This window comes from Adiantum capillus-veneris, chromosome 17, assembly GCF_014529385.1.
Source record: "Adiantum capillus-veneris isolate H3 chromosome 17, ASM1452938v2, whole genome shotgun sequence".
NCBI lineage: Eukaryota > Viridiplantae > Streptophyta > Polypodiopsida > Polypodiales > Pteridaceae > Adiantum > Adiantum capillus-veneris.
The window spans coordinates 153,694,389-153,838,567 of NC_140947.1; the positions used below are offsets into that span (position 1 = coordinate 153,694,389).

Here is a 144,179-nt window from a genome sequence, read left to right on the forward strand (position 1 = left end):
GGCTGAATTCCAACCAAACGCAGTTAGGGCTTACTTCCCTAGCAGTAATGCAGAGTAAAATACATAACAAAGTGCATACAACATAGCTTTACTGCACAACAAAAAACTGCAGAACATCAGGGACACAAACAAATTGTACTGTATTACTGCATACTCTGCATCATGTAAACACACACTACAGCCCCCCATACTGAATACAGTTCGACTCCTCTAAGTAGAGAATGACTAACGACTCCTAATTGTCATGATGTGCCAAGAAGTAACTTGCACGACTAAAAGCAATCCCACTTAAACTAACCATCATAGGTGTAAAAACACCCATAGAGTTCAAAGGCCTAAACCTTGGTTACAAATAAAAGTAAATAAACTACGAGTGAAGCATCAGGGCCTAACACCTGGCACATCCGGTGGGCAATGTTTACAAACATTGTATAAGAACCCACAACATCCCTTGACAAAAGAAGCGTGAAAATCAAAATAAAATTCTTCTTGCTACTGCTCTTGAAGATCAAAATCTTTAGTGTCAACAGGATCCCCTGACTTTTCCTCCATATCCTGAGCAGCTTCAAGTAATGTAGCATCAATACCTGGATCGTCAGACATTGCCTCAGCACTTTTCAGCAAAATTTCTCCATGTTCTTTTGATCCTCTATGTCATCAACGTGTATAACTGAAATTGAAACTGAAACTGCGGTTTGACATGCTTCTTAAACTGATCCCTGAACTGTTTCCTGAACTGATCCCTGAATTGTATCCTTAGCTTCTACAACAATTGTAGTCTGAACTGGTTCAGCTACTGCAATATCCATTTCCATATGAACTTGCATCTCCTATTGCAATTCTGCATTCTGCTTCTTCAAATCAGTTGTTTGTCTTTGTAGAAGCAAAATTTCCTCCTTGGATTCCTCCTCTGCAAAAGCTTGGTATGGTTTACTAACCACATCATACATTTTAATTTTAATATGCTCCCACACTCCTTTCATATACTCTATGACCTCACTCTTTATTTTCTCAATATCTCCTGAACTGACATACCAGCCTTCTACATCCAGCTCTTCTTCTGACATGTGTTTGATCTTTTCCTCCACTTTTCTACAAGCTGCAACCCTGCTTAACAATACTCTGTTGCTGCTCTCCAAAGATGCATTAACAATAGACATTTCAGTCAATTGCTCTTGTAGTACTTGGAACCAGTCCTCCTTCCATTTAGAAATAATGACTGGAGTCTTTTCTCTGCTTGACACTACCTGCTTGTAAGATTCTAGTTCCTGGGTCATCAGTTCTTGAACTTTAGTTAAATCCTGAACCTTTTTTTTACCAAAAACTCTATCTCATTCTGTGCTTTCTTGTCTTTTAAAGCCTCTTGCTTGACCTGCTTAAGTTCACATTGAAGGCTGTCATTTTCTCTGCTAAAAAATGTGAGATCTAGAGACTGCTGCTCCACATACTCTTCAACCAAATTTAATGCAATTTGCACTTCAGGAAAAGAGACATTAGAAAACTGAGCTTTAGAAATTGCAGGTCTCTCCAAAATAGGATAAGCAAATGCAGCTACAAGCTACTGCTCTGACAACTTATGAAGTCTCCTGATCTTAAAACTTGTTTTGGCAGTTGCAGGTATCACAGGCTTTTCAGGCACACCTGCTGGAGTATCAGAAAATAAATCTCCAAACTCCTTGTCCATCTTATCTGTCACTGCATTCAAAGATTCTTGTTTACAGTAATCTGCAGACAGAAGATCCTGAATGTCTTTATCTATCTGCACAGATCTGTGGTCCAAGAACAACTTCTCTCTTTTCTCTCTTCTTATCGAAGAGCCGACATCTTCAATTACATGTGGTGAAATTTGGCATTGTATCCCCTGCAAAATACTTTTGTTGTTGACATATTGAAACACAACAGCAAGAAAAGGCCCAACCTTAGTTGTCCTATCCTTCCTTCTTTGCTTTGTGTAAATTTCAAATTTCATCCTGTCAAACAAAATATTAGCCTACCCCATGTGTCTACCACTTTGTGCAGCTAACAAGATGCCATAATTTTCCCTGCTGATGTACTTAGACTTTACCAACAAAAAGACCCTTTCTATAAACCACCTGACCTGCTGCAGCCTAACTCCACTCTTCATTCCTGACAGTTGGTAATAATGCCTTTCTCCCTGAGATGGACCAAAAGCTCTAGTCATATCTTTCTCAATAGCCTTGCTGAACTCGTTATCTTCTACAATAGAGAGGTCAAACACCCTAGCTACTAACTCTTCAGTCAAATAGTCTTCCTTGAAAATCTGTCCATCATTTGACTGCAGTTGCTTCAAGTAAATTGTGGCCATGTGAATGTTCTCCAACTTACCCATGGGAGTCTGAAATCAAGAAACGTGTAGTCGGAGATAGCTTCCTCTTTGGGTTGTATCATGCGGGTAGGGGTTACCATCTATGCTTCATCATCAGAGCTTGGGTCTTGCACCATCGAGCCTTGAAAGCGAGTCTTTCTTGCAGAGCTTCTTAACGTAGCAAGAATTTCATTATCGGCTCTTGCATCCGGGCCAATACTCGGAGAGGAGTTGCAAACTGTTGACATCCTCAGCCCCGTCGTAAAACGCAAGAATGGGTTGTACTGCAAGTTGTGATTGCACGCTACCCTTTTACATGCATAACTAGTCACCATCGAAAAATCATAATTCATAAGACTTCCCCCTTGATTCCGGACCCTTTGCCCCAAAAAAATGGTTTAAGTCGGAATCGTTTTTGATAGGTTTTTTAAAATTTGTACCCTCTTGATCACACAGTAAAAAGGTATTGGGCCCCATTGATTTTACAATCTGGAATGGCCCCACATACCTGAGTTTGAGTTTACCTCGTCTCAGGCCCAATTTATTGTTATAAACCAGTACCCAATCACCTGGAGAAAAAAAAATGAATTTAATATTTCTGTTAATCCAAGCTTGTCTCCTTTGCTGAATAATGTCAGCAATGTACTGGCTATGGATTCTATCCTCTTCCAACCTCAGTAAAGCCTCTTTCTTGTAAATTGACTGAGTCTTCAGGAGACAACTTTTCTTGAGCTGCAACCTTGAGACTTGGCACTATAAATTCCATGGGCACCACTGCTTCTAACCCATACACTAACTTGAATGGTGTTATTCCAGTAGTAACTTTGTATGTTGTTCTAAAAGCCCATAGTGCGAAATCCAAATTTTCATCCCAATCTGTCCTATGTTGATTGACCAACTTCCTGATAATCCTGACCAAAATGTTGTTGGTACTTTCTGCTTTTCCATTGGCCTGGGGATAGTACATTGTAGATTTCTTATGCAAAATCATATGCAATTCAATCAGTTTATTGATTACTTTGTTAAATAAATGTCCTCCTTGATAAGAAACTAGCTCAATGGGACAACCAAACCTGGTCATAATGTTTCTGTACAAAAAACTTTGCTACACTTTTTGCTTTATTGTCTCTTAAAGCCACTGCATCTACCCACTTTGTACTGTAATCAATCGCAACCAAGATATACCTGTTTTGCGTAAATCTAGCAGGTGGTTTGATTGGACCAACAAAATCCAATCTCCATTTTTGGAATGGTTTCAAAGGCAAAATAGGTTGCAATGGCATTCTATCCACATTCAATGGCCTGCCATCTCTTTGACACATCAAACAATTTTTACTGAACTCTTGAGCATCTCTAATTACTGTTGGCCACTAGAGTCCTGCTTGAAAAACTTTCCTTGCAGTAAGCTCTCTTGAGAAGTGGCCTCCTGCATTCCCTGCATGTGCTTCTGCTTTTTGTTCAAACTGTGGCATACGTCTCCTTATTACCTGATCAATGCCCCTTTTATATAAAAGTCCTGCAATAATTGTAAATGGTTTACTTCTCAATGCCATCCTCTTCCTGTGATCTTTGGTCATAGATTCAGGTAACACTCCTTCATTCAAAAATTGAAACATATCTTCATACCAATTCCCTGACTAGTTAGTCACCTGAACTAAAAACAGACCTGCATCAGGTAATTGGTCAGGTACTCCTTAGGAATTAACTTCCCCTGTTTCCAACCTATTGAGATAATCATCCAAAACATGAAGTCGTCCAGGAGTATGTATGACCACATAATCAAATTTCTGCAATAGCAGTATCCATTTGGCCAACCTTCCTAACAAATGTGGTTTATTCACCAAATAAATAAGAGCTTGATGATCTACATGGAAAATTACCCTATTGGCCAAAAGGTAATGTCTAAATTTTTGCAATGCATAGATCATTCCCAAGCATTCTCTCTCAGTCATTGAATAATTCTTCTCTACAGGAGTCAATACCCTGCTTGCATAGTAAATTGGTCTAAACCAACCTCTACTTGTTTCCTGCATCAATGTTGCACCCACTACCACATGAGATGCATCTAGAAAGATATGTAATGGTAAATTCCAATCAGGAACAATCAAAGTAGGTGCTACAGTCAGCATCTTTTTCAATATCCTAAATGCTCTGCCTTGCTCTTCTCCCCATTCAAAAATTGCATCTTTCTTTGTAAGTTTTGGTTAGTGGTGTACAAACATGTGCCAAATATCTCAAAAATTGGTTATGCCATTTCACTTGACCCAAAATCTTTCCAATTGCTTAATGCTCTTTGGTTCTGGTGCTTTATTGATTGTTGTTACCTTGCTTGGATCTATAGACACTCCTTCTTTAGAAATGACATGTCCCAGGAGAACTCCTCTTTGAACTGCAAAAGCACACTTGGCTGGGTTCAGTGAACAGCCTAAATTCCCTGCATTTTTCAAAACATAACTTCAAGTTCTCTAAATGCTCCTATTTCTTTCCAAAAACACTAAAATCATCCAAGAAAACCCTCATAAATGTTGTAAGGTATCCTTCAAATACACGCTAAACTACTTTTTGAAATGTTGGTGGAGCATTTTTCAAGCCAAATGTCATCACATCACTTGCATAAACTCCCCCTTCAGTCACAAAGGCTGTTTTCTCTCTGTCTTCAAGTGCCACAAAAATTTGGTTGTATCCACTAAAACCATCCAAGAAACTATAAAGCTCATGTCCCGCTACTACATCTAGTAATGTATCACCAAAAGGTAAAGGAAATGGATCAGTTACTATAGCATCATTCATTTTTCTGTAATCTACAAAGACCCTGATCTTGCCATTCTTCTTTGGAACAATAACAATTGGTGACAACCAAGTAACCCCATCCAATGGGTAAATGAAACCCACAGACCAACAGTTTGTCGATTTATTCTTTAACCCGTTTGGCATAGTTAGGATTCATCCTGTATCGTTGTTGCACAACTGGAACTGCATCTGCTTTCAAGTTAATTTTAAGTTCGCAAAAGCTAGCATCTATTCCCTTCATATCAGTACATTTCGATGCAAAAACATCTTTGAATTCTAGCAACAACTGCTTCAGTTTCTGTTTAAACTCCTCATCTAGTTCTGCTGAAACCTTTATTGTTTGTGGTTCCTCCTTAGTGTTCAGGTTCAGTTCCTGCAATTCATCCCGAGTGACTCTTGCAGTCCTTTCCATTTGATGTTCAAATACTCTTTCTACCTGCTTTACTGCTTCAATGGCTTCCAATTCTTCTTTGCTTTGAGTTTGCAAAGTCTTCGATAACTCATTACCCATTTTGGTAGGTGACTGCTTACCCTGAGCAATCAGTGCTTCCTGAGTCAAGGACTTTAGCCCATCATCCTGATGCTGTAAAACATACTTAGTGGCTATCTTTTGCACATCCACTTCAAAGTTAGGTACCATTGATGAATTGGTTCTAAGAAATTCTTCTTCAACATCCTCTCCAATTTCTTCTACCATGTTCAGTCCTTTTGCATGCAATGCCCTAAAATCCGGTGGGATTACCTTTCTGGCATCCATTTGCATTCTAACTTTCTTCTTATCCCTTTTGATCACAATGGAGTCTACTCCCCATAACTGCTTGAATCTTGCTACTCTTAACCATGGTCTTCCCAACATGATTGGATAAGAACGAATAGATTCCTCTAACCCGAGTAGTACAAAGTTGGCCACCAATTGCAGTCCCCCAACTGAGATCTGCAAATTCCTCAAAATGCCCAAAGGTTGAACCCGCCTCTGGTATGCCATTTTAACCTGAAAAGGAGCTGGATCCCACTTCAAAAGATTCAAACATTTACTGATTGACTTCGAGAGAATATTAACTCCTTATCCCCCATCCAAGAGTACACCTGGGAAAAAAACTTTTCTAATGGAAGCCCCAACTATGGGTACCTTGTAATCAACATCCAAAGGTTTAACTTCACAAGATTCACCACAAGTAGTGTCCTCAGGGCCCATTCCAATTTCCCGATTCTTTCCTGCCACTTCTCTAGTAAGTCTTTTCAACAATTGCTGTGAAAATGCAGGTACTAGCCTCAACATTTGCTTCACTGTGATGCTCATTGGAGCTGACAACAATGCTTCATAAAAGTCATCACCACCAACCTGTTCTGGCAGTTCATTTTGACTACGATCTATATTTCGTCTCCCCTGGTCATCCAAGGATCTTATAACAAGATTCCATTCCTCAGGTGGTACACCCCCACTTTGAGAGGTTTGCACTTCTTTGAGTACCCCTATCCTTACTGCTTTTTTATCTTTCCAACTAAAGTGTTCGGGTTGTCTACTTCTTCCAAGGTGGAGGTTCCAACCTTGGCCTTTTCCCTAGTGACCACCATGGCATCAATGCACCAACTAGTTTCTGGAATATCCTCAATGAGGATGCAGGCTGTACAATCACAATTATGATGCTTAGGTGTTGCCTGAGCAAATTTAGTCTCCTGTACCTGCTGATCAATTTGCTGTTCTGTTCTGACAACTTCTACCTTTTCTTCAATCCATTTTATCTCAGTCCATGCCTCTTCAGTCCATTCCTCCAATATTACTAAATTAGCATGACCCAGAGGTCTTTGCTGCTGTTGTTGTGGTGGAAGTGGTGGATTCTATTATGGAGGTCGATTATTATTGTTATTATTGTTATTGTTGACCTAATGATAGGAATTCCTCTATCATTCCAATGTCTACACCAAAGTTCACAGTCAGGTCCTTGTCGATGATCCATGACTCCACAATAATTGCATGGTGACTGTGGCATATTATTCTAATTCCTGTTTGATATCCCTAATTATTTGGATTCTAAAACCGTCTTTGAGGTGCAGGTCCCTGATATCTCCGATTAGGACCTTGAGGGGCAATCATGCTCGCGGCAGCCTCCCTCATCTTTTGAGTAATGTACTCAGGTCTTCTTCCCCTGAAATCCGGGTTGTAAAACCAACCATCATAGTCATGTCCAAACCTTTGACATACCTGACAATATGGTTTCTCTAACATGCCAAACTGGTTCATGCCCAGAGTTTGTAATTTAGCCTGAATAATTTTGTTGACTTCATCTGCACGGGGGTCTCCTTGCCACTGCACTCATGTATTCCTGTTTGAGTCCCTTACAAAAATAATCCCCCAACTGCTCCATAGATGGTTGTTGTGCCACTTCCAATCTGTTGTTTAAGTTCCTAAACTTTTGGGAATAATCTTCAACCAACAAGTCTTTTTGCTTTAACTTCCTCAATTTCTTTAAAATGTCTTTAGGTGTTTTGTCTTTCCTGAACCTTAACAAAAATCTTTGTTTCATATCATTATCATTAGCAAAAGCACGCATACCATATTGCAAGAACCAATCCATGGCTTTCCCCTGCAGTGCTGCTGCAAAATGCTCCTTCTTTACTCCATCTGGGTGTAGTGCCTCATATCCACTTGCAGACCACCTTGTTTGAAACTAACCAACATGGCTGTCAGCATCTTGGGACTTTTTCTTGCTGAACTTTGCCGCGCCCACTTTGGGATTTGGTGCAGCCATTGGAGGTATCGGAAGTGTTTTGAGTACCCTTATCGGAAGTGGATTAAAAGGTAAAGAGGATATCCCTGTTCCTGTAAACCGTAATTGTCTTCTTACCTGAAAGATTGTTTGAGCTAACAATACATTCACCAATGTTCCCACAATTGGGTTTGCTATAGGAGGAGTTGCTTGTTGGCCTTGTTGGTTTGCAGGTGGGGTCCCCTACCACCTGTGTTCACATTCTTACAGTCCAGTCCCCGCCCAAATAGTACCTGCTCCTGTAGTGTCCCCCCTTGCAGGTTCAACTTGGCCATCATTGCCCAACTCTCTTTCCTCTCTTCTCCTTGCTGCAAATTCTCTCCTAAGCTGAAATCGGGTGCCATATGAGTGTTTCGGTAAATTGGAACCTTGTCCTGACCCACGCATACATGATTTCTTCTTTTCTATCGTAAATACTGTACCAACACTTTCCTTTCATACAAACTATAACAAGAAGGTAAGTTGCATGCCCCAAAAGGTAGAAATGAAGAAACTACCTTGTCAGCCACTGCAATTTTGATTTTCCCTGGCAAATTCGGGAAGAAATCCTTCAAGAACTTGGTTGCATATTTCTCAGACTCTTCCTGCGGGGTTATCCAATTGGAGAATTTTCTCAAGTGGTCAAGATCAACTTGCTTCTCAATTTCGCACTATATTCCTGACTGCCATACGGTTCAGGCTGAATTCAAACCAAACGCATTTAGGGCTTACTTCCCTAACAATAACGTATAGTAAAATACACAACAAACTGCATACAACATAGCTTTACTGGACAACAAAAAACTGGAGAACATCAGGGACACAAACGAACTGTACTGTATTATTGCATACTCTGCATCATGTAAACACACGCTACAGCCCCCCACACCGAATACAGTTTGACTCCTCTAAGTAGAGAACGACTAATGACTCCTAATTGTCATGATGCGCTAAGAAGTAACTTGCATGACTAAAAGCAATCCCACTTAAACTAACCATCATAGGTGTAAAAACACCCTTAAAGTTCAAAGTTCTAAACCTTGGTTACAAATAAAAAGTAAATAAACTACGACTGAAGCACAGGGCTTAACACCCCCTACAGAACAAATATATGTAAATAGGATTTACTAACATGACAAATGAAAAATACACTTGGAGCCAATGATAGATGGATCATACCTCGCATCGGTGTCCCATCCTCTGCTCGTGTTGTCCAATCATTCTCTTGCAGTGAATCGTACCAAGCATCATCTGATGGAATGTCAATGGTCTCTGAAGTCCAAGTCTGCTCTTTTCTCGTACAGCTAACACCAACAACGTGCGCATGGTTCTACTCTTTGTCTTGCACACAAGTGTCTTATACACAACCACATTCAAGTGGTCTTCTTGCCAACCAATAGCAGATGCTAAATCATGCACCATACCATAACTATCTGAGAGACAAACAACCACGAACACACCTCTGTCATCGGCAGTTGTCAATGCAAGTTGTGCGAGTTGTCCAAAATGGCATGCTTCCATCTTATGCCAATCAGGCACCTCTATTTCAGATAGCCCATACACAGGCACGTTTGATGGTAGGAAAAGAATAGACGTGTTCACAGATGAATCAGAGTCCGACCCATCTTGCATCGGCATCAGACACTTTTCCACCATGTGAGGCCTGACGTTGCTCAACAAAGCATTTTCAAGTCTACCTCTGTTTTGTCCAAGCCTAGACACAGAATTTGGACACGCTCGCCACCGCCAGCTTTGCAGAACCAAAACATATACTAAGCAACACACTTTTAAATCGTACTTAAACGGTTAACCATTCACCCAAGATTGGAAAATATAAGTAGATGGTATTGTAACTAGTGGCAAGTCTAAGACATGCAATATTTTTGTTTCCAGACTAGCGGCAAAGTCCACCACCTCCTCTGCAGACATCTCACTTCTTTTACCTGAACAAGAATGCAGTATTAACAAGCCAAACAATGAAGATTATGACATAAATCAATAGAACGCACGTTTATCTTTCACTCTAGCCTCTTGTTGTGAACCGGAAGAGTGAACGAACTGTTCGATCTGCATAACAAAGCTAAATTGATTAGTGAAATTGAAATGCAACCACTTTGATGGTGCTCATAAGTGATGAATTAAAAAAAATTGAAATGACTTTACTTGTGAAGTTGTATCAAATCTCTCTCTACCTGGAAATTACACACTAGACTCTACTGCTATGGACATTTGTGTACCTACACGTGTTCTTTCTTCTCTTTCTCTCACTGCATCATTGTGTGCCTTTTCCTCGCTGACATGGAAACATCCCTCATCATACTCCAAGAACCAAGGTAGGTCTTGGTAAACTCTTCCCTTAAAGTTGCGAGCCAATTGCAAAGGGTTGTACACGTGCTCTGGTTTACTAATCTTAGCCATTTTTTGCAAGCTCGCAATGCCTTTGATGTTGAACTTATGCTTTCACAACCATCTAATATAGTTACACAAGCATATGCTATCAAAAATATGTTTTATTTATATCAAGCAACAATATGCAGCAATCTAAGCTACAAAGGCATCTTTTCCTGCGTCTGCCAATGCTTTTTCCACCTCCTAATGAGTCCCCTTTTTCATTATAGCCAGTTCAAAGCAAAGCTCTATCCTCTATGAGCAAGCTTGGCATCATTGATGAATGAATCAAGGTCCAAACCAAGCATGGATGTCAAATGTATACTACGAATGGTGTTGTGTACGTTCCTTGCTTCTTTTGCTATCGACGCCCAAAAAACCTCTACCCTTAGCTACTCTCTAAACACAGTTGACTCTCCTGGTTTGTAAAAACATATGTCACAACAATTGGATTCCATGCCAAGCTATAGAGGTTGATTGTCAAGGCAATGTCCAAATGCGCTCACCTGTCTGTGGGATGTCCAAACTCTTAACCTCTGCCTGGTCATTAGAAGCCGTTGCATGAAGAATGAATGTTTTCTTCATAGGCAGAAGATCCGTACATGCCAATCACTACAGTCTTTCGTTAGCCACTTTGGTTGGTTGGTCCACTCAATTGTACGCAATGTCCCACATAGAAACCAACAAGGATCAATTCCTTACCTATCAGCACATGACAGGGTAAAATAATATACCTCCACCATTCATCTCCTAAAGCTGGATCAACAATAGCCAAGGCATGTTTTGTGATTTTTTTGGACAGTGCATCTGTTTCAAAGAAAGTCTTTTTATAATTGCTTTGAAACTCCAAAGGAAGCATTCTATCCTTCTCAGTGATGATCTTTTTCAATGCAAGAGTGTACTTTTCTTGCATGTATTGCATTCCAATTAATTACATATTGCAAGATGCAGTATCTCACGCAATCTACTGTAAAAAACCATAGTGTTACTTACGAATGCAATAGTTGAGACATTAGAGACACATGCACATTATACCACGATTTTCTCCCTACCCTCTTGTTTATGTCTTCCTGCATCCAACTATGGACCACACATGGTAGTTTCTCCATTATTGCTCTGATACCAAGTGTGACGCCCTCGTTCGGGGCGTCGCTGAAACGGGGCCGCGTCGGCTCACCTGCGATGCAAACGGGACCTGCAGGCAAGCAAATGCACATACAAGAACGCAACTTGAAAACTGAACGCAAGAGGGACACGAGAATGAGGGACGCGAACGAATGATCAATATCATGAAAGAGTGCCGAATACAAGGGACGCGAGCAATCACTGGAAAACGGGGCTGGAAAGTTAAGGAAAGTATTTGCCTCCTTCGAAGCAAGCCCCATTGCCGGCACCATCCATAACATATCAGTGTAGGATGTTGCACTGTATCTTGTCTCATTCAATATACATTGGATTAAGAACAATAGAATGACAAATATATTTTGTTACAAAGACAGCACTTGAAGCGATATTTCCTAAAAGGTCTTACTTGTTTATACGTATCACTATGCTCAACATGCCAGCCTCATTTGAAGTGTCTACTACCACAAGCTCGACACGAACCCTTGGATGCAAATTGATATCTTTCTCGTAGGCCACACCTGCAATCATATAAAATATCATGCTGCAATTCACCCCAAAATGTGAACTCAAAGGGACTACACAGATAACAAAACTCACCCTGTTTGAGAACGTCCATCCAAGCGGCCAATCGATGGTTCCCATCCCACGTATATAATGTTTTTCCACAAAGATCACCCCAACATGTATCTCTAATTTCGGCCTCAAACTCCTCATTCACCATTTGCCACAATGGATCCCATGCTTGCATGATAGCGTCGATGTTGATAGCCAGGTGCATCGATAGAGCATATGAAGCATCCCTTTGGCTCATAATATTCCTCCAACAAAAAGGTATCTGCAAGTGGTTGGAGACGCTTGGAATCCCAGCTTACCTGTGTTGCTTTCTCTAATTTAAGTGATCAACAAAGAGGAACCCATGGCAATGGAGTCTCATGCTCTATCTACAATAACCAAATTATGTCCAAAAACTCAATTTGCATAAGTCACCGCTTAAGATCAATATAGAGGATTACAATTACCTTCAAATTTTTAAGATGCTTGGACAACATATCCTGGCACATAGTGACATCCTCATTAATGGGAAACTCCCCCCCTGCATTTGCACCTGCTGTCATGTAAGCCTCCATCTCTTTGTCATTGATATCCTCATCTGAGCTTAGAGCGTCTCTCACGAACCCTGAAGATGTTCCTTCTTGCACTTTTGTCTTATCCTTTGTAGCCTTTTTAGATTTTTCCAACGAAGAAATAGGTGGTGATGGGACATCACTAACTGGTTGGCTACTAGTGTAATGGCCGACAACAACGGATGGCGACACTTGTGTTGGTTTTGTCCTTGCAATCTTGGTGACCCGCTATTTAACAAAATGCAAAGCAAAGAAATCTTAATAATTCAACCCATTGCAAATGTAAACACGAGTGACTCAGAGAATATCAATACAGGGCATTAGTGTAATTAAACGAGAAATTACCAATTCACTTCTAGCCATGCAACAAAGCTGTTCTCTGCCTTCTTCAAAGTAGTTATCTCATTATTTCCAGAAGGGACATGAGGCAGAGGAGCGTCTTTCCCTTCATATACCTCCATGACAACAATCGAAAAGCATCCAGCCGGCAATTTGCTTCCATGAAGCTTTGCCAAATTTGAAGTCTTATCTATTTTTCCAACGCCAATAGCTTCTCCGTTATAAATAAATTCTACGTATGCAGTAGCATCACTTTTCTTGGCCATCTTCCTCCTTACATGTTAATGCAAAGACAAAAAACTCTGCAAAATTAACCAAAAGAAAAAACCATGATTATCTCTCTCTATCTATCACTCTACCACTCTCTTCCTTCTTTAAACAGCTGCTGTAGCCTTGATGTAGAGATTAAGGAAGGAAGAGAGTGGGATAGCAAGAAATAGATAAAGAGAGACACATAAAAACATACAGACAACAACTAGACAATAGCGCTCATCCCACATGATGAGCTTGGGAGAGATAGATGAAATGTGGGAGAGAGAGAGAGAGAGAGAGAGAGAGAGAGAGAGAGAGAGAGAGAGAGAGAGAGAGAGAGAGAGAGAGAAAGAGAGAGAGAGAGAGAGAGCACTCACCATACTATTTGGCCTTGGGGAGATAGAGGAAAATTGGGAGAGAGAGAGAGAGAGAGAGAGAGAGAGAGAGAGAGAGAGAGAGAGAGGGGGGGGGAGGGAGATTGAACAAGTATTTCTACAGGGAACTCAAGGATGCAACAAAGAACTTCACACCCAGGACTGGAGGTGGGTCATTTGGGTCGGTCTGTGAAGGAATCCTTGCTGATGGGACCAAAATTGTAGTAAAACAATTGGAAGGCATTAGCAAGGGCAAGAAAGAGTTTCATTCGAAGGTGACACCTAAATTTGGTGAGGCATTGCCAAAGGGTCTCTAGATGAACTTTTGTTTCCTAAAGAGGGCTCAAAGTATCCGAAACTCTCTTGGCTAGAGAGGCTTGCCATTGCTATAGCTGTGGCAAGGGGCTTAGCTTACCTTCATGAGGGTAGTCCTGATTGCATCGTACATTGTGACATAAAACTTGAGAACGTTCTTGTGGATGATGATGGTGTTGCAAAGCTATCGGATTTGGGTTGGCAAAGCTTATAAGTCGTCAACAGGATGTTATTTAGACAATTGTGTGGGGCACAAGAGGATATATGGCACCAGAGTGGCTAAGAACAACGGGTCATAAAATAGAAAAGGCAGATGTATACAGCTATGGAGTTACACTATTGGAGCTGCTATCGGGGCAACAAAATTTTGAGGGTATGTCGGAGTCAAGATGGGAGGTGAGGACAGGGCAGAGGAAATATTGGATGAGGTCATATTATAGGAAAAGGATCCCTTATCAAAACGGCCCTTGATGGTGGCAGTTTGGTGCTTGCAAGAGGATCCCACCGTATAGCCTGCCATGAGCTGTGTAGTGCAGATGCTATAGGGTCTTGTGGATGTGCCCCTACCACCACCGCCACTAATGCCATCCCCTACTGTCAAAGCTTCTGTCTCTTTGTAGTTCTTAGCCATGGCCTTTGAAATGCATAGGTTTGCCAGTAGTGAGGTCAAAATACCCTTTCTTCACTAGACCTGATGATTCTTCTCTGATTCAACCTTTACATCCACATCAAACTCACATGTGGTCCATCAATACAATGTAATGATGACCTTTGTGTTTGCACACAGTCGATTAAAAGAATCACCCAGCAGGTAAATTCGGATCTACAACTGATTCATCAACCTTGTAATTGTGATTAGAGGACCTTATTTTAAGATAAGGCTATTATAGAAATTAACAAGGTTTTGGTACTCTCCAGTATTATCATATTTGATGTAATAATTTTCCAAGCGAACTGTAGTCCTATTAACAATGTTTGCAAGATTATGAGGCATTGTGTATATGGGAAGCTAGGGGATGCCGTAACTATTGGAATTTTTCCCCAATACCTTAATCTTCCTCTCCCTCTCTCTCCCTCTCTCTCTCTCTCTCTCTCTCTCTCTCTCTCTCACTCACACACACACACACACACACACACACACCCTAACCCTACACTCTTGCACGTCTCCCCCTGGGTGAGGGTGGCCCTGTGGGGAGGTGTTAGCCTCAACCTCACTTGCCGCACACCATCAGCCCATCCCGCGACCGGCTTTGTCCCCCACGACTCTGTCCAGCTGCTGCACCACCTTTGTGCTGTTGTATCCTCGCGTGGGTTGGCGTCCAAGGGCTTGCAGGAGAACGAGGCTGCTCTCGAGCTGCTTTGAGTTGTCTGACTGCAGGAGAAGAAGAGGTGGCACTTGGCATCCAAGGCTCTACAGTCGAACGAGGCGGCATCATGAATTTAAGGTAAAAAAAAAACAAGGGACTGTTCCCACCTCCAGAGTAGACCGACTTCGACGCCAATCGCTCACACCCACAAAACTTACCTTGCGGTCGTAGCAACACCCAAGAAGGACCCGTTTGCTCACCAAGATGCGAGAATCATGACTCTAGAGGCCCAGGTTCATGAGCTCATCGAGGAGAATGCTCAGGTCAAGGAGCATTTGAGCAAGCTTGAAGAAAAGGACACCCAAAGCCAAGCTCTAACTGTGAAAGCACGAGGCGGAAATCAAAGCAGCCCAGGAAGAAGCTCATGAAGAAACACATAAAAAGATTGTCATTGAAGTACAAGTAGCACTACAAGAAAATCGATTGCAAGAATCCATTGGCATGAAGGTTCAGATTGGCGGACTCCATCTGCCACGGTGCACAGACGAGGATACTCTTGAAGATGCAATCATCAAGCTTAACGACATTCTCCAACCAATAACTATCAAACTAGAAACCATCCCTTGGATCAACGACACACACAAGAAGGTGCCACCCAAGCAGTGTATCCTTACGTTCAAGGACAGAGAAGAGCGGCGGAAGCTACTACGCCAGTGTTACCTCCTGAAGGGAACAAAGATTTGGATCGCAGAAGAGTTGACCCCAAATCAACTCAAGGTCAAAGAAAGTGAACTCAAGAAGATGCACAAAGCCCACAAACAAGGAAAATGGGCAGTCTATCGAGGTGGTAAAGCCATCATCCAGGAGTTTCGAACTCCCAAATCGGCCACCCCTCCATTGAAGCCCCCTTAGGTTTCATCCCTCATCTTCCTTTTCATTTTTCATTACCCTTTTAACGGACCCTCAGTCCTTAACTGATATGTATCTATCCTTCATTGGAAAGCAAGCGTTGTAATGTTTTGTCATTAGGACCCATAGGTCATATCTGACCTCCGCACGGACGATAATTCAATCTCTCTCTCTCTCTCTCTCTCTCTCTCTCTCTCTCTCTCTCTCTCTCTCTCTCTCTCTCTCTCTCTCTCTCTCTCTCTCTCTCTCTCTCTCTCTCTCTCTCTCTCTCTCTCTCTCTCTCTCTCTCTCTCTCTCTCTTTGTGTGTCTGCGTTTCTGAGCTTTTGTTTTGATAGGTAGTGAAAGAATCCCCTTTGTTTTGATAGGCAAGGATCGAATCCCTTTTGTTTTTATAGGCAATGTTTTTGAGCCTTTGTTTCCCAAAATGCCCTTCAAATTTTCCAAAAAAACCAAAATACCCCCGATTGTGAAAGTAAATTCCTCAAAAGATAAAAAAAAATTATAGCTTTTCATAAGAAGACTGAATGTCCATCAATACAAGATACTAAAACTAGAATTTGAGCTATTTATGTAGGCTTTGGAGATGATTTGCTTCACTATTTTAAGACATAATTGCCTTTTTTGGGAGGTGATTTGTGACAAATAACATGCTAAGCTCTCAAAAAAGGATCTCAATTGTCAAGACAGGCTAAAGAAAAAAGAATAAAAAAAACACCTCTAATTTGTGGAAATTCCCAAAATACCCCTCAAATTTCATTAATTCCCAAATTACCCCCTATATTTATTCATTAATTCCCAAAATGCCCTTCAAAAATCCAAAATACCCCTAGTTGTGAGAGCCAATTTATCAAAAGATAAAAAAAATTATAGCTTTTCATAAGAAGATTGATTGTCTATCAATACAAGATACTAAAACAAGAATTTGAGTTGTTTATGTAAGCTTTGGAGATGAATTGCTTCATTATTTTTAGACATGATTGCCTTTTTTGGGAGGTGATTTGTGAAAAATAACATGCTAAGCTCTCAATTGTCAAGACAGGATAAAGAATAGGAAAATTACCAAAAATCACCTCTAATTTGTGGAAATTTCCAGAACACCCCTCAAATTTCAAAATTGAGGGGTCATATCTTCTAAAAGGGACTCAATTGTCAAGACAGGATAAAGAATAGGAAAATTACCAAAAATCGCCTCTAATTTGTGGAAATTTCAAGAACACCCCTCAAATTTCAAAATTTTCAAAATTACCCCCCATATTTTGTCATTAATTCTCAAAATGCCCTTCATATTTTCCAAAAAATCCAAGATACCCCCGGTTGTGAAAGTAAATTTCTCAAAAGATTAAAAAAATTGTAGCTTTTCATAAGAAGACTAAATGTCTATCAATACAAGATACTAAAAATAGAGTTAGAGCTATTTATGTAGGATTCTTATGAAAAGGTTCTTTATTTTTAAACATAATTGCCTTTTTTGGGAGGTGATTTGTGACAAATAACATGCTAAGCTCTCATAAAAAGGAACTCAATTGTCAAGAAAGGATAAAGATTAGGGAATTGTGAACAATCGAACTAAAATAGTTACAAGGGTATTTTGGGAATTTTTGAAATTTGAGGCGTCTTTTGGGAATGTCCACAAATTAGAGGGGTATTTTGGTAATTTTTCCTAAATAAAATTGAATGGTTAGAGATTCATGGGAATCTATTCAATTATTGACATTTTATTTATAGTCTATAGAGTAGTTTTAAGCAAAAATTTTAGTATATGGCCAAATTACATAGTATATTTTGAAGAGAAATAGACTGGGTTGAACAAGTAGGAGTGTTGATTATATATAGAGTGAGAGGTAGAAGAAAATGATAGACATAGTGAGAGAGATAGATATATAGAGTGTCTCGGATGCCTATAAATATATGATATGGGGTTAACTTGGAAATTCACATATATGCAATTGCTTCTGCTTGATTTGTTGGGCAATGGCTTCATCCTCATTGAGCAAGGTGAGTTTATTTTTAAATAATGTTGGCAATGTCCCTTGTTGCTTGATTGCCCAACAAGATATTCGATGGTGAATCCGGTGGACTATGGAGGTTGTGGTGACAGTAAGATGTTTGACATCATTTCAACTCCGGATGATGGTGACATTCAAACAGAGGTGATAGATGGTGTGCAAGTAAATCAATAGTTTCAATTTGTGTTGGTCAACCTTGTCTTCAAGGTTTCTATTGGTCACGTGCGACAGTGTAAAAACATCCTCAACACCGAAGGTGGCAATTGTAGAATTGTCTGAGAGCTCCATTGAAGAACAAGTAGAAAGGTCTGCTAAAATTTCATTTGGTAAGAATGATGATTCCTTTCATGCCTGTGATGAAGAAAAGGCAGGCAACTTAAGTGAGGAGCATACCGAAAAGAAAAAAAAAGGGTAGCATTTGAGCAAGTGGAAAAAACACAAAGTACATTAGAGTATATTGCATTGAATAGCCACAAGTACCCCAAGTTAAGCAGAATGATCTCTAGATGTTCAATTAAGAAGCATGTTGATGAAGTCCCTCAAATATACAATGGGGACTGCATTTATGAGCTGGACGTTGTGCCAGATGGCATTCCAAAAATGATGGAAATGGATCAGAAGTATGATGGCCATTGTTGGGTTAAACCTCAAATATACAATGGGGACTACGTTTATGAGCTGGGTGCTGTGCCAGATGGCGTTCCAAAAATGATGGGAATGGATCAGAAGTATGATGGCCATTGTTGGGTTAAGCATGTTCAATTTAGAATGAGCTATCCAGATTTGATCAAGAGAAGTAAATATGGTGGGCACCTCATTTGTGAGAATAGCTCATGCTCGATAAATGCAATGAGCAGGTTGCTAAACGAGGACTTCTTGGAATGGTAAATTACTAACATCAATTGCTTCTATTGGTATGTCTAGCTCCAAAAATGGAACACTTTGTTGCTTTCATTGTGGCAATTGTCCAATTCTTCTTCGAGAGTGTCCATGCACTGTCTATTACTTGCTGGCTGATTACAACTAGACCCGTTTATTTATCCATCCCGAAAGGCATAATCATCCCGTGGCCAAGGGAGTTTTGCGATCAGCAATCAGACAAACTAGAGAGCTTGTGTCACATGTGTTGTCTGAAAGCCCAATGATAGGACCTAGGCATTTGCAATTAAATCTTGCAAATCCGATGGTTATGGGAGCAGTGGTGCATGAAAATGGGGAGTAGCTGAATTAATGAGCTACGCTCTGTACTAGAGGAGAAGCGGGCACTAATTCATACACAAATGTAAGGCTCTCTCCTGTCTAGTATATGTATCATGTGTGCTCCCTCTGGATGTTCTTAGCTGCATCTTTGTGGTTTGTAACTCAGATTCAAACATTGGATGCAAGAAGCCCGACAGGTATTGGTGATGGTCTTGAGTCCCAATTGATTCAGCTCAAAAACAGTTGCGGCTACAAGTTTTTTCACGGTTTGCTTTTTCTAGGACAATCCACAGATCAAAGCAAAAGATGTCATGTGTTAGAAACGTCAGTTAATGGCCTAGGCTTTGGTGTTGAGCTTGTAAATAGAATGCGGCAAGACGGTAGTGGAGACCTACGAAAAAGCTGGATTTGCTTTGATCACGTACATAGAGTAGTAGGGTAAACAACAATGGCAACCCATGTCTACGACCCTGCGTAAGACCTACTGACATATCGACCCTCTTCTTTTGCTTTTGTTTGTAACAAAGATTAATCAATGCACTTTATAGGATCCAAGAAATGCAGACAATAGACATTTTTGAGATGAGAGAAGAAGACACACATGCACAAATCATGTTTTGGGAATGATGAATTCAGTGCTTTTGGAAAGTGGGCACCTTCTAACAAATATTAGAGGATTCATGGCAGATGAGACCGGGGCAAATTCGAGAGCTGTTCGATTTGTATTCAATGGAGGGCCTAACAATATTATGGAGGGAAGAGAACATTCTTGCTTGTTTCATTGGGAGCAAAGTTTGCAAATTCACACCATGCAATACCTGCATAAAAATTTATAGGACGAGCACAAGCGTCTATGTGAACTTTGGCGATGTGCAAGGAGTAAGGATGAGGCAACAAGCTTGTATATGACTATTTGAGCTTGGTGGGCAACTGGTAAAGTATTCGACAGTAACTTGTCCGAGATGGATTGTTGGCTTAGTTGGTGGCACGTGCGTTACCCTCGCTGGAGAAAGCACTTTGTTGGGGTTAAACTATGCGGAATATGTATTAGTGGCATGTATAATTATTTACTTCAATGCATTTACAAGACTTTTTTTATGTTGCAGGAAGTAGATGATTTGTCATACATTCCAACTACAAACCTTACAAAAACAAATCTTTTGACGAAGGTAGATATCATGGAGCAGGTCCTTCAGTAGAAAGACTTGGTCGACACGCACAACAAGGAAAAGCACCAGGTAAGGTAGCCATCGTTAAAAGATTGGAGATGGTCGAAGAGGTACACATTTATATCAAAGACCAGCAATGGAGGGAGATAATATTATAGTAGCCAAAAGGTGCAAAAATGCTAGTACAATACATTGTGAGGAGAAGACGCTCGCACCGACCTAAATATATTACACATAATGTTCCTCACAATCATCAAGGAACACAAACAACATTTACAATGGCAGCTCAAGAGGTCAAAGATAACGAGAGTGGTAGAAGAGACAAATATTCATAAGACATTGTGGGCACTACATCGTATACCAAAGGGTAGTAGGGTTCAATGTCAAGGGTGGTTGGGTTCTAGATTTGGTAAATGTAAAAAAAACATAAAGAACACAGGTGCAGGTGCGGTTGCACCTTCCTTTTGGGGGATTCCACTAGTCAGGGAAGCGCTTCAAAGGCACAATTCATGTGGTTCTACAATATAGTGTGGATCACACGTGGAAAATCTGCAACACAATCACTCAATGCCCTGCAAGAGTACCTAGAACTTGGCATGTGGAGAAGGGAACAATCATAAATGATAAGATCGTAGCAAGGAAAACCAGCAATGAGCACTATCTACCAGGAGTATCATGTGGAGACTTTATAGAATGAGGGGTGCAAAGTAAACCATATATGGCTTGTAAGCATGTATACTACATTTTCCTACGCTATTTTGGCTTGGATTTGAACGACAATATGTTTGTCCATTAGAGAAAGCTTACAAATGAAGATCTACTACGTGTGTTCAATTGTAGATGTGCAATATAATTGCCATTGAGCGCTTGCAACTTTGTATGTAATTGCGGAGTGATTTTGTATTGAAACTCTTTTAATGAGAATTCCATCTTCAAGATGATGTCTTCTCAATTTTTTGGAAAATCGTCGGCTTTGTGCATAACATGTTTCTTTGTTGGTTGGCACTAATTTTTTTGCAATTTGTCTACTTGAAGCTAACCATATTACTTTGTTTGTATATATTATGTGTTGGGTTGGTCATTTTACATTTCATCTGCTTCGTGCATAACATATTTCTTTGCTAATAGATGTTGTGTATTAAAACTAAAATTGTGATCTGTGTCGGGACTCACATGTCCTAAAAGTGTGGATTGTACGATATTGTCCTTCAAATATGTTTCTAGCATAAATTTTATCAAAGACGACCATAGTTTGAAAATTCTAAGGGATTGATAAATAACAAAGAAAGATCTCCCCAAAAAGCTCCTTCCAGTGAGACAGGGGAGAGAGCTTTTTGCTAGAAAAAATCACCCAAGTAAAGGAAAATAAAAAAGCTCCTTGAAAAGCTTCCTTCAAAAGCTCTGTCCATACTCGTCCCCCTCCCTAAGCATATGCTTCGTTGATTTTATAAGATACACCTCCTGAGATGTCACTTTAACTAGCAACCCAATAGAATTTGTGGTCACAACCATAGCTTTCTTGCCCATGCACAAGGTGAGACCATTTGTTTTCCAATCATGTAGGGCCTTAGCCGCTTTGAGCCATTGTCTTCCCCAACAACATGCTATATGCATTACCCACATCCACCACCAAGAATGATGCTAAGAACTTTACACCACCAACCTTAATAGATACCAAATCCACCATTCCTCTAGGTTTAGCCACTGTTTGATCGTCCATGTTTAGTGTGAAGGGTGAAGTCCCCATCCTCAGTCCAGTGCTTCACTTTGTTCACTCTAGTATCCTTGGACATGACATTAACACCAACTCTAGCTTACACTATGATATTATCAATCCACTTCTAATGTTTTTGATTTTCACTTGAAATTGATTATTGAGGTCTGATCATCCCCCATTCCTGTGTGATTTAACTTAAACAAGGTGGCCAAAATTCTATGCTCAACTAACTCATTCTCTACTTCAGGCAATGCTTGAGCCAATTTTTGTAGTTCCACTTAACTTATTTACTCTCATAGTAAGCTTATTCATGAGTACCTCACCTTAGGCTTTTGAAGAGGGGTGCTCTAAATTGTCCAAATTCACAAGTACTCTTTCCATATTGATCCATAGCTTGGGCTGCCATTGTACACTACCTCCTTTGCGGCCTTCTCTAACTATACTACCTGGATCTTGGGTGCTTCTAGCATCAAAATCTTTGGTTCACCTTCCACTTGACTATCTTTGTCCCTGGCTTGTCTAACTAGTCCATCACGGGCTTCTTGATGTGCAACTTCCTCTATAACCACCCTTTTGACCTTGGTGATTGTTGTCCCCTCAGCTTTCGTGCCGGTGTATTCATTCTTCTTCCATACAGTTGATCCTCTATCTTTCCTTTGTGGACTCCCTGGCCCCCTCTCCTCTAGACCCACCACTCTTTGATTTTTCACCTCGTTTTGCAGTGTACTTTGCTTGTCCTTATTTTTTTATCTTGATGTTCCCTTTCTTGGTGGGACGCCCTGAGCATGTATTCTCTAGTCTGTCTATCCATTGATACTTGACCTCCTCCTCAAATGTGCTCTCCCTTGTGTGATTGGCAAGTTAATAAAACCCTTCTCATTCAACTAGAAAACTAGTTCTTCCTCCACTTCCTATTTGAACCCAACCTCTTTACTGGCCATCTCACCTTTGCCCAACTCTAGTCATTGACGGCATTCCTACAGTTTCAACAATTCCTTGCCTCTAGCCACTACCAACTCTCTTTTCTCGGCTAATTGCTTAGCCCCTTGGGCTACTTCCCTACATGTTTAATGCCAAATCTTTGGGTGAGCTGTCTAAAAAAAGTAGATATCCCTTGTACCACATGGAAATGCCAAAAGTTGGCTCAATGGACTTAGCCAATGTAGCCCCCTTCATTCTCTGTCTAAGAGAGAGAGCAGTGTATCTCCCCAATTGTAGGAGGAGCATTCTTCTTGGCCTACTTGTAGGGGGTGAAATTGCAACCTCCCTCTCTCTCTCTCTCTCTCTCTCTCTCTCTCTCTCTCTCTCTCTCTCTCTCTCTCTCTCTCTCTCTCTCTCTCTCTCCCCCCCCCCCCCCCGAGTTATTATTATTGCAGGGAGTGGGATATTTGTAGGTTTCCCCAAGTAGTGGAGGTTGTATAACCATGGGCATAGCAAGGCAGTCAAGGATAGGCATGGCACTCTATCCTAATCTCTATTTGCCATTGTATGAGTCTGGGGGCAACTTAGGAAATGCCACATCACTAGCATTTTCTAAGGTTATTGACATACTATTACTAACCTCATCGTATCCCAATTTGAATTTTTTTTTCACTTGCATGATTTGGAATTGAAATGATTAGATGTTCCTACTACATAAACACTAGACCATCACATACTTGTTTCAAACTACGGTCCTCCACCAAAGATATGAAAGTGGAGGAGTTATACCTCTTGAAGGCTTTACTTTGCAAGTAACCGAGCTTAACTAAGAAATCATCTCCTTATCATCGCTATGAAAAATAAAATAGTCCAATTTTAGTAAAATATTCACAAGGAGCTGGCGCACTTGACTTTTAGGTGCTATTATGTCATATTTATTGCATGCAAGAAAAGTTTCATATAAACTCCCCCACAAACATGTGTTGAAAATTTGATGGGGGGCAAACATTCTCCGTAGTATTATTTGTAGACACACTCTTAATTGAAAGAATTATCAAATTAGGCTAACCATCCACATCCCAATCTTCCAAGTAAGTGCAAGTGTGCAAGAATAGTAGGAAAGTTTTACTCTTTAGCATTTCAACCTTTTGGAAAGTTTTACTCTTTAGCATTTCAACATGAAGTTAGAGACTTGTAGCTTTTCTATGAATGATGCCTTAACAAGGCATTGGAAAGCACTCATTCAAGGGCAAGGTCCTTACAATGGACTACGTTGGCACCAAAGTGGAAGGTCGGCACCAAGATGGAATGTTGAAAGAAATGGTGCCAACATGTAAGTAAATTGGTACTAAAAGATGCCCAACAAAAGCCTTTAGAAATACCAACTCACTTATTGAGATAGTGATCTTTTATATCCATTTTATAAGAGAAGAAAGCACAGTTTTTTGACAAAGCAAGAAGGAAAACGAGCTCATTGTACTCCACATTGGTGATATCCAATCCAACTTCCTGCTATTCTTATCCATTGTAAGTCTCTTTCACGTTGGCACCAAAGTGGAAGGTTGGCACCAAGATGGAATGCTGAAAGAAATGGTGCCAACATGTAAGTAAATTGGTACTAAAAGATGCCCAACAAAAGCCCATAGAAATACCAACTCACTTATTGAGATAGTGATATTTTACATTCATTTCGTAAGAGGAGAGCACAAATTTGAGTTTTTTGACGAAGCAAGAAGGAAAACAAGCTTATTGTACTCCACATTGGTGATATCTAATCCAACTTCCTGCTATTCTTATCCATTGTAAGTCTCTTTCTTGTATGATTACATGCTTTGATTGTGACAATTATATAGATTCAACTCTCTTGCTTTGAGTGCTTTTGTGTCAAGTTTTGGATTGTATTAATAACTTTTGTTAGCATATTGGAATTGTGGGAGCTGGTAGATACTTGCTTTACCTCATTTTTTAATCTAGGTTTAATGTGGATGGTTGTTTGCTCAAAAGGTCACATTCCAATTCAAGATCTTGATCGCTCATTATGATGCTTAAGGTTTGCATTCCTTCTCTACAATGTTTGGTTGCAAATAAAGTCTATTTGGTGATTGATAAAAGTGGATAACTTTGCTAGTTTGGTTGATTTTGGACATTGCTTTGAGTCCATTAACAATGTAGTTGGCATGAGATTTCACCTAGCACTCATGATTGGTTCTTAGAGCCTCTCCATGTTCCTACTTGGATTACTATACCCAGTGGATTGACATTGTTTGATTAGTCCACATTTCTTACTAGGATTCATCATATATTGTCATGACCCACAAATTTGGTGCCCTTACTAAGGAGTATGTGACCTAATTAGAGAATTGTAGCATGTTTTAGCTTAAGATATACTTGAGACTTTAGTCTAGAAAAAATACCGTCATTATTATGCCTAGTATAGAACAGGGTACCTGATGGATGTATAATTCTATGCTCACATGGTATCTAGAGAATCAAGAAACTTGCCAAGGTTCACATGAGTAGTTATGAGCATCTGGCAAAGTGTTTTGTCTACTTTCAGTAGTGAAATTAGTCATCAAAATATTGAGGCTTAAATGAATCAAAATATTAAGATTTAATAGGTTCTATCTACTTTGACTAGTAAAGGTCCTCATCAAAATATTCAAGTTAAATAGGCTAGAAACCACCCAAAAAAAAAAAGTTGCATTTCTTGTTTTCATAAGCTTTTCTTGTTTATATTTGACTTAGAAAGTATATATATATTTTTAAATGGACCCAAAATTATTGGGATAAGTGTTAGCGTAAGCGTTACTACTAGGGTCCATGATCATTTAGCCAAGAATGGTATAGTCTATGCCTTGAAATTTTACCCTAATTCGTATGGCCTAGTAGTAGCTTTTTGATCAAATTGATCTCACCATTTGTATTTGATCAACTATTAGGGTCCCTCAGGCGCACTTCTCATTCTATTAAAAGTGCGAAGCTTTTACTCTCCCATTCAATTCATCATTCTCCTTGCTTAAAGAGACTATTCTACTAAGTCCACGTGCAGAGTAAGAACAAATCTTCACAGTCCTCAAAGAGAAGGAGCCATGCCCCAAGTTAGAGGATGTCATGAAATCCCTACACAAAAAGGAAAGGAATCTTTTCATGAATAATGAGTAGCGCAAAGGTATTAATGTTTATGCTATCACTACTCCTAAGTCCAAATAGAAGTGCATAAATTGTGGCAAGACCGAGCATTTTGGAAAAGGTTTCTTTCAACGCAAATATTTTCTCATTGTGGCAAGACCAACCATCCACTTTAAAGGTGCTATCGCAAAGACAAAGGTAACACTATTCTCAACAATGTTGATTAAGGAGTAGCATCTCTTGTCAGGAGACTTTTGAGTTTCTCTATTGGGGCTTTGAACTATAGGAAGGCCTTGTCATAAAAAATATATCCATGTAGGTGTCCCCTACTTGTTTGTTTGCAAGGAATCTTGTCTTGTGTTAACCTTTGTATAGGGGAAATAGTCATGTTATCATCGTATCTACAATCTCTTGTCATTGTCATTTTGCTATTTATCATATTGGACCCCGCACTTTGTGTAGGCGAAGGTAGTCACATTATCACCATATATATATATTCTCTGATTATTGCCATGAATATTTAACATATTGGACCCCTAGGCTTAAGGGAAGGATTGCCAGCATTAGGTAGGGTCATGGTCTTTTACCTGAGAACTATATGTTTTGTAGAGATTAGCAATCTTCATTAGATATATCCTTGATTTCCATTGCATTCATTCAAGTTCATTAGCACCTTCTTACAATATGTGTGATTAACCAAGTGTGGGCACATTCATGGCAAACCCATTGAGCCACTACCCTCCTTGGTGAAATCATTATCGATAATAGAAAGATTGTGTGTCTAAGTCATTGAGCCACTACCCTCCTTGGTGAAATCATCGACGATAATAGAAAGATTGTGTGTAGTTTTCCCACTTAATCCACCTCCCATTGGAATGGTTTTCGTAATCAATTGGAAACCCAACCCCTTGCATTCAAATATTGTGCTTAAAGATCTCTGGTTCAACTCTGTAAAGAACCCTAGAAACCCAAAATCTGAGAGGATTAGCCCATTTAATTTTCATCCAATAATAAATGTGTGTGTGTGTAGTTTCTCATTGTTGGAGTCGGTTTATTTTAACTATTTTTAAAAGCTCTTCACAAGCAAGTTCTTGATCCTTGTTGGCTAGCTCGATTTGGATGGTCTATTCTTGGTTGGGCTCGTCGTGATTGCAAAGCCAATTGTAGTATTGGGGACCACATGTGGATGCCAAATTCATCCAATTGAGCTTTGAAAGTTGGGCGGGTCCGCAAGAGGTCATACCCACATGAAGGTTTTTTTTTCACAAAGCTGCAGACGCATGCGAGCCAGGAATTGAAAGGAGCCTCCGAAAAAGTCGAATCCGCTAGCTGCTAGCCCCATATGTGCGGCAAGAAGAGCACACTCAACCATACGAGTGTTGTCCCACAACCCGGAGCGCCAACATATTTCTCCAAAAACGCACCCAGCCCCAAGCAAGGGCCGCTTCCCACAATCAAAAAATAAAGAGCCCAAAGCTATCAAAGTTTCAAAGAAGATCCAAGGTAGCAAAGGATTATTTCTTGAAGCAATCCCTCAAGAGAAGTTTTCCACAAGGGCCTCAATCCCTTTTCCTCTTGAGCGTACAAAGGAGTTTTTTCAAGATTCTAATACTTTCTATTGAAGGGTGACTTCACTTTAAGTGAAGAGGTACTTCACATAGGAATATTCAAGGGCAATTATCTCTTTTTCCTTTTTTTCTCTTAAACAAATTAAATTTTAAAATTTCATGCACCAAGCACAACAACATCTCGAGATAAATATCTATTGAGTTTGTGGGTTTGTGAGGAGTTCATACACTGGCCTTGGCATAAAATCCAAGTGCTAAAACCACTCCAAGGTGCAATGGAAGAGAAAGGCCTTAAAAATTCTATCGGGGAGAGCTTTCACACTTGGCAAACAATGTTAAAAGGATACTTAATGAAAAAGAAGTTGTGGGGAGTAGTCAAGCCAACGATCACCGATCCATCATCCATTGATGTACCACACATACAGACATGGTCTATGAGTGCACAAAATCAAGCCAAGGATGAGCAGGAATTAGGAACCATAATCACTGCAGTACATTAAAATTCTATACACTTTATTGATGATTGTGAAACCTCATCAGTTGCATGGGAAGCACTAGAAACAAACTTTGGAGCTAGGAAAAAGAAGAGCAAAGTGAGCTTAAAAAAGGATCTATACAAATTTAAAATGGAACGTGACAAAGATATTGCAAGCTTGGTCAATCGCCTTAAAATCACAAACACACAACTAGCTTATGTGAACAATGCAGTACTAGAGGAGGACAACATTGTAGTTCTACTAGCAACCTTACCGCCTACCTTTGACTAGATGGTGACCATCATTGAGGAGAAGAATCCCAACTAGATTTCCAAGATGTAATTAGCTCTTTAATGTTCGAAGAGAAGAAGCAAGGGAGGAATGTTACTTTAGGGGGAGGAGATTTTGTTGTTAGTTCTAGTAATAAAACTTGTTTCAATTATGACAAAGAAGGACACATAGCTAAGGATTGTCTAGCATCGAAGGCTTGCAACATTTGTGGGAAGAAGGATCATCTTTCTTCCAAGCGTTTCAAAAATCATAGAGGCAGCACTAGAAAAAATCTGAGGCCCAAAGTCTATTTGGTAGAAGAAGACAAAGATGAAAATGAAGAAGAAGGCTACATCAGCCTTCTAGTATACAACAACATTCTCTAGCTTTTGTTTTGTCTTTTCCCTTTAGTTGTATTTATTTGAAGGTAGCTGGGATTAGCTTGGTCTCAATTTTATACATCTGTTTGAGGGGAGGTGTTCAGTGTCTCTTGGATTAGGGATAGTTTGTCTCCTGGATTGGGGATGGTCTCTTGGATTGGAGATGTTCTTTTGCTCCTGGATTGGAGTGTGCCAGAGTTGTCAGTTTCTTCAATTTTCTTCATGGTCCAAACCCCAAGGGGAGGGTTGTTGGGAATTGTGGGCTTTGTCCTATGTTATTGTGTTCTCCTTTATTCTACTGGGATGCATAAGTGGCACAAAACCATGTGTTAGTACTCAAGGGTGTGGGTACCCATGGGGGTCATTACTGAGGGTGTGGACTCACCTAGAGTTAGTTAGTTATTGAACTCCTAAGGTGCCTTGAAAGGTCACCCACGAGCTTGCAAGTTGGATTGGCTGATTTGGAGCCTTTGTATGATGTCACCAATGATGCCAGACGAGATACCTTATGAGCCCTTTGTAAAGACTTTCAGTCGAATCAATTAATCCAATTTTTGACTACACTCTACTCTGTGTATTCAAGTGTTGTAATAGCTTGTCAATATCATGAATGGATCTCTAATATTTCCTCCCTAATTTCTACACTATTGCATCCTCTTGCCCCTCTTGCTATTGGAACATGTCATTATTTCATCCTTCCTAGGTGGCTAGCTCGCTTTCCCATAGAAGCCACGAGTTGGGCTTATCCCAACAATCACCCCCTTAAGCCAAATTTGGGGCTTTTACAAAGATTTCATGATGTATAGTGCCTAGGTCTCTTGTTAGATACATCTACAAGGTTCTTGTGATACATCATGGAGGGTCTCACTAGATTTAACACTTCACGATTCACAATTGGATACATTGTGGTGATTCTCAGTGAATTCAGCGACCATTGTTCAATTCGATACAACATGTAGGGTCTCATGAGATTCTAAGGCTCATAAAAAGCTTCATGTCAAAACAAATTCATGCGAAGAGGGATCTTCCTCTTCTCGTGTGTCATTCGATTTTTTTTTCCCATTTTCGTTGATATATTGATGTAAATCTTCAGTTTCTTGCTTTTTGTTGGTTTGCTTAGGGTACAATCTTCATGAACGATGGTGAAAGGCACACATATATTTCTAATATGATGCTTGTGCATATGATAATGGGTGGTCTTACCACATACAAATGAGTATGGACAGTGTCTAGAACCCTGTGCTTGTGTGCATAAGCACTTGAGTGTGCAATGTGGGAGATATTATCACTCAAATATGGGCACTCATTACAATTTTTTTTGAAAAATTGATTGCATGAATGGTCATGCTTGAATGCCTTGAAACTTCTTTGAAGTGATCCTCTATTGCTTGCTTCTTGTTGCACTCTTGATATGAAGTTTGGGCCTTGGTGTGTAGAGAGGGGGCTTTAGTGCCACTTTGCTATATAAAAATAGCACAACAAGCAAGAGTGAATGCTTGATGTTCTTGAAACCTCTTCACCATGAGAACAAGGGCTTACAATATTAATTTTAATTTTTTTTTTAAAGGAATATATATATATATATATATACATACATACATACATATATATGCCCAAGGAGCCTTTACAAGCTGTTGATGAGTAGGTGCTGACCGAGTACGTCACAGTGAATGTGTTGATACCAAAGTGGGGTTCGATGGCAAATGGGGCGAGCGGTGTCGAGCAATACTGCACTACTTAAAATAACAAGTTCTCATGTAGCCTATTGAATACGTAGCCTTTGAAAAATTGTGCTTTGTGTAACCAAGGCAAGACAACGCAGTGATGCCGAGGTCAAGCGACTTGATAGCTGGTGCGAGCTGCAGAGCAAGAGCTCTAGGGTTGTCAAAGGTAGGAGCCAACTAGGTAGACTATGGATTATCGGTTGTTGACGATGTGGCAATGTGAGGATTGAAGAGTTTTCGCATTGACTTAGAGCAAAACGTGGGAAATGAGGACATGGATATCATATTGAGCTATCAATGACAATGAGTTGCACACCAGCCAGGACAAGCAGATGAGTAGGTGTAGAAGTCGACAGCCTTACAGGCTTTCAATTGTAGTAGATGACCGTTTTAAATGTGTTTCCCACATGTAGAGCACACACAAACACACAAAATCTCTCAAGTCTCTTGCTTTTCAATCATTGGTCAGTGCTATTGCACCCTCTTGCTATTGGAGCATGTCATTATTTCATCCTTCCTAGTTGGCTAGCTCGCTTTTGCATAGAAGCCACACGAGTTGGGCTTATCCCAACAACCATAGTATAAGACAAATTAAGAGGTCTTATGAATGACTAGACACGTCATGGTAGTGTGTAATCGGTTGAACTTGCAACCATGTGAGTTGCAACTTCTTAGTATCACAACCACGTGCAAAATTCTCTTTTGCTTTCTTGAAACATTTGTTTGTTGAAAGATGATTGGTCTTTCCACAGTGCACATACGACTTCTTACAAAAATATTATTTTTCATTGTTTTGTCCAGAGATAGAACAAGAAGTTGTCGGAGTTGCTTTTGCTTATAAGCAGGAGACAAAATGAGATATGGACTACCAATACATAAACCTTCATGCAACAATCTACTCTCTTCTTTCTACAAAGAATTGACTACTCCATCCAATTTAGGAATTGGACCTTTTTTCTTGAGTACAGTAAAAACTCCATTGAACTTTTCATGCATATATTTGAGTAAATTTGTAACAAGATCTTTGTCTCAAGAACATGTGCTTCAACATGTTCTAACTGATTTTTGATACACTTCAACCAATTGACAAAGAAATATTCTCACTAGACTGCATGTTTAAACCATATAAATCTATCTTTAAACTAGCCTTCAAATATTTGGCTTTAGCTCCGAAAAAGGTCTCTAATGTCGTACAAGCTTTAGAAGCAGAGCTCATGTATCCAACTAATGTATAAAACCACCTTCAAGATTAGCTAAAATGATACCATAAGACTCTTCATCCTTTCATCAATGTTCTAGAGATAATGCTTGTGTACGAAAAATTGTACCCACAACATCCAATCCAAGAGGCTTGTAATCATCCATAAGTTTTTTTCATTGAATAACCTTCAACCATTGTTTGTCAGGTATGGAATTTGGTGCCATTGGTTCTATCCACTTTAGATGGCATGGTTAAAGCTGTGATAGTCTTCATGATTGTATATAAGAATTTTTTCAAAGCTGATGTCGCCAAAGTCATATCAGAGATCTTAAGATTTGAAGAAATTCTCTTGAGGTGAGACTAGTTTCAAACAACGACGACCCCAAAATCCAAAGTATATGAAAGCTCCATCACTTTTTCAAGACTTGTCTCAATATCCAAAATGCCAACAAAATATATTTTTGCTAGTGTAATTCACAAATATGTTAAAGTTGAGACTTATATTTCGTAAATTGACAACCTCGATAACTCGGACAAGAAACCTTGTAGATGAAGCCGAGACACCAAACTTCGACAATTCAATCGTGAATAGGCTCTTGATCAATGTCTAAATTACGTCAGCAAAAGCTTAAAAGCAACTTTTGAGTATGAACATAAAGAAAAAAAACCATGGACGCAGCAAATTGGATGCAGTGCCATGTCATGTATGCTTTAAGCAGACCAAAAGAAGCTGAATTGAAGTGGGTGACATTGTTGAAAAAAGCTTACAATTTTTTGACGACCTTGTTGAAGGTGTTCTTGCCCGACTTCTTAAGTCAACCTGAGCTCGTTCCTCCTTACTAGCGACTTACTCCCAAGAGCTTCAAGACGAGGCTACGGCATGCATAATCAAGAAGCATCAAGCTTGGATACCATGTTGGGAGGAGAATAGATATAGAGAGATCCACGACCATGACCATGAGAGAGAGAGAGAGAGAGAGAGAGAGAGAGAGAGACCGAAATTGAACGTACAAAATCTCTATATTAAAAAATGAACTTTACACGTTTTCTTATAATGCAATTAATCTTATGCGTAAACTAACTCTGACCAAACATTTTCAAACATGTAAAGCTTGTGGTGCATCTCCTGCATGGTTTAAGAGTCTTAACCCATAGAGAGACTTATTGCTAACAAGTCTCTCTTTTCCTTAGTGAATTTTCATCCAAATAACCATGCACTTTTGGATAACCGTCACCTTTTTCTACTTTCAATCTCGACACAAATATTGCTCCAAGTCATGAGTCACTAAGTCACAACCTTTCAAAGATCCATAAAACCTACATGTATGTGTGTTGATGTTTAAAAGATAATACTTATACACAAAAGAATACTTTGTCCAAACAACAATTGGCTTTATACATTAGAAAGATGATTTGTACAATAACTTTTTTGCATTTGAAACATTTTTATACAATATGGTGACAATGAGGCATCACTCCAATGATCAAAACAAGAAACCAATCCATAGATAAAATACGTCATCATTTTCAAGGTTGATCGTCAATAAATCTAAACCTCTTTAAGCGAAGATAAAATTTTCACAGACATCCATATAGACAAGACAACAGATTTTGTTAGCCTTGGCTATATATAACAAGTGTCAAGGAACCTCTCAACTGTAACCTATGGTGTTAGGGTTAGGGTTAGACTGATGGAGATTAGGGTTAGGCTATGCCAAGGGTAAGACAATAAGTAGAGAGTATAGACACAATCATTAAAACTCAAAGTGCAATGATTCACTAGAAAAGAACCTCCCAAATAGGCTTGGTGCTTTACAATCATTGCTCAGTGCTATTGCACCCTCTTGCTATTGGAGCATGTCATTATTTCATCCTTATGAGGTGGCTAGCTCGCTTTTGCATAGAAGCCACATGAGTTGGGCTTATCCCAACAACCATAATACAAGACAAATTAAGAGGTCTTATGAATGACTAGACATGTCATGGTAGTGTGTAATCGGTTGAACTTGCAACCATGTGAGTTGCAACTTCTTAGTATCACAACCACGTGCAAATTCTCTTTAGTTTTCTTGAAACATTTGTTTGTTGAAAGATGATTGGTCTTTCCACAGTGCACATACGACTTCTTACAAAAATATTATTTTTCATTGTTTCGTCCAGAGATAGAACAAGAAGTTGTCGAAGATGCTTTTGCAATATAAGCAAGAGACAAAATAAGATATGGACTACCAGTACATAAACCTGTATGCAACAATCCACGCTCTTGTTTCTACCAGGAATTGACTACTCAATCCAATTTAGAAATTGGACCTTTTTCCTTGAGTACATTAAAAACTCCATTGAACTTTTCATGCATATATTTGAGTAAATTTCTAACAAGATCTTTGTGTCAACAACAGGTGCTTCAACACGTTCTAACTGTTTTTTGATACACTTCAACCAATTGACAAAGCAATATTCTCACTAGACTGCATGTTTAAACCATATAAGTCTATCTTTAAACTAACCTTCAAATATTTGGCTTTAGCTCCGAAAAAGGTCTCTAATGTCGTACAAGCTTTAGAAGCAGAGTTCACGTATGCAACTAATGTATAAAACCACCTTCAAGATAAGCTAAAATGAAACCATAAGACTCTTCATCCTTTCATCAATGTTCAAGAGATAATGCTTGTGTAACAACAAAAAATTGTACCCACATCATCCAATCTAAGAGGCTTGTGATCATCCATAAGTTTTTTTCATTCAATAACCTTCAATCCTTGTATGTTAGGTATGGAAGTTGGTGCCATTGGATCTATCCACTTTAGATGGCATGGTTAAAGCTGTGATAATCTTCTTGATTGTAGATGAGAATTTCGTCAAAGCTGATGTCGGCAAAGTCGTATCAGAGATCTTAAGAATTGAAGAAACTTCTCTTGAGGTGAGACTAGTTTCAAACAAAGACGACCCCAAAATCCAAAGTATATGAAAGCTCCATCACTTTTTCAAGACTTGTCTCAAAATCCAAAATGCCAACAAAATATATTTTTGCTAGTGTAAATCATAAATATGTTGAAGCTGAGACTTATAATTCGTAAATTGACAACCTCGATAACTCGGACAAGAAACCTTGTAGATGAAGCCGAGACACCGAACTTTGACAATTCGATTGTGAATGGTCTCTTGATCAATATCTAAATTACGTCAGCAAAAGCTTAAAAGCAACTTTTGAGTATGAACATATAAAGAAAATAAAACTATGGACGCAGCAAATTGGATGCAGTGCCATGTCATGTATGCTTTAAGCAGACCAAAAGAAGCTGAATTCAAGTGGGTGACATTGTTGAAAAAAGCTTACACTTCTTTGACAACCTTGTTGAAGGTGTTGCCCCACTTCTTGAGTCAACCGGAGCTTGTTCCTCCTTACTAGCGACTTACTCCCAGGAGCTTCAAGCGGAGGCTATGGCATGCTTAATCAAGAAGCATCAAGCTCGGATACCATGTTGGGAGGAGAATGGATATAGAGATCCACGACCATGAGAGAGAGAGAGAGAGAGAGAGAGAGAGAGAGACCAAAATTGAACGTACAGACTCTCTATATTAAAAAATGAACTTTATGCGTTTTCTCATAGTGCTATTAAGCTTATTCGTAAACTAACTCTGACCACACATTTTCAAACATTAAAGCTTGTGGTGCACCTCGTGCATGGTTTAAGACTCTTAACCCATAGAGAGACCTATTGCTAACAAGTCTCTCTTTTCCTTAGTGAACAAAGAAGTCTCTCTTTTCATCCAAATAACCATGCACTTTTGGATCACCGTCACCTTTTTCTACTTTCAATCTCGACACAAATATTGCTCCAAGTCATAAGTCACTAAGTCACAACCTTTCAAAGATCCATATAACCTACGTGTATGTGTGTTGATGTTTAAAAGATAATACCTATACACAAAAGAATACTTTGTTCAAACAAAAATTGGCTTTATACATTAGAAAGATGATTTGTACAATAACTTTTTTTGCATTTGAAACATTTTTGTACAATATGGTGACAATGAGGCATCATTCCCATGATCAAAAGAAGAAACCAATCCATAGATAAAATACGTCATCATCTACAAGGTTGATCATCAATAAATCTAAACCTCTTTAAGCGAAGATAATATTTTCACAGACATCCATATAGACAAGACAACAGATTTTGTTAGCCTTGGCTATATATAACAAGTGTCAAGGAACCTCTCAACAGTAACCTATGGAGTTAGGGTTAGGGTTAGACTGATGGAGATTAGGGTTAGGCTATGCCAAGGGTAAGACAATAAGTAGAGAGTATAGACACAATCATTAAAACTCAAAGTGCCATTCACTAGAAAAGAACCTCTCAAATAGGCTTGGTGCTTTACAATCATTGCTCAGTGCTATTGCACCCTCTTGCTATTGGAGCATGTCATTATTTCATCCTTCTGAGGTGGCTAGCTCTCTTTTGCATAGAAGCCACACGAGTTGGGCTTATCCCAACAACCATAATATAAGACAAATTAAGAGGTCTTATGAATGACTAGACATGTCATGGTAGTGTGTAATCGGTTGAACTTGCAACCATGTGAGTTGCAACTTCTTAGTATCACAACCACGTGTAAAATTCTCTTTTGCTTTCTTGAAACATTTGTTTGTTGAAAGATGATTGGTCTTTCCACAGTGCACATACGAATTCTTGCAAAAATATTATTTTTCATTGTTTCATCTAGAGATAGAATAAGAAGTCGTCGAAGATGCTTTTGCAATATAAGCAAGAGACAAAATAAGATATGGACTACCAGTACATAAACCTGTATGCAACAATCTACGCTCTTCTTTCTACCAAGAATTGACTACTCAATCCAATTTAGAAATTGGACCTTTTTCCTTGAGTACATTAAAAATTCCATTGAACTTTTCATGCATATATTTGAGTAAATTTGTAACAAGATCTTTGTCTCAACAACACGTGCTTCAACATGTTCTAATTGATTTTTGATACACTTCAACCAATTGACAAAACAATATTCTCACTAGACTGCATGTTTAAACCATATAAGTTTATCTTCAGACTAACCTTCAAATATTTGGCTTTAGCTCCGAAAAAGGTCTGTAATGTCGTACAAGCTTTAGAAGCAGAGTTCACGTATCCAACTAATGTATAAAACCTCCTTCAAGATCAGCTAAAATGATACCATAAGACTCTTCATCCTTTCATCAATGTTCAAGAGATAATGCTTGTGTACGAAAAATTGTACCCACAGCATCCAATCTAAGAGGCTTGGAATCATCCATAAGTTTTTTTCATTGAATAACCTTCAATCATTGTTTGTCAGGTATGGAATTTGGTGCCATTGGATCTATCCACTTTAGATGGCATGGTTAAAGCTATGATAGTCTTCATGATTGTAGATGAGAATTTTGTGAAACCTGATGTCGACAAAGTCGTAACGGAGATCTTAAGATTTGAAGAAATTCTCTTGAGGTGAGACTAGTTTCAAACAAAGGCGACCCCAAAATCCAAAGTATATGAAAGCTCCATCACTTTTTCAAGACTTGTCTCAAAATCCAAAATGCCAACAAAATATATTTTTGCTAGTGTAATTCATAAATATGTTGAAGCTGAGACTTATAATTCGTAAATTGACAACCTCGATAACTCGGACAAGAAACCTTGTAGATGAAGCCGAGCACCGAACTTCGACAATTCGATCGTGAATGGGATCTTGATCAATGTCTAAAATAAGTCAGCAAAAGCTTAAAAGCAACTTTTGAGTATGAACATCAAGAAAAAAAACTATGGACGCAGCAAATTGGATGCAGTGCCATGTCATGTATGCTTTAAGCAGACCAAAAGAAGCCGAATTCAAGTGGGTGACATTGTTGAAAAAAGCTTACACTTCTTTGATGACCTTGCTGAAGGTGTTCTTGCTCGACTTCTTAAGTCAACCCGAGCTCGTTCCTCCTTACTAGCGACTTACTCCCAAGAGCTTCAAGCGGAGGCTACGGCATGCTTAATCAAGAAGCATCAAGCTCGAATACCGTGTTGGGAGGAGAATGGATATAGAGATCCACGACCATGTGTGTGTGTGTGTGTGTGTGTGTGTGTGTGTGTGTGTGTGTGTGTGTGTGTGTGTGTGTGTGTGTGTGTGTGAGAGAGAGAGAGAGAGAGCGAAATTGAACGTACAGACTCTCTATATTAAAAAATGAACTTTACGCGTTTTCTTATAGTGCAATTAAGCTATGCGTAAACTAACTCTGATCACACATTTTCAAACATGTAAAGCTTGTGGTCCATCTCGTGCATGGTTTAAGACTCTTAACCCATAGAGAGACTTATTGCTAACAAGTCTCTCTTTTCCTTAGTGAATTTTCATCCAAATAACCATGCACTTTTGGATCACCGTCACCTTTTGCTACTTTCAATCTCGACACAAATATTGCTCCAAGTCATAAGTCACTAAGTCACAACCTTTCAAAGATCCCATAAAACCTACATGTATGTGTGTTGATGTTTAAAAGATAATACTTTTACACAAAAGAATACTTTGTTCAAACAACAATTGGCTTTATACATTAGAAAGATGATTTGTACAATAACTTTTTTGCATTTGAAACATTTTTGTACAATATGGTGACAATGAGGCATCATTCAAATGATCAAAACAAGAAATCAATCCATAGATAAAATATGCCATCATTTTCAAGGTTGATCGACAATAAAGCCTCTTTAAGCGAAGATAAAATTTTCACAGACATCCATATAGACAAGACAACAGATTCTGTTAGCCTTGGCTATATATAACAAGTGTCAAGGAACCTCTCAACTGTAACCTATGGTGTTAGGGTTAGGATTAGACTGATGTAGAGTAGGGTTAGGCTATGCCAAGGGTAAGACAATAAGTAGAGAGTATAGACACAATCATTAAAACTCAAAGTGCAATGATTCATTAGAGAGGAACCTCTCAAATAGGCTTGGTGCTTTACAATCATTGGTCAGTGCTATTGCACCCTTTTGCTATTGGAGCATGTCATTATTTTATCGTTCCTAGGTGGCTAGCTTGCTTTTGCGTAGAAGCCACATGAGTTGGGCTTATCCCAACAACCATACTATAAGACAAATTAAGAGGTCTTATGAATGACTAGACATGTCATGTTAGTGTGTGATCGGTTGAACTTGCAACCATGTGAGTTGTAACTTCTTAGTATCACAACCACGTGCAAAATTCTCTTTAGCTTTCTTGAAACATTTGTTTGTTGACATATGATTGGTCTTTACACAGTGCACATTCGACTTCTTGCAAAAATATTCTTTTTCATTGTTTTGTCCAGAGATAGAACAAGAAGTTGTCGAAGTTGCTCTTGCAATATAATCAGGAGACAAAATAAGATATGGACTACCAGTACATAAACCTGTATGCAACAATCTACACTCTTCTTTCTACAAAGAATTGACTACTCCATCCAATTTAGGAATTGGACCTTTTTCCTTGAGTCTAGTGAAATTCCATTGAACTTTTCATGCACATATTTGAGTAAATTTGTAACAAGATCTTTGTCTCAACATGTGCTTCGACACGTTCTAAAACTGATTTTTGATACACTTCAAGCAATTGACAAAGCAGTATTCTCACTAGAATGCATGTTTAAACCATATAAGTCTATCTTTAAACTAACCTTCAAATATTTGGCTTTAGCTCCGAAAAAGGTCTCTAATGTCGTACAAGCTTTAGAAGCAGAGTTGACGTATCCAACTAATATATAAAACCACCTTCAAAATCAGCTAAAATGATACCATAAGAGTCTTCATCCTTTCATCAATGTTCAGGAGATAATGCTTGTGTAACAACAAAAAATTGTACCCACAACATCCGATCCAATCATCCATAAGTTTTTTTCATTGAATAACCTTCAATCTTTGTCTGTCAGGTATGGAATTTTGTGCCATTGGATCTATCCACTTTAGATGGCATGGTTAAAGCTGTGATAGTTTGCTTGATTGTTGATGAGAATTTTGCCAAAGCTGATGTCGACAAAGTTGTATCAGAGATCTTAAGAATTGAAGAAACTTTTCTTGAGGTGAGACTAGTTTCAAACAAAGACGACCCCAAAATCCAAAGTATATGAAATCTCCATCTCTTTTTCAAGACTTGTCTCAAAATCCAAAATGCGAACAAAATATATTTTTGATAGTGTAATTCATAAATCTGTTAAACCTGAGACTTATAATTCGTAAATTGACAACCTCGATAACTCAAACAAGAAACCTTATAGATGAAGGCGAGACACCGAACTTCGACAATTCAATCGTGAATGGGCTCTTGATCAATGTCTTAATTACGTAAGCAAAAACTTAAAGGCAACTTTTGAGTATGAACATAAAGAAAAAAAACTATGGACACAGCAAATTGGATGCAATGCCATGTCATGTATGCTTTAGGCAGACCAAAAGAAGCCGAATTCAAGTGGGTGACATTGTTTAAAAAAGCTTACATGTACTCCTTTGATGACCTTGTTGAAGGTGTTCTTGCCCGACTTCTTGAGTCAACTGAGCTCCTTCCTCCTTACTAGTGACTTACTCCCAGGAGCTTCAAGCCGAGGCCACGGCATGCTTAATCAAGAAGCATCAAGCTCGGATACCATGTTGGGAGGAGAAAATCTATATCCACGACCACGACCATGAGAGAGAGAGAGAGAGAGAGAGAGAGAGAGACCAAAATTGAACGTATAGACTCTCTATATTAAGAAATTAACTTTACGCGTTTTCTTATAGTGCTATTAAGCTTATGCATAAACTAACTCTGAAAAGCTTGTGGTGCATCTCGTGCATGGTTTAAGAGTCTTAACCCATAGAGAGACTTATTGCTAACTAGTCTCTCTTTTCCTTGATGAATTTTCATCCAAATAACCATGCACTTTTGGATCACTGTCACCTTTTGCTACTTCCAATCTCGACACAAATATTGCTTGAAGTCATAAGTCACTAAGTCACAACCTTTCAATGATCCATATAACCTACGTGTATGTGTGTTGATGTTTAAGAGATAATGCTTATACACAAAAGAATACTTTGTTCAAACAACAATTGGCTTTATACATTAGAAAGATGATTTGTACAATAACTTTTCCGCATTTGAAACATTTTTGTACAATATGATGACTATGAGGATTCATTCCAATGATCAAAACAAGAAACCAATCCATAGATGAACTTCGTCATCATCTTCAAGGTTGATCGTCAATAAATCTAAGCCTCTTTAAGCGAAGATAAAATTTTCACCGACATCCATATAGACAAGACAACAGATTTTGTTAACCTTGGCTATATATAACAAGTGTCAAGGAGCCTCTCAACTGTAACCTATGTCTTATTTGAAAATTATTAGACTAGCTAATATCCTTTATATGCATAAGTATTTGAAGTAAAAGTGTGTGAAGTGGTTTTGACTCAATTATAGGGCTTTCACATGCTTTCCCTTTTTTTAACAAACAAATATATAATTGCTCGAAGATTTTCATTTTACTCAAAATATTGGTTTGTTTGAAATGTTTCCACCTGCTTGACAACACTTATTCTAACCATCAAGTAGGTTTCATAACCCTTTGAATATTATTTAGGTTTATCCAGGGAGACATCTTTAGTGTTTTAAAGAAATAAACAGCTTTTCTAACACATGGTGTCCTTTGTTTCTGAACTCAAATCATCTATACCATTCAAAGTTGCGTTGTTGAATGGACCAAGCATCTTAACCAACTCCCTCGGTTAAGAACCAAACTTTAAACCATCATAGAGCCTAGTATTATCCATCCATCCAAGAGGTGTCAAATACCTACCAAAATCAGAATTCACCAATGTCAATCTCTCGAAGGGTCTGATCCAGTAGCTCTATTTCATGCATAACGTTACATGCAACCAGTAGTTGATCAAAGGTTACCAAAGAAAACCACCTCAATGCTAGGTAAATCCAGCCAAAAAAGTTTATGGTCTGAACAAGGATCTAAGAAAAAATTAAAGGCACAACCAATCTTCTCAAGGCAAAAGTCAACCTTTAAAAGTTTGATCAAATAATCTGCTAGCCCTCAAGGCAACACAACCATAGTATTCCCATAGTATCAACAAACCACAGCCATAAAGTACTGCCAGAGTGGATTTTAGAACCAGAATAATCAATACAGTTGAAATCCATCTCTCAAGCAAGATTACTTTTAACCAAGAGAAATGATTCATTTAACCACTGCAAATCTCTTTGGGACAAACAAGAAACCATTAACCTAGTAACATAGAGTTAGCAAGGATTTCAAATTAATACACAAGGGCCTCACAGTAGTAAAGACGGGGAGAGTAGGGCAGTTAGAGAGCACAAACTTAGGTAAGAGCCAGTCATCAGAATTAAACACAGCCCTCTTTTAAACTCCAGAAATTTCTCAAGGGAGTGAGTATTCACTACATTCTCAATAAGAGCAGAACAAAAGCCATTAAGAGGCAACAAAGCATCTTTAAAATCAGTAAAGCTGCAGGGTTCAAAGATATGTAAAAAAATACAAAATTGTTTCCAAATAATATAGGCAATGCTTGTCAAAGTATAACATAATGCCAGAACATAGAGATCAATTCTGAATCTTAAGAGTGACAAGGGATATAAGCCATCAAGGTAAGAGTTCAAAAACATACATAATTCCAGAGCAACATCAACTTACAGGTATAAACAGTAGAACCATAATAGTCAAGGTTGTATATAATATTTGTGAGCGATGCTTCAAAACGGAGACGACTACTTCCAATTCACACCAGTTTTTCATGTATCCCTTGCAGTATTCTTACTTTATATAGGGCATTTTTCTTACATGCATGACGATGCACTCTAGCTTTCCAGACATAATGTGATAAAATAGGTCAAAAGTCTGAAACAGTTATTGAAGGCAGTGGTTGAGGTACAGTCCTATGTCATTGTCATCACTACTTATAAAGCAATCGTCCCAAGACCAGGCTGGCAAAACCTTATGTTATTTACCACAGCCAAACAACCAGGATTGTGGGCTTTGAGGTTATATGCTGAGTTGATCCTTACACACCTGAGCTCCTCTCAGCAATGACCTGACGACTCCTTAATTTCTTCTCTAATTAATGTAGCCAGCCCGTTAAATGAAAGGCTATTATCTTTATTACATTTCAGAAACATGCTATTTCACATCTTGCTTATGCAAATAAGTCAATGCCCCAGAAGACAGCAGGTTGGTTGGTGCGTAACTTCTTGTCCACCCCTTTCATTGTTGTCATATCCTCCTCTGACAGCTCAAACTCAAAAATGTCCATATTTTCCTTCAGTCGTTCAATTTTGCTGGACTTGGGAATCACAATTGTTTTCCGCTGAATGCCCCATCGAAGAGCAATTTGAGCGGGGGTCCTATTATATTTCTTTGCAATTTTCTGAGCAGGCAGGAGACAAAAGGTAAATCCCTCAAGACTAGAAAAGACAACAGGGGTGAATCAAAGCATCACGCATGGCATACAGCATCAAGTCCACAACTCTTGTCTAAACATATGCCTCACATAAACTACTGGCAACCAACGCTCCTTTAAGATCTGCTCATTTCTTCTTTTACCCAGCTTCAGGCAAACACCTCAGAAATGATTAGACTTCAGACCACAAGAACAGGATTCACAAGATTGCATGCAAGAACACCTAACATTTAAGAAAAGCACAACCCTGACAACCACCAATGACAGGCCTGACATTTAGGAGGTTTCAATTGGGCATTCTTTCAAATGTACCTGGATAACGGGATCATCCAGCGCAGAGACAGATCCAAACCACTCCTTGTTTGCAACACCTCCACCCAGAGGAGTATGTGCTGTAACTACAACCCCATGCTTCTGGCAGAACTTGACCAGTGAATCTCTCTGAAAGTATGGATGAGTCTCAATCTGATTCACTGCCGGCTTGATTTTTGAATAAGCCAGACAGTCTCGAGTGAGGAATATGTCATAATTGCTATCCGAAAAGAGCAATAACAGAACACATGACAAAATGTATCAGGATAAAGTTGCAGCTATGGCAAATTACCAGGTCCCTAAAGCAGAAGAAAATTGTCTTACCTTATTCCAATGCTTCGCACAAGACCTGCAGAAACTAGATCCTCCATTGAGTGCCAGGTCGTTTCAAGAGAAATTGTGACGTCTATGTCCAATACCCCATTACCATCCAATGCACTGCTTGTAGACCCCACACCTTTTCACCAAGTCAAGTACACATCCAATGTTTATGCTGCTCGCTACAAAAGCCAAGTCCAGAGAAATTAAACGACTAATTATGTTACCTGTGTGTCTTGTTGCAAGAGGAAAATGAACCAGATAAAGATCCAAGTAATCAAGTTGAAGGTTTTTCAAACTGTCCTCACAAGCTTCACGAACATGTCCATGATCAGAGTTCCAAAGCTGGCAAGTTGAAACCTATTTAGTAGATATACTATGGACATAATAAATAGAAAAAGTTGATGTTTCAACCTTGGTAGTTATGAACAAATCGTCTCTCTTTACTAGCCCTTGTCTAAAAGCCTCCGCAAGGGCCTGGCCAACCTCTTTCTCATTCTTATAATCAGCTGTAAAAAGTCATCTCAATTATGTTAGTGTCATATGCAACAAACTATAAACATGATGAACATCTCATACAACACACGCACAACCTCTTTCACTTGGTTTCTTCCTATATAGTTTGTTTGTTTGTTTGCTTGTCTGTGTTATTGTATTGAAGATAATACTTATACACAAAAGAGCACTATGTTCAAAAGACAACTGACTTTAAACAACAAGGTGTTTGTACACAAACTTCTTTGCATTCAAATCATTAATGTACAATATGGTCAAAATGAAGCAACATTCCAATTATCTTAAAATTTGGAAAAAAAATGAATCTAGAGATGAAATAGGTCTTCATCTTCAAGGTCGGATCCTTTTTAAGAAAAGATCGATTTCTCACCTGCATCCATATAAACAAAACAACAGATTCGTTAGCCTTGGATACATTTTATTGTGTCAAAAAACCTATCAGTTGTGATCAATGTTGTAGTTCAAAATTAGTAGATTAGCTACCATCCTAAACTTTAATAAGTTTTTGAAGTAAAGAAAGTTTCTTCTTGATTTTTGTATTGAGATATATTGCAGCTAAGTAGAGATCTGCAAGAGCAGTTCCAAATGAGTATATGCATTGTAAAGGATTCCAAAGCTAGTAAGAGAAGAAAAAGCATCCCCAACATAACCTTACAAGACAAGTAGATGCATTTACTGAAACAAAGGCCAAAGCACCAAGTCATTTCCAAGGCCTTACCATAATCAGAGTGGACAATGATAACGAGTTCTAAATCAATACATGCATATACATCAAAGTAAGTGATCTTCATCCAACATAAAAAGGTCTCAGCATTATGGCAAAAGAGCAACACAAAAAGCCATATTTCTAGGAGCCAATTAAAGATAAGAATTATCAAGGACCTATTCAGCTTGTAGCTAGAAAATGTAAACTTGTCAAAGCAGTTCTAATCTAGCATAACAAGGTGAGGGAGCCTGAGCCAATCAGAGGGGAAAGAAATTCCAACCATACTCTTTCAAGACAAGTAAATTCCAATATTTTGAAAAAAGGCCAAAGTATCAAGTTAGGTTCTAAGTATTGCTCTAATTCAAAGTAGAAATTGACAAACAATTCCAAACGAGCACAACAGTCAGTCTTCCAGAGACCAAAGTACACAAGACAATCAAGTGTCACCACCAACCAAATGGGGTTTCCCAACACAGATGAGGGATTTTAAAAAAAAGACAAACCAAAGGTGTCAAGAAAGCCTAAGCTAGGCAGACCATGTCACAGCTCATAACCAAGTTCTACTAGAACAAGAATCCAACATAATAAAGGAAGTTCGTTGTCTAAGAGTCGGTATCAACAAAGGTCATCAGAGCACATCAGAGCAGCAGTACACAGTCAATATACCTTCATACTTTCTCACATATCCTGTAATAGACTTGGACACCCCAAGCCAAAGATCTAATGCAACACATGCGAGAGAAATTTTTAGTGACTACTACATTCGTGTAAGTGCTGGAAATATGTGGTCTAGTATGTCGGTACTCAGAGTCAGTGTCTGATCTGGTTTTTGTCCTATGTCTGTTTTGCAGGCGTAATAGAGGGCGATTACAATTCTTTCAAGAGGGGGGTATGTCACAAAGACATGATGTGCCATGGCCCGAAGGACACAGAAGAGCCAAATCCCTAGCCAAAGAGGTAGAAGAAGTTTTACCAACTTGCAGATCTTGGCCGAGTGGCCCAGAAGGGGTTAGGTTTAAAAACCTAACCCATCCCAACTTTTGGAACTGCGCCGAGGGCCTAAACACTTTTAGATAAAGGTGGCAGCCCGTGCGGATTTTCGCGATTTGCGCTCCGTCTAAGGGGTAGGTGCTTGCTTTTGGACACCATATGCATTTGGACCCTACACTTTTCATGTAACTACTTTTGACTAGGCTAGGGGCCTTTATGAGGGTGCCAGGGCCCCTCTTCTCCTAAGCAGTTTTACTGATTGCACTAATCTTTTTACAGATGTCTTGATCTACTAAACGTCCTTACTATCACATTTTTTGTTTTGTTTTGTTTTCGGAGTCGGGCGGAGCAAGCCCGGCCGATCCCCTTATCCACCATAAAAGTGGACAAGAAGAACGACCAAGACTATGCCCCGAGAAACCGAAGGTAGACACTTTTGCCACTAGTTTCCTCTGGACTCGGGAGGCAAGAATTATCTACACTCTTAGGGCGATGACTTTTCCCTTGAGAGACCCATTTCGGTGGGCGTGACAGCGACCAAGTACTTCTGTTCAGAGGCCCAGGTACTGCTGGACTTGCTTCGGTCTTCCCTTTGGAGTTGCCTCCTCCAGGTAACTTATCGCTCACCTCACTAAACTCATAGTTACCGGGGAATGCGTTCCGCAGGCCCTAGAAGGCCGGAACGCCGTTCCCTCCCCCTCTGCCAAGCTGAAACGCCCCGGAACGTTTTGCCGTTCCGGGTGACCACCTGATACTGGAACGGCCGGCCGGAACGGCTCCGGAACGGCCTCGGAACGGCCAACTCTCAAAAATGGGAAGAAATAGGCAGTTTTTTGCAAATTTGCAATGAACATTAGGTGTTTTTTTAGTGTGCAAGGACTCAAAAATTAAAATGCACCCCCTCACACCCATTCCCTTCTCAAGCATTATTTGGGTGTTTTCTATGCCTCCCGTTCCGCGCCGTTCCCGTTCCGGACCCCTGGGCGTTCCCCCGTTCCGCGAAGGTCCCCGTCGCCGTTCCCGTTCCGCGTTCCGGGTAACTCTGACTAAACTACCTTTGAAACCCGACGGTTTTCCCCTAGGAAATGCCATACCCGCTTGGAAGGGCGTCGGCTCACAGGTGGCATCCGCTGAGGCTGGTAATGTCTCCCATTATGCATTTCCCAACCCCCTTTTAGGTGAAGTTGACCCCCCCGGGGGGGAATGGCAGTTGGGTGCTCTCGTAGCTCATCTGGCTTCACTTGGGGAGAATTACGTCATTTCCCCCGGAAGGGATCGGATTCAAATAACGGCATAGGAAGGGGAGCATTATCTCCCCATCCGCCTATGCAGAGCACCTAAATACCGAGGTACAACTTCACCGAGGAACTTCGCCACAGGCACGTGCCCTGCAGTTCCGTCCCTCGAGTGCGGATCACGGCGTACCCAGAAGGGCAGCCGCTTCCCGCGAGCCTCCCCACCAAGGAGGATAACGGTCCTTTCTTCAGGGTCTAACGAAGGGTCGAGTACGTTGAAGGTGGAGTTGAATCGGTCTAGCCATCTCCCCCTAGAATCATCAGCCGCCGGACACCTCGTCAGCAAATGCGAAAGCGAACAACCCTCTAACTGGGAGCACAGCGTGCAAATGCTGTGTCCGCGCATATAACTATCAGCCAGTTTGAGCCCACCTACTCTCGCGAGAGCCAGCATTCTCTCCTCCTTTCTATTGACTACAGTGCTCCTATTGAGCTGCAGCAGGTATCCACGTGTTTGTTCATAGCCGGCCTCCTTATAGGGCTCCAACGCCAGGCACGAATGCCTCTCGTCCCACTTGTCCCATGCGTGATAGCGTACTGTGCTGAAGTTAGCCACTGGGATATATTTATTCATCCAATTCTCGGTTCTTGTCGTCCAAGTCCACTTCTTGAACGGTTGGTTCTTAGGCTTCTTGTTTACCAAGGAGCCTATCCAAGTAGATGAAACCGAGCGGTACTTGTCAAAAGCCCGTGCTCGTTGTCCCCCACAAAAGGCAGGTACGGGTGGTATGTTAAACTTGTGATGGAGAGTTGCCGTCTCTACAGAGGTTGACCTTGCTCCCTTTCCGAGTAACATTCGCATCCCGGTGGCGACGAGGCGCCGCAGAGAGTGAAGGACACGCTGGTCGTGGGCCCCCATAATTTCCGCGCCATAACAAATCACTGGATACACGCACGCCTTAAAAACAGTCAGTCGAGACCAGATAGGGATGGCTCGGTTCGAAAGTAGGTGTTGACATGCGAAGAGACTTTTCCTCCCCTTGTCCGCTCGCTCTTTAACGATACGTTCAATGGAAAAGGTCGAGTCAACGTCGATGCCAAGGTATCTGTACGTTTCACCTACTTCAACCATCTCACCACCCAAAGTAAAGATCCTCATAGAGAGATCTTGCAGGTAGCCGTGGAACACCGTGACCATGCATTTGTCAATTCCAAAGGTCATGCCCCAGGTCTTTGCCCATTCACTTACCTTGTCAAGGCTCGTTTGTAGGCTTTCAGAAGAGTCAGCAAGTAGAACCAGGTCGTCGGCAAAAAGGAGTCCTTTTATTCTCTTGAGGAGGCTAGGTACTTCCAGGCCCCATGTTTCCCCATCTCCGTCTAAAATATCATTGATGTATATATTGAATAGAAAGGGCGATCCCGGGCATCCTTGGCGGACTCCCCGCTGCACCGGAATCGAATCCGACAGTTGATCCATATGTCGGACTTTAACAGAGGTGGACCTGTAGAGCGCTTGGAAGAATCTAAGTGCTCGACCTTGCACGCCAGCCGCAGCGAGCTTTAGGAACAACGCCTCGTGCGGTACTGTGTCGTATGCCTTCTTGAAATCAATGTAGGCCGCATAAGTTGGTTTCCCATCCTTGTGACGGAGTTTCACGATCTCTTTCAGACAAGCGACTTGCCCTATGCATTCCTCAGTACGGAAGCCTGCTTGGCCGGGATTGAAGAAATTCCTCTTTTCAAGTAGCTTAGTGATCCGCCTAATCACGACCGTAGTGAGGACTTTTATGGCAACGGAGATTAACGTGATCCCGCGGTAGTTATCAGTGTTGGTCAAATCGCCCTTCTTGGGAATTGACACAATCACTGCATCGCTAGCGTCGGCCGGGATGTCTCCAGTATCATAAATGCCCTCAATCATGTGCAAGTAAGCCTTGCCCATCTCCGATCGTGGCTTATGCGGATCTGACCTAAGCCCCTTATCTTTCACAAGTAGCTTAAAGAATTCGGGTGGTAACCCGTTACCTCCAGCTGCCTTGTGTCTCTTCAACCGCCGACAGGCCTCCCGCACTTCGTACCAGTTCAACGGGTCACATACTTCAGGCATACCAGGCCAAATGCGCACGTGTTTGTCATACCAAGCAAGAGGATCCTTGCTGGTACCGTCCGTATCGGCGAAGATCCTAGAGTAGTGGCCCTCCCATACTTGTAATTGCCTCTCTGGTTCCATTACTAGCTCCCCATTTGCGTTCAAAGGTTGATTGGCAATAGTTCCTTGCCCCTTCCCAACAATTTTCTTGAGGTGGGTAAAGAATTTCTTCATTTGACCCTCCCTCAAGAGCTCATTCCCTTTTTCCACGAAGAGCTCGAAGGATCTTCGGTTACTGTCACGGACAGCGGCCTTCACACGAAGTGCTATTGCCTTATACTCCCTAATCGCCTGCCGGCCAGCCCTAGAGTTCGAACTTTTGGTTCTCACCCTATTCCAGGTTTTCCGGCGCGCATTAATGAGTCTCCGAGCCCGAGGTTCGAGTCGACAACCTGACCTTGGCCTCGGCGGGGGCTTCGTAGAAAGAGCTCCTGCCTCTTTGGCAATGGAGACAAACTTGTCATAACACTGTTGGGTCGCACGTCCATCCTCATGCTCGAGGTGCAACAGAGTATTCCACCGATTGTCATCGAGAAATAGTTTGCAATTCACCTCCATCTTACATGCATCCAATTTGGGTACGGACGGCAAAGTAGCTTTGGCTGCTACTCCCGAATCCACAGAGTGTGGGTGGCACACTAGTGGCCAGTGGTCTGACAAATCTATCCCCCTTTGTACTGTATTGTTGAGAAGTTGACTCGCAGCGGACTCGTTCACGATGAAGTGATCGATGTCCGACTTTCCCTTCCCCCACTTGGAATGGTACGTGAGGTTTGAGCCTCGAACCTTTAAGCTCTCGAATCCTCTTCCGCATCTCAGTAGCCACTTCTTCAGCGCCCCTGTCTTCATGTTGAAGTCACCTCCAACAATTATCGGTAGGTTTTTGTTCGAGATGACTCCCAACGTTCGTGCGAGGGTCTTCAAAGCGACTGTCCTGGCTTCGCCCAACTGGCGCTACGGAATGTACACATTGCCATGAATCCAAGCCCCTGAACCTTTGGGAAAAAATTGTTTGAAAATTTGATTCGGGGAAGAGAAGTTGAGCTCAAAGAGCCTGAGCTCAACCGCGACCAGAGACGCTATTCCACATTTTCCTGGTTTTGCAGTGCCTAGGGCATTAAAGACCGAATGGCCGGGGAGTCTAAGAGGCCAACATCCTTGGAACATTCGGGTCTCTTGCACCCCGACAATGTTCCATTTACCGGTTCCCATCAACGACCCAAGTTCGCTCCTTTTGTTTCTGAGCCCGTTAACGTTGAAGGTGGTTACCTTAACGTGGTTGAGAGACTGGTCCCCGGTGGCGGAGGTGAAACCTGGTCTACGGGCCCGATCTCGGTAAGGTCTCGACATCCTGCTCCTCCATTTGCTGAAGAGCTACTCTGCAACTAGCTTACCTACGAGCGCTTCAGTTGCACTAAGAGAGTGGGTATAGAGATCAAAGCGTATATTCCTATGGCTTATGCTGGTTACCTTGCTAAATTTGATCACACTAGCTCCCACTCTCGCAACATCTAACTGCTTCCAAAAGCTGCGGACGATATGATTGTCCGCTCCCCAAACACATACTAGACCAAATTCACCAAAGGCTACTCCGCGTTTCAACATTGCCAGTGTCAGACATGTCATGCACACTCTTTCCGTTCGTCTGAAGTCACTGGCATGGGCCTCGCGGGGTGGTCTATCCACCCCAAGCGTGGGGGGTCCAATCCCCCCACTCGAGGCCCTGGTAAGATCCCCCACCCCATGCAGTGACTCGTTCCCCCTGCTTGGGGTGCTTCGCAAGGTAAAATCCCCCACCCCATGCAGTGACTCGTTCCCCCTGCTTGGAGCGCTTCGCAAGGTAAATTCCCCCACCTCATGTAGTGCTTCGTTCCCCCTGCTTGAGGTGTTTTGCAAGGTAGGAGCTGACACACCTGATTGTTCCCGGGGTTCGTGCCTCCCGGGTATCCTACCTGTTAGCCCTTGAGGTTCGTTCCTCTCATTAGGCCTTGTCCGGCGTTGTCGTTGGAGTTCGTTCCTTCCACTAGGCGCGCGCAGGGTGCTTAAAGCACTCGCTGAGCACACGTTCGTCATCACTTTGAGAGCTTTTGAGAGAATAGTAAGCTTTGAGAGGATAGGTAGCTTTGAGAATAGAAGATTTTGAAAGAATGAGCGCTAGAGGGCAAGAGCGTTTATATATAAGGTTGTACTTTTCATGGGGGGTCCCCTGAATACTCTCTCCTGCGGGGGGGGCTGGGAGAGAGACCCCTTGGTTCCAATCCCCCCGAGGTCCAAAGGGTTGGCACCACTAAATTACTCCCTCGTCCCAAGCTTGGCCGGCAAGGGGGAGGTTCACAACATACCCCACTCCCGCACATCGGGAAGTGAAGTCTGGATCTCACCATGGAGTGAGTCCTTCTGATGTTTTTGTTTTTACAACACACCCACCCTTTTGCACTTGATTGGGAGTTACTGCTTGAGACTCATCCCTCCGCGACTCCAGGGGAGCCACCACTCCTTTCTCCCCCTCCCGTGGCTCAATAGGGGGAGCGCCTCTGACCCAGGTCTGGGGGGACAAGTTTTTTACACCTCCCTCCCAAGCACCCCGTGGGGTTTGGCCCGAGTCGTCCAAGGCCTCCCCTCACGGGGCTCTTCGCTAACTTCAGGGAAGTGAGTCACCTCGCCCTCCTGAAGTCCTCCAGAGACTTACCTTTAGCCCAGGTAGAGGGCGTAATGCGTTCAATATCCAGCCTACAAGTGACAAGTTTGTAGGCTGGATCTTCGCGGGAAGGGAGTTACCCCATCCGAGAGATGTTCATACCTTTAGCCCAGGTAGAGGGCATAATGCGTTCAATATCCAACCTACAAGTGACAAGTTTGTATGCTGGACCCTCACGGGAAGGGAGTTACCCCATCCGTGCGATGTTCTTACCTTTAGCCCAGGTAGAAGGCGTAATGCGTTCAAAATCCATCCTACAAGTGACAAGTTTGCAGGCTGGGTCCTCACGGGAAGGGAGTTACCCCATCCGTAAGATGTTCTTACCTTTAGCCCAGGTAGAAGGCGTAATGCGTTCAATATCCATCCTACAAGTGACAAGTTTGCAAGCTGGGTCCTCACAGGAAGGGAGTTACCCCATCTGTAAGATGTTCTTACCTTTAGCCCAGGTAAAGGGCGTAATGCGTTCAATACCCAACCTACAAGTGACAAGTTTGTATGTTGGACCCTCATGGGAAGGGAGTTACCCCATCCATAAGATGTTCTTACCTTTAGCCCGGGTAGAAGGCGTAATGCGTTCAATATCCATCCTACAAGTGACAAGTTTGTAGGCTGGTTCCTCACGGGAAGGGAGTTACCCCATCCGTAAGAAGTTCTTACCTTTAGCCCAGGTAGAGGGCGTAGTGCGTTCAATACCCTTGGGAGAGCCCTTGGGTGTAATGCGTTCAAAACCTACAAGGGTTAAGCTTGTAGGCTAAATCTCCACGGGCTGGGCGTTGCCCCTCCGCTAGAAGATCCCTAAGAGGCAATGGAGAGTCCTCGGTTAGAATCCAGTCCCGCCACGTGGAGGCGACTCTCCATAAGGACCACATCACCCCTCAGATGAACAAGACAAAATGCTACAACCATTTTGCCTTTCAGACACACACTCAAACAATATACACATGAGAGAACACATACAACAGGTTTATTTTAGGAATTCCCATTTCAAAGTACTTTACATAAAGTCATTAAGCAGAATATTGTCAGCCTGTCAGTATCCTTGAAATCTCAGAAGAAATCAGTGACTTTATTCCATCGAGGTAACCTGTGACAAAAGAGCAAAGTAACTCCCCTCTTGTGCAGTCTGCACCACACCAGATTCAACTTGTTGATTCATCGGCAGCCCTTGGAATAGTTGGTGCTAAACCAAAAGCTTCAAGGTAAAGCTCTAGTATGTGAGGAGTATCTGCTTAGTCATCCTCCATCCACTTGGCATCAAGAGCGAGATAATTCCCGAACTTTACCAAATACTGTTGTGTCAACTTTTTTTTTTTCCCCGAGAAAAAGATCCTTCTATTAGTTAATGAAACTGCCCATAGGGCTACAACCACCTCTTCTAGAGAGGGCTACAACAACCATGATGGGGAGACTCTCCCAATGAAAAACCAGCATATGTACAATGGGGCTAAATCAAGAAATGGGGGGAGGGAAAAGCCACACACGTGGTCAGTCCGCCATAGTCGAAGGAAAGCCTCTCTGCGCTCCCGCATGCGGTCGGAGCTGCCCTGAAGTCTCTCGAGCTGTCCTCTGAGGGTGTGGATCAGCTCTAGCCAAAGATCGCGAATAGTCTCTGCTGGTGGCACAGGGCGAGCCTCAAAGATGCGGAAGCAACGGGCCCGCCAGATGAACCAGAGTGTCAAGCCACTGATGAGCTCCCAACACTCCTCTCTCTCACTGCACCACTCCTGTGGAGTAAGCTCTGTGGCAGGATGGAGTGTAGGTCGCCTCTCCTGCATCACTATCATCCTGCTGGTGGAAGATAGCTCAAACTGAAGTGCCGGGCCCGTGAGGGTGGACCAAGCCGCTGCTCCCCAAGTGTACTATCGAGCCGTGGAAAGAGCAGGCATCAGCCGAAGAACTCTAAGCCACACCTGTTGTGCGAAAGGACAGTCCCAAAAACAGTGACGCTGACTCTCCACAAGATGGTCACAAGCTGCACATGCAGCCGAGAGACGACTATGCACAAGCCAGCTCCCAACTGCTGGAGCTCTTTGTGCGACCAGCCACTCAAACAGGTGACTCGCCTCGGCTGTCTGGAGTCCCACAACTCTCCCAAAAGGCTGCCAAGAACTCAGCTGTGAGACCCTCCCCCTGCTAATGAGGTGCTGCAGCATGACGCGCCTCTCTCTGTGCTGCTAGTATGTGACGTCCCAGTCGAACAGTGTACTGAAAGAACGGGACACCTGGGTGGTTTGCAGAAGAGAAGGGGTCCCTCCAAAGCCACTCTCCAGGATCCCACTGTACTCGTGCGAGTGGACAGCACTCCCAAGCCCACAGTCTCCAGTGCCCAGTCTCAAGAGCTGCTGGGTCACGATCGATGACACAAGTTCTCCCACAAATGCCCACCACTCGGATCCTCTGAAAACAGCACTCTGCCACTTGCGGGGACTCTACTGCAACTCGCTGTAAGCGTCCCTCACCTTGTAACTCGAAGAAAAGGGATGGAACAGTCTCTGAGCAGGCCCGGACTGAGATGAGAACCTCCAGTCATGTGAAGGCTCCCATCCACCTGGGTGCTACTGCTCGAGCGGTGTGAGCCACTCAGCTCGAATTGCCTCTGAAATGTCCTAGCACATGCTCTGCACACCCCTCATGCTGTCACAAACGGGAGCACATAACAATGTAAAATATACTCGGATAAATAGAATTTATCACTTAATACTGAAGCCAAAGGATATAGAGAGAGAGAGAAGATCGACACAGTACTGGGGTCCAGAAGTTGGGCTGGTCCCCCCCTTAAAGAGTATTCTTTATTAGGGAGAATCTTTTTACAAGCATAAGAACCGGAGAAAACCCCTCCGTTCTAAATCTCTGACTCGATGGTCGTTCCTTCCCGTAAGGGAAATCCGAGAGACAAGCTTTTTCCGTCTGTACTCGGAGTTGAGACTCCGCAGACAATTTCCGAATTCCGTTTCCGGAATTCCCAAGCGTAGGCCGAAGCCTTCTCGCTTCTCCTTCGCGATGAAGTACCTGCAAACACACACGACAACAATTCGTATGGCGAATCCACAATAGGTACCTGTCGCTCTTGCGCGAGAAAAGCGACTTCCGTGCTTCGTAGTCTCGCGATCTCTCGCGTCTTCTGGCGGCAGAGTCTTCTCTTGCTGGCGCTGGCAACCTCCTTTTCAGTGAGGGCATGTGGTGCTTTTATAGCTCCTTCACCATGGCACGAATAGCTGCTCGCGTAGAGATTGCAGCCGTTTTTTTTTTTTTTTTTTAATGTTCTACCCGAAATAGAGAGAGAGAATTCGCTGGCTGGTTTTGTTGCTTTATTTTCTAAGTGGCTGCCCACTTATTAAGTGGATGGCCGGCATATTTTAAAATTGGTCCGAACATACCCAAAAACTCAATAAAACCTTATAAGTTTAAAACAATGCTTTTCACAACACTTCCCAGGCGTCCCTGGATGCAACCACTTGCAGAAATGCAATGCAAACATAGATTCCTCGCGGGAAAGCGTCTGATCTTCCCGGAAAACTCGTTAAAATATTCCACTTTTTAAGAAAAGCTTCTCAGAACCCATCTTTATTCTTGTGCTTGCGTCTTTACGCGTATTCCTCTTTTCCAGTTCGGATTTCCTCTCGACTATGGATATCCCCTTTTTGATGCACCCGTCACCCACCTTGTGACGCATCAAGAATACCCATCACCTAGTCCTTTCCTACCGAACTTACGGTACAATCCCCTTCACGATGCTCTATGTCACCCATCCTATGACACATTAGAGATGTCCGTTTTCGGATGGTTGGATACTTCTTTCCGATGCTCCCTATCACCCATCCGATGTGACGCATCAGAAGTACCCGTTCCTGGTGGCCTTACAGATATTCCCGTTCTCAGTGCTCCCGTCATTACTTTGAATGACGTAATAGGAATACTCTGTACTCGGATGTCTCCAGTGTGAAAAATCCTCTCACTTAAAATTCCAATAATTCATTTAGAATTAGTTTCTTGGTGTTCCTAGCGAGAAAACCCTCTCACTTATAAGTCCAATAGTTCATTTAGAATTATTTTTCTGTCAGATAAAGCCAATTTAGCAACACATGCCCTGTAGCTGGAAACCCTGCACCTCCTCTGACAAGCCTGAAAACTCTAACCAGCCACCTAAAGAGCGCGTCGGACCCGCTGCCATGGGACCCCAGGAAACATGAGGCCGACTACCGACCAAGTGGCCTCTTTGAGTGCTAACCATGGGGTTCCAAACAAGGGGCTGTCGTAGGCGCTCTTCCGTGCAAGCAGTCTGTCGCTGCTCTAGGCCTCGCCGCAAGTGCTCCCAAGATCGAAGCAAACTCACAGCGAAGCGGTCCTCCAGTCTCCTGCTCAAACCAACTCTGCGCATCTCTGTGAAAATCCATCTGGTCGAAGGTCGCTAGGGGCCTCCAGCCTGAGGCACCCTAGCACGAAGCCGTTGTAGCAAGAACTCCTTCCAGGGCTCCTCACCTGGAAGAAGTCCTCTGACTATGAACTTCCCAAAAAGGGCTCTGCTCTGCTGTGCTGGGTAAATGATCCCAAGCCCTCCCTGCGAACAAGGAAGAGTGATGACCTGCCAAGCCACTTTGGCTCGGGCTATCTAAGTGTCACGTCCTGACCAAAGGAAGTTCTTGATCAGCCTCTCTACCTGGCTGATACAAGAACTCGAGAAGATCCAGCAAGAAGTGATGTATCACATAGTCGCCAACAACACCTGGTTGGCCACTACTACTCTGTCAGCCAAAGAAAGTCGTGCTGAGCTCCGGTGTAACAACTTCCTCCTGATAGACAGGAGGAGGGGAGCAATCTGCTACTCGGGAGACAAGTCCAAACCAACCTGACAGCCCAAGTACCGAACTGCAATCCCTGGGGGAATCCACCTAAAACCCTCTCTTCGCATTCAATCGGGCACAGGAGCACTACCAACCGAGAAAGCCACTGTCTTTCTCCAGTTGATCAGTGCGCCAGATGCACAACACAAGCTCTCCAGAGCCTGCTCACACCTGTAAAGGTTGGCCTCCTGGCCATCTAAGTACAAGGCTGAGTCGTCGGCAAACTAAGCGTCCAATAGCTCATCTCCCCGAATAGGGAGTGCTAAGTCCCGTAGACCAACCTGCTGCGACACCAAAAACCTGCTCATCGCCTTCGCATAGAACAGAAAGAGGAAAGGGGCAAGAGGACAGCCCTGTCTGACCGAACATGTGAGCATGAAGCGCTCACCTCTACCTCCTACCAAAGTACTTGACTGTGAGCCTGTCTGTACAAAGCTGACACCCCTCTGATCCAAGCATTTGAGAAGCCCATCCTACGTAGAGTGCCCTCTAGAAAGTCCAAGTCAACTCTGTCGTATGCCTTCTCAAAATCAAGAAGAAGAATCATTAGGTCCTCACCACGGAGCCACGCTAGGGCAGAAGCCTCCCAAAAAGTAAAGATGTTGTCAAGGATACTGCGTTCCTTGAAAAAACCTGTCCGAGTCCCATGTATGAGGCTCTCTAGAAGTGGCCGGATCCTCAAACTCAGAGCCTTGGCAAGAATTTTGTAGGCTGAGTTGAGGATGGTGATGGGGCGCCACTGTCGAATCTCATCCAAGGAGCCACCCTCCTTGGAAATGAGGTAGATCAAGCCCTCACTCATGCTGTCAGGCATCACTCCTGTGTGCAAGATGTACTGAAAAGCACTACAAAGATCTGGGCCAAGCAAGTCTCAGTACTCCAAGAAAAAACTGGGAGTCAACCCATCCTCACCTGGACAGCTACCACGGGGGAGGGCACTAGGAGCTGTGTGCATCTCCTCAAGCTGAAGTGGCAGCTCAAGCCTCTGACGCATCTCCTCAGTCACAAGGCAAGGCATCTGTGCCCACACCTACTCCCTGCATGCATCCTGACGCTCTGACTGAGGCTCTACAGACAGTAACTCACGGTAAAAGTCAGTAGTAACTGCAAGCATATCCTCGGGCTCAAAAGCAACTGACCCGTCAGGCCTCCTCAACTAACTGACCTTGGCATGCGAATGCCGAGGTCCCACTGTCTCGAAGAAAGCACCAGTCACTCTGTCGCCCACCCGTGTCCACTGAGATGCATGTCGATGGAAAGAAAATTCATGTCGCCGCTCCTCTGTGCTAACAGGCTCCTGGGGAGCCTGCTGTAGCTGTTCCTCCAACCAAAGACTGTCTGGATGCTGCTCCTGCATCCTCTGCAATGAGCTAGTCCTGAGGCCACTCTGTCAGCAGGAGAATCCTGCCTGTCCAAGCTCTCTGTCCAAAGAGCCTCTACTCGCCCTCTAAGTGAAGAGTCCAGCAAGACCCTCTTTGGGATGCGAAGCATCGTGCTCCCTTTCCTCTGCCTGTCTACCACTGTGAGGATCACTGGTGCATGGTCCGAGAAGGAAGTCCCTGCCAGAATGCCAACTGTCCCTCCCAAGTCACTAAAGTGGTCACTAGTGTAGAAGCGATCTATCCGCGATAGATTCACTCCTCCCACTCTGCGGTCCGAACGAGAGAAGGCAAGGCTGTCTCGGGGCCTCACAGAACTAAAGTGCTGCCATCCATCCAAGACCCTCAGAGTCATACAAAACCTCTCCCAAGCTGCCAGCTCAACTCCATGCACAGTAGCATGGCTACCACCAATCCTGTCAGAAGGGTCCTCCAACATGTTGAAGTCCCCCCCTATGCACCAGTGTTCTGCCTGCAGCAGAGACTCAACTATATGTGACCAAAACTCTGCTCGAGCACTCGCCACATTGGGTGCATAGATGTTCAGAAAGCCCACAAGGCAACCCTGAACCTGCATAGTAATCCACTGAGCCCTACCTGGCACAATAATCCCTCTGCCCACAATGGCCTGCTGCAGAGAATCCACAATAGTCATACATATCCCAACCTGGATGCCTCCAGGTCCAAAAGCAGCTGACCAAAAGTATCATATCGTCCACGGAAGAGCTAACCACAACGTCTAATGCGGCTCTCACACAGATGGTGCTCCTGAAGCATAAGGAGATCAATCTCTCCTCCCACAAGGCAACGTTGAAGCTCCTGACGCAGTCGGCCCCGCTGACGCTGAAACTGGGGCCCACCAAGTCCCTGCACATTCCATGAGACGATCCTCATGGGGAGCGAGAGAGAACAGACGCTACCACAGCAGCTAAACATGCTATCTTCGAGACTAGCTTGGATGGGGAGTAATCCGCATCCGAGCGTCCTCTAGATAGGCGTGACTGCAACGAGTGCCTGGCCCAAGCCCAAGTAGAGCAAGCCGTCCGTAAAGCAACCTCCTCTGTCCAGGAATCCTCATGAATGTGTACATAGCATGGCAAGCACTGCGTATCGGCAAAGAAGTAGACCACAATGTGTCTACATCCTGCTGTATCTGGGGGGGTCACCGCAAACTTGGCCAGTGGCCACAAAGTTTGTACCATGTCTGTAACTCCTAGATCTCCCATGTGGTGAGAGAACTCTAGGACATGTGTGTGTAACGATCCCAACATTGAGTCGAGAGTCCACTCAGTCTGATCCCTGCCGCAGAGGGGGAACGAGAAGCCAACCGCTGAGTCCAAGGCCTCTATCCCCCTAGCTGCAAGGAACAGAACATGGACCCTGAAGCAGGCTACCTCATGGTCTGTTAATGGGTCACCGAGAAAACGAGTGAAGTAGTAGTCGAAGAAGTCCCATCAGCGCCGCAAGTCAATGCTCGTCAAACCACGAGGGATAGCTGCAAAAGGAGACGTCTGTACCTGTAGAGGGGGTCACAAGAAAGGCTTTCCCTCTCTCGCCAAGCGACTTGTGGCAAAGGCACTGCCAAGAGATCTCCTAGCAGTCGGAGATGGCCCTACCCCGTGGGTCGACTGAGGAACTGGAGCGGGAGGGGGGGAAGTAGGAGCAGGGGGAAGAGGTGGAGAAGAAGGGCGGGGGGGAGCGGCAGGGGTAGAGGGGCGGGGGGGAGAGGCGGCGGAAGCAGGAGGTGGCGGGGAGGATGATAAGGAAGGGGGGTACTTTGGGGGGGGGGGGGGGGGGGGGGCCGTCGAGGGTGAAGCCGAGGTGGGGGCTGGAGCAGGGACCTCATCTTGCTCAAGAGGACCGAAACGGTTCCCTGTGGGAACCCACTGCTGCTGGGCAAGCGCCTGAGGACCACTCTGAGTGCCAGGCTGTCGCTGTGGCCCCTGCCGTCGTCGACCACGGACCTGCTGCCATCCCTCCTCCGCTGGAGCCCCAGGCTCAGAGGGTGACTCTACATGTGTGCGTTGTGTTTCTGTCTGGGGCTGCTGGCCAGCCCTTGCAGGGTGGGGCTGAGTCTGTGGTGTAGGTCAAGGCCTCCTCCTTGGACAGGCCTTCGGAAGATGGCCCATCTGTCGACAAATGAAGCACTGGTTCAGGAGGCCCGAATACTCCACGCTCTGTCTAAACCAACCCCCACTCACCCGAGGCAGAAGAATGACCTTCGGGAGCGTGTGAGTGTCCCTAACCAGAAAGCGAACTGAGGGAATGCCAACCGCCTTGGCAGCTATTGAGGCTGCTGTGCGAGGTGTCTCCAGGACAATCCCAATCGCTGAGCCTATCTTGGACAAAAGTGGTAGGTACTCCCTCTGCAAACCAGGAAAGCAGACGGAGATGGGTATGTCTGCCTCCTCTACCAGGACATCCGCAGCAGGGTCAAACATGTCTCCACTGTCGAAAGTGGGCTCGAGCTGCTCGGATGGTCAATGGACTACCGTTGTGTCAACTTACCTTTCACTTTCCTTTCCTTGTGAGCTAGGACTTACTCTACTCGGGAATGAAGATCTCCTCTGTCTCTTTTACATCAGGCTGCTCATCTGGCTCCTAGTCCACTGGCACTTCACCTTTGAAAGGTCATAATAGACTCGCATGAAATGCATTGTGAATCTTCCGTACCTGGCAACTTCATTTTGAAGGATACATCATTTATCTTTTCTTGTATCTGGCACGGTCCATAGTATCGCATACTTAGCTTTGGAAAAAGCCTCTCCTTACCCTTCCATTTCCGTAAACATCCCTTCTCAAACCGGAGTAGCACCCAATCGTTTTCCTTCCATTGCAAGTCATATCGATGCTTGTCTGTTGCCTTCTTATCCGTGCTTGAGACTTCTCCAGAGCCTCCCGTACCTTAGCAAAAGCAATGTCCAGATCCTGTGTATACTGCTCTGCTTCAAAAATATTATCTTTGGTGCTCCAAATGGGTTGTTGTAAGCAAACTCCATGAGGAACAGGGGCATATTCTTGCCAAGTGCCCTAACAAAGTGTCCAACGATCAGGCCTTAGGACAAGCCAAAGAGTTCCAAAGCGACAAAGAAGCGAGCAAAGGAAGAAAAGCCCAAGGCAGGACTAATACCGGATTTTGTGGGGACAGACTCAGAGAAAATGGATGAAAGTACGGAGCTCTGTAGAGCGTGGGACAAAGTGCGAGATCACGAAGCCCTCATTTTCTTTGGTGGAGGAGCCAAGGCCAACTTCATCTTGATTGAATTGGCGGCTCGCCTTGGAATCGAGGTTGAGGAAAAGTGACCAAAGACAAAGGTAGTTCTAGTGGCACCAGGACGGGATGTTGCCATTTCACATGTCGTAGGCAAACTTCCGTTGCATTGTCGGGGGTATGTAGTGCACGAGGACTTTTACATCATGCCTTTGGAGGGGTGTGACGTCCGCTTGGGAATCCCTGGTACCATTAGAACGATGTTGTGGTCGACCACAAGGCCAGGAAGGCGATATTGAAGAACGAGAAGGGTAGAGATATTATTCTCGATGTAAAATTGAAGGGCGACTTCGTCCCATTTGTATCGGCTTCGGACGTTTCAAATTTAATGAAATCCAATCTTCTTTTGTTTATTCGATCTACTTAAATGAGTTAAATGACAATAAAAAGTCAAATCTGTCCGACCTAGAGAAGGAACGACAAGACTTTCTCCAACCTCAAGCCGATTGTTTCTCTAAAGGTTTGCCTTGAGAGTTACCTCCTCAGTGACCTGAAGATCACACGATTGATTTGATCTGCGACAACACGCCACCAAACCGGCCACCTTACAGAGTGAGGAGGGGCCATAATGAGGAAATTATGAACCAAGTGAAAGAACTTCTAGAAAAGGGTCTAATTCAGCCCAATACACCACCTTACTATTCGCCACTGTTGTTGGCATTTAAGAAAGATGAATCTTAGAGAGTGTGCATTGACTATAGAACTCTCAATACAATCACCATCAAGAACAGGTTCCAATATCCGAGATCGATGATATTCTGGACAGGTTACATGGTTCTATATGCTTTAGCAAAATCGACCTGAAAAGTGGTTATCATCAAATCAAATCGCTCCTAGAGATGTAGACAAGACGGCAAATGCTTTCAGGTCTCACAAATGCTCCTGCAACGTTCAATAAATTTTGCAGAAATTGCTTCTCCTTTGCATGTTTTGACACAAAAAGGGGTTCCTTTTACGTGGGGACCATCTGAGATTACAGCCTTCAAGACTCTCAAAGAAAAGTTGACAACTGGTCCAGTGTTGGTATTACTGGACTTGCAAAAACCATTTGAAGTTTACCGGTTTTGATGTAGGAAGGCCATGTTATAGCTTACGAGAGCAGAATGTTTTCATGACTAGAACGGGTTGCACACATTTATGAGAAAGAGCTTCTGCCAGCCATCCGTGCTCTTACTCAAATGGCGACACTTTTTACTTGGAGCCGATTTTACAGTGCCCACCGACCACCAGAGTTAGCAATACTTCTTGTCTCGGTAACAACTTTCGGACAAGCAGATGCGGTGGGCAAACATTTTGTCGCAATTTCATTTTCAAATACTCCATGTTCAGGGACAAAAAAATGTGGTGGCAGACGCATTGTCTCGCAAGCCACTCATTTTGGCTATTTCGATGATTCATCATCATAGCTTCGAGAATATGGTAGATCAGCACATATTTGACTGATTACACAGTGGGGAGATGGTTGCAGGCTATTCTCTAGGAAGGCTATTTGATGCGGAAAAACATATGTATGTTACACAAGCATTGCGAAATAAGGTTTTGACGAAGTGCCACTGTCCACCTTTTTTGGGCCATCGCCGCAGAGAAATCACCTTGAAAGGTGTGGAACGGTTCTTCTATTGGCCGAGGCTCAAAAAGGATGTGCATGAGTTTGTTCGCAGTTGTTTAATATATCAAAAGGTCAAGTTTTGACAGGCATGAGGCACCAGGTCTTTTACAACCTTTACCTATAGCTAGCTGATGGTGGAAAAGTATAGCAATGGACTCCAATTCTTTATCTTCCCAAGATTTAGAGTTGGCATGATGGCACATTCATCGACAGATTCAGTAAACAAGCTAACTTTATTTCGGTTAAGAAGACAGTTAAGCCCGATCATTTGGCTAAACAATTCGTCTCATGGAGTTTTCGACTACATGGTAGGTTTGAGTCTATAGTTTCATACAGAGATCCACGTTTTACGAGTTTGTTTTGGAGGGCGCTACAATTCTCGTTCTCTTTCCACCCACAAACAGAAGGGCGATCAAAGATAGCAAATTCAACGGTTTTGGTCCTATTAAAGTCATACATCTCCGATCAGAAGACTCAGTGGGAGAAGTATTTGACCTTGGTGGAGTTTGCCTACAACAACACATTTCACACGTAGGCACCATTTGAGATTATCTATCGAGGGCGCTAAGAAGGTTCCACTTATTCTAAGCACCAAAGATAAGATTTTTGAAGCAGATCAATTGTAACAAACTGCTTACGTGTCGACCTATTGAAGAATGGAGCTACCGGCCGAGGGGCCTAAACCCTAAGAAGAACAAGTAACAGAAGAAGAAGTCCTACCGACTTATGGAGACCCCGTTTGATGGGGTCCCAAGTGACATAAAGGATCAAAATAAAGCGGACCTGCACACATACACACAAATTGATGACGTGGCAAAATTTCAAAAATTGCACTGACATGATGACGTGGCAGACTGTACGGATTTCCTTGATTTACACTGGCAGCTTTTTGGCTTTGCTTTTGGACCAGATGCTTTTAAGTTTGAAGGCTTTTTACTGTAAATTGCTTTTAGACCAAGGGCCTTTAAATATGAGGTTAGGGCTCATTCTCTCGCATGCTTCTTGGAGAAGGTGCAGAGTCTGGAGTACCGGCTTGTATTTTGATGATGCAATATAAAGAAATACCGAAAGGGGCACCAAGGTTTGGAGCCAATACTCTCTGGGGTGGAATTCCGCCACTCCGTGTCGCGTGTCGTCTCTCTCTTTCAGTTCAGTTGTTAATGAAGTGCTAAAAGTTTGTTCAATCTGTTCTTTTCTATTGGCACGTGGTGCCCGTCTTGTGACAATCAATACACTCACGACATTGCTTTTGCTAAGGTGTGCGAGGCTCTCGAGAAGTCTCAAGCACGGCATAAGAAGGCAAAAGACGAGCATCGACGTAACTTGCAACTGAAGGAAGATGATTTGGTGCTTTTATGGTTTGAGAAGGCACGCCTACGAAAACGAAAGGGTAAGGAGTGACTTTTCCCAAAGTTGAGTATGGGATACTATGGCACTTTCCAGATTCAAGAAAAGATAAATGATGTATCCTTCATACTAAAATTGCCCGATGCTTGGAAGATTCACAATGCAGTTCATGTGAGTCTATTGAGACCTTTCAAAGGTGAAGTGTCAGTGGACAGGGAGCCAGAGGAGCAACCCAAAGTAAAAGAGACAAAGGAGATCCTCATTCCAGAACAGGTCCTGGCTCGCAAGGAAAGGACAGTGATAGGTAAGTTGACACACCGGAGGCTCTTGCCTCAGTAATCGTGCATAAACCCACAGAACTGTACATACAGATGAATAGGCATTGAGTTGGGCATCACGATTCTGTATTCATAAGGGGAGAGAGGTGCACGAGAGCAGAATCATCGTGCTACATAAGACAGAGGAGAAGGCAAGTTTTCCATTAAAGCTGTAAACATGCACCCACTACTCACACACACACTGTAGGTTCACAATGAAGAAGAAGGCAGCCCAATTCAGCCCCAAATCGATTTGGGCGTGTAAGGTGCAGCGGAATGAATGTTGAACTTTGCTCAAGATGAGTGCTCCGAATTGTGCTCAAGGGTTCCTTTTACTTACGGAAAGGAGGGCCTTCCGTTCCTTTAGTGAGAGAGTGCATGGACACAAACAAAGTGGATGAACACTGTGAATGAAGGTACATGAGACTGAGAGATAGAGAGAGAAGAATACGACACCAGAATGTTGTCAAACCCTCCTCCGAAGGCCCCACTCTCTATGGCGAGAGCGGTCTACTTATGATTGCACAAATCTCTACAATGCTTGGACTTGCCGACGATGTCGATGACGATGAGGACGACGACGAGACGGGCTGAAATCTGCAAATCCTTATCTGCTGAATTCTGACTCTATGTCGGTGACAATGTCGATGACGACGATGCGACGACGACACGCTGAAAACACTGGTTTCACCTGCTAAAAACGCTGGATAGCAAGGCTCAAAATGCTGATTTGATCTGCTACAAAAACGCTGATTTCACCTCCTGCAAAAACGTCGATTTGCTCTACTGCAAACACTTGACAGCAAGGCTGAAAACGCTGTGGCTGCTGATGTAATAACGCCAGCAGATCAGGCTTGAAAACGCTGGCAGATCTGAGGTCTCGCTGCGAGGATCTGCTGCAAGTTCGGGCGGTTCGTAGATGCTAATGGCTGATGGCTGAATTCTGAAAAACGCTGGCTGATCTAGGAAGCACCAAAAACGCCAAGCTGTCTGTTGGGGGAGGTCTTGCTAAGAAGGTGCCTGTTGAACACTGGGTTCCTGCTGCCTCTTCTGCCAGAAAGTGCTAACTTTGGTTTGCTTATATATTTCATTAGCAAAATTGCATTACCTAGTTTCCAACAAAAGTCACTTAATAAATAAGTGAAAAATATAAAAAATAGGGAAAATAGGTTTAATGCACTGTAAAATTCCCCTGATGGATTCTGATGGGAATGCTAATGATCATGTTGTGTGCAACCGGAGGATATGCATCTATTCTAAGTGTCTGGACATGCACGCTCTGGGAACAGACTCACAAAAGTGCCAAATCACTTCCTATTCTAGACTGACTTGACTAAACTGAACCCTTGTCGTGTTGTAGCTTGTCCACGGACACAAAGGGTTGGATGTGTCACGTGACATCCCCTCCTTTTCAAAGTGAGGTACTGGTACAGAACTGTATGGCGTCAATGGAGACCACCAACAGAGTCTGGAGGAGGACTCTTCACCAGCCCACTCTGATGCGTGGGTCATGCGATACTTGAACTTCATAAAGGTATGCAACGCTTGCTTCTTTGGGCCGTGCCGAAAGCGACACAAAGTCTTCTGTGGCTCCTTCGATGCTTCATCTTTGTCCATAGTCCTGCATCTACTATCTTCAAGAATCTCCGAGGCTGAAAATTCTTGAAACCACTTCCAACACAAAAACATGAACATATCCATTCCATGTAAAGTGACTGGAAAAAATCTCGTCTTCTCTAAAGACTGTGCATGCAATGTAGATGAACATAGAGACAGAGTGCCAAACCGTTCATCAAACACATGCTAACAATGAGATCGAATATTTTCTTTCTGATCTAAATCAATCAACTGTGGCAATTCACAACGGAAATGCCCATGCTTGGTGCTCATACTTTCTTGTGCTCTTTCTACAAATGTGTTATGCCAAGGAAGAGACATGGAATGTGACTTCCTTGAATGCATACTTTTCAGCTTTTCATGAACAATCCGCATACATCCGTGCTCATTCAAGAGTAAAACGTGCTCAACGTACAATATGTCATGCCTTTGGAAAGGGATCACATAAAGATGCTGACTAAAATACAGGAAACGATCACGAATGAAACACTCGAACAATGCGTGCTGACTAATCATGCAAACACATTCATGCAAACACATTTTGGACCTAGACTCGAGAGCCAAGATCGGTTCTTCGTGTTTGATTGAATCTTCTTGTGGGGGTTCTGTGGAACTCGACTCGAGAGCCAAGATTGGTTCTTGGTGATTAATCGAATCTGCAATGAGGTTAGCTTCGCTAGAAAAAGCATCAACTAAACCATCATCCTTGTGAACAATCACATCAACGTCATGCAAATCATCATGCTTGTGAGAAATCACATCTTGATCATCATGCAAATCCTGTGTGTCAGGCTTTAGAAAAGAAGAGACGGAGAGAGTCTCCTTTTCCTGATTCTGTGCAAACTGCGCCTGCACAATAGAAAAGAGTCGCAGGAACTCTTTCATGTGTTGGTCGCTCTTTTCTTTTCTTGCTTTGTTCTCGCGATCAAATTCTACTTCTCTTGCTTTGTCTTCCTAGCGTGCTTGCTCGTACTTACGCTCGATGGCTGCCAATCTTTCTGCGTTCACGTGCTATGGCTTCCATTCGTTCTTCGTATTTACATTCTATGGCCGCCATTTCAGCGTCGCTTTCTAGCTTACTGTCCATCATCATCTTGTCGAAAGCTGCCATAGGATCTGGTGCAATCTTTGGCATAGATGGGGAAGGGTCGGAAAAACCTCCTGGTGGGGAGAACTCTTCTTCGCCTCTCTCATGCTCATCACCTCCAAGCGAAGTATCCATTCCGCTTCGAGTGATGACCATCCACTAAAGTCCTGGGTTCTTGTGGGTTCTTGTGGTCTTGGGTTCTTAAGTTCACGAGGAACTTGGGTTCTTGTGGGTCTTGGGTTCTTGCGGTTCTTGAGTTCGTGAGGTTCTTGAGGATCTTGAGGGTCTTGAGGTTCTTGAGTTCAGGAGGTTCTTGCGGTTCTTGAGGTTCTTCATTAGCTTGCAATCTGTGTTAGAGAAGGATCTTCTCTTCACCCGAGTTCTGCTCTTTTCCGCGAAACACCCCTTGGCGGCCTTGCGCTCACACCAAGGTTGCTTTTTCCCACCTCACGTCGATTGGCCGGCCACTAAGTGCACGGTCCGCTCTCAATGAGTGAAAAGAGGCACAAGGGGAGGCTCGGCCACTAAGTGCACAGTCCGCTCTCAATGAGTGAAAAGAGGCACAAGGGGAGGCTGGACAAGCCCTTCTTTCTTGGGATTCCTGTCACTCTTCAAAAACACGATTAGGAATCGACACACCCAAGAAGTCTTGGGTTACGTGCGGCTGCAACAAGCAAAAAAAAATTATGTGGTTCTTTCATTGAGTGATACAAAACACTGCCAAAGCTCTGATACCAATGTAAGGTGCAGCGGAATGAATGTTTAACTTTGCTCATGATGAGTGCTCCGAATTGTGTTCAAGGGTTCCTTTTACTTACGGAAGGGAGAGCCTTCCGTTCCTTTAGTGAGAGAGTGCAATGGACTCAAACAAAGTGGATGAACGCTGTGAATGAAGGTACATGAGACTGAGAGATAGAGAGAAGAATACGACACCAGAATGTTGTCAAACCCTCCTCCAAAGGCCCCACTCTCTATGGCGAGAGCAGTCTACTTATGATTGCACAAATCTCTACAATGCTTGGACTTGCCGACGATGTCGATGACGATGAGGACAACAACAAGACGGGCTGAAATCTGAAAATACTAAGGGCTGAAATTTGCCAATCTTTATCTGTTGAATTCTGACTCTATGTCAGTGACGATGTCGATGACGACGATGCGACGATGACGCACTGAAAACGCTGGTTTCACCTGTTAAAAACGTTGGATAGCAAGGCTCAAAACGCTGATTTGATCTGCTACAAAAACATTGATTTCACCTGCTACAAAAGCGCTGATTTGCTCTACTGCAAACACTGGACAGCAAGGCTGAAAACGCTGTGGCTGCTGCTGATGTAAAAATGCCAGCAGATCAGGCTTGAAAACGCTGGCAGATCTGAGGTCTTGATGCAAGGATCTGCTGCGGGTTCGGGTGGTTAGTAGATGCTAATGGCTGATGGCTGAATTCTGAAAAACGTTGGCAGATCTCGAAAGCACCAAAAACGCCACGCTGTCTGTTGGGGGAGGTCTTGCTGAGAAGGTGCCTGTTGAACACTGGGTTCCTGCTGCCTCTTTTGCCAGAAAGTGCTAACTCTGGTTTGCTTATATACTTCATTAGCAAAATTGCCCTACCTAGTCACTTAATAAATAAGTGAAAAATGTCGAAAATAGGGAAAATAGGTTTAATGCACTGTAAAATTCCCCTGATGGATTCTGATGGGAATGCTGATGATCATATTGTGTGCAACCGGAGGATATGCATCTATTCTAAGTGTCTAGACATACACGGTCTGCGAACAGACTCACAAAAGTGCCAGATCACTTCCTATTCTAGACTGACTTGACTGAACTAAACCCTTGTCTTGTTGTAGCTTGTCCACGGACACATAGGGTTGGATGTGTCACGTGACAGGGCGCCCCCTTTAGCTGATGTGTCTGGCAGATTCGCTTTGGAGTCGCCAAGTGTCCACTTCACCCTTTTAAATTGATCTCGTGTGGGACCTAAATGACTTTAACTGAGCCTAGCCACCCTCTTAGTACTTGGATTTTAGTGCCGATTGGCCCAACCATCTCGTGGGGACCTGGCCTTCACTGTTGCGGGTTAAACTCTCGGCCATCGGCTGTTTCACACTGGCCATACAATGTCTCGCCATTTGTAACTTCAAAACGAGGGTCCCAAAAATTAAATAAAAATCAAGGGAAAGAAACTTACAAATAAGGTGTAACATTTAATGGCCTAAAAACTTATGTGTAGCGGAAATTAACATGAACATAGTGGGCATTTCATTAGAATAGATTCCTAATGAGAATTACAAGAGTGCTTGGGTGGAGAGAGCAACGAAAAGCATAACACCTAGTTAGATAGCATCAACAATACTTTCAAAAGAGAGAGAAATTAAGCTATTGACAACAGTTGAGGACCGGATTTGCAAGGAGCTGGTCCACCCTCCAAAAGGCTTTGTATTATGGTTTCTCCCATCAAGAGAGACATTGTACAATACAATTCTTTGTGTTCCTTCAAGACTAGCTAGTGCAATGAAGATGCAAGCTTCATGCACTAAGCAAAACACTTAGCAAACACAACTTTAATTATCCCCGTTCTCAGACCCAAGACCTCACACACCTTCGAAGATGGTGAGAGCTAGTAGGGTATGAGAGTAGATTGAGAGGAAGGAGTATCTTACGAGAAAGATGTACATCTCCTCACATAATCACTCATATTAGCATAGCTTTAGCTTAGTAATTAGCTTGATAGAGGAGATGGACATGCATTGAAGCTTGGCTCTTGGTTGGATTTGCATCCACAAGCCAAGAGTGTGTCGATGTAGGCTTCTATCTCACAAGCTTGGAGTAGGTGATGAGCTCTCCATTAAAGCTTGGGAAGAGATAGTCTTCTCTTTCTTCACACATGAGATTGTGTAAGTGTGTGTGTGATAATGCCTTGCAAAAATCAGCCCCCTCTCTCTCTTGGGCGAGCCCTCTTGCTAATTGCTCTTGCAGGCTCCCCATTAGACCTCCCCAAGTCAAGCCAATGGCTATTAAGAAGCATAGGTGATAGCCTTCTGACATGTGTCCCCCTTTCCCCTTTTGTGAGAGCTTTAGGTAATTTAATAATTAAACTAAACTCTCATTGGACCCCTTTGCCTCCTGGCCAATAGGAATCAGGCAAGCCATTGGGCTCTTGAATGCTCATTGGACCCCTTGGGAGACTGTCCAATAGTCTTCTAGGAGACTTAATTCTCATTGGTTCTTTTATTAAGTGTTTTTAAATTAATTAAACTAGATTTACTCTAGCCTAATTCTCATTGGTCCACCTCCAAGGCCATCCAATAGGAATTGGGCACACCTTGTGGGCATCTGGGCTAGCGAGCTGACATGTGTCCCTAATTCCCTTTGTGTAAAGGGAGCCTGTGTGTGTGTGTGTGTGTGACTTTATCTCTCATCCCCTAGAAGAAGGGCTCGCCCCTCCCATGTAGGGATATGCAAAGACTTTTTAGTTACACACAAAGCATCCAATTTCCCCTAGGGTTGACCTTTGGACACAACCTTTGAATTTTGGAACCTTAGCATTTTGGAAGTCTTAATGGGCTGAACCTTAGGGTCTTTTTAGCCCATTGTTGCACATGGCTCTTTTGCAGATGGCCCCCCCTTTGGATCCCTATTTTCCCTCCTTTGGTTCCCTACTGTGGCCGGTCTGCTAGCTTAACCAATATTCTAGCTTTTTCTCCCCTGGCACTTCCCCACATTAAATGATCAGTTTAATATGAGAAAATCATTTAGGAGAATTACATATTGATTAATATGACATAAGGTTAGTGTTTATCACAGTCTCTTGACATACCTCCCTCTTGAAATCGCAAACGTCCTCGATTGCATGCCAGATAAACATGCGAGATGATTTAGTGTGACTAGCACCTCATCACATAGATACAATGAAACAATAGATACAATGAAACATAGATACAATGACTCAATGAAACCTTCATACTTTTGTCATTTTTGTCTATCATAGAGCCATCATTATACCTTTAACACTTGTTAAGCATTGTACACTTCTATTACGTTGAATAAGTATGTATATATGATGTGCTAGCTCCAAGAGAACATACAGCACGGTGAAATCTCTGTTTTTCGCCTCTAAAATGCACCAGAACACCCATTTAACAGTCCCCTAGCTTCCCTGAAGCTCCAAGGATCTTTAGGCATCAAAAAGGGTCAAAATCCTAAGCCTGCAGAAAATTACAGCAAGCTGTAATTCTCTATTTTGCGTGCCGGTTACATCCGTAGCAAGCCCTCAAGTTCCCGCACCTGTAGGGCTACTAGCCCTTTTATTTGGACATAAACCGGTAGGACATGTCACATACTTGGGCTTAGCAGATAGCTAATCCGGTGCCTGTGCAAGATGCTCTTGTCGGCAATCGCACATAAACCCACAGAACTGTACATACAAATGAATAGCTCTTGAGGTGGGCATCACGATTCTGTATTCATAATGGGAGAGAGATGCATGAGCGGAATCATCGTGCTACGTAAGACAAAGCACAGTTATGTTGACGCTCTACACTTGAGGTCAACTGTTTAGGAGCAAGAGGAATGTAACTATATTAGTTTTTGTAAATAATTAATTTATTTACTAGAAAATAAATATTTAAATAGTTGTGTGCACAGCAAAATAGAACTAGTAGTTCTAGGGCCTTAAGTGCGCCTAAACATTGGCCAGAGCACCTCAAGGAGACCCTAGCAGAAAAATACCTTGAAGCCCTAGTGATTGGGAAATCGGGCCTTCAAAAAGGGTAGACAGTAGCCTCAAATTTTAGGCTCAGAAAATTATGTGCGCCAGTGCAAGCATAGGAATGAGACGGGGTCCTTAGAATAGTGATCCTAAGGCAAGGATTATTTTTAACAAGGCCTTAGGATAAGCTAATTAAGTTAAGTTTAATTATTTGTGCCCGGGCCAAATGGCCGGACAAATGTGAACAGGTGATGCAGGAGCAATGCCGTACAGCATTGTGCCGAGGAGCATCTGATGTTTTCATAAGGTAGCATTCATGTGACCAGTTGTGAGTTACTTGCACATTTTAATAATGGCCTATTAAAAGTTAAATGGTTTTAAGTTATAAAGTAAGTCTGCCTCTTGGCACACTTACCCATGCTAGACTCGCTCTTTCTCTCTCTTCTTCTTCTTCTTCTTCTTCTTCTCACTCTCTCTTGCTCCTAGCGCCCCCTCTTCCTGCAGGCTATTTAAGAGCAACTCCCCCTCTTGAGAGGTTGGTAGTGCACCCACCCCCCTATTGAGAGCGTACTCTACGCACTAGAGCTCTCCATTGAAGCTTGAGGATCAACCCTTGTCGTGTATGTGGCATAGTTACCGGGGAACGGCTTTTACAGCTGGCATGCTTTGTGCAAGGAATGTCTCGGAACGGCTGGGCATTTCAACAGGCAAACAGTTACCGAAACGGCCGGTCGGGAATGGACCGGAACGGCGTGCAACGGTCAGGCAGCCTCCAACGGCCATAAACGGGCAAAAACAGGCAATTTCTAGCTGTGTCTTTTTTCTGACAGCCCTTATTAATTGCACCCCCTCACCCTTTCATTCAAAAGTGCAACAAGCTCTCAAGCTCTCTCTCTCCCCCTTGCTATCAAGCTCTCTCTCCCTTGCTCTCAAGCTCTACCCTCAAGCTCTCAAGCTCTCTCCCTTGGGCTTGCCCTCAAGGCTTCAAGCTCTCTCTCCCTTCGTCTCGACTCTCAAGAAGTGAAGCCTCCCTCTCAAGCTCTTACGGACTCACGGAGTCAAGCCTCTCTCTCAAGTCCTCTCTCTCAAACCCTCAAGGATCAAGCTCTCTCTTTCTACGATAATCCAATTATCCATGGCCTCTTCTTCTCGTACAAACCCCTCCGTTCATGCGGGAAACACTCAAAAGGCAAAGGAATGGTCGTGGTGGGACGAAGTGACCTCGGAAGGCACCTTGTTGGCAGCGGGAGGTTCTGTGCATGGGCATGCAAGCTATGATCTTACATGCGAAAAGGGGGGCATGACAAAGTGAGGGCACACTTTCTTTGATTGTCGGGACATGAGGTGAGATTTTGCACCAACATAACCATCGAGAAGCGGAAGGAGCTTGAGGAAAAGGATCGGCAATTCAACCATAAAGCCAGGCCCGCACGCAAAGGTATCGACCCAAAGACCCTCATTTTCCCTTCTTCTCTACCCGGTGCTGGTGGCGTTGGGCCTTCATCGGGTCCGATTTGTTGCCAAAGGACCCTTGCCACCTCTTGAGACCCAAAGAAGAAGGAAGATGTGGATGTTGCCGTGGCCCAATTCTTCTATCACAACCATATCCCATTTGTCGCGGCGAGGTATGCTTTATCGATCTTCTCTCTCATTTCTGTTAGACTTACACCACTCTGTTGCTTCAAAGGTCTAGGGCATGCATGCATATAGACTGCACTGTTCGGCCGTCCACTCTTGGGCCGGCCGCCCACCTTGTCCGGGCACCCTCATATTTCATTTATTTCTTGTTGGGTCGTGGGGATTTTTCCAGGCTTTGCCCTACCTCTCGTTGGGCACCTACAGGGGGGTACCCACTTCCATCATTTGGTTATTGTGTATGGGGTCTTCTGCTCATGGTAGTCATGGGGGGCTGATCGCTCCTCTTCACTATATCTTGCGTTTGTGGTTTACTCTCCTTTAGGGTTTCTGTTGCGTGAATCCCCATTTCCACCTACGTTTTTGCTAGCTCCATTGGCAATCACCTGCTGGCTGCCAGCGCCAGCCATTTCTGGACATTTTTGTCGTGGAAAACCCCTCCAGATCACTTGCGTTTTTTGATGCCCATTGCATTTTTGGGGAGCACCTGCGTTTTTGGTGGAAAACCTTTCATTTTCAGCAAATGGGGGCATCCGGTGCCTTGCCCACTCAGATCTTTACCCCATTGGCTCGGCATCCGGTGCCTTGCCGGAAAGAATCCTCTTCAGATCTACTGTTTTCAGCCATATACACTTGCTGTTTTCTCTGTTTCAGCCCACCTGGGGCTGTGACATTGATTCCCCACCCTCCCTACACCCTCTACACCACTCCGGATCGTGCTTGGAGCGTACGAGCATGCTAAAAATCGCTGGACAGCAGCGTTTTCATCACCTCGCAGTTGCGTTTTTGGGTGGACAGCAGCCTCTTGGCTTGTGTTTTTCACAGAGAATGAGATTACCTCTTGCCAGGACACCATCCAATGGTGGTCCATGCGGTCTCTCAGTGATTGTTGCAGTACACGGTATCTTCGACATTGCCTTGATCATACACAGGCGTACGATCCTTGGGAGATTCATTCTAGCTATCATTCGGCGGTTGCACACTCCAAAGGGGGTGGTGACTTGTGGTTTGGTATGGACACACCTATGCACTCATCAGAGGAGTTCACACGAGATATGGCCATGCTCATGGCATATGGGATTCCGACATTCCCGGAGAAGACACCACCATCTTGGGTGGACAGACACTTATCACTTGACCTCGACACGTCATATCACTTGCTTACACATGAGCATCTACATGGACTTAGGGAGAGGATCTTGGATCTCTTCTTGGACAGGTTCATTGCTTGGATCTACAGACTGGAGTGGGACTTCAGTGCTTTAGACTCTCTTGGAGAGTTTATCCGCGAGATGCGGGAGATCAGGCATCATTATGCGACTACATCCGGAGTCACCCAGAGCTTGGCTTGGATGGTAGTGCAGTTGTTCTTCTACACTCCTGATCATTTGGATTGCTACCTTCAGAGTTGCTTACACTCACTCTCTGTAACCTTACAGCAGACTTATCCCCCGACCTGGGCAGTAGGCCACTCCCAGCTCATTCACATTGAGAGCCACACCGAATTGCAGTTTGGTAGCATTGTTGGTGCGAATTCTGTTTTGGTTGACACCGGAGGATTGGAGGCAGTAGATATAGGCAAGACGACACATACAGATTGGTCTGGCCTTTCTTCTTCTCAGAGGATCTTCACAACGCAGACTTCTCAATCTGGCTTCCCTTCTTCACACAGAGGATGATCACGGTACAGACAGCTTGGTCTGACCACACCTCTTCTCAGAGGCCCTTCACATCGCAGACTGTTGAGTCTGGCTTTCCCCTCATCTTGGATTACCCTACCTACTGACAGGACACTATCCGGTGGTGGTCCGTGCGGTCTCGGTGACTGCTGCAGCTTACGGTAGCTTCTACAGTGCAGACTGTTTAGTCTCGCTTTCCTTGTTTCGAAGGACGTTTAAGATGCAGATTGCTACATCTGGCCTTCCTGGACTTTTCCACAGCTTAGCCACCTGGACACACTGGGTTGCATGTTCATGCTTGACAGGCTTCCGGTCATTCTCATGACGGTTCCTGGGCTTCCCCATTTTCTCCAAACGGTTTGACTACAGACACCACAGATCCTATTGGGTAGGACACTTGCAGGTCTATTGGCACTTTTTTTACGACAAGGAGTTGTTTTCACACTCAATTCGGGACCTTCACGCAGTATCTTCACCCTCTATCGGCGGAGTACAGCAGTTTGCTACACTGCTCGTGATGGCACTTTACCATGGAGATCTCTCGGAGGTTGGGACACCCCAGACTGCTGCAGACATCTTCATCCTTTGCCTCGCACCTTCGGCTTCATACAGTTTGTTGAGCATCAGGTGCTGAGAGGGGGTGTTAAGACTTACACCACTCTGCTGCTTCATAGGTCTAGGGCATGCATGCATATAGACTGCGCTGTCCGGCTGTCCACTTCTGGGCCGGCCGCCCACCTTGTCCGGGCGCCCTCATATTTCATTTACTTCTTGTTGAGTCATGGGGGATTTTCCAAGCTTTGCCCTACCTCCCGTTGGGCACCTATTTATGGGGCCAGGGGGGTACCCACTTCCATCATCTGGTTATTGTGTATCGGGTCTTCTGCTCATGGTAGTCATGGGGGGACTGATCGCCCCCTCTTCACCATATCTTGCGTTTGTGCCTGTGGTCTACTGTCTCTCTCTCTCTCTCCCCCCTCTCTCACGCTTCCGCACACGCCACTCTTCTTCGTCACCAAAAGGATGTGTCTTTACGTCTAAAGTCGCGTCTCTTCACCATGAGACATGTCTTTTCATTTGTGTCTCTGTCTCCTAAAATAAGGAGCCTTGTACTCAGTTTTAAAGCATTCATGATTATGCTTTCTTTGATGTTGGATGATGATATGCCAATTACAAGTTATGTCACAACTCAGTGATGTGGCAAACCGTGTACACACACACCTTCCCCTTTTGCCATAGACAGTCCCGAGGAAAACAGGCTGACATGATGACGTGGCACTGCCGTACGGTCAACACCCCCGAAAAGTGCGGCGCAATCTACGGAAGGTTGTACGGACAGCCACTTGGTAGACAGCGTACGAAAAAAGCAGCAGCGGTAGATTTTTTACTTGCTTTTTGGCTACGCAATGCAAGGCTGAAAATTTACGCAAATTATGGGGTAGCTTTTGAGAACAAGTTGCTTTATTTTGAATTGATTTTGATTTACAGCTTTTGGGGCTCTGCTTCTAGCATCCCTTGTAAACCTTTATAATAGTGGCTTGGGCTCCCACTTCTCAGAGCATCTGGACGCAGAGCCTGAGAGTGAGACCCAACCATTCCGTGTACTTTGTGCAACAGATTAATACAAAAGGAAATACCGAAAGGGGCGCCGGTCTTTGGGGCCAATATCTCTAGGCACGGAACTCCGCCGGGCCGTGTCGAATCAATTACGAACTGTGAACTGTTTTGAAGTGAATTCTTGTCTTGTCGCGGTAGAATCTTGACTTGGGAGTGTCCAAGTCTGTTACAGTGGTATCAGAGCACGGCCGATTTCTCCTCTACCGGGAAATCTGATCCTTTTTACGCGGCACTTATGGATTCAGATAGAGATTAGTCAACTTCCTCTGCATCCGAAGATGCGGGAAGAGAGCACGAAGAAGATTCACACGAGGAGTACGGCCCGCCTCGGCCTACTCAGGCAGAGCTTGAAGAGATGGAGCTTCGACGATTGATTAACGATGCAACAAAGATGATGCTAAATTTTGCGAAGGACCCGAAATTTGCAAAATTTATGACCCAAACCTCCTTCGACGAGGTGCACTCACAGTGGCGGCAAACCACATAACCACCCCTCAAACCGGCACTTAAGAAACCTCCTACTCCAAGGATGTTTACAGAGCAAGAATTAGAAGAGGTGGTTGATACACGGATTTCTTAGCTTTTTGACACACAAAACAAAGCCAAAAAGCACGACAAAAAGCAGAAGAAAGGCACCGACTTACCGGGTTATTTGGGTCGTGAGTCTACATTTGCTTCGGCAAGAAAGCAGAAGAAGTATTGCGATTTGAAGGAGTACCATGTTCTTCTTCTTCTTCTTCTTCTTCTTCTTCTTCTTCTTCTTACAGTTCTTCTAGCTCTTCTGACTCGAGCGAAGAAGACACAAAAGGGAAAAAGCGAAGCAAAAAGCAAAGCTTCGGAAAGGGCAAGAAAAAGGCAAAGAAGTCTAAATCTCGCCCAATGGTTGACAGTTCTACAGAGGACTCGTCTTCGGATAGTTCCGACTCTGACGTCAGCAGCTTTTATGCAAAGAAGAAGAATTTTTATAAAGCCAACGAGTATGACTTTTTGGAAGATAAAAGCAAGAAAGTCCGAGAGTTTAAGGAAGGTGGACAGTCAATTAAATTTGACACGTTTTCTAGATATAGAGATGCTTCGAAGGCTTTGGCTTTCATACAGCAGTTTGACATAGCTTTCTCTGGAGGGCGTTACTCAGAGCACTCCAAGATTCGGAGGGCTACTTCTTACTTCAAGGGAAATGCTCGAACTTGGTGGTCAACGCTTCTATTGAGCAAGACAGCGCCACCTAAATGGCTGAAATTTAAAAGGCTTTTTATTTCTTCTTGGTTGACTCAGGAGTACAAACGCGACATACGAACTGCTTGGAACCATCTTCGGATGACCAAGAAGGATACATTGGACGCATATTGTGAGAGATTCTGGAGCTCTTTTCTACCCGCCTCTTCATTTAAGAAGATCTCGTTCAAAGAACAGATTGAGCGGTTTACCTTGGGACTTCCTACAGAGATCCGAGATCATTGCTTAGAACAAAAGTCAGATTCCATTCAGGAACTGATGAGTCATGCGAAATGGGGTTTTGCCATTCACTCGGGCAGTTTGACCTATCCCACAGATGAAATCATGACGCAAAGGATCGAACAGACTTCGAACAATGAAAGTAGAAAGAGGAAGAGCAACCCAGAAGAAAGAAAAGGATGCAAGACCCAAGCTTACTCTGCGAGAAGAGGGGAAGTGCTTTGGATGCAGGGAAACCAGGCACATCTACGCGAAGTGCCCTAAAAAGGCACCGAAAGAACAGATCAACGAGGATGAAGACAGGCCTGAGGGTTTGAAAGCAGTTGAGGAACATGGACCAAAAGGCAGATGAAAGCAGAACTGGTACCACATTGCGTGGGGCCCGAACCAAATCAAATGAACGAAAGTACAAAACTTTGCCGCTTTTAGGGCAAATTGAAAGATCCGGAAGCCCTCTTTTTCTTTAACAAAGGAGCCAAGTCCAACTTCTTTTGGCGGCTCGATTTGGAATTACGCCCGACGGCCAGGCCACAGGCAGGTAGTTCTAGTGGTACCCGGACAAGATATTGCCATTACACCGATCATTGGAAAACTTCGTTTGCAATGTTAGGGGTGTTTAGGGCACGAGGACTTATACGTAATTCCCTTGAGACGTTGTGACGTCCTGCTCGAAATCCCTTGGTACCACAAGAACAATGCCGTGGTTGATTATCGGGCCAAGAAAGCGACTTTGACAAATGAAGGGCACAAACATTGTACTTGACGAAATTCAGTTTCTTTACTTTCTGGAAAGGACTGACTGATGATTGAAGGTCGAATATATTTTGACCTCGAAAAAGAACGCCAAGATTTTCTCAGCACTCATGCCGATTGCTTTTCAAAGGGCCTGCCAGGCGAGTTGCCACTAGCTCGTCCTGAGGATCATACCATTGATTTGATACCTGGAAGCACACCACCGAACCGGCCACCAAACCGTGTGAGCTGAGCCCTGAACGAAGAAATTATGAACCTAGTGAAAGACCTCTTGGAAAAGGGTCTTGTCCAGCCTAGTACTTCACCGTACTGCTCTCCAGTGTTGTTGGTTTTGAAGAAAGACGGATCTTGGAGAATCTGCATAGATTATAGAGCTCTCAACAAAATCACCATCAAGAACAGATTTCCAATTCCTAGGATCAATGATATTCTTGACAGACTACAAGGATCCTCGTGTTTTAGCAAGATCGACTTGAACAGCGGATATCATTAGATCCGAATTGCGCTGGGAGATGTCTACTAGACAGCTTTTCGCACGACTTTTGGATTATTTGAGTTTTTGGTGATGCCTTTTGGCCTAACCAATGCTCCTGCGACATTTAACCGGATGATGAACATAATTTTTCCAGAGTACAAACTATATAATGGCACTTTCTTTGACGACGTCATTGTTTTCTCCAAGGATGAGGCAGAACATAGAGAACGTCTGCTACAGGTCTTTCAGGCATTACGAGATCACAAGTTGGTGATTAATGCAAAAAAAGTTAATATTTTTCCCTACCCGAGATACACTTTTTGGGACAGATTGTCTCAACCAGCAGGAGTGGAGATGGACCTGGCCAAGATAGAGACTATCCGTGATTGGTTCGATTTGAAGAATGTCCATGAAGTTAGAAGCTTCTTGGGCTTGTGTTTGTACTACAACGGTTCATTAGAAAGTTTGCAGAGGTTGCTTCCCCTTTGCATATGTTGATATAGAAAGGAGTCCCTTTCTCGTGGGGACCCACAGAGGTGACTGCCATTCAGACATTAAAAGAAGAATTGATTGCAGGACCCGTTTTGACTTTGCCAGACTTGCAGAAGTCATTTGAAGTATTGTGATACTTGTGGTCGTAGTCTGGATGCGGTCTTAATGCATGAAGGCCATGCCATTGCCTATGAGACAAGGCCGGAATTGACAAAACAGATATGTGAGAAAGAGCTTTTGGCGGTTATCCATGCGCTTACTCAGTGGCAACATTACCTACTCGTAGCCGATTTTACAGTTGTCCCAGATGATTGGAATTTACGCTACTTCTTGTCACAAAAGCAGCTATAGGAAAAGCAGATGCGGTGGACAAACATTTGGTCACACTTTTACTTCCGGATTGTCCATGTGCAGGGACAGAAGAAATTGGTGGCAGATACTTTGTCCCGAAGGCCGTTGGTTCTGGCTATTTCTGCGATACATCATAGAAGCTTCGAGGATATGGTCGGCCAGTAAGCCACAGATACAGATTTTTGCAAATGTATTCAGTTGAATACAGAATCGGGAGGTAGTAGCGGAATATTCCATTTGGGATGGCTACTTGATTAAGAAAACGATGTTGTGCGTTACACAATCGTTGAGGAAAAAAGGTTTTAACCGAATGCCACTGTCCACCTTTTAAGGGTCACCGCGGCATTGTTACCACCTTGAAAGGTGTGGAGAGATACTTTTGTTTGGCGGAGACTCAAGAAGGACGTGGACGATTTTGTATACAGTTGCTTGGTGTGCCAGAGGGCCAAGCTTTGACAGGCATAAAGCACAGGGAATGTTACAGCCTTTACCCATATCCACCCGCCCCTGGGAAGGTATTGCGATGGATTTCATTTTTGATCTACTAAAAACACAGCGTGGGCACGATTGTTTATGACCCAGATCTTGAAATTACATGGCATGCCGGAGACGATTGTCTCCAACAGAGACCCCAGATTCACGAGTTTGTTTTGGAAGGCTGTGTAGGAGAACATTGACACACGGTTGCAGTTCTCGTCATCGTTCCACCAGCAGACTGACGGACAATTGGAGATTGCTAATTCAATAGTACATGGATTTGTCGAAGACTTCATGGGAAAAGGGTTTTTACCTTTGGTGGAATATGCCTACAGAAACACGATTAACTCTTTGATGGGGAAGGTGCCATTTGAGATTATTGAATTTGCTACAAAGGTTTCACCCTTCCTTAGCACGAAAGATAAGATTTTTCTTTGAAGCCGACTGGTCCACGAGCGACTTGGACTTGGTCCGGAAAGCTTTGCAGAAATCTCAAAAAAAGGCAACAGATCAACATCGTCGCGATTTGAAATCGAAGGAGAACGATTGGGTGCTCTTACATCTTGAGAAGGCAAGCCTGAGAAAGAAAAAAGGGGAAAGGAACGGCTTTCTCGAAAGCTTAGCATGAGATACTATGGACCTTTCCAGATTTCCGAAAACATAAATGATGTCTCCTTTAGAATGCAGTTGCCCGACACCTGGAGACTTCACAATGTTCTCATGTGAGTCTCTTGAAGATCATGTGAGTCTCTTGAAGCCTTTTAAAGAAAATGTGCCCGATGATGGGGAGCCAGATGAGCACTCCGAATTGGAGGAAAACGAGCAGATACTCGTTCCAAAACAGATATTGGCACAAAGATAGAAAGATAAAAGGTAAAGCGATAAGACGGTTCTTGGTTAAATTCAAGACCTACTCCGCATTGGATGAGAAGTGAATGGAGGAGGAGGACCTGGCAGCATAGAAACAGGGGACGGGGAGGACGCAGCCCATTTGTGCGGGGACAAGACGGGGGACGCCGGGACAAAGACGGGGATGCATTTATGAGACGGGGGGACGTCCCTCACAGGGGAGGGGGGGTGGGACGGGTCCCGAGACGCACGTCCCCAGTGACACCGGTAGATGGGACGCGGGCACGGGGCGGGCTGCAACCAATGGGGGGCGGGACTTTCAAATTTCAAACAAACGCCCACTTTTGGGGGGCCTTTCAAAATTCAAAATTCAAAGCCCCATTTTGGGGGGGAGCTCTTTCTACTTAAGAGCACCCAACTTCCAAGCCTCAAGGCTCATAGCCTCATAGTATCATACCCAAGCCTCAAGGCTCAAGGCCACTTCCTTGAAGTTCCCATTGCCCAAGCCTTGCAAGTGCCAAGAGCCAAGTTTGAAGTTGCCCTCCGACTCCCGAGGCTCCGCCCTTGAGTCTCTTGACTCTCGAGTCTTGAGTCTCTTTCTCCTCTCTCTCTCTCTCTCTCTCTCTCTCTCTCTCTCTCTCCTATCAAGCTTTCTCCTACTCCTCTTTCCTTCTCTTCAAGCTTTCTCTAATATCTATCTTCAATGGCATCTCAAGATGGATCCGAAGCTTCTCTAAGCTCCCCTCCTTCTCCTTCCTCCGGCCCCTCCACCGCTTCTCAACCCCCTTCCTCCGCCGACTTCACATGGGCATGGTCGAATGAGGTGATTGCTCCCAAGTCCGGTGTTGGAGGTGGAAGCAAGCCATGGAAGTGCCGCCGTTGTGGCTACGAGCGCAATGGTTCCGTGGGGAAGTTGCACACCCACTTCCTTCACGAAAAAGGACATCAAGGTTTTTTTTTGCCCGCAAATGGGCTCGGAAGAGGAGAAGCAAAAGCTCCTAAACCTTGAGAAGACTCTTGCGGATATAAAAGAAGCCAAGAAGAATCGTACCAAGTGTCGCACGGTGAATCCGAGGGAGATTGCCATGGCAGCTTTCATCCGAGCATCGGCATCCCCTTCTTCGGCATCATTTTGTGCATCAATCGGCACCGACGGTGACCGCCCACCTCCACTCTCTACCAACCCTTCATCGTCATTTGTCCCTCATTTTCGTCCACCCAAGCGGCAAGCAACTCTTGGAGATAGTTGGAAACCGGCCTTGAAAGAGGAGGTAGATGTCGCCGTAGCAAGATTTTTCTACCACGACCATATTGCTTTCAATGCAACGTGGTAAGCTCTATACAGTAAATATTTTAACCTCTAAGGCTTAAGCTAAGCTTTAATCTTTAGTTTATACAATGTATATCACTCGAGTCTCATTTACACTTTTTTTTTTTACATAAAAGATCTCCATATTTTAAAGAAATGGCACGGAAGATCGGATGGTTTGGACCCACATATGTCCCTCCCTCTTCGGAGAGCTTGCGCACCACTCTTCTTGACAGGGAGAAAATCATGGTGGACGCGGCATGTGCATCCACAAGGGCTTCATGGAAGAAGAATGGGGTATCCCTCATTGTGGATGGGTGGAGTGATACCCGTCGCCGCTCCATTCATGGCGTGGTGGCATATTCTCGGGGAGAGATGTATTTCATTGACTCCCATGATGCATCGGGGACCAGGAAGAGTGCGCAAGTACTTGCATCGGAGTGGGCGCTTACCATTGAGAAGGTGGGAAAGCATGATGTCATTGCCATCGTCACCGATGGAGAAAATAGCAATCGTGCCGCCGGAGCCATCACCAAATCCCTTTATCCACAAACCACGGCCACATCTTGCATGGCTCATTGCCTCAACAATCTTCTCAAAGATATAGGCGCCTTGGAATGGATTTCCCCCGTCATTGAGCATGCGAATTCAATGGTGATAGATAAACATTAAGTGTTAACCAATCTTATTTCAATTCGAATCTAATTTCGATATGGAAGGCCAATTCTTGTTTTGAATGTTGAAACTTGATTTTTCTAACTAGGTGAGGGCTGAATTTTCAAAAAGGTCAAAGCTAGCTCTTCTCAAATACTCGAAGACTTGCTTCGCCTACAACTTCATTATGCTCCATCGCTTGAGTTCATGTAGTGGGGCATTGAGGGGACTCTTCATTAGTAATGAGTTCTTGGCAATGCCCGAGTCAAAAAGTGTCAACGGAGTGGAATGGTGGGAGGAAGTAAAGACAATCTCCAAAATGGTGAAGCCTATCATCCACCTCTTGCGGGTGTTGGATTCCATGAAGCCTTGCATCGACAAGATATATGAGGCCATGGACACCATGATTGACTCTCTTAAAAAACTTGTGACCGGCCCCGATAGGTATTCACGTCGCACGAGTCATTTTTAAGTTTTCCCTATGCTTTACAAGTTTACTCTCTTGAGTTTGTAACATTGTTTTGAATCTTCATAACGTAGGTACGAGGAGATCCAAGAATTGTGTGTGTCAACGTGGAATGCCTACCATTATCCTCTTCATGCGGCCGCTTATGTAGTGGATCCACAATTCCAACAAGGGAACCAATGGAAGGACAAAGAGGTGATGAATGGTTGGCAAACCATCCTTGAGTGCCTTGTGCCCGACCCAAAGGAAAGGACCGAGATTCGGAGGCAAATCAATGTCTACAAGAATGGAAAGGCAGAAATTTGTCACATGCCCGATGCACAAGCATCTCGCTTTGAGATGGGGAGTGCTCTTTGGTGGGAGGAGTTAAGGGCGGGATTGGGCGGTTTACACGATTTGGCTATTCGCATTCTTAGCCAAGCATGCACTACAAGTTGCTTGGAGCAACTTTGGAGTGTGTATGCTCATGTTGCCTCAAAGAAGAGGAATCGTCTTGATGTGCAGAGAGCCAGTGATCTCATATATGTCTCATCAAATTTGAAGATGCTTTCCAAGTCATACCAAAGTGATGATTTCGGGGAGTAGGCACTTGCAGAGGATGCTCCTATCCCAGAGACACAAATAGATGCAGAGGTGCCAGAGGCAGAGATTGAGACAACACCACTTGAGGATGATTTTTTGGATCAAATGGACTATGCAGAGCCATTTGACATTCAGTTGGCACCATGGGCCAACATGTAGAGTCTAGAGTCTAGACCTCTTGAGTCTCAAGTCTTGACTCTTGACTCGAGTCCTTCCCTTTTTGACTCCCATTTATGCTAAACTCTACTTATCCACTCTTCACTTGTATATCATTATGTTTTGCCCCTTCGCGAGGATGATTGATGCTTGATCACCACACCAATGGTGTACTGTGTCGCGCACGCCGAACGCCCTTTGTTATATTTTGGTATTATGTAATATGAATGCAAAAACCACTTTTTCTTTGCAATCTTATGCTCTTAGTGTTATTAGTGCCTCAGTATTAAATTTGCAAAGAACTGGTGTTTTTTAAAGCGCGTCACCTATCACGTCCCACGTCCCCTGTTTTGCCACGTCCCTGTCCCCAGGACCAGCCACATCCCCGAGATTGGTCCCCGTCCCTATGTGAATATGCCTTGCAGATACTCCTCAGATTGTGAATCTTTACCTCGAAGCATTTAGATTAGCATAGTCTATTCTAAATGGAACCCCGAACTCAGCTTGGGCGGAATCTGGTGCAGCGGGTATACACAAGAGGAGAGTTGCTCTGCACCTTTGTCAACAGATTGCCTCGATTTTTTATACTTAAGTCACTGATGTCTCTTTGAGTTTCAGGGATACTGTGAGCTGACAGTATTCTGCTGTATGACTTTATGAACCGAAATTCCCAAACATGATGCTGACTTGTTTAAGTGCAGGAAGTGATAGACGAAATGACTGCAGCATTTCCGTCTAAATGATCTTGATAGACATGGTTGCAATAAGGATTAGTCAATCGGACATTTGTGAGATCCCGACCGGACCTAGATGCGATTGCTAAATACGTTGCCGATAAATCATGGTTTGAGATCCGAATGAATTTTTATATGTGATTTGTCATGTGATGTCAAGTGATCTCTTGTATGTGACTGTCGAATGGTACATGTGCTAGATGTGTGTTCCTAGTGCGTCGGTACTAACAGTCAGTGTCTGCTAAGACAGTTTATGGCTTCTGTCTGTTTTGCAAGCGTAATCGAGGGCGATTACAATGCTTTCAAGTGGGTGGTCTGTCACAACTCAGTGACGTGACAGTCCGTGTACGCACACACCTTCCCCTTTTGGCATGGACAGTCCCAAGGAAAACAGGCTGAAATGATGACGTGACACTACCGTACGATCAGCACCTCGAAAAATGCGATGCAATCTGCGGAAGGCTATACGGACAGCCACGTGGCAGGCAACATATGGAAAAAGCAGCGGCCGCAGCTTTTTGGCTATGCAATGCAAGGCTAAAAATTTACGCAAGTTATGGGGCAGCTTTTGAGAACAAGTTGCTTTATTTTGAATTGCTTTTGATTTACAGCTTTTGGGGCTCTGCTTTCAGCATCCCTTGTAAACCTTTATAATAGTGGCTTAGGCTCCCACTTCTCAGAGAATCTGGATGCCGAGTCTGAGAGTGAAATCCAACCACTCCGTGTACTTTGTGCAACAGATTAATACAAAAAGAAATACCGAAAAGGGCGCCAATCTTTGGGGCCAATATCTCTAGGCACGGAACTCCACTGGCCCGTGTCGAATCAATTATGAATTGTGAATTGTTTTGAAGTGAATTCCTGTCTTGTCACAGTAGAATCTTGACTTGGAGTGTCCAAGTCCGTTTCAAGTTATGAAGTGACAATTTCTGAAGACGATTCTAAAGAATTTTGGGATTCGTTATTGGAAGACGATTGCAGTCTCAATCCAAAATCCTCTCCAGTGATTCATAATGTTGAAGTTATCTCATCTGAAGAGTGCCGTGAGAAGATTTCCTCTTCACCAAATATTTGGCAGTTATTGGAAGATTTTGAACTAGAAATCTTACATCGCATGAAGGATTTTGAAGATCAATCTCTTGTTGCAGTCAATCTGATTATGCTAGATTCCTCTAAAAAGTCTTTGAATAATGCAATGACATGGGATTTAACAGTCAAAGCAAAAAGGTTTCGTAAGAAGCAAAAGTTCAAGACGAAGATTTCAGATAACTCAAAGATGAAGATTTTCGAAGTTCAATGCTTTTCCAGAATTCTATCAACATCAGAAGTTATATATATACCTAGATGAATCCACGATATACCCAGATTCACCCTTGAAGGAAAGTGCAAGGTATAGCCTCATGGTAGTCACCCACGAGACAATATAACCATCAGCTCCATCATGCATAGTATTGACTAAATACCACGACATCCCCACTAACGTCGTCAGTGCCCAATAGTGGGTGTAGAACTAGGTACAAACATATGCTCCCAAACACAACACACAACACACGCACACACACATGAGCATACATCGACACAAAGTTCAACGTTCTGAGTTTCTGTCATGACTCCGGAGATCAAGGGCAGACTCGGCCATAATGAAGCCTAGCACTAAGAGAAGCGTTAAATTGGAAAAATTAGCACAAAAGAAAAGGTAGTTGATAGGGCATACGCACCACAAAAGATAGAAAGAATAAGCACAATATCAACTGGTCGTAACTCGGACGAAAACTTCACAATGTGAGGTCTGCATATCCGCTATACGACTAAAAAATATACCTAGATGAATCCACGATATACCCAGATTCACCCTTGAAGGAAAGTGCAAGGTATAGCCTCATGGTAGTCACCCACGAGACAATATAACCATCAGCTCCATCATGCATAGTATTGACTAAATACCACGACATCCCCACTAACGTCGTTAGTGCCCAATAGTGGGTGTAGAACTAGGTACAAACATATGCTCCCAAACACAACACACAACACACCCACACACACATGAGCATACATCGACACAAAGTTCAACGTGCTGAGTTTCTGTCATGACTCCGGAGATCAAGATCAGAAGTTGTTTCTTTGACACGGGCTCTCATTTTAATTGGGAGGGAATGTCACGATTGTGACTATATTACAATATTACATCAACTCCTAGTTGCAGATACGCAAAGTGCCATGCCAAGGAGAACCCCTACGCTTGGATGGTCACGACCCTTCACTCAAGAGACGTGCCTCTTCGCCAATAGCCACACTCCTTCGACGACTGGTCACACCCCTTCGCTCTACGGTTGTGATTCTTCGTCCAATGGTTGCAGCTCTTCGTCGAAAGAATGTCTTTACGTCTAAAGTCGCGCCTCTTCACCATGAGACGCGTCTTTTCATTTGTGTCTCTTCGTCTCCTACATAAGGAACCTATTGTACTCAAGTTTAAAGCATTCATTCAATCAATCAAAAACACATTCAGTCTCTTGAGTCTCAGTTTGATCGTAAGTATGAAGTTTTAAGCATAGTAACAGGGGACGCCCTTTTTCGGGCTTCCCATCCCCACTTTTCCGTCCCCACTTGCCGTCCCGCTCTCTTTTTTACACTAAAAATCCATTTCAGCCCCGTCCCCCATTCCCCCGTCCCGGAATGCGTCCCTTGTGACTATGGTTTTAAGTCTTAATTATAGGATTAGCGGCACTAATCTCACATTGAGACTTCTCAAGAGCCTCGCGCACCTTTGCAAAAGCAGTGACTAGATCCGCTTTAAAAATCTTATTTTTGGTGCTTAGAATAGGTGAAGTCTTCTTAGCACCCTCGATAATCTCAAATGACGCCTTCCCCGTAGACGTATGTACTGTGTTGTTATAAGCAAACTCCACCAAGAGAAAATACTTCTCCCACTGAGCCTTTTAATCAGAGATGTAAGACTTCAACAAGTCCAGAACCACTAAATTTGCTATCTGCGATTGCCTATCTATCTGGGGGTGGAAAGAGGAGGAGAATTATAACCGAGTACCAATATTCTCCCAGATTGCCCTCCAAAACAAACTAGTAAAACGGGGATCTCTATCTTAAACTATAGATTGAGGCATGCCATGTAGCCGAAATATTTGTGAAAAGCCAAATGATCTGGCTTGTCTGTCTTCTTGACCGCAACAAAATGAGCCTGCTACATCTGTTCGAGGACTATCCAACTGCCATTATGCCCGCTCTGAGTCTTGGCAAGATAAAAAATGAAATCCATTGTTATACTTTTCCAAGGTCGGCTAGGTATAGGTAAAGGTTGCAAAAGACGTGGTGCCTTATGCCTATCAAACTTGACCTTTTGGCAGACTAAAGAACTGCGAACATACTCGTCCACGTCCTTTTTGCGCCTTGGCCAATAGAAAAACCATTCCACGCCTTCCAAGGTGGTTTCTATGCTGCGATGGCTCGAAAAATGTGGACAATTGCACTCTGTCAAGACCTTATTCTGCAATGCTTGTGTCACACACCAAGTTTTTCCGCATCAAATAGCCTTACTTGAGATATTAGCCAATAACCGCTTGTCCCACTCTGAATGGGTCAAAAATGTCTGCAAAATCCGGATTTGTTGTCACGTCAACCCTATGTGTCCGTGGACAAGCTACACCACAGCAGGGTTTAGTCAGTCCAGTGAGGTCTAGATTAGCAGTGATCTCGCACTTCTGTGAGTCTATTCGTAGACCGTGCATGCCCAGTCACTTAGCATAGATGCATATCCTCCGGTTGCACACAACATGATCATCGGAATTCCCATCAGAATCCAATAGCATCAGTTAGGGGAATTTTCCAGTGCATTTAGCCTAATTTCCTATTTATTGGTTATTTTCACTTATTATTTTTAAGTGACTTTCCAACAAAAGTAGGTAGGGCAATTTTGCTAAGTTGATATATCAGCAAACCCAAGTTAGCACTTTCTCGCAGAAGAGGCAGCAGGAGCTTCCCGCTCAGCAGGTCACTTCTCAGCAATACCCCCCAGAAGCCTGGCGTTTTGGCTTTGCATCATCACCTACACCATCAGAGCCTAGCATTTTGGAAATAGACCTCAGCCAGCGTGTCCTCTTGCAGTACCGCGGCAACACCAGATCCCCCGCATCTTTCCCCCCTTTCATTATCGCCAAGACCACCAGCAGTAGCGTTTTTGCTCACCAGACATCAGCCCCAACCAGCGTTTTTACTAATGCTAGGGACTGCTGCAAGTTCAGCGATTTTTCAGCCATGCACTAGCGCCAGCAGGTCTGCAAACACTCAACGTTTTGGATCAGCAATCCCAGCGTTTTTTATCAGCAAAGTCAGCATTGAAAAACAGAGATTTTCAGCCAATGGAACAGTAGCAGATCAGCCCCCAGTTGGTTGCAGAAGTCCCCCTAAGATTAGCCCAAGAAAACGCAGCCAAAACAGTCATTTTCAGCCACCAAGAAGACCATGAAAATCAGCAGATAAAAGATCTCAGATTTCAGCCATCAAGTCGTCGTCATCGGCATAGTCCCATTGCATCAGTCCATTGCATTCGCATTGTACACCTTTGTGCAATCAAAGTAGACCACTCTCGCCGACGAGAGTGGGGCCTTCGGAGGAGGGTTTTACAACCTGTCGGTGTCGTACCTCTTCTCTCACCTTCTCTCAGTCTCATTCACTTGCACGCACAATATCCACTCACTTTGTTCGTGACCACAGCACTCTACAAGACGGAAAAAGCTCTCTCTTTCCCTAAGAACTAAAAGGAACCTTGAGCAATAAAGATCACTAATCTTGAGAAAATACAACATTCATTCCGCTGCCACCTTACATTGGTATCAAAGCTTTGGAAGTGTTCTGCATTACTCAAGGAAACAACCACAAGAACCACAAGAATTTTTTTTTGCTTGTTAAGATCGCACGAACCCAAGTTTACTTGGGCGTGGCGATTCCTAATCGTGTTTTGTTGAAGAGTGAAAGGAATCCCAAGAAAGAAGGGCTTGTCCAGCCTCCCCTTGTGTCTCTTTTCACTCACTGAGAGCGGACCGTGCACTTAGCGGCCGGCCAATCGACGTGAGGTGGGGAAAAGCAACCTTGGTGTGACCGCAAGGCCGCCAAGAGGTGCGCCCGCAGAAAGGAGTAGAACTCGAGTGAAGAGAAGATCCTTCTCCAGCGCGATTGGCAAGCAAAAGAAAACCTCAAGAACCCCAAGAACCCAAGACCCTCAAGACTCCAGAACCTCAAGAACCCAAGACCCGCAAGAACCCAAGTTCCTCGTGAACTTAAGAACCCAAGACCCCCAAGAACCCAAGTTCCTCGTGAACTTAAAAACCCACAAGACCCTACAAGAACCCACGACTTCAGAATGATCATCACTCGAAGCGAAATGGATACTTCGCTTGAAGGTGATGAGCATGAGAGAGGCGAAGAAGAATTTTCCCCACCAGGAGGTTTTTCCGACCCTTCCCCATCTACGACAAAGATTGCACTAACTCCTATGGAGGAGTTAAAGCAGATGTTTATGGAAAGAATGGCAAAAATGAAACGCAGACACGCATAAGAAAAAGCAGAAAGAGAAGCCGAAAGAAAGGCAAGACAAGAACTACGCGACCGACACATGCAAGAGTGCTTGCGACTCTTGTATCCCGTGCCGACACAGATGCAAGAGATTCAGGAGATGAAGACTCACTCAGTCTCTTCTTCTCCAAAGCATGACACACACGATTTGCATGATTGTGTGAAGCATGATGATGATTTAATTGACAATGATAAGCATGATGATTTGAATGACAAGCATGATGATTTGGATGACAAAGATGAGCATGATAATTTGAATGATATTGCTAAGCATGATGATTTGGATGCCAATGACAAGCATGATGATTTGCATGATCAAGATGTGATTTCTCACAAGCATGATGAGCTGCATGAAGATGATGTGATTATTCACAAGGATAATGTGTTAGTTGATGCTTTTTCTAGCGAAGCTAACCTCGTTGTAGATTCGATCAATCACGAAGAATCGATCTTGGCTTTCGAGTCGAGGTCCATAGATCCTCCACAAGACGATTCGATAGATCCCGAAGAAGCAATCTTGGCTCTCGAGCCTAGGTCCAAGAAACCCTCACAGGAAGTATTATATGTTCGCATGATTGATACGCACGCATTGTTCGAGTGTTTCATTCGTGAAGGTTTCTTGTATTTTATGTCAGCATCGTGATGTGATCCCTTTTCCTAGGCATGACATATTGTATGTTGAACACGTTTCTCTCATGGATAAGCACGAATGTATGCGGATTGTTCATGAAAAGCTGACAAGTTTGTATGTAAGGAAGTCACATTCCATGTCTCTTCCTTGGCATGACACAGTTTCCGAAAGAGCACATGATTGTATGAGCACCAAGCATGGGCATTTCCATTGTGATTTGCCACAGTTGATTGATTTCGATCAAACACAAAAGATTTGACCTCATTGTTTGCATGTGTTTGATGAACGGTTTGTCATTCCGTCTATATGTTCATCTACATTGCGTACACAGTCTTTAGAGAAGACAAGATTTTTTTCCTTCACTTTACATGGAATGGGTATGTTCATGGTTTTGTGTTGGAGATGGTTTCAGGAATTTTCAGCCATGGAGATTCTTGAAGACGAAAGAAGCAGGTTCCTAGACGAAGTTGAAGCAAGGAAGGAGATTCAAAATATTTTGTCTCGCTTTCGGCGCGGCCCAAAGAAGCAAGCGTTGCAGACCTTTATGAAGTTCAAGTACCACACGACCCACACATCAGAGTGGGCCAGCGAAGAGTCCCTTCCAGGATTCCGGATGTCGTTGGCGATCTCCCTCGACGACATACAGTTCGGTACCAATACCTCACTTTGAAAAGGAGGGGATGTCACGTGACACATCCCAACCCTATGTGTCCGTGGACAAGCTACACCACAGCATGGTTTAGTCAAAACAATCAAGTCTAGATTAGCAGTGATCTGGCACTTTTGTGAGTCTTCGTAGACCGTGCATGCCCAGTCACTTAGCATAGATGTATATCCTCCGGTTGCACACAACATGATCATCGGAATTCCCATCAGAATCCAACAGTATCAGTTAGGGGAATTTTCCACTGCATTTAGCCTAATTTCCTATTTATTGGTTATTTTCACTTATTATTTTTAAGTGAATTTCCAACAAAAGTAGATAGGGCAATTTTGCTAAGTTGATATATCAGCAAACCCAAGTTAGCACTTTCTGGCAGAAGAGGCAGCAGGAGCTTCCCGCTCAACAGGACACTTCTCAGCAGTACCCCCCAGAAGCCTGGCGTTTTGGTTTTGCATCATCACCTACACCATTAGAGCCTAGCGTTTTGGAAATAGACCTCAGCCAGCGTGTCCTCTTGCAGTACCGCGGCAACACCAGATCCCCTGCATCTTTCCCCCCTTGCATCATCGCCAAGACCACCAGCAGTAGCGTTTTTGCTCACCAAACATCAGCCCCAACCAGCGTCTTTACTAACGCTAGGGACTGCTGCAAGTTCAGCGATTTTTCAGCCATGCACTAACGCCAGCAGGTCTGCAAACACTCAACGTTTTGGATCAGCAATCCCAGCGTTTTTTATCAGCAAATTCAACATTGAAAAACAGAGATTTTCAACCAATGGAACAGTAGCAGATCAGCCCCCAGTTGGTTGCAGAAGTCCCCCTAAGATTAGCCCAAGAAAACACAGCCAAAACAGTCATTTTCAGCCACCAAGAAGACCATGAAAATCAGCAGATAAAAGATCTCAGATTTCAACCATCAAGTCGTCGTCGTCGTCATCGGCATAGTCCCATTGCATCAGTCCATTGCATTTGCATTGTACACCTTTGTGCAATAAAAGTAGACCACTCTCGCCGACGAGAGTGGGGCCTTCGGAGGAGGGTTTTACAACCTGTCGGTGTCGTACCTCTTCTCTCTCCTTCTCTCAATCTCATTCACTTGCACGCACAATATCCACTCACTTTGTTCGTGACCACAGCACTCTACAAGACGGAAAAAGCTCTCTCTTTCCCTAAGAACTAAAAGAAACCTTGAGCAATAAAGATCACTAATCTTGAGAAAATACAACATTCATTCCGTTGCCACCTTACATTGGTATCAGAGCTTTGGAAGTGTTCTGCATTACTCAAGGAAACAACCACAAGAACCACAATAATTTTTTTTTGCTTGTTGTGATCGCACGAACCCAAGTTTACTTGGGCGTGGCGATTCCTAATCGTGTTTTGTTGAAGAGTGAAAGGAATCCCAAGAAAGAAGGGCTTGTCCAGCCTCCCCTTGTGTCTCTTTTCACTCATTGAGAGTGGACCGTGCACTAAGCGGCCGGCCAATCGACGTGAGGTGGAAAAAAGCAACCTTGGTGTGAGCACAAGGCCGCCAAGAGGTGCGCCCGCAAAAAGGAGTAGAACTCGAGTGAAGAGAAGATCCTTCTCCAACGCGATTGGCAAGCGAAAGAACCCCAAGAACCCAAGACCCTCAAGACTCCAGAACCTCAAGAACCCAAGACCCGCAAGAACCCAAGTTCCTCGTGAACTTAAGAACCCAAGACCCCCAAGAATCCAAGTTCCTCGTGAACTTAAGAACCCACAAGACCCTACAAGAACCCACGACTTCAGAATGATCATCACTCAAAGCGGAATGGAGACTTTGCCTGGAGGTGATGAGCATGAGAGAGGCGAAGAAGAATTTTCCCCACCAAGAGGTTTTTCCGACCCTTCCCCATATACGACAAAGATTGCACTAACTCCTATGGAGGAGTTAAAGCAGATGTTTATGGAAAGAATGGCAGAAATGAAACGCAGACACGCATAAGAAAAAGCAGAAAGAGAAGCCGAAAGAAAGGCAAGACAAGAACTACGCGACCGACACATGCAAGAGTGCTCGCGACTCTTGTATCCCGTGCCGACACAGATGCAAGAGATTCAGGAGACGAAGACTCTCTCAGTCTCTTCTTCTCCAAAGCATGACACACACGATTTGCATGATGATAAGCATGATGATTTGAATGACAAGCATGATGATTTGGATGACAAAGATAAGCATGATAATTTGAATGATATTGCTAAGCATGATGATTTGGATGTCAATGACAAGCATGATGATTTGCACGATCAAGATGTGATTTCTCACAAGCATGATGAGCTGCATGAAGATGATGTGATTGTTCACAAGGATGATGTGTTAGTTGATGCTTTTTCTATCGAAGCTAACCTCGTTGTAGATTCGATCAATCACGAAGAATGGATCTTGGCTTTCGAGTCGAGGTCCATAGATCCTCCACAAGACGATTCGATAGATCCCGAAGAAGCAATCTTGGCTCTCGAGCCTAGGTCCAAGAAACCCTCACAGGAAGTATTATATGTTCGCATGATTGATACGCACGCATTGTTCGAGTGTTTCATTCGTGAAGGTTTCTTGTATTTTATGTCAGCATCGTGATGTGATCCCTTTTCCTAGGCATGACATATTGTATGTTGAACACGTTTCTCTCATGGATGAGCACGAATGTATGCGGATTGTTCATGAAAAGCTGACAAGTTTGTATGTAAGGAAGTCACATTCCATGTCTCTTCCTTGGCATGACACAGTTTCCGAAAGAGCACATGATTGTATGAGCACCAAGCATAGGCATTTCCATTGTGATTTGCCACAATTGATTGACTTCGATCGAACACAAAAGATTCGACCTCATTGTTTGCATGTGTTTGATGAACGGTTTGTCATTCCGTCTATATGTTCATCTACATTGCGTACACAGTCTTTAGAGAAGACAAGATTTTTTTCCTTCACTTTACATGGAATGGGTTTGTTCATGGTTTTGTGTTGGAGATGGTTTCAGGAATTTTCAGCCATGGAGATTCTTGAAGACGAAAGAAGCAGGTCCCTAGACGAAGTTGAAGCAAGGAAGGAGATTCAAAAGATTTTGTCTCGCTTTCGGGGCGGCCCAAAGAAGCAAGCGTTGCAGACCTTTATGAAGTTCAAGTACCGCACGACCCACACATCAGAGTGGGCCGGCGAAGAGACCCTTCCAGGATTCCGGATGCTGTTGGCGATCTCCCTCGACGCCATATAGTTCGGTACCAGTACCTCACTTTGAAAAGGAGACGTGACATCCCAACCCTATGTGTCCGTGGACAAGCTACACCACAGCAGGGTTTAGTCAATCCAGTCAAGTCTAGATTAGCAGTGATCTGGCACTTTTGTGAGTCTATTCGTAGACCATGCATACCCAATCACTTAGCATAGATGCATATCCTCCTGTTGCACACAACATGATCATCGAAATTCCCATTAGAATCCATTAGCATCAGTTAGGGGAATTTTCCAGTGCATTTAGCCTAATTTCCTATTTATTGGTTATTTTCACTTATTATTTTTAAGTGACTTTCCAACAAAAGTAGGTAGGGCAATTTTGCTAAGTTAATATATAAGCAAACCCAAGTTAGCACTTTCTGGCAGAAGAGGCAGCAGGAGCTTCCCGCTCAACAGGTCACTTCTCAGCAGTTCCCCCCCAGAAGCCTGGCGTTTTGGCTTTGCATCATCACCTACACCATCAGAGCCTAGCGTTTTGGAAATAGACCTCAGCCGGCGTGTCCTCTTGCAATACCACGGCAACACCAGATCCCCCGCATCTTTCCCCCCTTGCATCATCGCCAAGACCACCAGCAGTAGCGTTTCTGCTCACCAGACATCAGCCCCAACCAGCGTTTTTACTAACACTAGGGACTGCTGCAAGTTCAGCGATTTTTCAGCCATACACTGTAGAACTATCAACCACTGGGCCAGATTTAGACTTCTTTGCCTTTTTCTTGCCCTTTTTGAAGATTTGCTTTTTGCTCCACTTTTTCCCTTTTATGTCTTCTTCGCTCGAGTCAGAAGAGCTAGAAGAATTGTCAGAAGAAGAAGAAGAAGAACTCGGTACTCCTTCAAATCGCACGAGCTTCTTTGCTTTCTTGCCGAGGCAAATGTAGACTCACGACCCAAATAACCCGGGAAGTTAGTGCCTTTCTTCTGCTTTTTGTCGTGCTTTTTGGCTTTGTTTTGCGTGTCAAAAAGCTGAGAAATTTGTGTATCAACCACCTCTTCTAAATCTTGCTTTGTAAACATCCTTGGAGTAGGAGGTTTCTTGAGTGCGGGTTTGAGGGGTGGTTATGTGGTTTGCCACCACTATGAATGCACCTCGTCGAAGGAGGTCTGGGTCATAAATTTTGCAAATTTCGGGTCCTTCGCAAAATTTAGCATCATCTTTGTTGCATCGTCGATCAACCATCACCTGAGTAGGCCGGGACGGGCCGTACTCCTGGCATGAATCTTCTTTGTGCTCTCTTCCCGCATCTCCGGATGCAGAGGAAGTCGACTGATCTCTATCTCAATCCATAAGTGCCACGTAAAAAGGATCAGATTTCTCGGTAGAGGAGAAATCGGCCATGCTCTGATACCACTGTAACAGACTTGGACACTCCAAGTCAAGATTCTACCGCGACAAGACAGGAATTTACTTCAAAACAGTTCACAATTCATAATTGATTTGACACGGCCCGACGGAGTTCCGTGCCTAGAGATATTGCCCCCAAAGACTGGCGCCCCTTTCGGTATTTCTTTTTGTATTAATCTGTTGCACAAAGTACACGGAGTGGTTGGGTCTCACTCTCAGACTCTGCGTCCAGATGCTCTGAGAAGTGGGAACCCAAGCCACTATTATAAAGGTTTACAAGGGATGCTACAAGCAGAGCCCCAAATGCTGTAAATCAAAAGCGATTCAAAATAAAGCGACTTGTTCTCAAAAGCTGCCCCATAATTTGCGTAAATTTTCAGCCTTGCATTGCGTAGCCAAACAGCAAGTCAAAAAGCTGCCACTGCTGCTTTTTCCGTATGCTACCTGACACGTGGCTGTCCGTACAGCCTTCCGCAGATTGCACCGCATTTTCCAATGGTTCCTGACCGTGTACGACAGTGCCACGTCATCATTTCAGTCTGTTTTCCCCGGAATTGTCCATGCCAAAGGAGGAAGGTGTGTGTGTACACGGTCTGCCACATCACTGAGTTGTGACATAACTTGTAATTGGCATATCATCATCCAGCATCAAAGAAAGCATAATCATGAATGCTTTGAAACTGAGTACAATAGGCTCCTTATATAGGAGACGAAGAGACACAAATGAAAAGACACGTCTCATGGCGAAGAGACGCGACGTTAGACGTAAAGACACATCCTTTCGACGAAGAGCTGCGACCATTCGACGAAGAGTCGCAACCGTAGAGCGAAGGGGTGTGACCAGTCATCGAAGGAGTGTGGCTTTTGGCGAAGGAGTGTGACCAGTCGTCGAAGGAGTGTGGCTTTTGGCGAAGAGGCACGTCTCTTGAGCGAAGGGTCGTGACCATCCAAGCATAGGGGTTCTCCTTGGCTTGGCACTTTGCATATGTGCAACTAGGAGTTGATGTAATACTGTAACATAGTCACAACGTGACACTCAAGCACGGCATAAGAAGGCAACAGACAAGCATCGACGTGACTTGCAGTTGAAGGAGGATGACTGGGTGCTTCTACGGTTTGAAAAGGCACGCCTACAGAAACGAAAGGGTAAGGAGCAACTTTTTCCAAAGTTGAGTATGCGGTATTATGGCCCTTTCCACATTCAGGAAAAGATAAATGATGTATCCTTCAGACTGAAGTTACCAAATACTTGGAAGATTCACAATGCATTTCATGTGAGTCTGTTGAGAACTTTCAAAGGTGAGGTACCAGTGGACAGGGAGCCAGAGGAGCAATTTGAGGTGGAAGAGACAGAGGAGATTCTCATTCCAAGACAAATACTGGCTCACAAGTAAAGGAAAGTGAAAGGTAAGCTGATACGCTGGTATTGAGTCAAGTTTAAGAACTATCCGGTATTGGATGCAAAATGGATGGAGGAGAAGGACCTAGCAGATTTTAGAGCTTTACCTTGAGGCTTTTGGTCTAGCTTCCACTATTCCAAGAGTTGCCAATGATCAGCGGCTTAAATCTGGTGCGGTGCGGACTATACAAGAGGGGAGTTACTCCGCTTCTTTTTTACCTAGATGGATTAAAGTCACTGACATTTATCTCCTGAGATTTTAGGGGTACTGATGGGCTGACAGTATTCTATTCTATAACTTTATAAAAAGAAGTACTTTGAAATGGGAATTCCTTAAATGAATTGTGCTCTCATGTGTGTCATGTTTGAGTGCATGTTTGAAAGACAAAATGACTGCAGCATTTCGGTCTTGTTCACCTGAGGGGTGATGTGGATATGATAGTAACAACATTTAGTCAATCTAAACATCCGCTAGAGATTGGTGAGATTTGGATATGATTGCTAAATACGTTATGATGATCATTATTCTCATCTAAGATCTCGGCACGGATAGTGATGTGAATGTCATGTGAATGTTCAGTGATTGTCATCTTCGTGCAAGTACTGGATATGTGTTGGCCATGCCACGTCATCACTTTGTGACATACCCCCCTCTTGAAAGAATTGTAATCCCCCTCGATTACGCCTACAAAACTGACACAAGCCAGAAACTAGTTCAGTAGACATTGAGTCTAAGTACTGACACACTAGACAACACATATCCAGCACTTGCACAAAGACAACAGTCACACTGAACATTCAAATCACATTCACATCACTATCCCCGTCGAGATCTTCGATAGGAATCATGATTTATTGTAACGTATTTAGCAATCAAAATCTCTCGCGGATGTCTTGATTGACTAAATCTTGTTACTATCATGTCCACCTAATCTCTCAGGAGAATAAGACCAAAAATGTTGCAGTCATTTCATCTTTCAAACATGCATTCAAACATTACACACATGAGAGAGCACATATAACAGATTCATTTCACGATTTCCATTTTAGAGTACTTCTTTCATGTCACGTGACACATCCCAACCCTATGTGTCCGTGGACAAGCTACACCACAGCAGGGTTCAGTCAGTTCAGTCAAGTCTAGATTAGCAATGATCTGGCACTTTTGTGAGTCTATTCGTAGACCGTGCATGCCCAGTCACTTAGCTTAGATGTATATCCTCCGGTTGCACACAGCATGATCATCGAAATTCCCATCAGAATCCATTAGCATCAGTTAGGGGAATTTTTTAGTGCATTTAGCCTATTTTCCTATTTATTGGTATTTTCACTTATTATTTTTAAGTGACTTTCCAACAAAAGTAGGTAGGGCAATTTTGCTAAGTTAATATATAAGCAAACCCAAGTTAGCACTTTCTGGCAGAAGAGGCAACAGGAGCTTCCCGCTCAACAAGCAACTTCTCAGCAGTACCCCCCAGCACACCCAGCGTTTTTGGAGTTCATCCTCTCCGGGCCAGTCTCCACCATTGGCGCTTCCTCATTTGCAGATATCGCCGTCATCACCTAGATCCCACAGCAGTGCAGTTCCCTCCCCGTACTAGCAGTAGAGATCCTAGCGTTTTTGCTTGCAAAAACGCTGCATGACCAGCCCAGCGTTTTCTTCACAAAAAAGCCAACCCACTTGCAGATTCCAGCGTTTTGTTTTCAGCCACATCAGCGTTTTGATCATCAGCCCATTGCAGTGTTTTCAGCACGTGCAAATCTGTCATAAAATGCAGCCTAGCAAGTACAAGAATTCAGCGTTTTTTACCATCAGCAGGACCCCTGACCACTCAGTCATTTTCAGCCATTAAAAACAGCAAGAAAACAGTCATTTTCAGCCACCAAGACAGTCCCGAATTCAGCGATGAGAAGATCACAGATTTCAGCCGTCAAGTCGTCGTCGTCATCGGCATAGTCCAAGTTGCATCAGTCCATTGCATACGCATTGTACACATTTGTGCAATCAAAGTAGACCACTCTCGCCGACGAGAGTGGGGCCTTCGGAGGAGAGTTTTACAACCTCTCGGGTGTCATATCTCTTTTCTCTCCTTCTCTCAGTCTCATTCACTTGCACGCACATTATCCACTCACTTTTTTCGTGATCATAGCACTCTCCATAAGACGGAAGGCTCTCTCCTTCCCTAAGAACTAAAAGGAACATTGAGCAATAAAGATCACTAATCTTGAGAAAATACAACATTCATTCCGCTGCACCTTACATTTCATTAAGTCATTCAGCAGAATATTGTCAGCCCATTAGTATCCCTGAAACCACAAAGGAATGCAGTGCCTTTATTCCATATGGGTAATCTGTGACAAAGGAGCGGAGTAACTCCCCGCTTGTGCAATCTTGGCTACACCAGATTCAATCCGCTAATCATCAGAAACTCTTGGAATAGTCGAAGCTAGACCAAAAGCCTCAAGGTAAAGTTCCAAAATCAGAGGAGTATCTGCTAGGTCCTCCTCCTCCATCCACTTCGCATCCAATGTCGGATAGTTCTTAAACTAAGAACCGCCGTATCACTTTACCTGTTTGTTCTTAGCCATGTGACTTGATGGTAGCCTCACTAGCCTCCCCTGTCCATTGGTAGCCCTGTGACCTGTGGCATGTGACCTGTTGGTAGCCATGTATCTGGTTCCCTTAGTTTGTCAAAACCCTCGGATGTGCTACCATCTGATTCTCTTACAGCTCCAAAATCTTATGATGAGCTGCCATTTGGTTCCCCTGATTCATTCTCTTCAGAGTCTTCCCTGTTGAGGTGGATACTACCATGTCCCTAGGATGAGTCAACATGCAGTCCAAATCTTTGCTTAGCATGTCCCATAAGTCTCTAAATAGAGTGAGACTTCTGTTGCAGGCGATACGCTCAAATCTCACCACAGCAAAACCGCTCAATCTGGTCCCTCAAAGTAATTTTTTTCCGAACCAAAGACACTGGCAAATAAATATCCCAAAACCTCTGGCAGTAGTCATCCAATGTATCTTTCCTAGTCATTCTCAAGTGATGCAAAGTCGTGATGACATCTCTTTCATATTCGTCCGATATCCCAGTTGACATGAAAATGTTCTTAAATTTTAACCATGTCGCAGGTGCTTCTCTGCGTATCAACAAAGTAGACCACCATGTATGTGCATTTCCTTTAAGTAAGATGCCACCCTTCGCACCTTGTGTTCCGTGAACCAACCTCCAGAGAAGGCAACATCAAATTGTTGTACACACTCAAAGGCTCAATGAGTGTCCTGAAAACGTCTCAAACTTGACGGCTTGACCACCTTTCTTGAACTCCTTGGTCTTCTTGCTCATCTTCTGACTGTCTAAAGAGGACGAGCTCTCCTCCTCCGAACTGCTAGATGGACTTCCATGTCTAGAGCCTTCTAGACTTTTTCAAAAATCTGCTTTTCTTGTTTTTTCTCAGATTCTTTCGTCTCTTCTCATCCTCTTTCAAACTAGAGGACAGCGAACTGTCGAAACTCTCTGAAGACGAATAAAAGTCTAAGTCATCCTCGAAACAAGCATGCTTCTTGGATCTACTTGCAAGCTCGAAACTCGACTTCCAGCCCAAATAACCAGGGAAATCCAACGATTTCCTCTCCTTTCAAGCGCTTCAAGCCTTTCAATGTCTGCTTCATCTTCTTGTCGAGAACTCAGTCCAGCTCTTTTTGCGTGTACACCTTCAGCTTTTCTACACTTGTCTGTCCTTTCAGCTTTCTTCTTGACCTGAGAGGAGAATCAATGGCCTCACGTCATCTCAAATGAATCTCATCAATCGGGTAATTCTTCAGGTGTTTCGTAAATCTCGGGTCTCTGGAGTACTTCATCAATCTTTTCACACACGTGTCAACCTACAGTTGACGTTTGTACTCCGCTCTTGCAATCTTCCCTACCAACAATTTGCCCAATTCTTCATTCTTTTCTTCAGTTCCCGCACTGGATGTCAACTTTTCTTTGCCTTCTTGCTGAGAGGTGTTATCTCTGTCAGATTCTTCGCAAGAACCCATGTGTATTCTTGGGTTCTTTATGGCTTATGCCCTTTAAGATGGAGCGATGAAGACGGGAGCGCGCCGAATTGGCGATGGATGAAGGGTGGTAGTGGATAATAAGTCTGGGGTCAGTACACGAAGATTCTTTTACAACCAAAAATCTTGTCCGCTCTGTCAGATTCTCCTCGAGAACCTGCGTTTGCTGCAAAAGGGATCACATCCTCCGTAGAAGAAGAATCTTTCTAAGCTTTGACACCACTGTTACAGGCTTGGACACTCCAAGCGAGAAACAATAGCAACACACCTACAGAAACTTTAAAATCATCGAACTTTAATAGAGAGAGAGAGAGACGACATGGCACGGCGGAGTTCCACGCCCATAACCTAAAGACTGGCGCTCCTTTCGGTATTTCTTTATTATTGATCACAACAAGGTACAACTCCTGAGGGTCCTCTACTCTCAAACTTTGTGTCCAGATGCTCTACAAAGTAAGGTCCCATGGGCTTTTATAAACAGTACAAGGGATGCCCAAAAGCAGAGCCCCAAAAGCATCAGGTTCAAAAGCACTGAACCACAAAAGCATCTGCTGCCAAAAGCTAGCGTTGTTTCAAGTTGCCGCAAAATGCGCCGCAAATCACGGAGATCCATACGTTGTACCACATCAGCCGTCTACCACAAATCACGGAGGTACGTACAACGTTCCACGTAAGTAGTTCGATGCTTCTTTTAACTTCTAGTGTCCCCTTGGCCCCATTGGATAGGACCCTATAAGTTGGAACAACTTATAATATTGAATCTTCCAGTTTCACTAGGGTTTGTCCAGTCGGCCATGCCACTTCATCACTTTGTGACAGAGTAACCAAGTCTATTTCAGCTCTCCTCCACTTCTCCACACAATAGAATCCCCAAGAGACCCCTCATTACATGTATTAAAGGCCCTTGACCCAAACTCAAAAGCAACACTTCTAAAAGCATTTGGTACCAAAAGCAAGCGTCCCATGGGCTATCCGTACATTGTTGCCACGTCAACATCTATTAGCACAAATCGCGGAAGCTATCATACAGCCTACCACGTCATCATGCTCTACGCAATTCTATCTTTGTGTGTGTGTGCGCGCGCATTTTTTTAAATTAATTTAGGTCCCTCAGCAAGAGCTTGTAAGTTTGGTGAGATTAGGATTAGAAATCCTACTCTATTTGTAACTTGGCCACTTGGCAAGACTGCATAAGTTGGGATTTTCTTATGTACCTTTTTTCTTTCTAGGCTTTAAGCCCCACAAAAAATTCCTGCAAAACTCAATCAAGCTAGTCCAAGACCCAAAGGTCACACAAATGTTCCTAGTGCCACATAGAGGATCATAGATGCAAATACCACATACAGAAACTGATCACGGCACAGAGGATTCTGGCTTTGACAAAGAGATTGGCATGCAACACCAGGGAAAGTGAGTTTGTGGCTGGCAAACGAACGCATTGATCTGATGCTCTATGACCTTGACACAAAGCCCTAACCCTAAAACTCATCACAGGCACCGCTAATATTACATCCATTTGTGGTTTCATTTCCTCAAGCTTGATTCCAAAGCGAGCCGCCATTTCTAGTGAAATAAAGTTTTCCTTGGCTCCACTATCAATTGTCACAAAGTGATGACGTGGCGGACAGCAGAAACCCTAATTTCTGCTAGAAACCCTAAAATTCCTACAAACCCTAATTTCTGCCAAAAACCCTGATTTCCGAAAATGGTGGAGGCTATTAAAAAAAACATTAAAAAATCTTTTTTTGAAAATGATGAGAGACGCGAATTTTGCTTAGAAAAGACTCTCTAAGAGAGAGAGAGAACTGATGCTTTTTATTTTAAAAGCTTTTGGGGCTCTGCTTTTGGGCATCCCTTGTAACCTTTAAATTAGTGGTGAGGGCCTCACTTCTCAGAGCATCTGGACGCAGCGTCTGAGAGCGAAACCCTAACCGCTCTCTTGTACTTTGATGATTGATTAATACAAAAAGAAATACCGAAAGGAATGCCAGTCTTTGGGGCCAATATCTCTAGGCACGAAACTCCGCCGGGCCAGTGCAAATCTATTGTGATCTGTGAATTGTTTTGAAGTGGTTATTTGGTGCTGTCGCGGTTGATTCTTGACTTGGAGTGTCCAAGTCTGTTACAGTGGTATCAGAGCACGGCCGATTTCTCTTCTACGGGAAATCCGATCCTCGAAAAATTTTTTCCACAGCACCTATGGCTTCAGGCAATGATCAGTCGACTCCCTCTGCATCTGGAGATGCGGGCTGGGATCACAACGAAGATTCCGGCAGAGAGTATGGCCCGCCTTGGCCTACTTAGGCGGAGCGGCGAGAGATGGAGCATCGCCAGTTGATTGGCGATGCAACAAAGATGATGCTCAATTTTGCCAAGGACCCGAAGATGGAAAAATATATGAACCAGACCTCTTTGGAAGAGGTACAGATGGAGTGGCAAAGAACCACAACACCACTCCCGAAACCAGCTCTCAAGAAATCTTCTGCCTCCAAGAAATATACGGAGAAGGAACTGGAGAACGTGGTTGATGCATGGATTGCTCAGCTTTTTGACGTGCAAAAGAAAGGCAAAAAGCACGGCAAAAAGCAGAAGAAAGGCACTGACTTCCCGGGATATTTGGGTCGTCGGTCGACATTTGACAAGGCAAAGACACAGAAGAAGCGTGTTCGATTTGAAGGAGTACCCAGTTCTTCTTCTTCTTCTTCTTCTTCTTCTTCTTCTGACAGTTCTTCTAGCTCTTCAGATTCAAGCGAAGACGACAGAAAAGGTAAAAAGCGAAGCAAGAAACAAAGCTTCGGAAAGGGCAAGAAGAAGGCTACATCTCGCCCAGAGACTGACAGTTCTACTGAGGACTCGTCTACAGAGAGCTCACATTCCGATGACGGAAAGTTTTATGACAAGAAGAATTTTTACAAAGCCAACCAATATGACTTTCTCGAAGATAAAAGCAAGAAAGTCCGAGAGTTTAAGGAAGGTGGCCACTCGATCAAGTTTGATACTTTTTCAGGATACTCAGATGCTTCGAAGGCTTGTCTTTTATACAGCAGTTTGACATCGCTTTCGCGGGAGGACGCTATTCAGAGCACTCCAAGATTCGGAGAGCTACCTCTTACCTTAAGGGGAATGCTCGTACTTGGTGGTCCACGCTTCTTTTAACAAGAGTGCGCCAGTTAAATGGCTGAAATTTAAGAAGCTTTTTATTTCTTCTTGGTTGACGCAAGAATATGAACGAGATGTACGAGCTGCTTGGAACCATCTTCGGATGACCAAGAAAGATACAATCAATGCTTATTGTGAAAGATTCTGGAGCTCTTTTCTACCCGCCTCTTCATTCAAGAAGATCTCGTTCAGAGAACAGATTGAGCGGTTTACCTTGGGTCTACCTACAGAAATCCGAGATCACTGCTTGGAACAGAAGTCAACTTCTATTCAGGAGTTGATGAGTCATGCGAAGCGGGGCTTTGCCATTTACTCTGGCAGTCTGACCTACCCCACAAATGAGGCCATGACACAACGAGCCGAATAGACTTCTGGGAATGAAAGTAGAAAGAAAAAGAGCAACCCAGAGAAAAAAAGATGCACGACCCAAGCTTACTCCTGAGGAGAGAGCTCGCTTCATCCAAGAGGGGTAGTGCTTTGGATGCGAGGAACATGGACATATCTCCGCGAAGTGCCCTAAAAAGGCACAGAAAGAACAGAATGATAAAGATGACCACAGGTCTGAGAGTTAGAGAGCAGCTGAGGAATGTGGCAGAAAAGGCAGATAGAAAAGTAGAACTGGTATCACATGGCGTGGGACTTGCACCGAATCAAATGAATGAAAGTACAAACTTTGTCGCTTTTTGGGGCAAAGTGAAGGATCAAGAAGCTCTTTTGCAGGAGCCAAGGCCAACTTCTTTTCACTTGAAATTGGCGGCTCGATTTGGAATTACGCCCAACAGACTGACGCCACAGGCGGAGGTAGTTCGACTGGCACCCGGATGGGATATTTCCATTACACCGAGCATTGGCAAACTTTGTTTGCAATGACAGGGGTGTTCAGGGCACGCGAGTGACATTCTACTCAGGATCCCTTGGTACCACAAGAACTACGCCGTGGTTGACTACCAGGTCGAGAAAGCGACTTTGAGAAATAAAGGGCTTAGAGATTGTACTTGATGAACTTCAGTTTCTTACTCATTCTTTTGGAAGAGAACTGAACGATGGATAAAGGTTGAATATGTTTTGACCTGATCAAAAGAACGCCAAGATTTTTCTCCACACTCATGCCGATTGCTTTTCAGAGGGCCTGAAGATCAAACCATTGATCTGATACCTGGAAGCACGCCACCGAATCGGCCACCTTACCGTGTGAGCCGAGTACAGAATGAAAAGATTATGAACCCAATGAAAGACCTCTTGGAAAAGGGTCTTGTCTTGTCCAGCCTAGTACTTCACCGTATTGCTCTCCAGTGTTGTTGGTTTTGAAGAAAGACGGATCTTGGAGAATGTGCATCGATTATAGCACTCTCAACGAAATCACCATCAAGAACAGATTTCCGATTCCTAGGATCGATGATATACTCGACAGGTTACAGGGATCCTCGTGCTTTAACAGGATTGACTTGAAGAATGGATATCATCAGATCGGGATAGTGCCAGGAGATGTCTACAAGACAACTTTTTGGACGACTTTTGGGTTATTTGAGCTTTTGGTGATGCCTTTTGGCTTAACCAATGCTCCTACGACATTTAACCGGAAGATGGACAGGATTTTTCGAGAGTACATGCTATTTGTTGGCACTTTCTTTGACGACATCATTGTTTTCTCCAAGAATGAGGCAGAACACAGAGATCATCTACTTCAAGTCTTTCAGGCATTACGAGATCTCACGTTAGTGATTAATGCAAAGAAAAGTGAATTTTTCCTACCACAGATACACTTTTTGGGACACATTGTGTCAGCAGCAGCAGGAGTGCAAATGGACCCGGCCAAGATAGAGACTATCCGTGATTGGCCCGATTTGAGGAATGTCCATGAAGTTAGAAGCTTCTTGGGACTGTGTTCGTACTACAGGCGGTTGGGACTGTGTTCGTACTACAGGCGGTTCATACGAAAGTTTGCAGAGGTTGCTTCCCCTTTGTATACCTTGACACAGAAAGGAGTACCTTTTTCGTGGGGACCCATAGAGGTGATTGCCTTACGGACATTGAAAGAGAAATTGACTACGGGACCTATTTTGACTTTGCCAGACTTGCAGAAGTCGTTTGAAGTATATTGTGATGCTTGTGGTCGTAGTCTGGGTACGGTCTTGATGCAAGAAGGCCATGTCATAGCTTACGAGAGCGGTTTGTTCTCTAGGCCGGAGATGACAGCACAGATTTATGAGAAAGAGCTATTGGCGGTTATCCATGCTCTTACTCAGTGGCGGCATTACCTACTCGGAGCGGATTTCACTGTCTTTACAGACCATCAGAGTTGGCGCTACTTATTGTCACAGAAGCAGCTTTCGGAAAAGCAGAAGCGGTGGGCGAACATCTTGTCACAGTTTCACTTCCAGATTGTCCATGTGCAGGGACAGAAGAATGTGGTGGCAGATGCTTTGTCTCGGAAACCGTTGGTTCTGGTTGTTTCCGCGATACATCATAGGAGCTTCGAGGATATGGTCGATCAATATGCCACACATAGAGATTTTGCAGATATTTTCACACGGATACGGGATGGGGAGACAGTAGCTGGATACTCCCTTCGGAAAGGCTACTTGATGAAAAAGACTATGTTGTGCGTTACACAGCCGTTGAGGGATAAGGTTATGACTGAATGCCACTGTCCACCTTTTACGGGTCACCGCGGCATTGCTACCACCATGAAGGGGGTAGAGAGATACTTCTTTGGGCCGAGACTCAAAAAGGATGTGGAAGAGTTTGTGCGCAGTTGCTTGGTATGCCAGAAGGTCAAGTTTGACAGGCATAAGACACAGGGATTGTTACAGCCTTTACCTATACCCACCCACCCCTGGGAAAGTATTGCAATGGATTTCATTTTTGATCTCCCGAGAACACAGAATGATCACGATGATTTTCCGATTACATGGCACGTTTAAGACGATTGTCCTCGACAGAGACCCCAAATTTATGAGTTTGTTTTGGAAGGCAATTTGGGAGAACATAGGCACGCAGTTGCAGTTCTCGTCATCGTTCCACTTGCACACTGACGAGCAATTTGAGATTGCCAATTCAGTGATTTTAGATTTATTGAAGTCTTGTATCTCGGATCAGAAGACTCGATGGAAAAAGAACTTACCTTTGGTGGAATTTGCCTACAATAACACGATACACTCTTCGACGGGGAAGACGCCATGTGAGATTGTTGAAAGTGCTGCAAAGGTTCCATCCTTCCTGAGCACGAAAGATTAGATATTGGAAGCGGATGAATATTCGAGAGATTTGGATACGGCTTTTGCCAAGGTTCGCGAGACTTTGCAGAAGTCTCAAGAACGACAGAAAAAGGCAGCGGATCGCCATTGTCGCGACTTGAAATTGAAGGAGGATGATTGGGTGCTCTTACGTTTTGAGAAGGCACGCCTACAAAAGAAAAAGGGAAAGGAGAGGCTTTTTTCAAAGCTTAGTATGCGATACTACGGACCTTTCCAGATCACTGACAAGATAAATGATGTCTCCTTCCGATTGAAACTGCCAGATACTTGGAGGATTCACAATGCATTGTATGTGAGTCATACCCTGTTAAGGGTGATGTGCCTGATGATGGGGAGCCTAATGAGCAACCCGAAGTGGAAGAAAACGAGGAGATCCTTGTTCCTGAACAGATTTTGGCACATAACGATACGAAGAAAGGTAAAGTCCGAAGGCGGTTCTTGGTTTAGTTCAAGAACTTTCCTGCATTTGATGCGAAGTGGATGGAGGAGGAGGACCTAGCAGATACTCCTCGGATTGTGAAACTTTACCTCGATGTTTTGGTTTAGCATAGTCTACTCCAAACGGAACCCAGAAACTCAGCTTGGCCGAAGATATGGTGCAGTGGGATGCACAAGAGGGGAGTTACTCCGCTCCTTTGTCAACAGATGCCTCGATTTTGATACTAAAGTCACTGATGTCTCTTTGAGCTTCAGGGATACTGAGAGCTGACAGTATTCTGCTGGATGACTTTATGAAATGGAATTCCTGATTACCATACGGATTTGTTCTTGACTTCTTGTGAGTGTAGGAACTGATAGACGAAATGACTGCAGCATTTTGGTCTGATTGATCTCGAATAGACATGGTTGCAATAGGGGTTAGTCAATCGGACATCGATGAGGTCCCGATTGGACCTAGATGTGATTGCTAGCTACATTGCCGATAAATCATGGTCTAAGATCCGAATGAATGTTGAATGTCATGTGATGTCCTGTGATGTCTGGTGATGTCCTGTGATGTCGTGTGATGTGACTGTCGATTTTGTACATGTGCTAGATGTGTGTTCCTAGTACGTAGGTACTAACAGTCAGTGTCTGCTAAGACGGTTTATGGCTTTTGTCGGTTTTGCAAGCGTAATCGCGGTCGATTACAATGCTTTCAAGAGGGGGGTATGTCACAAAGTGATGACTTGGCGGACAGCAGAAACCCTAATTTCTGCCAAAAACCCTAAAATTCCTGTAAACCCTAATTTCTGTCAGAAACCCTGATTTCCAGATATCGCGGAGGCTATTAAAAAAAAACATTAAAATTTTTTTTTTTGAAAATGATGAGTGACGCGAATTTTGCTTTTTTTTTATAAAAAAAAGAGAAAAGACTCTCTAAGAGAGTGAGAGAACTGATGCTTTTTATTTTAAAAGCTTTTGGGGCTCTGCTTTTGGGCATCCCTTGTAACCTTTAAATTAGTGCTCACTTCTCAAAGCATCTGGACGCAGAGTCTGAGAGTGAAACCCTAACCGCTCTCTTGTACTTTGATGATTGATTAATACAAAAAGAAATACCGAAAGGGGCGCCAGTCTTTGGGGCCAATATCTCTAGGCACGGAACTCCGCCAGGCCAGTGCAAATCTATTGTGATCTGTGAATTGTTTTGAAGTGGTTATTTGGTGCTGTCGCGGTTGATTCTTGACTTGGAGTGTCCAAGTCTGTTACACAATTGTCAAAGAAGATTAGGGCTTCCCGATCTCACACTTTGCCCAATGCTTTGCAAAGCTCCGTACTCTCATCAATCGTTGTATACTAGCCGCTTTCTTCTTTAAACTTGTAACTAGACAAAAGGTGTACACGGTTATCTATAAAAGGAATGAGCAGACATGTATAAAGGAAAAGTATCTCCAGCTGGAGTGTACAGGGCAATCTTACCTTTAATGAAGGCTCTCCCTTTTGGAAGGCCCTTCATAGACAGAGGCTATTGGGAGGCACCCTTCACACCTTGCACAAAGGCCTTTTTTAAGGTATTCTAGAAGTTCCTTCATAAAGGAGTTTCAAAAACTCGCACTAACGCTTCCAACGATTTTGAGCACTAAGTATGCAGCATGCTTTGGAGCATATCAACATTTCACTCACCAAAAAGCTTTCTCAAGAACAATATGCCTCAACGTCGATGAATTCTAAGTTCAAGGATATTATAAATTCATGGTCCTGGGTCTACACTCGACATGAACTTCCAAATGAAAGGCAGGTGGCCCATGAATATCCTCCTCACCTCAAATGACGCCGACAAGCACCTTTAGTCTTGTTTTCATATTTATTTGCAATCACGTTGCATACGGCATGACATCACGCCAGGCTCTGACACTTTCACCTCAAGAGACCCCTTAACATTTGTATTGTCACATCTTAGAAAAAAGCTAATTCTTCCAAACGCTGTTGTCAAAAGTGATTTGTGTGCCTCTTTTTGAGCTCAGAATTTCTATGTGTGAGAACATGAGGCCATCCTCGTGGAAACTGTGGTGGAAATTGTGGTTGTGGATGTTTTGGTATTGCACCACTGAATGCCTCAAATTTCTTTGCCTGCGTTCAATATTTGGCCGTTTGAAGTTTGAATTGAAGCTCATGTTCCAAGAGTCGGTAAAACGTTTTCAGAAAAGATTGTTGGCCTAGTTCTGCAAGGCCAGGATGGTAGAGCTAAGCTTCGATGGCTCAACGTGGCAGCTTAAATTAGGTCCGTGTACGAAGTGGTGAGATTGTATGCGTCAGTTACACTCACACAGACGTCCACAGAGAGTAATACCTGCACAATCGAAATGGCGATAACCGAGACGAATAGCCTCTAAAATGAGAGAATGAAGAAGCTCAGGTTCTGCACGCCAAACTCCAAGCCCCAGAACGGGCATCTTGTAGCCGCTGCTCAGAACGATGCTCGAGTCGGCCATGATTGTGTTCAGTTGTAGAAGAGAGTCTCCGTTGTATTGTAATTGCAATTATTAATAAATAAATGTAACAACATTATTACACATAGGGAAAATTACCAAAATCCCAAAATACCCCTCAATTTTTAAAAATTCCCAAAATACCCTTGTATCTATTTTGGTTGGATTGTTCCAGATCTTCTAATCTTTATTCCTTTTTTATAATTGAGATCCGTAGTTTCAAATGCTTTGTTCTGCGAGTTAGCAATTCTTAGCATGTAATTTCTCACAAATTACCTCTCAAAGAAAGACAATATATGAAGCAATTCATCTCCAACGCCTACATAACCAACGCAAATCTAGTTTTACCATCTTGTATTGATAGACAATCAATCTCCTTATAAAAAGCTACAAAAAACCACAAAAAAAATGGAGAAATTTAACCTTGCACCTAGGGGTATTTTGGGAATTTTTGAAATTTGACGGATATTTTGGGAATTTCCACAAATTAGAGGGGTATTTTGGTAATTTTTCCTTAGACATAGTGCACGCCAATAGGGGGTAACACGGCTGGAGGAAATTCCAAAAACCATGAGAATCTCACCAAGATACCCCTTCTGGAAAGCAGGAGTGTGGGTAGCGTAGGTTGATGTGAGGTAGATGAGGAAGGGGCATGGCGAGGCGAGGAATAGCTGAGGAAGGTGTGCAAGGGCTCGAACGAGGGTAACGACGATGGAGTTGACTGCTACGAAACCTTTTTTTTAATTATATGGTTTGCTAGTGATGTCACGATCACCTAGATGGTGGGTTGGCTATGAGAATTTCTTCAAGGCGTTGGGCCTTCCAGCTTGGGCGCGTTCGAATCCACCATCCCATTTTAGAAAGTAATTGTCCCTCCAAGGATATGCGTTCCAATGTTTGGATTTGGAGGAATCTCTGAGTGAATGAATAAAATAGAGGGTAAGCCAGTAGGGCAAATATGTAGGTGTGATTCTGAGTTTATTCACCCTCTTGAAAGAAGAGAAGCAAGGAAAGGACAATAGTGGATTCTTTTAAAGAAGACACCACAAATAAAGAGAAAGAAATAGGTGATGAGCAAACATATCACTCGAGCTACAAAGATGATAAAGACCACCAAGGCGGGGGTGACACGAAGAATAGACATGTGTTGAGAGAAGAAGTAAGAAAAGAATTTTAAAAAAGCTCAACCGTGACCAACTGAAAAGAAGTCAAAACCAAAGACCCAAGAATTAAAGCTTCAAAGGTGGCAAGACAAGAACAATAATGTGAACACCATGATCGCACCAAGGGTCTGGTTGAAGAGAGAAAAAGTGTTGCGAAGGAGGAAAGAACGAAAAAAGCCAAAGTTGTGGCTCAGGTCATCCAAAGAACTAAAGAAATTAGACTAAACAAAGCCGATCAAGAACGACTAGCAAAGCAAGCAACTAAAGATGCTCAGAGAAGAGAAGATGAGAGAAAAAGCAAGATGGAGCAAGAGCTACAACAACAGATAGAAGAGCAAAGAAGAGTGGCGGAAACCGTAAGAGAAAATCTCCAGGAAAAGGAAGATGCACAAAGAAGGGAGGAAGAAGCACAGAGAAGGATTGAGGAGGAGCAACATATCGGCTTGACACCTTTTCCTCCCCAACCATAACCTCGAGAGTGAATTTGGGCTTTGAGCTAAACAACTGCAAATCGAAATCTAGTGATATGATTTCTAAATAAATAGAAGGATGAAATGGAAGCTCTCAAGGTTGGAGTCCAAAAGCTAAAGGCACGGTTAGTAGTGAAAGACAACCTACTAGCAAGAGGTCTCCCTGCATTACCTTCGCCAGAGCCATCAATCCTTGAGAGTGCAATCAATAGTAGTGAAATGGAAGCTCTCAAGGTTGGAGTCCAAAAGCTAAAGGCACGGTTAGTAGTGAAAGACAACCTACTAGTAGGAGGTCTCCCTACATTACCTTCGCCAGAGCCATCAATCCTTGAGAGTGCAAACTTATTTGGTGTAGGCAGAAAGTGAGCTCCCATACATAAATCCACTATAAGACATCAATGTGGGAGAGTTGGACACAAGGGGGGTAGGTAGTTTAGAGCCCTCAAAAAACAAAGATATATAGCTCAAGCAAAAGAAAACCCAGCCAAGACTATTAATAGATGTTGAACAAGACAAAGTATTTGCAAAAGCAATGGAGTGGGAGGATATTGCATAGCATGACCATTAGCATGCTTAAGCCTGAAAAAATCCAAAGAGATTGGCATAAACAAGGCTTGCCATACCCATTGTTCAAACATGAAGTGCTGCATTTCAAAGATAAAATAAAGTTGATTGCTAATGAAGAGCCAAAGTAAAGCATAGGATATAGAAGTATTCGAGAAGGGAGATTCACTACATAGGTGCTCCTAAAGAGTTCAGAGACGATCCCACATTTTGTCCCTTACCATGCCACAAAGCATGGGACACCTATTTGTTCATGCAAAAGAACATGCCTACATGGTTGAACTACCCACTACTGCTAGAGCCAAAGTACAAAATAAGAATGGAGGCTTATATGCAAGAAATTCTCCACGGTATAGCAAAGATATTACATTGGGTCCTAGATTTGGCATGTGTAATGATGAGGAAAATCTTCCATATACATCGCACATGCATAGAAACCTTCAACAATGTTGAATATATAGATGTCTCATGGATGAGTTTCTTGGAGGGTGCATAGGGTTTATGCTATGATTTATTAAAACAGCCCTAGCAAGAAGTGCTCTTTGAATTCTATGCTAGAATTTTAATCTTGCCATCATATTATAGGAGACATTTAGGGAAGCATTCTACACAGGATTCTTTGAACTCGGTTCTAAAATTTTTATAATAGTTTTTGCAGATCATAGAGAAAATTTTGTGGGATATTCAGCCAGTGAGCTCAAGTATGTCTTGTTAGAAATGCTGTTAAATGAAGAAGAGAAGCAGTGTGGAGCAAACTGGAAGAGAGGCCTCCACCCAATAGTTCACTCTACGACAAGCAGCCTCGTGACCTTCCTTTAGATTTGCATAGTCGTCTTGGGGACAACATGATCTAGGAGGGAGGGAAACGCTAACCCAAGTCACTAAAAGCCAAATCAAGAGTGGCTAGATATAGTTTTATTCTCACGTGTAAAAGCGGACTCCACAATTTTGATACGAAAACATATATAATTTGTTGAGTTTGCAGATGTATGAAGGAAATTATTTGAGTGGGTCAATGCTTACTAAAAATACTCTATTGTTAGTACATTGAAGCTTAATGAAATGCGCATTTGAGCTTGCGATGACTGGAAGACTAGCTTTTAGTGTCCTACAAACACTTTAGATTAGAGATGGTTCTTGGAGAGAGTTTTTCAATGAGTTTAAGAATTCTTAGACATGCTCTGCATACTTGTCCACACTCCCAGCAAGAGAGAAGGCATCCCAAAAAGTCTTCTCATGTGTAAAGCGGACTCCACAATTTTGATGCCAAAACATATATAATTTGTCGAGTTTGTAGATGTATGAAGGGAATTATTTGAGTGGGATGGGCTCATAGGCTTCCAAGCTGTAATTGATTCACTCTCAATGCTTTGTTGCCATACATGACAATCATTTTTTACTATACATCCATTGTGACTGTTGGCTAAGGCGTAGAACAACTAGTTTTTGACAAGTTTCTAGATAATGAAATCAAGCGTGCACTCATTCTAAGTAATTAAGTCTACCTCTTGCTTCTATTGCTTGTACCTCCCTCGTACAAAGTGCAATCACAATTCCCTAACTTGCATTGCAATCTCAAGTGAAAGCTCTTCAATTCTACATAAGTTTCTATAATGTTTTCATGGTTTTGGGAAATCTTCTTTCTAAAATATCTTGTTGTACTCATTTGATGCATCCATTCGAAATTTCAATGATAGGAGAGGATAGAAGCTCCTTCATAAAAATCTATGGAGTGCATTAGACATCAAACTTGGCCTGCTAAAAATACGCTATTGTTAGTACATTGAAGCTCAATGAAATGCACATTTTGAGCTTGCAGCTGGAAGACTAGCTTTTAGTGTCCTACAAATACTTCAGATTGAAGATGGTTCTTTGAGAGATTTTTTCAATGAGTTTAAGCATTCTCTTAGAGCTTAGACATGCTCTACATACTTATCCACACTCCTAGCAAGAGATAAGGCATCCCAAAAAGCTTTCTTGTGGATCATGCATTAATGAAAATACATGGTTCTCCACTAGGGGTACTTGTAGAAATTTCTCACTTTCACATGTAATGAATAATAAGAGCATAGCAGTCCCTCTGTAGAATGGTGTTGAGCCATCCATCGTTGACCAGGGACCACTTCCTCCACTACGTGTGCATTGTCCATGACTTGAAATAGACCTACTTCTAGATAATCCTCCAGCTAATGGTAAGGTCAATGAATCCTTTGCTTGTGCCAGCATTTTGATAGGCTTGGCCTTTGTTAGTGGCTTGTAAGGTAAACTCCAAATTTTCCCGAACACCATGTTGGATTCTACATCTTTCTTGAGTAGGGTGCTACACCTTAGACCAAAGTCATTCACACATTGAAGCACTATTGCAATCCTCAAGGAAGGTTTACTATTCGTGCTAGAATTTATTGAGATTCCTCTAGCTTGATGAGGAAGTGCTGGCTTGCAAGAAATTTTTCAGGGCATTTGGGTTGCATTGTTGATGGTGTAGATACTATGGTATCTATGGAATTTTTCTTCTACTATCATCTTTATGATATTCTTTTCATTGTGCTTCTTGCAATAGCTTGGTTGCTTGGTTCATTGATTGTTGTGATGAAGGCAAGTAGCTGGGTGGGGTGGCCTTAAGTTAGGTATGCATGAACTCAATTGAAGCAACCAAGAATCGGTTGAAGGTAGCCAACCAGGCTACAATATAATCTAGCCCCGCAATCAAAGCCAAGTATGGAGGGGCACTCCAAAATGGATTACAAACATCATAGTATCTCTTCATTCTATAGGGATTGTGTGAAGGAATGGATCGAAGGCGTGTGTGTGTGCAGCGAAGATGGGGAGAGAGAGAGAGAGAGAGAGAGAGAGAGAGAGGGATGTGGGGTGGAGCTCCCAAATCTCACTGTATGAGCACTGTGTGAGAATGAGTGAGAGATCCTTATTCTTTGTATGTATAAAGAATAAGGAGATAAATGTGGGCTGCCGATAAGTGGAGAGAAGGCTAGCCTACAACTAGTATATACAAGAGGTGAGAGAAGAGGACTCTCAACCTATACTCACTGGCTCACTCCAAACACGTGAGTGCATCTGTAACCGCTCTAGTGTAGTTGCAACATGCATACCACTAGGGCTAGAGCCACGATGACACTTCTGATGCAGGTATCAAGTGAGGACTTGCATGGCTCCACAATGCACAATGCTAGTGTCAGTCATCGCACAACTGACAACTCTCACTGCAAATGCACCAATCGCATAAGCAGATCAGGTCTCGAGACCAAAAGGTCAGACATGAGAGACCCAAAAGCCGACGAAACATGCACTATGTGTGCCAACCTATCCCGCAACCTCAATGCCATATGCATCCTCATTAGGAACCACCTGCCTATGCATCACCATGTTAGCATCGTCTGGCAAAGGCATATTTGTTGAGAATGACTGCAAAACCAAAAAATCAGCACCACTACAATCACACACAGCTTTTTGAAGGACATTGTTGCCCTCAAACGTATCAGACGCATCATAGAACAATGCATCCATCTTTGGCTCAACTAATGTCAACTCAACTAATGATTGACCAAGCTATGCATCCCTAGAGATACCACTGTCTGCGTGAATGTCACCACAAGACAAATGCACAACTTGCTCTCCATGCAGCGCATCCAAAAAAGAGATAAGCCTCGTCTCTCGCTCCAAACATGGCTGCAAATACACAGAGACTACACCGCCTTGTGTGTATGAAAATATGCAAAGGGTATACCAGACCACTCCTAGCACCTCTGGCTATCACGAGTGATCCCCTATGCATCTGAAATGATCGCTCTCCAAGCAATACACAATGTCCACTACTCTGCAAACTGACGCACTGAAATGAGACTCTGGCTGAGTCTTGGTACATAACGTACATCTTGTAGCGTAAGCAATGCATCGCTAGGTAAAGACATGGATACATCTCCAGCACCCTATCTGTCATATGTTGAACCATCAGCAAACTGCACACAACCAAGTTTCCCACTAGAGAAAGAGCAAAACAAATCACTACATGGCATCACGTGAAAAACTACATACTCGTCTAGTAGATAACGCGTATAGACAATGTGCTATCCCAAGACACAAAGTAGTCTAAAGGCAAGTTAGACTCAAAAGTGACATGCCCATCACATGCATACTCTCTAACATATGTCATCATAGTAGCACCATGCATCTGCCTCTTCCGCTGCCTCATACGCCTGAAGCAACAATGCCTAATATGCTTATTGTGGCCGCAGTGCCAACATGTCAGTCGTGATCGTGAGCGAGAACCACCTCTAACCTGAAGTGTCTCCATATCCATGCCAAAACTATGGCAATCAATGCTCAAGATCACAAGACTCTCCCACCCGATAGCAAACTACAGTCTCAAGCAAAGAAGGTGAGCAAACGGTCAAGCTCACTAGCCTCTGCAACAGGCATACATATCTGACAAAATTTCGATAGAGTCTCCCTTGAGCTGGAGCAAAAAACTCAACAGTAAATTGCAATAGAGACAACAACCAATGCCCAAATGTCCAATCCGGGAATGTACTCGTCTGGAATTACCTCACAAAGTCATACACAAAGCCAAATTGCTATAGCCGGAGTGTCACTCAACGACGCCACAAATGACATACATATGTGAGTGAAAAAGTGATGCCAAAATGTGTCAATGAATGAACAATGTGCTAGAAAACCATAGCGTACACAACTCCTCACTCCTATGAGAGTGGGTACAAGAACACCAAACTGTGTCCAAATTGACAAAACTTGTCAAAGTGAGAGTAAACACTCGATCACTGTCAAAGTGTGAATATATTGACCAATCTACCATCAGAGAGCAAATTGCAAATACGCATAAACCATGCAAGAATCTGGGAGAAACTTCGGCAGAGTTTCTTTTGAAAACTGAGCAAAAACTCATGTGCAATCTCTACCATACACCATAACACTACTCAATGCCAATGAGTAGAAATGCCAAAATGGCTCTACATTTTCACATACAATGGCAATCCTCACTCAACGTACGTCAACGGAGTGACCGTGGATAAGCAAGCGCCAAAAGAGTTGCAATTCGAAAACTTGATCAATGCGAAAACAATGGTCTCAAGAGAGCTCACCGGCACTTAAAAGTGCTCGCCAAAATGCATGTACAATGGGCATCAACCATGTGCCATCACCATATGCAAACCATCCACAAAGACCATGAATCCAAGCACAAAATCACTGCCAAAATATCCTGTGAAAACCTGTGAAAGAAGCTCCATTTGTGTGCTCCAAAAAACCGTGTCTCTCAAGAGACCGCTTCTATGGTGTGTAAACGTCTTCGGGACTCTTTGCCCAAATCTACCAAAAACCCTCAAACCACAAGACGCGAACAAGCTGAAATTACATCTTCAACTCATAATTTATGCACCTAACTTTGAGCACCTTTTGTGCTTCCAAAAGAACATCAAACTCGCACACTATGCAAAAACAAAAAACATGCAATTTCTGTATATAATCAGTCTGAGATGAATATCAGCAAAACGGTGAGGAATTTGCAAAAAGTTTCTTCTACAAAGCTGTAGACCACGTCAAAATGGATGGGGCCATTTGGGGTAGAATATTCAGATCTGTCTTCTACAAGGAGAAAAATGAATATTAAAACAGTGTTGTTGCGCACACAATTTTTAGGACATCACCTTCACTTACACACAATCTTCCACACTCCTTTCTTAGCTTCCACAAGAGTATACATCACTCTCAACTGAGCTTGCAAGCTCCCGTTGCATTCTCACAAAGCTTTCAAGATTTCTTGATCTCTCCACCGCTTCCAAGCTCAAGCCGCCACAGTCGAGCTCTGTCGCTTTCGTCTCCTCGGAAAGTCATCGCGCATGCCGTTGCCAAAGCTCTGTACCAATTGTGAAGGAATGGATCGAAGGTGTGTGTGTGTGCAACAAAGATGGAGAGAGAAGAGAGAGAGAGAGAGAGAGAGAGAGAGAGAGAGAGAGAGAGAGAGAGAGAGAGAGAGAGAGAGAGAGAGAGAGAGAGCACGAAACAGGGATGTGGGGTGGAGCTCCCAAACCTCACTGTATGAACATCGTGTGAGAATGAGTGAGAGCTCCTTATTCTTTGTATGTACAAAGAATAAGGAGATAAATGTGGGCAACCGGGACACTGGTTGGCGAACACGGGCAAAGCACGATGAGGGACACTACCTTTACCTAACAAATTGGCAATACTAAAGCTTAAGCTAGTCATATATCTATAACATACTTTGTTCTTTAAGATATAGATTACTTGTTGAACCATTGGGTGGTTATACTCTTTACATAATATCAATCAAGCTCTAGTATTTTGTCTCATTTTAACTATCTCTTTTGCCTTGAGTGTTCATGTCTAATGCCTTTAGTTCTATTTATAATTGTCATATTTGAGATATGCCATCACCAAGGCCTCACAATTAACCTTTGTTGAGGCTAAGGTCAACTATTAACTTCCCTTAGTTTTGCACATTTGTAGTTCAAATATACACTTCAATGTCTAGTAATCCTATTGGGGAAACATTAGAAAAGCTTCATCAACAAGGAGGTCTAGTGCAAACACTACAAGAACAATGTTAAGTAGTTCTGGTTGACACTTGGGATGGCGGACCAAGATAACGAACCAGAGCTAAGGAGGCTTAGAATGTGAGAACAATAGCAGGCTTAAGGAGCCCCGGAGGAGCGTCAAGATTAGTAGCATGAAGTAGAGGTGGAAGCCAATCAATTGATGTAGAAAGAAAGTGTGGAAGCTAAATTATACTTAACATTCAAAATTTTAGTATGTACAGAATGAGCTGAGGTGGGCCAAGAGACAAGAACGGAGGCCTGACCTAAAGCTCAAGCTTCTAGAGTTCAAAGGGTCAATGAGCAATGATGCAACGTTCATGTTCAAGCTTTTGAACATTGGGCTAGATCGAGGGATATAGTAATGGAGGTCTTTCACAATTACCTCCAACAAACTTTGACGGGTAAGGCTCATAGATGGTACTATACGTACCCACCACAAAACTTGCCACATATAGTGAATTCCTTGCTCTTTTGATTCAAAGATGAGAAAATGGATGAAGATAGACTAACTGAGCTGGAATACGGTACAAAAAATAAACTAAAGGTAAGGAAACTAGTGGAGGAGTTGAAGGACTTGGATGGGCAAATTGCCTCACTACCAAGTGATAATAGGATAAGGGTATTCTTCTTGAATTAAACCTCAATAAAGGGATTACAAAAGGCCAAAATCACTAACACAATAGAGACTTTTGGAGATCTAGTGAAGAGAGCCCTCATATTGGAGGAAAAGGGGAAAAAACAAGACCTTGATTCATTGAATAGTTTAGAAAGGAATTTGATGTGAAAATAAAAAACAAAGGCAAGGCTGGGGATATATCGAAAATTTCTATGACATATGCTATGAATGTTGGGGTAAAGCCCCATGTGGTCAGTTAGGAAAGGCGCTTGACTACACCTATTATTTTATGTATATCATAGAATAAGGGGCCCACACATACAATGTGAGTTTTTGCCCCTGCAAACATAGGTCTCCTCTTCTTCTCTCTTCTCCATTGTTGCACACACACACACACACACACACACACACACACACACACACACACGCACGCACAAACACACACATGCTCTTGCTCGTGCACTTCAACTGGTATCACAGCTTGAGGATTGGAGAGCACCATTGAAGCTTGTGGAAAGAAGCATACAAAACACTGTAAAAACTTCAGCATGTTTTTGTATGTCAAAATGTATTTGTACAGGCCAATTCCCTCTGTTATTGACTGATTTTTTGTGCTCTTCAACTTTGCAGAAGAAAGTTTCCTCAAAATCCTCACTGATTTTGAGTTACATTTCTCAGATTGCCTGTAGTCGCGTAAGACAGGATGTAAAATTTTACAAATTAGATTTCTCTGTAGAATCAACGCTTCATGTCGATTCTTACAACCATTTTTGAGTGCCCTACAATTTTTCAGTGCTTTAGGCCCCACATTCGGTTCCTGCAAAACTTAGTCAAGCTAGTCCAAAGACCCAAGGTCACACACATGTTGCTAGTGCCACGTAGAGAATCATAGATGCAAATACCATATAGAGAAACTGATCATGGCACATAGGATTCTGGGTTTGACAAAGAGATTGGCATGGACCACCAAAAAAGTGAGTCTGTTGGCTGGCCAAACGAACGCATTGATCTGATGCTCTATGACCTTGACACAAAAACCCTAACCCTAAAATTCATCACATGCATTGCTAATACTACGTCCATTAGTGGTTTTGTCTGCTCAGGCTTGATTCCAAAGCGAGCGGCCATTCCTAGTGAAATAAATTTTTCCTTGTATCCACTATCAATTGTGAAAGAAGATTAGGGCTTCCTGATCTCACACTTTGCCCCATGCTTTACAGAGCTCTGTACTCTTATCAATCATTGTATACTAGCCGCTTTCTTCTTTAAACTTGTAACTAGACAAAAGGTGTACACATAGTTATCTATAAAAGGAATGAACAGGCATGTGTAAAGTAAAAGTGTCTCCAGCTGGAGTGTACAGGGCAATCTTACCTTTAATGAAGGCTCTCTCTTTTGGAAGGCCCCTTCAAAGACAGAGTCTATGGGAGGCACCCTTCGCACCTTGCACAAAGGCCTTTCTTAAGGTATTCTAGAAGTCGCCTCAAAAAGGAGTTTCAAAAACACGCACTAATGCTAGCAATGATTTTGAGCACGAAGTATGCAGCATGCTTTGGAGCATATCAACATTTCACTCACCAAAAAGCTTTCTCAAGAACAATATGCCTCAACATCGATGAATTCTAAGTTCAAAGATATTATAAATTCATGGTCTTGGATCTACACTCAACATGAACTTCTAAATGAAAGGCAAGTGGCACATGAATATCCTCCTCACCTCAAATGATGCCGACAAGCACCTTTAGTCTTGCTTTCGTATGTTTTTGCAATCACGTTGCATGCGACACTCTGTGGTTGCTTTGCCATTGTGTTTTGCAATTGGTTTGATTGCATGTGGCAATCTGTGGTTGCTTTGCCATTGTGTTTTGCAATTGCACTGTGAAAATGGTTGTGCTTCACATGTTTGGCTTGAGTTTGACTCGCCATATCTATCGAATTTGACACAGGTTATGTGGTCCTCTCTTTGATGATAGATTCATCAGTTATCTCATAGCGCTTTTGTTTACAAAGGCTCTTGGATTGGAGCAATTTTGGAATCATTTGAGCGGCTTTGCTTACTTGTCTCATTACATTGATCACCATATTTGCTAACAATTCTCTTGGACAACTTATGCCAAAATATATGTTGTATTTTGACAATGCTTGGAGTATCAGCTAGCCAAGCTTTGACTATTGTTAGTAGATTGATTTGTGCTTGATTTTGATCACAGGATATCACCATGGATTTGTCAAGTACATCATTGTCAAAGTTTATGCTTTTTCATACGAGGTCTGATGGCTTAGACTTTCAAGCATTGGAAACAAGTATGCATGATGCATTGACTCAATTGGGCCAAGTGTTGTCACTGCAAGGCATGGATGCTAGGCCAAAGTCTATGACTAATAACGAATGAGAGGACTTGGACGAGCTTGCATGTTTGATGATCATGTTGCAGCCTTGGTGAGTCAATCTATTGTATCTGTTTGTATGCATGTACAACTAGAGATGTTTGGCAAAGATTGTGCAATGATTTTGGCATAGATGATTCTAGAGAGATGCCTATAGTCAAAGGATGATCTTCCAAACACAAAGACATTGTATGTTGGCACTGTGGTCATACAAGGCGTGCATGCTGGCATTGTTTTTGGTGAATGAGATACCGCAAGATAAGCATAGGATAGATGCTATCACTTTGACTAAGGTGGGAGCAGAAGGCTACACACAATGGAGATGTGAAATTTTCTTCTATGTTTACTCCTTTCTTATGTTGGTTGACAATGCATTAACTTCACATTGGATACTAGATGCAAGTGCTAGGTTTCATGTCACATCGAGTCGTGAGTGGTTTAGCACATATGCTAGTGGTATGATTGGATGTGTGCATCTAGGTGGTTATTCATCACATGACATAGTTAGTGCAAGATGTCAGACTATCATTGTTGAGTGGTGCATCATACATGCTACAAGACATATGCCATGTGCCAGGTTTGATGGAGAGCTTGAGGTCTGTGAGTCAGTTACGAGATAAGGGATGTCAGGTAGTGTTGGAAGAGTACTATTTTAGATTGCATCACAAACAACTAGTCATAGCGTGAGGTGCTAGTGTTCGCATGATTCATGAGATGCACGTACGTCACGTTCAAGATGGTGCAGTCTTTGTGAGTATGCAGCCATGTAGAGAGACGAGGCGTGTCTTCTTTGTGGACAGGTTGCATGACGCTTCAGCTGGTGAGCATGTTGAGTCAGTTGTGTAGTAGGTTTTGTCATTTGTGGATGCGATGACAGATATGGATGGCTTGAGCACTGAGAATTCAATCATGATTCATTCATTCATGGAGATGCTTAGGCCAGAGGCTAATGCTTGTGAGTTGGAGCTAGACATTTCTCTTGAGACACAGTTTCAAGACAGAAAGATGCTTTCGGTACACATGTGATATGCGATGGACACAAGGATGGGTTCTAAGGATTGGAGTTCAGGTGCCAAGATGATTGCCATGAGTGGAGTTTTGAGCCAGATCTCAAGACGTTCATTTAGATTGGCAGAGTTTGCCATGATTGCATCATTATTCGGGAGTCTCATGTATGAGATATTGATCTCGAGATGCAAGATTGCATTTGTGGTAGGTACATTTGTATTGGGAGCAGTCAGTCGTGCAGTGAGGACTGATACTAGCTTTGAGCATAGGGGCACTTTGTAGTGTATTGTAAGATATATGCACGATGTGTGCGGCTTTGATGAGGAGTATGTGGTTGATGGCTATGTACTTCTCCTATAGTTCAACCCAGATGCACATAGAATTAGTGAGCTACCAGGCATTGGCTGAGGGTCATAATTGATGAGGAAATTGTACAGGTTTTGTGCAATTTTCTTTTGTTTTGTCCCTCATGGCCACATTGGCCTTTACATGGGAGGTTGTTGGGGTAAGCCCCATGTGTCCGGTTAGGCCAAGCATCCACTCACTAATCTTATTATTTTATGTACATAATAGAATAAGGGGCTCACACATACAAGGTGAGTTTTCCCCTGCAAACATAGGTCTCCTCTTCTTCTCTCTTCTCCATTGTTGCACTCATGCACACGCTCTTGCTCACGCACTTCAATGAAGGACGAGGTGAAGAAGCAATTGCAAGCATTATAAGGAGCAAGGGATAGTGCCAGAGATAGTGCAATCTATAGTGTATGGAATGCAAGGTGGATGACCATGCCACAAACGAATGCAAAATGTGCGATTATTGTGAGCAGAGGAGGGAGAACTCTCCTATCAAGACAATGCTAGATATTCATGTGGTGGTGCCTTGGCATGGTCCATCAGGCTCATTAAATAACTATGGCAATTAGGGGCAAGGCTATGAACCTTCTTTCATGATAGGAAACTTCTATACTTTTGGCAAAGAAGGCCACTTTGAACGGGAATTCCCTGAAGGTTCACAACCATCACAACATGCTCAAGAGTTCAACAAACAACTTTGCCCCTTGCATCACCAACTGGCCAATTTGCGACCCCAATAGTAGCTACAGTCACAAGGGTACATAGTAAAGTTGAAGCTTAGAGTACAAGTTTGAGATCCAATTCAACCATCACATTAGAAAGCTTGAGGTTTAAGTCCAAAAATGCATGGCATAAGCACAAAAATTTGGCCCAAAATATTGCATGCTAGATAGCCCAATAGCCAACACTTGTACAACATGATATTGAACTACATGCTTCTACTAGTGGGACTAAGCCTTGGCATGAGAGGCAGCCAAGGAGCAGAATAACCAATGGGAGCTAGCGGCTAGAGGAAAAGAGTTAGGGCAACTCCGAGAGAGGCTTTGATAGTTGGAGTCAAGCAAGACTCACACATCTAGTAAAAAGGTTCGATTTGAGAGTGATGTAGAACAAAATGGTTCAGGCGGCTATGGTAGTCAATAAAATTTAGAAAAGAGTTGCATGCATGAGAGACAAAGTACACCTAAAGAGGAGGTCAAGAAGAAGCAGGTAGTTAGTTAAGGGAAGAGGGGTTGTTGAAGCCCACGATGAAAGGAGAAAACACCAACGGTATAGAAGAAAAAGGAGTAGGCAAAGGCCAAGTAGGGATGAAGAAAAACCAAATTTCATAGTGTGACAATGGAAGAAATAACATATGATGATGGCCCAAATGCCATAGAAAGATGAGTCAAGGAGCAAGTAATTAGATGTTGGAAGGCCCTAAGGAGGATTAGGAAGCAAAGGTAGTGAAAATCACAAAGAAAGCAACAACGGAAGATTGGTAGGCCAAGCTACAAATTGATACAAAGCAAGTGCTATTGGACTCTAAGAACTTGGAGGATGAGCCCAACTCTTTGGAGGATCCAATTGAATTCCTTTTTACTAAGAGTTCTTGAGGAGTCACTAAATCAACTATATAATTGAAAAAATTGCTCAAGTGTTACTTCATGTGGAGAAGGAGTGGGCCAAGAAAGGGGTGCCACCTACTATGTTTGAAGTGCTGCATGTCAAAGACTGGGAAGGCCAACACGTAAGGTTATGATACCTCTTCACTTGGTAGTGCCATTGGCAAAGTAGTCTTAATGTCGGATTGATGTACATCCCATTCAAAATAAGCTACCAATGCACAAATTAAATGAACATTACTCAAATGAAAAAATGGGCGGAGCGGTTTCTTTATAATCAATGAACTTTTGTTAAGCATAACCTTTTGCAACAATCCTTGCCATGTAGTGATCAACATGACCATTTGGCTTACATTTTATCTCATTATCCCACTTTGTACCAATAGCCTTCTTGCCAAGAGGCAAGTCACATTGAGTCTGAGTATAGTTCTTCACAAGTGCACCATATTCATCTTACATAACAACCATCCAATTTTTAATTTTGTGCTTCATCAAATGTAAGAGGTTCCCCCTTGTGTCACACATACTTGAAACATCCAAAGCATAACAATATGATGCACCAGAAGCATGATGAGAACCCAAACAAGTACAAATAGACAAAGATGCATTCAATTTGCTATCACACAAAGTATGCACCATCCATTTTGGTATTCATTTAGCTTCCTCATTTTCAATCGCATCCTTGTCAAGTGCATGATTTACATTTGAATTAGAAATAGGATGATCTATGCATCGCTTAAAACGTGCATAGGATAAATGTTTGCCTCATTTGGACTTGTATTTCCACCATTGAAAAGAGGCAACAAGGTGTCAGAAGTGTCGTGTGAGCTTACAATTGTCTCTTTGGTACATGACACAAAGGACTAAGCTACATCTTCCACAAAAATAATGTCTCAAAAAGTAAAGATATGTTTTGACTATGAATGATATAACTCGTAATCGTTGATCTCAATGTTATGATCAACAAAAATGTATTTGACAACTTATCATTTGATTTTTGCATTGTTGTTTCACTACTAGAGCATAAGCCAAGCAACCAAAAACACGCAGCTGACCAATAGATGGTTTCTTATCATGCCATGCGTCATATGGGGTCATAGACTACAAAGCTTTAGTGGGTCACATGTTAAGTATGTAGGTAGCACACACATGATATCCCTAACAAGAAAAAGCATACCCAACTTAATAAGAGGCATTGTTGGCATAAGTGAGAGTATTCCCATTATAAATAACATAAAGAGAAGTGAACAAGTACCGATGAGATGTACACAATGTGCTTTGTAGAACCATTGTCAAAATATTGCACATGTGAATCTGTAGCCTTAATCATGCATGCATCACGGAGAGAAGGGTCATATTGACACTACGTACTAAAATCCCATTCTACATCAACAACAAAATTTGCAAATTTTACAATGGCTACATCTAAAGAAGAGTCACTTTCTTTCTCACATGCCTCTCTAGACTTTAGCTTAGGACATTGTTGTAACTTTTTCTTTCCTCTTTCAACAGATCTACCAAATGCACTGTTGTTATGGGAGGCATTTTTTGCAGATGGTTTGCTACCTAAAGAACGAGTATTGGAAGTAGCAATATTGTTGTTGTTATCTCTTCTTTGTTTAGCAACAAAAGCTTGATCAATAGCACGTTGCTTACCCCTTTCTTTTCTTGACATAGCCTCTTTGTAATATCAAAGTGATCAACACATCAAACTTAAAAGTTTTATCATTGCCCTGTGCAACAAATCTTAAAGAAGAAGCAAAAGTTTTATACAAATTTGGTAATGCATTCATGATAATCTTCACAAGTAAACGGTTATGAATGACTTCACCTACAACAATGAATTTCTCATCGTTATATTTGATTTCAACAAGAACATATCCATTTCATCTTCTTCATGCATGACCTTTGATTCTAGTTCTTTTTATAGAAATGATAATTTTGCACCATTATGACCTACATCCAAGCCAATCAAAATGTTCCAAGCTTATTTTTCTATTTTGGCTGAATAGATGTGTGGAGTAATAGTGCGCTTGATAGACATCATAGTTAATGCATGCACCTATAGTAGAGATGCTTGATAGACATCATGGTTAATGCATGCACCTATAGTAGAGATGCACCTTTACATCTCTACTATAGGTAAAATAGCACCAGTAGTAGGAGCAAAGCTACTAGAACCTACAACATCCTCCACAAAACCTGGATCCAAACAACCTATGTGTATGTACATCATAACCTTTAACAATGTTCCTTCCATACGCCCTTGGAAACAAGTACATTTGCATCATCAGGTAAGGTAACAATGTATAGTGTTGGACGGATACGCCGCGACGGACGTTAGCATAGCGAGAACTCACCTAACATATAATGTCAACTGAGGACGAAGCTCGACCCGCAGGCGCGTGGAAGCAAGCAAAGGGTGTCAACCTTTACTCGACCGACTAATGACTACTTCCTACAGAGATATCAACTCTACATGCCATCGGTTCTGTGAATGTGAGAGTCTCCTATGATGCTACCGCAAGCCAAAAGCCCATTAGACGTTCTCGAAACGTTACGAAACTTGAGGGATATCCTATCAACACCAATAGGCCACTCTCCCTAAGATCCGTGACCAAAAAAACCTACTCAATACCCTCCGTGCAGAAATGCGTAGGATGTCTGGCCGGTTTTTGTAGGTCGACGTTTCCGAAAACTAAAGTGCCTAATGTGTAGCTCTACTCGCTCTGATCGCGTGGATATGCTGAAATGCAAAAACGGACAACAGTTACTCACCGAAACTCCAAAAGTAGCTCGCGGGTGAATTTGCCAAAACACAGACGAACGCGTGTGATGTAAGCATCAACGCGTAGCTCCCCTCGTGGGCAACTCACTGCTGCTCTCCATTTGCGATTCCGACCACCGTAGCTCCTGTAGCACACATACACACTCTCTCACTCTCTCGCAGTCTCCCAACGACACAGAAGATCAGATTTATTAGAAGTCCCTTTACAAAGCTTTAGGTTTTGGCTTATATACTAAGCCTTAGAAAACCTAATGTCCAACCAAAATGACCTTATTTGTCCCTAGGCTTCTATAGAGCTTAATTACAACACCGTGAGCTGGCTTTGCTCATCCAACAAGCATCTGTGGCCTCAATACAATTGTTGACTTAAAATATGAAGTTCCCGTAAACCTTACAAAAGTGGCCGTAATGGCTCAAAATAATAATAACGGGATATTGGATGATGTCCATGAGCTTGTATCTTCACATTACAGCATCCATCTTCGTCTTCATCACTTCATCAACATCTTTATTTGGAATCTTTGAGGAATATTTATGGAATCTTTGTGGAAGCGTTGTTGAAAGGTTGACCTTTCAACACTCTCCCCCTCCTAAGTCTTGTCGTCCCCGACAAGACCCTATGTCTGCAGTGGCCTTGACGAGTGCTTCATGTTTTGGTGTTGGTTGAAGCTTTTGTTGTTGCAGTTGCTTCTACCAGATGCTTTGTATGTTGTAGAGGTACCTTTTTCTTGTACATGTAGTATAGTTGAAGCCATAGCTCTCCCCCTCCGATTGGTTGTTGTAGCATGAATAGGTTGAGTGAGGTTTGTTGTTGCAGCAAGTCTTTATCTTGGCAGCTTTGTATTGTTTGTTCTTTGGGTGTCATCCTGCATGTGTACCTGTAATCTTGAAGCCTTTTTGAATTGTTTCTGGGCCGCTCCCCTTGGATCCTATAGTTGATGAGCATGTAGTGGTTTGGGGATGTCGTTGGTCTGCTTTTCTGTGTTTTTATAAGAAAAAAAAAATGTGGCGTATATTACAAAATGAAGGTCTTGGATACCTGGATAGTACGAAAGGGAAAAACCCAGTGGGAAAAAAAGGCCTTTAGTCACCATTAAATGTGAGGCTATATATGTACTTATGTTTGATGTAACCGAGTTTTGTTGAGTTAAAGTACTTATGGCCGAATGGCTACTATTACTGGATATACAGTGGATAAGTGTTAGTAGCTTGAAGTCAGAGTCATTGCTGTTGAGCAAATGCTTATGAAACCTGTTACCACTTCGTCATCGTCATTTTGTTGTGTAAGTGCATGGGTGGAACACAAATCGTGTCAAATGCAAATGTCCAATGATGGGACATTATATATGCTTGCACAGATAGATGCATGGGAAACAATATGCGGTGCGAGAAGAGTTTGAGTGGGTGCTTCCTGGAGTGAACGTAGCTAGAGAAGCAAAAAGATATTTGACTTCAAGAGCTGCCTTTACTTGCCAGAAGGGTTTTTGTCGACGAGGTTTTTTCCACTCTCCTCACTGTGTTCATGTGCGTGAGTGTTTTCTTATCTACTCCGCCACTCCACCATTTAAAATAGTAGGCTTTGACTCTTATGCTCACCTCTTCCAGCATGAGTGACATGACTTTATGTATGCTCAACTCTCCAGCTTGAGCTTTAATCTAAATATCTAGACTCATAGACCACAAAAAATATTAAGACATGAAGCTTGGGTCTAATGCTTGCTCATTTAGTGGCTCAGCTGCCCGACTCTGGACTCTTATGCCATTATTTTTATGGCGACTTGTCTTACTCTCGGGAGCCTCCGACCAAGAATAGGTTTTGAAATTCAAAACTCCCATCCTCGAAGAGAGGATTTGTAAAGGACCATACTGGCAATATTGGTTTCTTTTGCCATACCTGGGTGACCTTGGTTGTCAAAATTTCTTTTTGTTGTTGTTGGTCCCTTGGTTGAGAAGATTGGCTCGCTCCATTCCCCGTAACACTTTGTCTATCATGTCTTGACATTTCTTGAGAGCTAGAGATGACTTCAATCTTCTTCGGTATGTGTTTTTCTTTTGGCACCCATTTGTATCTGCATCGTGTGATTAGCGTGTCTTTGCAGATATCCTTTGCCTTGAGTGTGACATTGTCCTTGATTTTGCCTTCCGTGAAATTGCGATTATTTTCAAGCTGAAGTCGTTTGCTTGAAGAATGTTTACCTGGCATCTTTGGTAGCCAGATTCTTCGATTTCCTTGATAGTAACCTTGTGCTTGAAGAATTGTAGATGGCACTTCCCATGATGTTTTTGATGTCGTATTGAGATGTACAAGAGTGCCATTTTTGGTATTATTTATCGATGAAGTCCTATGTTGGTATGAAGGCCAGTTGGATTTGAAATTTCCTACATCCCTTTGGCGAGCCTTGTTGGCTGGTCTCCTTTGGCGATATAAATATGATCTTTGTTGCTTTTGGGGACGCTTTTTGAAACCTTTATCCACCACATAAGCCGAGATCTGTGGTTTTGGTAACCAAAGTTTCTTTTGACCCTCATAATAGCCTTGCTCTGCTAAGCTGTAGTGGGAGGCTATCCATCCCATGTGTTTACCTTTCGTCAATCGGCTGGGCTCATTTACCCAAATTGGGTCCTTGACCTTGATTTCTTCAGCTTTGATGTAGACCTTTGAAGATTTTTGTCGACCATGATCTCGAAGTGTAGGGTATTTTGGTTGAAAGATTTTCTTTGGAGTCTGTCTTTCATGTGGAAGCATGTGGTCAGTTGATGTCGAAGCTCTGTCTTGAACTTTTCGGGGCTGGATTGAAGACTCTGATTTAAGGGGCTGCTTCTGTTGGTAGGACATTTGTGGGTTCACTTTGGCTTTGCCTTTGTCTGTAGCCGATAATCTTGGAGCAGTAGTAGGCTGGATTTCTTGAGAGCTAGTCGTGATGACCATTGTTGAAAATCCAGGTTCTTCTGCCAATGTTTTTTTCCAATGCTTGGACAAAATCAAATGTGTACTCATTTTCGATGAATCCACCACTAGGAATTTGTCTTTGATTACCTTTGACCGTAGTTTAAGGGAAGCTTCTGCAATCCCTAAACTTGTGACGGCTATTCCATGTGATATAGGAACTTGTACCTGAATTTCATACAGTTCTGGCTTACCTAGAAGTAACCATAGCCCATAAGACATGAAATTAATCGTGGCAGTGCAATCTATCTCTGCTGTAAAGTTGAATTTCAGTTTCTCATACACATCCAACGAGAATTTAATCTTCTTGTTGGCTGCCAAGTAACTGATGTCCTCTTTGCTTTTGGTACTTGTCTTGGACTTTTGTGCCTTGGAAGCTTTGTCATCCTCTTGTATGTTGAACTTCTTTGTCATTTGACTGGTTGTAGCATGATGTCCCAAGTGCTTACTATCTTCTGCTGTAGCTGCTTGTTGGTGTTCATTGCTAGTTTCTGACTGTGACGCCTTGATTCTTGATTTCAGAAGCTCTCTGTCACTATTTACTTCTTCTAGCACTTGAAGGTCATTCAATGGTGACTTTTCTTCTTGGAAATGTTTTGAAGCATGTGTAGCAGGATGTTGAGGTTTACTCTCTTCTTCTGATGCAATGGTCGCCGTGGCCTTTGGTTTCCATTGTTCCATGGGTTTTTGTAGAGTCTCTTCTTGAAAATATTTATTCATATCCTGTATTGCTTGTCCTTGGTAGTCAATCTTGGACTCAGTCATTCCTAGTTCTTCTGTGCATTGTATGTCTTTAGTTACATCTTCTTTTAGTTTCTCATACTCTTTGATTTGTTCAATCTCCAATGAAGAGTCCACAATAGAAAATTTATTTGGTAGACTTTCAGCTTCATCCATTGACTCTATTTGCATGTCTTCCACTTGTGATGTGGCACTAAGATTTTTTGTTACCTCTGACACCCCTTCTTGTGTTGGCTCACTATCGTCTGAATCTTGGCTTCTTTTGCTCTCGAACCTTGAACTACGAGCTTCATCTTCATCACCTTGTGGATGCTCTAACTTGTCCTCACTGAGGTTCCTTAAACGATCTTGAATCAGCTGATTCAATTGATCTTTTTTGAAAGCCTGATTCTCTATGATAATGTCGTTGACACCCTTGAGTTCAAGCAACTGTGTCTTGAGCCTATCTTTTGTGCTCTGTGACAAGATCTGCTTCTTTTTTGGAGATCTTGTTGGGGATTCCTTCTTCCGTTCCCTTGTTGTCACTGTCTGAACTTTGCTTTTGGCTTGTTGCTTCTTCTTTTCCATGTAGAGCTTTGCTGGGCAGTCCTTCACTAAATGACCAATGGCACATTGGTCGCAATGTGTTGTTATCTCAACATGTGCACCCTTTGGACGAGGCAGCTTTCCATAATACTGCTGATAATGGTTTCCTGTGGTATCTAGATACAGATATGACCTCTTCTTTGCATGCATGAACCTATAGATTACGACTGACTTAGGTGTATCCACTGGCTTTGTCTCTTTATCCTTCATCGTCTTGTCCTTGAGAAGTTGAAAATAGCTTCCATTATTGCTTGCATACAAGATCAAATCACTATCCATGCTTTCTAGCAGTTGTGATGCTAATTCTTCCATCAGTATATGGTCTTTGACGTGGGGTTTCTGCATAGCCTTAGGGCTATGTTTCCGAGTTGATTTTGGCGAGTTTTTCACCGAGGGTGAAGATTGAACCGAATCTTTGTTTTCCGTTTCCCTTGATGGTGCTTTTGGACGGGGTCCAAGTATGTGACTTACTGGTTGCCCACAATTGCCAAACTCATCCATATTTTTCACATCAGCTATTTCATAGTGCCTATCGTATTTGTCAACCACAATGACATCTTGACCTGACCTTCTACATTGGGCATTGTGAATTTCCATTGGTCTCTCCTCCGGCTCGGCATCTTCCAATGCTTCTTGAAATTCCACTTGGACTCCTGAAAAGGACACTGCTTCTTGTAAAGATGGACTTCTTAATCCCACTCTTGAAGATATAGGGTCTCTTTGTTGAGTTTGAACTCCCCCCATCCAAGAGTTTTCCATATCTGATGTTGGCATCTATTGAATGCCTGGTGATATGACTTCTTGTGCTTTGTTAAGTAGCTCTTGAGACCAAGCTAGTTCTTTTTGAAGTTGGGCTATCTTCATAGCTGGTACCTCTTGTGCTAGTGTAGTGCACGAGACTTGTGTTGTGTCTTTCCATGTTGTGTCTTGTGTTGTGCCTTGTTGTGTGTCATGTGGTGTGTCACTCATTTGTGTAGTGACAGCCGTAGGTGTCAATTCTTCCAGGTGCGTAGTTAGAGGTAAACCCATGACGAGATGGTATACATTACCACATTTAGACATGTAGTCTTCTCCTGTTGAGCCAAAAGCTTCTGCTGTAAAGTAATGATTGTTTTCCAGAGGAACTTCATGACTTGTGACAGCCCTGTAGTATCGACCGTCTTCATCTCCATAGAGGGTACCAAATTTCTGTTTTCCATCTTGTGCTTTGTACAGAAAAATATTTGGAGGATATGCGTAGAGTTCTGTAAGTTGATCCTTGTACAACATTTCTATCTCATTGTCGATGATTTTTCGTGCCTCATGTAAATTGATCCCAGACAGTCTTCCATGAAATTTGGATGTGGGTGTAGTACATTCTTCGCTGTTTCAACTTCCACATATTGAGATGTCCGAGTTTCCTTTGTATCTTTCTTCGTCTTGATGTACAAATTCCGATTGACATCCTCATAGCATGGCAGTCCTTTGTAGTATCCAATCAGATAGATCTGAATTTGCTCTCTTGTAATATCTGTGGATGTACTTGAAGCTTCTTCCTGACTGGTCTGATTCCTTTGAGACGCCATTGCTTTCGTCTTGACTCCCTTGTTGTACATGTTCAGTGATAGCTCTAATTGCTTGCCTCAATGCTAATAAAAACTATTAGCACCCTTGTGTCGGCCTTTTTCGCTTGAGGTCCTCAGCTTTTGTGGATGCCTTAATCTCTGAGTTTTTTTGAATTGGGCTTTGCTTGAACTTCTTAGCTCCCTTGCTTGCCAAGGCTGATACTGTCTTGTCTGGCTGCTTGCTTTTCCTAGAGGTTTTTACAGGCCTCGATCTAGTGGAAGCACTGTGATAAGTTATGCAACTTACCATTATACTGCAACGACTGCTCCCTTTGTAGCGATTCTTGAGTCGAGCTAACTTGTGTTCACTTTAGCACACAATCTACAAAATTCTATTTAGGTGGCAAACTTTTTCACAATGAATGCATAAATCCTTGATGTACCTTTAACGGCCACACTTGTTCCTTGAGCACCTTCCAGCGGGTGACCAATGGTTTTCCCAAAAGATAATTTCAATCTGCTAACTTAGCAGTCTTCAAAACCGTGACCGTTTCCTCACAATTCTTTCGAACTGTCGGTTTTAGACACCCCTGACTTCCGGATGCATTTTGAGGCCTTAAACGACGTTTTTTTCAAAGTTGAACTAAACGATTGCCGTTGGCATACATTTAGTTCAAGTTCTGCTCTAAGATCTGTAGAGTCGCTCTCAAGCTACGTTTTGATATAAAAACTTTTCCAATCCGATACCGTTTGTGAAAGTTATGGCCAAAACAGTGAAATGCAGTTTAGAATGGAAGAAGATTTGGGATCTTTGTGACACTGTGAACACTTCTGTATGGTCAAAATTTCAGTTGGACCCTAAAACTGGCCTGGAGACATCCTACGCGTAGGATGTCTATGTCTATATGCTCAGAATTTAACAAATTTGGTCCAGAGACTCCCCTTAAGTCCAGCAACACAATGGTATGCTCATAATTTCATTTGGACCTAAGAATGGCCTTGAGACATCCTACGCGTAGGATGTATTTTTGCTCAGAATGACTTGAATTTTTCATCCTAGCTTCTCCTTGATGTGCTGATCACAGTGGTGTGCTCATAGGTTGGTTTGGAGTCCTAAATCAAGCTGAAGACATCCTACGCATAGGATGTCTAACTGCTCAGATTTTGTCCAAACTTGCACTGTAGCTTCCCCTTGATGTGCTGATCCCACAACTATTTTTACTTTTTGATTCTGACACCTATAGGTTGGTCAAATGATCAAGAATCTGCTCCAGAAGCCTGATGTCTGTTCTGATGAATTCCTAAGTCAAATCAACTCCAAATTGGACCAAATTTGACTAGGAGGCTTGCCTAAGGCTATACAACACCCTGCTATGTCCACAGTTTGAATTTGGCCTCTAAATCATGCCTTAGACATCCTACGCGTAGGATGTCTAACTGCTCAGAATTTGTCCAAACTTGAACCACAGACTCTCCTTGAGGTGTTGATCACAGTGGTATGCTCAAAATTAAGTTTGGAGTGCAAAATCACACATATGACATCCTACGCGTAGGATGTCTTTTTGGCCTGTTTGACCCCAGACTTGACCCAATGCTTCCCCTTGATGTCAGCAACCCAGTGGTATGCTCAGATTTTGGTTTGGATTTCAAAAGACCCCAATTTTAGCTGTTCTAGTCTTTTTCAGTCAAAAGTGCTAAAGTCTGCTTAGGACCCCCTTTTCTTCCCCAAATGAGATGAAAACTCTCTCAATCACTCAATATATCATGCAGATCATGCTCCTGCAGCCATCCTATGGTTTTGGTCTTGGAATAATCCCTTGGCACAATTTGGGTAGGATGTCTGGCAATTTCAGTCTATCTGGCCTTATCCTGTCAAGATATGGTCAAGTTCCCCCTTCCATGTGAAAATAGGGTAAAACCTACCTTCTGAACACACTGGTCAACTCAGAATTTCAAAATTTCCACCAGATCACCCTGTAGACATCCTACGCGTAGGATGTCGTTTTTTCTTAGAATGGACTTCTGTTTCTACCCAAGGTGCTTCTTGATGCATATAACAAGAATATGTGATCACAACAAATTTTGGATATCAAAATTGCTCAGAATCACCACTTTTGGGAAAATATTTCTCTGAAAGAGTAACATCCCCTTAACTCTCAGTCTATATGTCCAAATGACATGAGCTTTGGTGTGTGTGTCCAACACAACATGCAGAATATGGGTATGATGCCAAAACTTGATTTTTGCTTCCAGAATCACTCTCTAGACATCCTACGCGTAGGATGTCTACTGATGAAATTTGTGGCAGAATTCATCCACAGGCCTCCCCAAGTCTTGAGCACTACTTTTCAAGCATTCCTACCAGTTTTTATGCAAAATTGTGCTCATAATCTTAAGTTTCTTGTTTTCGCGTTTTTGACACTCCGTCTTTGGTCTTTTGGGTGTCAAGAGTTTGTCAAAACTTTAGTTTCAATGTAAACTAAGAGTAAACCCCCCCTTCTGAACACACTGGTAACCTCAGTTTTCCCAAATTCCTTGCCAAAAGTGCCATAGAGACATCCTACGCGTAGGATGTCTACTGTCTTAAAATGCAGATTTTTTCTGGCAGTAGTACTCCCTATGCTCTGTAGAGCTCTCAGCAATAATCATAGAAACTTTTGGACTTCAAATCAGCTTCCAAACACAACTTACAGTCTTTCCTACTTAGCATTTCCCACTTCTCTGATGAGCCTAATAGCAAATAAGACATGCATAAAGTACTCTAAATCAGCAATCAAGATATCCTACTTACCCTACTCCTACTCATCAATGTGAGATGGTGATTTTGATGTCTTGGTTGCTTCCTGGCCTCACACGGACTCTCAAGTCAACCTACCACCACATCTACCACTCCAACTCCTACTCTCTACACCACAACCTACTACTACCTAATACTACCTAAGACGGAAGATCTAGGCCAGACACACGCTCCCTAGACTCCTCCTAAGACCTAGAGAGTCCACCACCCTCTGATCCTATCTAAATGTAAAATAGTACTCTGGCAAGCCAGAGGGACCTCTATCCTCAAGGACTAGTCTCGATCACCTACTTAGGGCTCTCGTCCCCGGCAGCGGCGCCAATGTTGGACGGATACGCTGCGACGGACGTCAGCATAGCGAGAACTCATCTAACATATAATGTCAACTGAGGACGAAGCTCGACCCGCAGGCGCGTGGAAGCAAGCAAAGGGTGTCAACCTTTACTCGACCGACTAATGACTACTTCCTACAGAGATATCAACTCTACATGCCATCGGTTCTGTGAATGTGAGAGTCTCCTATGATGCTACCGCAAGCCAAAAGCCCATTAGACGTTCTCGAAACGTTACGAAACTTGAGGGATATCCTATCAACACCAATAGGCCACTCTCCCTAAGATCCGTGACCAAAAAAACCTACTCAATACCCTTCGTGCAGAAACGCGTAGGATGTCTGGCCGGTTTTTGCAGGTCGACGTTTCCGAAAACTAAAGTGCCTAATGTGTAGCTCTACTCGCTCTGATCGCGTGGATATGCTGAAATGCAAAAACGGACAACAGTTACTCACCGAAACTCCAAAAGTAGCTCGCGGGTGAATTTGCCAAAACACAAACGAACGCGTGTGATGTAAGCATCAACGCGTAGCTCCCCTCGTGGGCAACTCACTGCTGCTCTCCATTTGCGATTCCGACAACCGTAGCTCCTGTAGCACACATACACACTCTCTCACTCTCTCGCAGTCTCCCAACGACACAGAAGATCAGATTTATTAGAAGTCCCTTTACAAAGCTTTAGGTTTTGGCTTATATACTAAGCCTTAGAAAACCTAATGTCCGACCAAAATGACCTTATTTGTCCCTAGGTTTCTATAGAGCTTAATTACAACACCGTGAGCTGGCTTTGCTCATCCAACAAGCATCTGTGGCCTCAATACAATTGTTGACTTAAAATATGAAGTTCCCGTAAACCTTACAAAAGTGGCTGTAATGGCTCAAAATAATAATAACGGGATATTGGATGATGTCCATGAGCTTGTATCTTCACATTACAGCATCCATCTTTGTCTTCATCACTTCATCAACATCTTTATTTGGAATCTTTAGAGAATCTTTGAGGAATATTTATGGAATCTTTGTGGAAGCGTTGTTCAAAGGTTATCTCCATCCAATTTGTCATCAACAAACAAAATATGAAAATATCATTGTCGTCAACCATACTAAAAGATTGAATCTAATGTAGAAAATCCCCAAACTGAGTAGAAATACTGAAGGAAAATTGTATGTGTTGTATAGCACAAACCATAGTAGACTGTCAAAGACTTGTTGTGCAAAAATTTGCAGTGACAAAAATTTTGCACAAAAGGACAAAATTACCTCTGCAATGTTGTAGTAGTGGAAACAAAGTCCAAAACAAGCTAGAATAAGAATTATAATCACACTGAGCTATATGAGTCCTCACAAAGTATATATCAACCTACTAACACTCACCAAAGCTCACCAAATTTGGAGAAAGTGAGTAGGAGGGTGTTGGTGATGTTGGCAACTCTACCCAAGAGGATGCAACCTGCTCTCATACCAATTTTTGGAGTTAGGGTTGCAAGAATGCACATTCAGCTTGGAGATGGAGAAGAAGCTCAAGGCACACAATAGAGAATATATTACTTGGTGTGCGAGTACAAGATAAGACATCCCTAGGAAAAAAACCTCATGGTGGGGGGAAAAAGTGCCCCGATGTTCCTAAGTGTGTTCACACACATCACTACCGTATCAAAACTTGTGGTGATAGAAGTCATTTTCACATAAGTACAATGATGGCCATCATGGAAAATTCCCAAATGCTCAATAGCTAGAAATTTTATTCTTATCACACCAATAGCTTAGGTGCATGTGATATAACACTTCTATGTGTTTGAATTACCCAAATGAGATCCAAGTGGCCACAATTTCAAAATCAGCAGGTTTCCTACAAAGCATCATTTTGAACCTTTGTTTGCGCCTAAGTAAGAAAAAAATAAACCGTGTTGAACCAAACTCACTACATAGGTTCTAGAGATCATGGGAAAGCAAGGGGCAATTTCAAACTTGGGATTGGAAACTTGTAGGAGCCATAGACCAATTGATGAGCAAAAAGACGCACTATAGAACTTAAGTGTTTCTTCAAGACCAAACCAAGTACAAAAGTTGGGAATTTCTAGCCTAATAGCTACATCTAGCTAATAGCAAGCCAATATTGTAGAGAAATTTGGAGTCAAAAGCATGTTGCCACTTTGCTTGTTGCTCAATTCTCTATAGGCTTCAGGATCCCAAGCTTGGAAGATTTGCTCTTCAAGCCTAGCCTCGTTCTTGGGCTCTGCAATTTCCCCACTCCGTGTAAACTTTGGCCTACAGATGCCCAATTCTTCGTAAGCTACTACGTATGTGCCTTCAATTTCTTGCTTGGATGGCTTTAATCTCACCCGATGTTGCCCACCTTCTTGCTCAATTATACAAGCTGATAGCTTCCAAGCTTGCCTTCCCAAGCTTCCAAGTTTGATATCTGACTGCTTGATTCTACTAATTTTGTAGAGATTCATCTCAAGCTTCAAAGATCTACTTGATTCTCTACCACCTCATGGCTACCGTGGTTGTGCTCACCTACTTGGTCGGTTCTCCCAAGATTTTGCAGATTTGCTCGACCTTTTTTTCTCTACAACAACTTCCTCCTACACAGAGATCCCCAGTTTCCTGCAAAGATACCCTCTCAAGATCTCAAGCTTCTCAAGAGGAGCTTTTTGTGCATGAGAGCTACGAGCTCCAACATCCACCCAGATCTCCTCTGATTTGACTTCAATTTGGCTCCTCCATACTGAATCTACCACTACAAGCTCAACCTTCCATCCATTAGGTGGATTCGTACTTGTGGATAAAATCTATGAGCCTATCAATACATCCTTAAAATCATTCTAAGCAAAGCTAAAAGCAAGAAAAATGATGGAAACCAAATGGAAAAATGATCCACCAGCCCTTGATATTGAAATAGCTAAACTACAAGCCTATAAAAATATAGCAAGGATTACCCAAGCAATGCTTCAAGCACAAAAACCAAAAGCTGAAATAATTGGAAATCTGCAAAAGTTGAAACAAAATCAAGTCCAATGGAAATGAAAGACACTAAATAACCAAGGAATCTTTAGTAGAAAATGATAAACCATAAATCATAGTACTACTTGATAGTGAAGAAGGAATTCCCCTAGTGGAGGAAGACTGGCATGAACACCTATGGGAGAAGGTAAGGGAGGTCAACAATGGAAGCCTAACCCTAAAATCAACTCTAATTGATGCCATCTACTTATGGAATGGAATGAAAAATCCTTGTATGGATATTAGAGACATAATGATCAAGCCTCTCCAACGCCCAAACATTAAAACCTCTACCATCATATCTAGGTCAAAACAAAGAAATATCTTTGGTATGTAGGACCACCAAATTAAATCAAGCAAAGTAGACTTTAAAAGTGGGAAATGTTTAGTCAATAATGTTAACTCCCATCCAATGCACCATCACCTCAGGTGAATTGTTGAAGGTTAGACCATTCCTATGGGGAGAATTGCAAAAAATATTGGAAAAAGTGAGAATCATTAGGATGACAGTGGAGAAAAAGTGGGAATCATTAAAGTGGAAAATTTATAGTCAATAATGTTAACTCCCATCCAATGTACCATCACCTTAGGTGAATTGTTGAAGGTCAAACATTACCTATGGGGAGATTTGCAAAAAGAATGGGAAAAGTGGGAATCATTGGGCTGACAATGGAGAAAATGAAGGAGTTGAAACAAGAATAATTTTGCGATAAACTTCTAAAATTTTCCTATATGAACAAGGTAGGAGCTTGCTATGAAGGAAATGAAGGGAATACAACACTTCCTAAGGAATATAATGAGGCCAAAACCATGGCGATATTGGACAGTGGGGTTGGAATTGCCATAACCACCAAAGCCATATGGGAAGCTTGGGGTAGGCTCAAAATAAAACAATCAAGAATGAAATTGCAATCGGTGGATGGGCACATTGGACAACTCATAGGATTATTGGAAATTGTGAGAGTCAGATCTTGTCGAGTTGACTACCAACATACCTTTTCTATTGTAGATTTTAGAAATAAACTGAAGTATGAAATTGTCTTGGGACGACCATTTATGAGGCACGTTTAATTAATTTAAAGATTTGAGAAATAATTATTTGTATCTAAAACAAGTGGGATCGGTCACGATGGTAGACTTGAAGGATCATTTTTACAAGGATGTTTTGAAAACACCAATCTAAGAATTTGATTTGGATACTTCAAGTAAAATTAAATTTCCATCATGAATAAACAAGGACACTCCTATTTGGATGTGTGAAGCCTGGGAGTTTACTAAAGCGAGAAAGTTGTATCATAGATCAAGATGTCAATGATATGGAGTACGTGTCAAAACCCTTCCTTGAACGTCTTTTTGAGCCATTTGAATGGACTCAGATATTGGTGACCATGGATGTTTGTGTCAATGAGTCCACCCCTAATATATTGTGTGATGTGAGGAGGGATATGATATTATTCCTATCCAAATGGTAACCATTGTACAATTGGATAATCAACAAGTTTTCTCTAACCATTACTACAATGTCACTGATGAACCATAAGAAGAAACAATGACCACGAAAGAGTCAGACTCCAAAAAAGGACATACAAGGGCAAAATTGCTAGTATAAGAAGGAGAGGAAGAGTATTTTAATTTTTTGAATCAACATCGCAGATGCCAAAATAGGTATACAAGGAAACAAGAGCCAAATGACAAGAAACTAAGCATATGCCAAAAGATCATGGGGAAAATATAATTTCTGATGATGGTAGATGTGAATAATTGTGCTAAAGACAAGATGATAGTTAGAGACATCACCATTCATAAAGAAAAAACTTGAGCCAACAACCAAAATGCTAGACCAAAATAACTTGCTCATTACAGGAGTTAAGAAAAAAGAATTTTAAGAAGGGAAAGTGGCAATAGCCGAGTCACCTACCACCCATTTTAAGAAAGAATTAATCCATCTTTCATAAGAAGATAGACCAACCATAAGCAAATTGCACAAATATTTCTTTCTATTCTCAATGTCTCATAATATAAAAAAGCCTTCCATCTTTCAAGACCCCCATCCACATAGCCAATCTGTGGTTTCCATCCATGTGCATAGCATTTTACCAAACAAGTCAGTCCAGTAAGTATCTTTAATCTCTACTTCTAACTCATCATTCAATTCTTGCCACAACGGATCCCATGTTTGCAAGATTTTGTCTTCGATGTTGCTCCCACTTACGAGAGAGAGAGAGAGAGAGAGAGAGAGAGAGAGAGAGAGAGAGAGGGAGGGAGGGAGGGAGGGAGGGAACGGAGAAAGAGGGAGAGGGAGGGTGGGGAGGAGAGAGTGAGAGAGAGGTAGAGAGGGAGGGTAAGAGAAATACTTACCTAGATGATCTTTTCAAGCAGTTCTCTTTTCAAACAATTATGGGTATCAATGCCTGAAACTAGTTCTTTATAA

At 42.8% G+C, this 144,179-nt stretch overlaps 2 protein-coding genes and 2 pseudogenes across 2 annotated transcripts; 1 reads left to right on the plus strand and 3 right to left on the minus strand.

Annotated features, from left to right (window-relative positions):
* Nucleotides 1-492: 492 nt before the first annotated feature.
* On the minus strand, nucleotides 493-809 carry LOC147438353 (uncharacterized; annotated as a pseudogene).
* A 41,936-nt stretch (nucleotides 810-42,745) lies between these two features.
* LOC147438354 (NADP-dependent D-sorbitol-6-phosphate dehydrogenase-like) lies at nucleotides 42,746-112,288 on the minus strand. Its single transcript, XM_086487655.1, has 6 exons — nucleotides 112,116-112,288; nucleotides 44,262-44,356; nucleotides 44,075-44,192; nucleotides 43,854-43,986; nucleotides 43,530-43,749; nucleotides 42,746-43,184 (listed from the first exon to the last, which is right to left on the minus strand). Exons 1-6 carry the CDS (start codon nucleotides 112,255-112,257, stop codon nucleotides 42,954-42,956), a joined length of 939 nt encoding a protein of 312 aa, XP_086343781.1. The 5' UTR covers nucleotides 112,258-112,288; the 3' UTR covers nucleotides 42,746-42,953.
* LOC147438355 (uncharacterized) lies at nucleotides 47,224-50,425 on the minus strand. Its single transcript, XM_086487654.1, has one exon. The coding sequence runs from the start codon at nucleotides 50,290-50,292 to the stop codon at nucleotides 47,368-47,370; it is 2,925 nt and encodes a 974-aa protein (XP_086343780.1). The 5' UTR covers nucleotides 50,293-50,425; the 3' UTR covers nucleotides 47,224-47,367.
* On the plus strand, nucleotides 83,072-85,117 carry LOC147438356 (uncharacterized; annotated as a pseudogene).
* Nucleotides 112,289-144,179: the final 31,891 nt, after the last annotated feature.

Bases quoted from the DNA above. Each gene is read 5' to 3' on its own strand.
- LOC147438354 (XM_086487655.1), bottom strand. From the start codon at position 112,257: ATGGCCGACTCGAGCATCGTTCTGAGCAGCGGCTACAAGATGCCCGTT. The intron at 44,357-112,115 runs GTATTACTCTCT...GACTTTTTACAG, and splicing joins TCGCCATTTCGATTGTGCAG to CTGATTATAAGAATGAGAAA. The intron at 43,987-44,074 runs GTAACATAATTA...CTTGGTGAAAAG, and splicing joins TCTTGCAACAAGACACACAG to GTGTGGGGTCTACAAGCAGT.
- LOC147438355 (XM_086487654.1), bottom strand. From the start codon at position 50,292: ATGAAGACAGGGGCGCTGAAGAAGTGGCTACTGAGATGCGGAAGAGGA.